This window comes from Camelina sativa, chromosome 15, assembly GCF_030686135.1.
Source record: "Camelina sativa cultivar CO46 ecotype springtype chromosome 15, ASM3068613v1".
Classification (NCBI taxonomy): domain Eukaryota; kingdom Viridiplantae; phylum Streptophyta; class Magnoliopsida; order Brassicales; family Brassicaceae; genus Camelina; species Camelina sativa.
The window spans coordinates 12,148,011-12,283,629 of NC_141894.1; the positions used below are offsets into that span (position 1 = coordinate 12,148,011).

General features: G+C 38.6%; 17 protein-coding genes, 4 long non-coding RNA genes, 6 other non-coding genes and 2 pseudogenes across 38 annotated transcripts; 20 read left to right on the forward strand and 9 right to left on the reverse strand.

Moving 5' to 3' along the window:
* Positions 1-961: 961 nt before the first annotated feature.
* Positions 962-3,372, forward strand: LOC147926532 (uncharacterized). The gene is made up of 7 exons (XM_087487095.1): positions 962-1,333; positions 1,437-1,550; positions 1,610-1,804; positions 1,894-2,049; positions 2,194-2,429; positions 2,522-2,603; positions 2,689-3,372. Exons 1-7 carry the CDS (start codon positions 962-964, stop codon positions 3,370-3,372), a joined length of 1,839 nt encoding a protein of 612 aa, XP_087343221.1.
* Positions 3,373-3,559: 187 nt separating this feature from the next.
* On the reverse strand, positions 3,560-4,961 carry LOC104748409 (uncharacterized). Its single transcript, XM_010470055.2, has 3 exons — positions 4,007-4,961; positions 3,719-3,922; positions 3,560-3,615 (listed from the first exon to the last, which is right to left on the reverse strand). Exons 1-3 carry the CDS (start codon positions 4,959-4,961, stop codon positions 3,560-3,562), a joined length of 1,215 nt encoding a protein of 404 aa, XP_010468357.2.
* Positions 4,962-7,781: 2,820 nt separating this feature from the next.
* Positions 7,782-9,512, forward strand: LOC104746621 (uncharacterized). Its single transcript, XM_010468138.3, has 5 exons — positions 7,782-8,057; positions 8,500-8,640; positions 8,893-8,934; positions 9,101-9,153; positions 9,257-9,512. The coding sequence occupies exons 1-5, from the start codon at positions 8,033-8,035 to the stop codon at positions 9,329-9,331; spliced, it is 336 nt and encodes a 111-aa protein (XP_010466440.2). The 5' UTR covers positions 7,782-8,032; the 3' UTR covers positions 9,332-9,512.
* Positions 9,513-20,213: 10,701 nt separating this feature from the next.
* LOC147926533 (small nucleolar RNA R71) lies at positions 20,214-20,320 on the forward strand. The gene has a single exon (XR_015583092.1). It is a non-coding gene; the product is annotated as a small nucleolar RNA R71 (small nucleolar RNA).
* Positions 20,321-20,874: 554 nt separating this feature from the next.
* LOC147926534 (uncharacterized) lies at positions 20,875-21,498 on the forward strand. The gene is made up of 2 exons (XM_087487096.1): positions 20,875-20,997; positions 21,061-21,498. The coding sequence occupies exons 1-2, from the start codon at positions 20,875-20,877 to the stop codon at positions 21,496-21,498; spliced, it is 561 nt and encodes a 186-aa protein (XP_087343222.1).
* Positions 21,499-22,987: 1,489 nt separating this feature from the next.
* Positions 22,988-24,644, reverse strand: LOC104746622 (UDP-glycosyltransferase 71B8 pseudogene; annotated as a pseudogene). Its single transcript, XR_015581579.1, has one exon. The product of XR_015581579.1 is annotated as a UDP-glycosyltransferase 71B8 pseudogene (transcript).
* A 2,934-nt stretch (positions 24,645-27,578) lies between these two features.
* Positions 27,579-30,281, forward strand: LOC147926535 (uncharacterized). 5 transcript variants are annotated; one of them, XR_015582988.1, is made up of 5 exons: positions 27,590-27,849; positions 28,055-28,110; positions 28,203-28,309; positions 28,504-28,578; positions 30,057-30,281. It is a non-coding gene; the product is annotated as an uncharacterized LOC147926535 (long non-coding RNA). The 5 variants fall into 5 exon arrangements; XR_015582985.1 differs by lacking the exon at positions 28,055-28,110 and having other exon boundaries at positions 27,579-27,849; XR_015582986.1 differs by lacking the exons at positions 28,055-28,110; positions 30,057-30,281 and adding an exon at positions 29,123-29,449.
* Positions 30,282-36,448: 6,167 nt separating this feature from the next.
* On the forward strand, positions 36,449-38,849 carry LOC147926536 (uncharacterized). The gene is made up of 3 exons (XR_015582989.1): positions 36,449-38,365; positions 38,449-38,474; positions 38,588-38,849. It is a non-coding gene; the product is annotated as an uncharacterized LOC147926536 (long non-coding RNA).
* Positions 38,850-39,354: 505 nt separating this feature from the next.
* On the forward strand, positions 39,355-40,523 carry LOC104746623 (uncharacterized). The gene is made up of 2 exons (XR_760933.3): positions 39,355-39,595; positions 40,199-40,523. It is a non-coding gene; the product is annotated as an uncharacterized LOC104746623 (long non-coding RNA).
* Positions 39,502-39,603, forward strand: LOC147926537 (small nucleolar RNA Z157/R69/R10). Its single transcript, XR_015583344.1, has one exon. It is a non-coding gene; the product is annotated as a small nucleolar RNA Z157/R69/R10 (small nucleolar RNA).
* On the forward strand, positions 39,654-39,744 carry LOC147926538 (small nucleolar RNA R11/Z151). Its single transcript, XR_015583355.1, has one exon. It is a non-coding gene; the product is annotated as a small nucleolar RNA R11/Z151 (small nucleolar RNA).
* LOC147926539 (small nucleolar RNA Z152/R70/R12) lies at positions 39,803-39,916 on the forward strand. Its single transcript, XR_015583348.1, has one exon. It is a non-coding gene; the product is annotated as a small nucleolar RNA Z152/R70/R12 (small nucleolar RNA).
* Positions 39,980-40,110, forward strand: LOC147926540 (small nucleolar RNA snoR80). Its single transcript, XR_015583284.1, has one exon. It is a non-coding gene; the product is annotated as a small nucleolar RNA snoR80 (small nucleolar RNA).
* Positions 40,524-41,445: 922 nt separating the features above from the next.
* Positions 41,446-45,666, forward strand: LOC104746624 (zinc finger CCCH domain-containing protein 40). 3 transcript variants are annotated; one of them, XM_010468141.3, is made up of 12 exons: positions 41,446-41,742; positions 41,923-42,186; positions 43,310-43,420; positions 43,512-43,545; positions 43,652-43,832; positions 43,967-44,023; positions 44,112-44,209; positions 44,324-44,395; positions 44,487-44,713; positions 44,790-44,995; positions 45,153-45,290; positions 45,396-45,666. In XM_010468141.3, exons 2-12 carry the CDS (start codon positions 42,051-42,053, stop codon positions 45,465-45,467), a joined length of 1,332 nt encoding a protein of 443 aa, XP_010466443.2. In that variant the 5' UTR covers positions 41,446-41,742; positions 41,923-42,050; the 3' UTR covers positions 45,468-45,666. The 3 variants fall into 3 exon arrangements, with proteins under 3 accessions (XP_010466443.2, XP_010466445.2, XP_010466446.2); XM_010468143.2 differs by lacking the exons at positions 41,446-41,742; positions 41,923-42,186 and adding an exon at positions 42,295-43,154; XM_010468144.2 differs by lacking the exons at positions 41,446-41,742; positions 41,923-42,186 and adding an exon at positions 42,426-43,112.
* On the reverse strand, positions 45,657-48,740 carry LOC104746626 (histone-lysine N-methyltransferase ATXR2). 4 transcript variants are annotated; one of them, XM_010468145.3, is made up of 14 exons: positions 48,506-48,740; positions 48,323-48,398; positions 47,852-48,230; positions 47,658-47,770; positions 47,537-47,568; positions 47,309-47,442; positions 47,016-47,103; positions 46,832-46,880; positions 46,685-46,739; positions 46,540-46,609; positions 46,379-46,448; positions 46,219-46,295; positions 46,035-46,091; positions 45,657-45,945 (listed from the first exon to the last, which is right to left on the reverse strand). In XM_010468145.3, the coding sequence occupies exons 1-14, from the start codon at positions 48,587-48,589 to the stop codon at positions 45,829-45,831; spliced, it is 1,401 nt and encodes a 466-aa protein (XP_010466447.1). In that variant the 5' UTR covers positions 48,590-48,740; the 3' UTR covers positions 45,657-45,828. The 4 variants fall into 4 exon arrangements, with proteins under 4 accessions (XP_010466447.1, XP_087344714.1, XP_087344715.1 ...); XM_087488588.1 differs by having other exon boundaries at positions 47,856-48,230; positions 48,506-48,665; XM_087488589.1 differs by lacking the exon at positions 48,323-48,398 and having other exon boundaries at positions 47,856-48,230; positions 48,506-48,724.
* Positions 48,741-49,376: 636 nt separating this feature from the next.
* On the reverse strand, positions 49,377-50,110 carry LOC104746627 (uncharacterized). Its single transcript, XR_760934.3, has 3 exons — positions 49,998-50,110; positions 49,771-49,847; positions 49,377-49,677 (listed from the first exon to the last, which is right to left on the reverse strand). It is a non-coding gene; the product is annotated as an uncharacterized LOC104746627 (long non-coding RNA).
* Positions 50,111-51,785: 1,675 nt separating this feature from the next.
* LOC104746628 (SKP1-like protein 11 pseudogene) lies at positions 51,786-52,840 on the reverse strand (annotated as a pseudogene). The gene has a single exon (XR_015582983.1). The product of XR_015582983.1 is annotated as an SKP1-like protein 11 pseudogene (transcript).
* Positions 52,841-53,312: 472 nt separating this feature from the next.
* Positions 53,313-55,938, reverse strand: LOC104746629 (ubiquitin-conjugating enzyme E2 enzyme activator PEX22). Its single transcript, XM_010468149.3, has 8 exons — positions 55,547-55,938; positions 54,985-55,242; positions 54,829-54,876; positions 54,616-54,672; positions 54,426-54,527; positions 54,000-54,065; positions 53,756-53,857; positions 53,313-53,677 (listed from the first exon to the last, which is right to left on the reverse strand). The coding sequence occupies exons 1-8, from the start codon at positions 55,664-55,666 to the stop codon at positions 53,573-53,575; spliced, it is 858 nt and encodes a 285-aa protein (XP_010466451.1). The 5' UTR covers positions 55,667-55,938; the 3' UTR covers positions 53,313-53,572.
* Positions 55,939-56,325: 387 nt separating this feature from the next.
* LOC104746630 (cyclin-U1-1) lies at positions 56,326-57,376 on the reverse strand. Its single transcript, XM_010468150.3, has 2 exons — positions 56,889-57,376; positions 56,326-56,689 (listed from the first exon to the last, which is right to left on the reverse strand). Exons 1-2 carry the CDS (start codon positions 57,272-57,274, stop codon positions 56,443-56,445), a joined length of 633 nt encoding a protein of 210 aa, XP_010466452.2. The 5' UTR covers positions 57,275-57,376; the 3' UTR covers positions 56,326-56,442.
* Positions 57,377-58,611: 1,235 nt separating this feature from the next.
* Positions 58,612-61,164, forward strand: LOC104746632 (zinc finger protein CONSTANS-LIKE 12-like). The gene is made up of 6 exons (XM_010468152.2): positions 58,612-58,816; positions 59,086-59,728; positions 59,819-60,043; positions 60,126-60,427; positions 60,553-60,704; positions 60,827-61,164. Exons 2-5 carry the CDS (start codon positions 59,195-59,197, stop codon positions 60,671-60,673), a joined length of 1,182 nt encoding a protein of 393 aa, XP_010466454.1. The 5' UTR covers positions 58,612-58,816; positions 59,086-59,194; the 3' UTR covers positions 60,674-60,704; positions 60,827-61,164.
* A 346-nt stretch (positions 61,165-61,510) lies between these two features.
* LOC104746631 (B-box domain protein 31) lies at positions 61,511-62,184 on the reverse strand. Its single transcript, XM_010468151.3, has one exon. It carries the CDS (start codon positions 62,084-62,086, stop codon positions 61,712-61,714), a length of 375 nt encoding a protein of 124 aa, XP_010466453.1. The 5' UTR covers positions 62,087-62,184; the 3' UTR covers positions 61,511-61,711.
* Positions 62,185-79,794: 17,610 nt separating this feature from the next.
* On the forward strand, positions 79,795-82,275 carry LOC104746633 (uncharacterized). Its single transcript, XM_010468154.3, has one exon. It carries the CDS (start codon positions 80,074-80,076, stop codon positions 82,177-82,179), a length of 2,106 nt encoding a protein of 701 aa, XP_010466456.2. The 5' UTR covers positions 79,795-80,073; the 3' UTR covers positions 82,180-82,275.
* Positions 82,276-87,024: 4,749 nt separating this feature from the next.
* Positions 87,025-91,965, reverse strand: LOC147926541 (uncharacterized). Its single transcript, XM_087489575.1, has one exon. It carries the CDS (start codon positions 91,470-91,472, stop codon positions 89,460-89,462), a length of 2,013 nt encoding a protein of 670 aa, XP_087345701.1. The 5' UTR covers positions 91,473-91,965; the 3' UTR covers positions 87,025-89,459.
* A 5,382-nt stretch (positions 91,966-97,347) lies between these two features.
* LOC147926542 (small nucleolar RNA R71) lies at positions 97,348-97,454 on the forward strand. The gene has a single exon (XR_015583132.1). It is a non-coding gene; the product is annotated as a small nucleolar RNA R71 (small nucleolar RNA).
* Positions 97,455-101,366: 3,912 nt separating this feature from the next.
* LOC104746635 (putative cysteine-rich repeat secretory protein 17) lies at positions 101,367-102,652 on the forward strand. The gene is made up of 2 exons (XM_010468156.3): positions 101,367-101,794; positions 102,001-102,652. Exons 1-2 carry the CDS (start codon positions 101,450-101,452, stop codon positions 102,490-102,492), a joined length of 837 nt encoding a protein of 278 aa, XP_010466458.1. The 5' UTR covers positions 101,367-101,449; the 3' UTR covers positions 102,493-102,652.
* Positions 102,653-103,190: 538 nt separating this feature from the next.
* Positions 103,191-104,343, forward strand: LOC104746636 (cysteine-rich repeat secretory protein 18-like). The gene is made up of 2 exons (XM_010468157.2): positions 103,191-103,626; positions 103,747-104,343. The coding sequence occupies exons 1-2, from the start codon at positions 103,279-103,281 to the stop codon at positions 104,215-104,217; spliced, it is 819 nt and encodes a 272-aa protein (XP_010466459.1). The 5' UTR covers positions 103,191-103,278; the 3' UTR covers positions 104,218-104,343.
* A 1,093-nt stretch (positions 104,344-105,436) lies between these two features.
* Positions 105,437-106,559, forward strand: LOC104746637 (cysteine-rich repeat secretory protein 18-like). The gene is made up of 2 exons (XM_010468159.2): positions 105,437-105,835; positions 106,009-106,559. The coding sequence occupies exons 1-2, from the start codon at positions 105,479-105,481 to the stop codon at positions 106,492-106,494; spliced, it is 843 nt and encodes a 280-aa protein (XP_010466461.1). The 5' UTR covers positions 105,437-105,478; the 3' UTR covers positions 106,495-106,559.
* A 2,622-nt stretch (positions 106,560-109,181) lies between these two features.
* LOC104746638 (cysteine-rich repeat secretory protein 18-like) lies at positions 109,182-110,388 on the forward strand. The gene is made up of 2 exons (XM_010468160.2): positions 109,182-109,553; positions 109,711-110,388. The coding sequence occupies exons 1-2, from the start codon at positions 109,206-109,208 to the stop codon at positions 110,188-110,190; spliced, it is 828 nt and encodes a 275-aa protein (XP_010466462.1). The 5' UTR covers positions 109,182-109,205; the 3' UTR covers positions 110,191-110,388.
* Positions 110,389-114,321: 3,933 nt separating this feature from the next.
* LOC109129209 (cysteine-rich repeat secretory protein 18-like) lies at positions 114,322-115,425 on the forward strand. Its single transcript, XM_019236937.2, has 2 exons — positions 114,322-114,704; positions 114,883-115,425. The coding sequence occupies exons 1-2, from the start codon at positions 114,357-114,359 to the stop codon at positions 115,360-115,362; spliced, it is 828 nt and encodes a 275-aa protein (XP_019092482.1). The 5' UTR covers positions 114,322-114,356; the 3' UTR covers positions 115,363-115,425.
* The last annotated feature ends 20,194 nt before the right edge of the window (positions 115,426-135,619 follow it).

The window sequence follows — 135,619 nt, forward strand, 5'->3', positions numbered from 1 at the left end:
TAGATTTCTCTTCAACATTTCTCCATGTCTATCGAATTTGTTATGTTTAATTGTGGAATTTTTGTGTCATGTTTAACTTTATCCTTTTTAAATCTCGATTTCAATCCAGAATTGTATTATTATAAGCCCATATAATTAACAACGTTTCAATGATTTTCTTAATAATGTGAAAATAATGCGGATTCATCAATTTGTTTTCAGATTTGTTCACTATTGTATAGACTTTAAATTCTTGTTTTCCATCTAAATGATTAATAATCAAGGTGTTTTTTTTGTTTTTAAATCATAGTTTTAAGAATCTGTATTATTTTGTTTTTCAAATGTTGACTCTTTGTATCTCAAGAAATCGATACAAAGCATCATCTCTTTGTTTGGTACCTTTTTCACTATTGTATTGACTTTAAATTCATGTTTTGCATCTAAATGATTAATATTCAAGGTTTTTTTGTTCAACCGAATCATAGTTTTAAGAATCGGAATTATGGGAGATGGAAGTGAGCCACAAGTTGGGAGATGGAAGTGAGCCACAAGTTGGACAGATAAATAACTCATGTCGAATGTCTATTTTGAACAAAATTAAGAGCGCATTACCAGAGGAGTATGAGATTGAGAAGGGTGATCCAGTTTTCGCAAGTATTTTTGCATTGTATGAGAATGGTCTTGGGTACTCAGCTCGGTTAATACACAACATCATGTGTAGGCAGTTGGTGACTAAGCGAAAACATGAGATGTGGTTAGTGTTTGGTAAGAGGCCGCTTAGATTCTCGATGCAAGATTTTTATGCAGTTACTGGGCTTAACTACAATGATTATTTTAGTGGTGATTCAGAGGAATGGACAGATGATAATGGGTTTTGAGTAAATTGTTGAAGAGAGGTGGTATCATTACCATTCAAAGTTTGATGAAGACCCACCTTGAAGCAGCTCCATCGTGGGGAAAAAAATAAGATAGAATTTGGTTTATGTATGTTTGTGTGATTGCTGGGTTGGTAATTGCTAAGGATGAGAAGAAAGCTATACCACATTCATACATCAAGCTGGTCATGGATCTTGAGAAGGTTAGGACTTATCCTTGGGGTCTTGTAGCTTTTGACCATTTAGTTAGCTCTATAATGGAAGCAAGAAAGAAACTGAAGAACCCCATAAGTTACATCCTCAATGGTTTCTCATATGCTCTTCAAGTTTGGATTATGGAAGCAATTCCTGTCATTGGACAACTGATGGGAAAGAAGTTTGATAAAGATATTACAGTTAGTCAATGCTCTAATTGGAAAGGTGTTGCAAAAATATCCTATGATGAGCTCCTCGTTGTAGAGAAATCAATTGGAAACAAGGTTAGTTGACTATTTTTTTTTTTTTGAATATATTCGAATATGTTGAATATGATAAACGAACATGAATGTATGTTGAATTGGTTTTTTGTTTTTGTTTTGGCAGGATGTAGTTTATCCATACATTTCCTCTACCGGAAACATGGATGCATTGGAGTCCATTGAATTTATGAAGAGTGATACAATTAAAGATTGTGAGGTGGACTCCAATCAATTGCAAGTACATTCTTGGATGCTTTGATCAGATCTGGTTATGATTTTGGAGATTATATTTGGGAGAGTGTCGAAGGATATGGTGTGGAAGATGATAATATTGAGGATGTTGAAGAACAATCTCATACTGTTGGAGGGGACAATGATGTTTCGGTTTGTTTGGAGAGTGGTGAGAAGCAAGCTAATACTCCAGAAGTGTCTAGCTTGAAGAAGAGGAAGAAGAAGCAAGTTGATCATGTAGCAGAGAAACGGAAAAGGATGGTGCTATCTCAGCAAGCATCAACTTTGCATTGCTCTTGTGGAGATGAAAAGAAGCGGTTCTTTAAGGACTTGATTGACTCTTCTTTCAGAGCTTCACAGATGCGATTGAGGAACGATTGCAAACATTAGAGAAAGATGTATCAGATATCAAGGCCTCCATATCCGCAATAAAAGAGACGACTTCAAAACCATCAAGTCCAGCAGAAGTGAGTCAAGGTCCATCACAAGTGAAGCCCAAAACTTTGGTATGTAAGAAGTAGCATTTGTATGTGTATGTGTATGTGTTTGTAAGCCCAAAACGTGTATGTTGTAAACACTTGACTTGGTTTGTATGTGTATGTTTTAACTTATGTGTTGTAAACTTTAACATTAGCGTTTTTTTTTTATAGGTTCAAACGTTAGAATTTGATAATCTGTTTACTCCGTATCTTGAGATAGACCTTAATGTATGTTCACAAGACTACTTAAAGAACACAATAGGACACCTATCTCAAAAGTCAGTTGTATCCGGATTTGATCCTACACTGAGTCCCCGAAACGCGGGTATAGATGAACCGGATGCGTTGTTGACTTTTGTTGCTGATGATGTATGGAATGCCTTTGAAGAAGGGAATAGGCATCTCGAGTACGTGATTCATACATTTTCCATTCACTTTATGATTTATCAATTAATTTCTTCCTTTAATTTTTAACCTTACAATTGTTTTACGTTTACAGAAACATTCAACTTGGTCCAACTTTACTTGATCGAGAATTGTTTGACCGAGTTATGATGGGCAACAAATGGCTTGAAAACGAAGTACATATCAATCTTTCTAAAAATCATATTTTATATTTTTTTAGTTGGACAAACCTGATTTTGTTAACATGTTTCATATTTTCAGAAAATGGATGCAATGATGTATATAATTCTAGAGCATACATCTTTAGGCCGCCTGAACTGTGATCATGTTGGTTTCATGAATTGTCAGTTTAGCATGCAAGTCAAAGGCGAGTACTTCAAGTTTAGATCAGCGGGACGAAGTCACATGTGGAATAAATCTTTGTTATGCTACGCCAAAGGTGAATTGCCATCTCATGGAATGACGGAAAAAAGTTGGACTGTAGATTTGGACAAAATTTATGCACCGGTCTTCGTTAACGGTAATCATTGGATCTCAGTTTGCATTAACTTCATCCTAAGAACAATTGAATTCTTCGATTGTAATCAGTATCACAACAGAAGAAACGTTGAGTCATTCGCACATGTCATCCCTCGTCTTGTCAAGGAGATTCACAAAAAGATTGATGAGAAAGCTCCATTGCTGACTCAATACGAGATCATCAAGGTCCGTATGCCACCTAAGTTAAATCGGTCAAACTGTGATTGTGGAGTTTATGTCCTGAAGTATATCGAGTGTCACATGCTTAATCTACCTTTGCATTTGATAGACGATGAAAACATCAAGTTTGTTCATTTGAAGTTGGCAGTTGATCTTTGGAGAGCAGCAAAGGATCCTGTGCTAATTAAGAGAATGGAGACTTATGAGCCTCCAGTGTATGATTCTGAGTTTGTAGACCTTTACTAATTAAGAGTGTTATTATGCTTAACACTCTTTGTTAGTCTGTTTTTCTGTACCCTGGTTTTAATGAAAGTTGGATTCAAAGAAAACACCATCAAGGAATTTCAAAACACATGAGTCTTATATTAATCTAAAATCAACACCATCAAGGAATTTCAAAACACATGAGTCTATTAGTCTAAAATCAAAACCATTAAACACCATCATTCATCACAACTCCTCTGCCGTGAAACACAACCCAGAGGCTACCTGAAAACATATAGAGTACCGTAAATATAAATGAAATCCACTAAAAATTCAAAAACATGAATCTTAAGTTCATGCACAAACCATTTTTATATCACGATATTACATGTCGTACTGTTATGCCCTTCTTTGCCACATCGCCTACACTTATGTCTCTTTGACCCTTGTGAGTTTTGTGATGATTTTATCTTGTCTTCAGCAGATTCATATCTTCTTTTTCTTCGCCGTCCAAGATGTCTTCTTGTTTCAGGTGGTCGAACTTCAGCATCTTCAACATGTTGTGGGACTCGCCATTCTTCTTCAGGAACACCTATTGGATTAATAGTTTCCTCATATTGCTATCTCCATGCGGTAGTGGTATACACGTCATCAGCATAAGGACATAGATCCTTACCTATATCAAAAGCTCCTTTTATAGCATGTCTACAAGGGATTTTTTCTATGCTGAACTTTCCACATGAACAAGTCCTTCTTTCTAAGTCAATAATGTAGTCTACTCCATTACCTTTAACATGCAACATGGATCTGCTCATCGGATAACCGTTCATGAATTTATCTTTCTCTATTCTTCTTGAAATCTTTTTCTCCACCTCAACAGTTAAAGGATATTTTTGCTTTGCACTTAACTCTCTACTCTCATAAAACCAGCGTGTCATCATTTCTCTGATGCTTTCTAACAAAAGAATTAGTGGATACTCTCTGGGTGACCTCAAAGCTGCATTGATTGACTCAGCTGCAGCGTTGGTGTTAATGTCATATCTATAACCCAGAAAATGACGGCGAGCCCATTTTCTCACATTGACTTCCTCTAGATAACTTCCAATAGCAGGACTAATATTGTTAATTCGCGCAAACTCTTTCTCAAACTCAGCAACTCTATAAGCTTTTGATGCTTTTGCAACCATACCAGCGACACCTCTGTCCTTATTATATGTTATCACATTACTAATCAAGTGGTGGATCCAAATACCATGTTTAGCCAATGGGTAGATGTTTCCAATTGATTTAGTAATCGATCTATGTCTATCTGACACAAATGATAAACCTTCTTCATCAGCTATAACCATCTTAAGTTGCATAAAAAACCACTCCCATGAACAATCATTCTCAGAATTAGCAATTTCAAATGCGATTAGATACAAATTGGAATTACCATCTACAGCTGTAGCAACTAGTAGAACCCCTTTGTATTTATTCTTCAAAAATGTACCATCAACTACTATCACTTTCCGCATTGCCTTGTAGAACCCTCTTCTTGATTGACCAAAAGAAATAAATAGATATTTGAATCTTCCATCAAAGTCAATTTCATAATTCGTGAACGTACCAGGATTCGCTTCTTGTAGCATGTGCAAGTATTTTGGTATCTTAGCATAACTTTTCTCAAGAATTCCTCTACTTCGTTAACTGCATACTCCCGAGACTTCCAAGCTTGGTGATATGTTAGCTCGCAGCCGTACCTTGAACGAATAATATTAATTATATTAATCGGTTTAGGACCTTCCTTCACACCCTCATAGCTTTGCTTAATGAGATGTCTAATTTTTCTTGCAGATTGAGTCCTACAAAATGAGTTTTTTTTAAGGAGCACATGTATGGTTACCCACAAACTTGTTAATTTTGAAATATGTAGATGCTTGTAAACACTCAGCCTGGAGACGCCAATTACAAGCACTATCAATGCAGCGTATACACCACCATCTATTATCAGATTTGGTAATCATGTTGTCGCAGTTATATTTCATTGCATACATTTCCATAGTAGCCTGTAAAGCTTCCTTACTGCTAAAATATTCACCCTTTTTTCCATTGAATCTTCCAACTTTGAACCAGCAGCATCACCAAGATTAACATCAGTAGGCTTTTCTAATACATCATTAGTCGGCTTATGTGAGTTCCTTGAAATAATAGCTACTGATTTTCCCACATCAACTCCCACATCATCACCATCACTTGTATCATGTGGGACCTTATTCAGATCGAACTGGACTTTACTCGTATCATGATCAACTACTCCTTTGAACGTAACACACAACCGAATCATGTTTTTTCTTTTTAGATATGCAGGAAATTTTTTCATTCCTCTATCATTTGTCAATACAACGGGAGGAGAATCAACTTTAACCTCTGTGGGTGAATAACTGAATTCCACATCAAACATACTTTGCTCTATTTCATAGTCTTCTCAAACCATCACCTTCAACTCTTCAAGAGACGTAGTGGGTTGCAAAGTCAGTAATCTTGCACGTTTTTCTTCATCATCAATAAATCTTCACTCCTTGTTGGCATCCAATGTCCATACACCATAAGTAACATAGATTTGCATCATAAACAGGTAAGTGAAATTTTCGTGGAAGGTGGAAAAGATGGTAAACAACCGATCACGTTAGCTAATGTAGAATGTTGATTTTTTCTGAATTTGTCTATCTTCTAAATAATTAAGAATACACATTCTAAAATATATTAGAACATATCTAAACAACAAATATAGAATTGTAACCATAAATTAAGATTATTCAAAAAATATTCACTTTCCTTATTTAATTTATTTTCTTTCTATTTCTATGATATTCTAAGTTTTACAAATTATAAATTCTAAAATATCTATGACATATCTTCTACTTCTTTTAATATACAGGGTAAAACGTGGAATATATATTCTGAATTGATGTAGAATGAAGAAAAATGTAGAATACATATTCTTAATTTTGTAGAACATACAAAATTCAGGTTCTGAAGTTTTTAGAACAAATTTTCCGTCTAAACTTCGTAGAACATGTACAAACTGTAGAATGAATAGTCTAAATATTTCAGAATTTGAAAAAAATGTAGAAAGTCTTTTCTGAACAATTTAGACCATAAATCATCAATTTACAAACTGATTTTTGACACCCAAAACATTTTTTTCCAATTTTTTTTTACACAGTTGTATACTAACATGGATTTTCTGTTTGTTTTTTGATTTAAACTCCTAAAAATTCACTATATCTATTAGTAGGGGTATTTTCATCACAATTGACAATCTTCAAAAAAAAATGTATATGGACAAATGTTTGGAAAAAGCTCATTTATTTATAATTTTCTGATTTTCTACATTGATCATATGTTAACTATCCGAAATTTAGGTGTAAAATCTCAAATTGATCACTTATTAACTGTATATTTTACTTAAGATATTCTAAGACTGGTTTTTCTTAATCTTAACAATAAATATGAATTGAGTTATAAGTTACATTAAATTCTGGCGTGCTAATTATGTAGGTAGATTTGTTTAGCTTTAATGACATCTTTAGTATATTATTGTTTACAAATATTGTACTTTATTTTCTACTAGATAAGGCCCGCGTTATTACGCGGATAAAAATTAAAAAATATTATTGACATTAATTAAGTAGTAATATACATGTTTTTAGATTTTATCTTGTAATATTTTAATATTGAATATAGACTTCTCATATTTCGTTTTAATACTATCTCAGTTTTGGACCCACACGTACATGCGGTGTTGATTTCAAAACTAAATTTTCTTTGAATTTGTTAATATATTGTGTGTATACGATATTATATTTATTTATATAATTATTGGTTATAATATTTACAGTTTAAACTTACATTAGTTTAGTTTTATCCAATTTATAAATGTTTGAAATAATTAAAGTTTCACATAAAATTAGATTTCACATGACGATAGATCCGAATAGAATGTGAAATAGATTAGTGACTGGTTAGATTCGTATTAAACTCGTGAGGTATAAAACTGGATAAGAAAAACTATCAAAAGATTAAAGCTTCTAAACCGAATGATCTAAATTGTCAAGTGGGTCAAACCCCTCAGATCATGAATGTTTGGAATCCATATTATGCAAGGAGACATTGCTTTTGCTAATTCGTTGTATTAATATTATATATTATATAATATATATCTGATAATTAGTTATATAATTATATATTTTGTTTATTTCCAAAAGTTTGCAAATAACCTAAAAATATGTGACTGTTGAAACTTTAAAATTTTAAAGTTTAGAGCAAGTCCATTGGTGACTTTAGCAGGATTTTTAGCAAGACTCTTATTTTATTTGAGATTAAAAATAAATCAAAAATGATAAAACAATAAGAGTTGGCTCTTGTTTAGTAAGTTTTAACATCGACTCTTGTTGGGAAGAGTTAGTGTGCTGTCTGTATTTAATTGGTCAAATTTATTATATAAAAAAACAATTTATTTTTTTTCCTCTTCTTTCTCCATCTCTTCCATCTCTTCGACTTCGCGATATTTCTCCCAACGGAGAGAAATTTTGCTTCATTTTTTATCTTGTTGATTGATTAACAAATCTCGAATCAAACTACTGATCAAACAATCTTCAGTCGGAGGTGTTGATTAAGCAATCGACGAGAGATTTGAGAGTCTTCTCTACCAAAGCTGATGGTTCATCAATCTCCATCTGATGGTAATTTCATGTTTCTATATGTATGATGGCTTGTTTTATAATGATTTAGAAATTAGGGATTCGATTTTCGAAAATTAGGGTTCTTGATGGTAGATGATGATTCTCCGATCATGTATGTCCTCCGATCTGGTTCTGTGAAGGTTATAGCTTAGAATCATTGATTGTTCGAGGAAGAGAAGTAATTGATTGCACCGGAATCTATAAACATTGTGATTGGGTAACGTCAAGAATCGTTCTAAGAAAGTGATATATTAGGGTAGAGCCTGGTATTTAGATCTCGCTCTCTCTTTAATTTGCATATTCTCTGGTTGATCTATCTCCCAATGTGTGTTCTTGATCCATTTTTACGCCTGTTTTCTTGAAAAAAAGCACCTTCCGTCGAGCTAGATCAAGTTTTGCTCGTTATAATATTGTTCTTGGCTAAAGAAAGAGTGAAATGCAGATCAAACAAGAAGCCAACAGAACAAGGATGGTGAGCGAAATCAGCCTCTTGCTACTGGTCCTCAGAAGGAAGTCAAACCCCAGAGGATAATACCACTAAAGGACTGCTCTACGAGTGAAGCTTCTCAGCTTTTGAGCCAACGTATGAATCTGAACTATCTCTTACTCGTTTGAGTGGTTTATTATTTCCTCTGTATCTCACTGTCTGGTCCTTCTTGTATCAACTGTTGCTATGCTAATTGCTAAACATCTGATGAGTCAGTGCTAGTTTATTGGTCATGCTCCTTTTAGAAATCTCTCTGGTTAATAGATATGGTATGTTAAATTCACAGACTTTATGCGACTCAGTTTATGTGCTTGTCTTATTTACTTTCTTGATTTGTTCAATGAATAGGAGGGGCAGCTGCAATGCAGACCCAAACTGTGGATCTATCTGGTAAGATTAAGGACTTCCAAGTTTTTTTAATCCTTTTTGTATGTTACACTTGTTCTGCTTGAGTTGGCTCCAAACGCAATCACATATACCTATAGTTCCCACCTTTATCTCTGCATTCCAGCTAATAGAGTAGAACTGATTGTCAAGTTTACCTGCTATTTCACAGAGCGACCAATCATGTACTATGGAGGAAGTGTTTGGGGTAAACTACCTCACCAGGTAGAACTGACTTCAGACTCTATCATATGCTTTTAATTCTCTATTAAGATGCTCGTTTGCATTAATGATGAGACTCATGTCTTGTGGGATGAAACAATTACAGATCCTGGCTGCAGCAAACAACACATTGCCTCCTCAAAAGATATCGCCAACGGATTACATGACTGAAGTGTGCTGAGGATTGCTGATGCCAAAATCGTCAAGTTCTAACAATTGAATGGTCCTTGTTCTGCTGATGGATCCCATATACACTAGTGAGAATGGTGTTGGGTCTTTGTTGAGATAAAGAAACTATAGCTTCCCACACGACACAAATATTATAAACTTTCTTAATGAAACAGTGCTCTCTTTTTAATTTATTTTACCAGACTATAATTATAATTACAAATAATTTTTTTTTAAATAAGAACCCCAATTATTAGAGCTTACCATTGGAGGAGTATAATTTAATTAACAAACCAAAACTTCTTATTTTGTAAAAGTACATTTTCTAATATTACAAAAATATAAGAGTCTCAAAATAATAGTCTCCCAATGGAGATGCCCTTATGTGAGTTTGATGACTGCATGCACCCAAGTTATTTTAAAATGGTGTCATACTTGCTTCTTGTGTGGTCCTTGTCTTATGTTGAGTTTGATTTTTACATAATTTTACAACCATTTCAATATCCACTGGAAAATTTTTATTATATTTTTTAAATATAAAAATTTATTAACATGAGACTGAGATTAGAAGAAAAATATGTAGAATTCTCAACTATGTTGACCTTGAACCCTGCATAAACATATCTTAATTATTAGCTAATTTAAATAAAACATAACAAATACCAAATAATTAGATTCTTAATGTTAATTTATGCTTAAAACATACCTATGACTTTGATACTGAGTCAAATATATTGATCCAAAGTTTGCCATCTACAAAAACAAAGCACATAAATTAATAAGACACAAAAGCACCTTTAAAAAGTCGAGACAAAATTACAGCATTTAACATTCTAATCTCGCAAAAATGTTCAAAAATTAGGAATGTTTAGTTGTTTGTATAAATTCATATCAACGGTTATTATTTTAAAGAACGTCTAACGACTTAGCAAATCCAAAGAACCGATAGCACATTTTTGGTTCGGGTGGTTAATATTCAATCTCTGCAATACTTCTCTGTCCAAATCCTCGCTGCACAATCAAACCATAATATGTTGTGACCTGCCTAAATCATCCCTGCAATAGCATCCCCCAACATCAAAACACTACATCCCTCAAATCTTTTTTTTTGACATATTAACAAGAAATTTATAAGTGTGGAGATTGATTGGTGTAAATCATAATAGGAAGCAAAGAAACATAAGCATATGCGCGCTCATGCCATTTTATACAAATAGAGGTGAGTAATATTAATACTCTTAACTTCTCATCTGCTTTATAAATTGAACATAAACTATTTAATAAAAAACAATAACAGAATAATATAGAAAATGATAACTCATACAGGTTCTGTGATTCTTACAGAATTCATGGCTTTATTCAAAAATAATTCATCCCTTCATACTCTTAAACCTATACTTAGAAAATTGAGACCACCCTGCAAATTAGCATATGTTATAATCTCTATGTACAAAGGTTTAAACTTATGACCTTAAATTAGGAGACGGCTAACGTAAGTATACATAAAATCCATACTCTTTAATTGATGGAGAAGAGAAGTTACACAGAGAGGCAGGGGCAGATCCAGGAAGAAATTTGATATGGGGCATAATTAATAATATTAAATTTCTATTTTAAAATATTTAATAAATATAACTTTCCATCTTTTTATATATTTAAAAATTATTTTATTTTTTGGTTTTAAAATATATTCAATTTCACATTACATATATTTAAATGAAATTCATATCAAACATATATTACATAAGGATTTTGTGCAGTATATTAACTTTTAAATCGCCATTTCTCGCAACTATAATCTCTAACTCTAAAACACGTAGGAAAATTTTGAAAAATCAGAAATAATACACAATATAACCTTTCATAATCACGCTAAAATTTATAAAATATAGATAAATAGTATATCAAATCAAAGGTCCAATGATGAAAGTCCAAATCTACATTTAAAATATTAAAAACTAATATATAGTATTGTAGAAATGTTTAGAAGTTACATGGAAGAGTTATATTATGAATTCATATGATTAATTTGTGTACAAAATCATTTATTTATATAGATTTCAACTATATATATATATTAGATAAATTAAAATATATTATACTAATTAACTAGTTTTACAATACTTTTTAAATTTAAATGTAAGTATAATTTGGAGTAGAAAAAAATATTAACATGTTAGTAGACATTACAAAAAGAACATTGGTTCTAGGAAAAAAAGGAATCGAATGCATGGGACACCTAGGTAACAATTAAGCTGTGTAACTAAACTAACCAAGTGTATTAGATAAGTTTTAATAAGTAGCATGAGGCACGTGCCCCACTCCATCACTACATAGATCCGCCTCTGCGGCTCCTTAGGCTTCTCAAGCTATGTTTACTATAAAACCTACATAAACACATTGTAGTTGTTATCTTATTTAAATAAAATCTAACAAAGAACAAATAATTATAAATAAAAAGAGAGACATAGATTAAACGGAACATACTGACATGCATATAACAATCTGGAAAAAAAAATTTAACAAAGAACACAAGAAGCTAATAGGTTTTGGTTTTAGAGTATAATAGATTTGAGAGTTTTTGTTGAGTTGAAAATACTTCAATATTTATACAACAAAAGAAGTCGTTTAAAATGTAAGTTGCTAAGATTTTGTAAATTAGAATATTTCTAAATTGTTTAGATTATGTTAACTATCTGAAATTTTGGTGTAAATTGTCAAATATGTTTTTTTAATTAACCACATATATATATTTCTAGAAGATATTCTAAGATTGAATTTTCCTAATAGTAACAATATAATTTTAATGTTATAAGGGAAGAAATAAAGTATGATGTGCTAATTATGTGGGTTAATTTTCTTTGCTTTAAGTGTAGTACCTTCTTTGATGTCAGTCTCAAGGTAGCTGCGTTGAGAGATCCGGTAAATGGCCAATGGGATGTTCCCAAAGTGAAGGAACTGTTTCCCCCTTGTGATGCTAACCGAATTCTAGCAATGAAGATAACGGAAGGCCAAGAGGATCGATTTATCTGGCCTTACAATAAAGCTGGAACCTACACAGTCAAAAGTGAATATTGTCTGTTAAGAACCTTACCAACTCTTTATAAGAAGCCACCAGAGGAGGTGATTCGATCAAACAAGTTGATAGACAGGTTTTCACCCAGGGTATCAATCTCTATGCAGTTGTAGTACAAAGAGTTATCATTCCGAATGGTTGTCTATTGCTAGCAGGAAGGATAAGATCAGAACAATACAAGTCAAGCCAAGCAGATAGGGTTTTGATTCTAACAATCCTAAAATAAATAAAGAAAAGAATATGAACAAAGAAACCACACGACCTAAGCACTCGATGCAAGCAATCGAGTACAGGATCGAGTGGGGTGATCGAGTAAGCAAGTGGGATATGAACAGCTCGAGGTATCACTCGATACAGGTTATCGTGTACCTGATCGGGTAAGTGGTCGAGTAGGTAAAGAAAATGTAAACAAATAAAATACAAAAGTTCCTAAGGATGGGGTAATCAAATCCTAAGTATTCTTGACCAATACAGATGCCTTACATGCCTCAAGCAATTATTTCCTAGACAATGAATCTCTAAAACCTTGTCACCACACTCTCGCACTAGCAACAATCAACCTTGAATACATCACCACACTCTCGCACTAGCAATATGAACAAGCAGATATTAAGATCGATTCATTATTGTCAGTAAACTCGAACTCATCTAATTTCTTACTTAGAGCCAAGTAAACCTCTAGCATTGGCTAAATCAAGCATTTTATCTACTCCTTTTGGCCTGTAGCATTGGTAAACGCCCTAGATCTAATCTCAACCTCTCGGTCTATTGACAGCATTAAGAACACCAAACTAGAAGGAAATCTATCAATCATTTACAATCAAACTAAGGCATCCTAACCGATCAAGAACACAAAATCATCTATCCCATCTCTAGAAACTTTACTACACTACTCGGACATGATAACAAGAAATAAAGCAACGAAAATGAATGAAAATTGCATTGTATTAAAAGATAAAGTAGAGTAGAAAGAGTACAAGATAGAAATCTAATAAAACTACAAAATAAAAATGCAAAACAAAAAGGAAAATGTTTGAGTAGCTCAGTTCTCTCACAGAAGCTCTCGCTCTCTGGTTTGAGGGTCTGCGGCGTGCTTGTTTGCGAGCTAGGAGAGGAGGGGGTTTATATATGGAAACCCTTTTGACGTAGCTTCCCAGACCTGCCCGATGGTCTACTCGATGGGGTACACGAGGGTGTAGTCGGGTTACTCCTCGGGTGGATCTTCGGGTTGCTCTTCGTGATCTTGGATCCTCCTCGATCGTGTTGGGGTTCGGACTTATTCTTGCAGCTCGATGGCTCCTTCGGATACATGCTCGAGTTGTCCTTGTTTTTCCCCATTCTTGGCTCTTTAGCACCTGTTTTCATCCAAAATATGCAAATGCAGAAATGCAACACCCTAAATGGTCTAAAAGTGAATTCCTACAGTTAATGGCCTAAAAATGCTAAGTTAGAGGTATGAACAATGCAAAATATGGACAAAAAAGATGCTAAAAACATATAAATTAGAGAGTTATCAGACCCCCAAACTTAAATCTTGCTAGTAAGAGGGCACGGTTTGAAAGTGGGGACTCATAACCTTAAGATGCTAAGCTAAGGATTCAAGCTATAGTCCTTAAAGATAGTTTAATGGTGCTAACATCAATCAACATACTTACAAATATTTTTCTATGCTTATTACCATGCATCGGTCTAGCTCAACCTCCAACTAAAGATAAAGAACATCTCTTTCACATTCAATTAGGTGTTTGGCGAGTTATTGCAAATGGAAGGTGAATAAAGCTCAATCGGTTTCAAGGGTAATGCTTTTTAGTAAGGTGGTTTCAAGCAAATTCTTTGGGTGGTTTTCTCTCAAAAGAAGGAATGTTAGACAGTTGTGAAAACTATCTAAGACTGAGAACAATTTGGGCATACAAAGCTTAACTATTGATGATCTACCCTTTTTTCATTCACTTTTTATTTTATTTTTTATTTAAACCCCCTAGAATCAAACTACCCACACCTTTGATTTTAACTCTTTTTTTTGCTCCCTAAGGTTTAGATTTTAAAACTTCTAGCTCTCCCTTTTTTTGTATTCTTTCTTTGCTAAACTCCTAATATGAATATATATTTTTTTCTTTTTTTCTAGGGGACTATAGCAAGATCTTTTTCTCTTTTTTTTTTTTTTTACTTAGAGACTTAGAGCTAACTGATTCTAACCTTAGGGACTTTTTCTTCTCTTTTTTTTTTTTTAACAACCCAACCCTAAATAAACATTCTAACCACCTATCTTTCAAAACCGAATCTATTAGCTAGTTTAAATTCTAACTTAGCTAAATCAAGAGGCAGTTCTTTGTCGTTCTCAATACTCTCAAGGTTTCACAACCTATAGCACAATGAAAGAGGCCTCACTCAACAAATCACAACAAGGTTTAAAAGAAAGGTTTGGGTTCATGGGTAGGACAAATGAATCGGGTTAAACGAAAAGATTAGTAAAAATGGAGTGCTAACCCGAGTTTAGAGTTACCATGAGCAAGTATTCAAGTTCCATAAGCAAAACAATTAAAGTTCAAATTAAATCCAATAATATAGAGATGTTCTAATGTTCAAGCAAGGGGAGGAAGCATTCAAACGACACAAGGGTCTAAGCAAAGATTTTTCATTTTTTACCAAAGATTGATCTAGCAACAATGAACTGTGATTAAGGGCTATATATAACTTCAATCCTAAGGTTTTATTTAAACAAGGTGGTTTTAATCATTGTCCCCTAAGATGCATATGCAACAATCCTATATGAAACAAACTAGACTCAATCCTAATATGTAAATGCAACTACATGAATACTCTTTTTTTATTTTTTTTTTTAAATTTCAAATTTTTTGGGGGTTTTAATGCACATAGATGCAGACTCAAATGAATAAAACTAGCATGCAAAAATTTGAAATAATAAAAATAAGAAAATAAAACACAATGTTAAATACATTCTAGGACCCTCCCCCAAACTTAAATTACACAGTCCCTGTGTAAATAAAAGTTGGAAAAGAATCCAAGAATCACACAAAATGAATTAAACTAAATGCAATGATATATATACAAGGGTTGGATGAATTGATACCTCATGAATTGGAGAAGAAGGAGGTTGCAGCAGCCTCCATACTCGCCAACGTGTAGCCAGGGTCGTCTCCGGCTTCAGCATGTGCCGGTGTTTGCTCGTCTGAGAAAATGCGCACGGACGACTTACTCGGACCAGCGTCCGAGGGGTTGATCGAGGGTGGGATCGCGTAGCTCATCGGGTAGGACATCGGGTAATATGACGGAAATGGCGGAAGAGGTCCAGAATGATCACCCGTGTATCCACTAGCAGGATGCATGGTGTATGGCATCATAAATGGCATCTGGTAAGGCGGAGGGAAGATACCTGTGTACTCACCCGATTGGGTGCTCGATGGGTGCATCGGATAGTTCATCGTGTATCCCATCGGGTTGGTTGTCGGGTAAGCGTCAGAATGGCTTCTCCGTGATGCTTCAGGTCGGGTGATGTTCTCCTCAGCTTGGGGCGCGTATGATGATGCTCTGTAAGGGTCTGGAGGTGGCAGTCCTCGAGTTCCTCCTAGCGGTCCGCTTCTCCCCATCCAAGTTGGTGCTTGTGCCGTGGTAGGAGCTGAGGCACAGCTTGCCTTGTCTTGCAACTCCTTGATTTGATCTCCCATTGTCTTCACCGAACCAGCAAGATCTTTTACCTTCTTCGCCAAGAACTTGTTCATCCTCTTCAGCCCGCCGATCCTCTTGTGAGCTTCCCTCATTCCAACCGGTTGCTTTTGAGAGCATACATACTCCTCAAAATTGAATTCCTCCAAGCTATCTCCTTGTCTCTGCCCGGTCTCCTCTCTCTTCTCAGCTTCGTACTCCTCCTCCGGGTTGTACAGCTCTTCCAACGGTGGTGCGAAGTCAATGTTTTTTCCCAGCCAAAGCTTGGTGCATATGACATTAGGCAGGACCATTTGAGCAGCTCTGGCGGTTGGATGGACAAACTTGAACAGCATCATGTCGTTAGGCCTCTCATGGGCCAAAAATCTCGCCAGCACGAGGTAATCCGCTTCCAGCCATCTTGGTTCGTGCACAATTCCCTTCAAGGGCACATCGCATGCCACTAGGATCGGTGTGACTAGCCCCCCAATGGAGATCTCTCCGCCTCCTTCTCTTCTTTTCACGGCCCATGATTTCAGATAGAGGAATTGATCGAGTAGTACAAACACCATGCTAGTATCCGAAACATCTCCAACTAGTGGTGTACCATCCCTAGCATTGTCCAAAACTCCACACAGTGTTATGTCTAACAGCTTGAGCTCATGATCATTCACATTCCCAGTCTCTTTTCTAGCAAAAAGAGTGCATGCAAGGAACTTGTGAAAATACCTCAAAACAGGGCTCCTTATTTGAGCGAATTTGGAGCTTGTGGACTTGTAGGGGAGCTTGTCTCCTATTGTCAGCCATAGGGACCTCATTTCATCCTTTCTACCCTCCATTTCGTCTCCACTACCAGCTTTGAAACCATACAGTTTCTCAATCTCTTTGAAACTGAGTCGGTAGTCCTTGTTCCTTACGGAGAAGGTGATGAACCCGATCCCCCCATCGAGTAGTAGGGTCGGGTGGTCCTCAAAATAATGCAGCTTCAAGGTCGAAAGGAAATGGACCGTCTCCTCCTCATATGCTTCGAGGTGGGCTCGCATCATATGGCCCAAGTGGCACATATCGAACAGAAACTCAACATCCCTAGCGATGCCCAACATCTTCATGGTCTCGCGGTGAGGGTATCGGGTACCAACAAAGCTCATCTTCCGGAAGAGTTTGAATAGTCTTGCCGGAGTGTCCACCTCTTTCTGCTTCAGCCTCCGCGAGGCTTGGCGTGTTCTTTCTCTCTGCTCCTCTTCTCTCTCTCGGTCCTCCTCCTCTTCCTGTTGATCCTCTTCCTCAACTGCTCTCTCAACTACCCTTTCAGCCTTCTCTGAAGCCGGTCTCTTCCCCCTTACAACCGCAGCTCTGCTCCTTGATAGAGAGGTTTGGATCTCCCCTTGCTCTTCTCCTCTAGCATTAGAATCGACCTCCATGGGGTCGGTAAGGGTCTTTTCGGACGTAGACAGGTCCCTACGTCGAGGAGAACGGCAAACATCACTCGCCATTGGACTCGGTGAGCGAACTCGGGGGCCTACTCGATCGGTTACACGAGTTTCGGATCGGGTGGTGGATCGGGTTGAGCATCGGGTTGGGGAGGTAAAACGTCCAGCCAACGGTTGGGAATGTGGAACGTTTCCTCTCCCTTGAGACTCTCGAACTTTGACGGCATCACCTCCGGTTGTAGCAGCGGTGGAGGTTGATCTTCTTCCCTTCCTTTGGTAGGTTTTAGCGATTGGCTTCATGTTTGAATCCTTGAGAGAAAGAAGGCTAGGTCTCGAGGTTAATAGGTTAGTCTCAAAGAAATCGAATAAAGCTTGAGATTAAGAGAGAATAGAAACTTATGGAAACTAAAAAGCTTTAGAGTAGAGAAAAGACTTATCGGTGGTAATGGGGAAGAAGAGTCTCGAAACCCTTAAATAGGCTAGGGTTTGGTTGGTGGGCTTCACCGAGAGTGGGCTTCCTTGTGGAATTCGGACTTCACTCGCCACCCGAGCAGAGACACGATCAGGCGCGTCGAGTACGGTGTCGGGTTGACCCTCGGGTTCCCCAATTTTTCTCTTTTCAATTTTCCATTTTTTTTTTTATAAATTTGCAAAAAGAGAAAAATAAATAAAACAAATAAACTAAAATTTAAAAGATACCTTTGGGGCTTCCTCCCAACTGAGCTTGTTTAAAGTCACTAAGCTTGACTCTTCATGCTACTTAAGCATGAGATCCAGGTGGAAAAGGTTTTGGAATCTTTTCCACAATAGCAGGCTGGTTCAACAGATTTTCCAGGTTTTGTCCAGGTTCTAAGGCAAATGTGGTGTTGACCTCTTCAAGATGTTGCACCTTCCTTTGTTTGATTTTTGTAGAGAAAACTTGACCATCAATGGTTGGCCTCTTAATCCCTTTCTTCACATCAAACTCCATCTTCAAATGCTCACCATGCTCTATTCTGATCTTACCTTTTTTCACCTCTATCACAACACCAATTGTTGCCAAGAATGGTCTCCCTAGAATCAGTGGATCATCTGGTTTTTTGTCCATATCAAGGATCATGAAGTTGGTAGGCACTTCCAATCTTCCAATCTTGAGAGGCAGATTTTCCAGGATTCCAATCGGATGCCTCACTGTTCTATCAGCCATAACCATATACAGTTTACTTGGTTTAAAATCAGTGAATTCCACCTTGTTGGCAACTGACAGCGGCATAATGCTAACTGAAGCTCTAAGGTCACATAAACAATTCTTGAATATTCGAAGTCCTATCAAACACGGCAAAGTGAAAGAACCCGGATCTTCTAATTTTTCCTCAATCCGCAGATCAGGATCCAAGCACACTCCACTCCTGAGAATCTCAAACCCAATCTCTTTGACAGCTTCTTTAACCTCATCCTCCAATCGAGCTGTTTCCTTGGCAGCTTCCTCCTGAAGTTCGTGTGGGGGCAAAAGCTTAGGTGGTGGAGCTTTACGCTTAGCCATTCGCTCTGCAAGCACCTCCAACTGGATGTTAAGTGCGGCATTGAACCTTTCTTCTAATTCCCCTTCTTTTGGTGCAGGTGGCTGAGGCTGATCTCTTGTTTCAACATCTATTCAATGCATCATCCGATCAACTCCATCGTGTAGGTCATCGGGTTCCACTTCGGGTTGTTCTTCAGTTTGTGATTCTCGAACTAGTGCTCGATCATCAACTCGATCAGTCTCCTCGGGTGAAGGCTTGGGTTCATACTCGGATATATAGTACTTAGCCTCATTTTTCATTGGGTGTTCCACATCCTCCCCATCTTGATCATCACTGTCCCCAGTGAGGTAGTCCTCATAGTCATCATCAAGAAAGATGGCTTGAGCAGTTGCATAATCCTTGGGGTTTTGAACAGTCTTACCTGGGAGTTGGTTGATCTTGGGAGCTGGTTGGTTGTTGTGGTGGCCTTCCAGGTATCGAACCTTTGTGTTGAATGATTCGTACTTGGCATTGAGATCATTGTATCCTGAATCAATCTTGTTGCTCATCTCCGTGAACCGTTTCGCGATGTCCATAGAAGTTGTAGCCTGATTCTGAATCATTTGCTGAATGAGACCGCGTAACTCAGCTTCTTGTGATTGGTTTGGTGGACCTTGTGGTTGTTGGAATCCAGGTGGTTGGTTGTAGGTTCCAGAGTATTGTTGCTTAGGTGCATAGCCTTGGTTGTACTGGACAAAAGGCTTCTGTTGGACCTGGTTCCCTTGAATTGCAGATGGGTAAGTTTGGTCCTGAGGATTCGCAACATTCGGGTTCCGATAAGACAGATTCGGATTCATCTTGAAGTTGTTGTACCCTCTGTTGTAACCTCCTTGGTTGTTGATGTAGTTAACATCCTCTAGCTGCATAGTCTCCCCATCTTGTTGTAGAAACTGCTCTTCCTCTGATATAGCATGAACATGCTTCTGCTGGTTGAGGAGCTGATCGAGCTTGTCATTGAGGGCTTTCATGTCCCTCTTGTACTTGGCATCTTCCTCTCATGTAGATCGCACAGAGCGATCATATTCCTCATTGTAGTTGCCATCAGATTGAGCCAAGTTCTCCACTAGGTCTCAACCTTCATCAACATCCTTGTTGAGGAAGTTACCATGACTTGCGGTGTCCAGCAACATCCGTATCTTGGGGACCACTCCTCTGTAAAGTGTTCTCAGCAGTAAAGCATTACTGAAGCCGTGATGTGGACAACGAGTAGTGTATCACTTGAAACGTTCCCAAGCTTCATTGAATGTTTCATTGTTCTTCTGTACAAAGCCGGAAATGTCATTTCTCAGCCTTGCGGTTCTGGAGTTGGAGAAGAATTTGGCCAGGAATGCCTTCTTGCACGCTTCCCATGTGGTGATGGACTCCTTAGGGAGCGATTTCTCCCAGATGTGTGCTTTGTCTCCCAAAGAGAATGGAAAAAGCCTGAGTTTGAAGCCATCCTCACTAACTCCATTGATCTTTGTGAGGCTACAGACTTGCCCGATGGTCTACTCGATGGGGTACACGAGGGTGTAGTTGGGTTACTCCTCGGGTGGATCTTCGGGTTGCTCTTCATGCTCTTGGATCCTCCTCGATCGTGTTGGGGTTCGGACTTGTTCTTGCAGCTCGATGGCTCCTTCGGGTACATGCTCGAGTTATCCTTGTTTTTCCCCATTTTTGGCTCTTTAGCACCTGTTTTCATCCAAAATATGCAAATGCAGAAATGCAACACCCTAAATGGTCTAAAAGTGAATTTCTATAGTTAATGGCCTAAAAATGCTAAGTTAGAGGTATGAACAATGCAAAATATGGACAAAAAAGGATGCTAAAAACATATAAATTAGAGAGTTATCACAAGTTAAAGGCAATGGTTTGGAGCTTAAAAACGGTCCCCAAAGTAAAAGCATTCTTGTGGAGAATGCTCTCTGGTGCTTTAGCGGTAGCAGATAGACTGGCATCACGGGGAATTGCAATAGACTTGCGTTGTCTGGTATGTGGTTCCCAAACTGAGACGATATGACATACGCTTTTCTGCTGTCATGTAGCTCGTCAGGTTTCCGCTCTAGCGAATATACCGGCCCCTGTGGGGGGTTTCTTGGAGATCAATGTTGAGAACAATTGGGGGCATCTCACGGAGGTGATACAAAATTCAGGAGTACGAGAGGAGATCAGGAAGGTTATCCCATGGCTGTTATGGAGCATCTGGAAGTACATAAATACAGTGGTGTTTCAAGGCAAACAGGGTGAGGTACAGGAAGTCGTTACAAAGGCATTCCAAGATGCTTTGCAGTGGACAGAAGAACAGCAGAAGGATGATCAGCTTGACTTCAAAAGGAATAGCGGAGGTGAGACAGTGAAGCTCCAATGGAGTAGACCCCCTCATGGCGTCGTAAAGTGTAATGTTGCCCTCTCATGGATAAACTCCTCTTCTATATTTGGTGGTGCTTGGATAGTGAGAGATGACGGAGATCAGGTGGTCTTTCATGCGTGAGAAGCCTTCTCGCGTACGGACTCGATATGTGGGGCGGGTTTAAGATGTGTGTTGTGGACAGTGAATGCCTTAAGGAACCTAAATGTGGAGAGGCTAATTATAGCCATTGATAGTGCCCAGGTAGTGGAAGCGATCACTAATCCCCAAGAGTGGCCTCGCTTTTGCTTCATGTTACAGGAAATTCATCAGGTCTATGCTGGTTTTGATACGTGAGAGTGTCAACAAGTGGGGCGGTCGGCGAATCGAGTGGCTTCAGCTATTGCTAGGAGTGTGACATGGGATGGGCGGTTTCAGTCATATTTGGCTTTAGGAGGTCCCTCGTGGCTCCACGACCAGATTATTGCAGAAGAATAAAGTGTTCGGTTGGACGTTTCACTACAGCTCACAGTGGTTGGAGAGCGATTTGGCTTCATCATCAACGATTTGCAGTGTTTCTTCCTTTGCTTCTCTGTTTTTCTTCTCCTTTTGGGATACTTTGTTTTCTTTTTCCGTTGTATTATCAGACGACAAAAAAAAAAAAAGTGTACTACCTAATTACGTGGGTAGATTTGTTTAGATCTAATGGCATATACGTCAAGAAAAAAGGCTTGTCGAGTCTTTAAAAGACTTAGAGTTTTCTCTCCAAACCTAAACCAAGTTAAATCGAGCAATTTCGAAACAAACCGAACGACCAACAATTTAGTGGTGTTGACTCATACCCTTCTTGGTGTCGATGGTCACCCATCCTAAATTTGAGTTCGAGATTTTACAGGACCATGAAGATGCAGAGAAAGAGATTCTGAATGCAGCCCCAAATGTGGCTCGTGTGAGCATTCAGCTTAGTCTCAAAAGGTCCTCTAGTATAGACACACTTAATTTGACATAGAATTGCTTTGAATTGAGTGACACAGACAAGTGTTTATGCAATTTGTGTGTTAATTTTTTTTATTGTATGCGTTATTAATGTTTTGTAGGATTATAAACACTTTGAATCTGTTTTTCTGGTTTTTATCTCTCTTATTTAATCCTTTGTAATTTTTGCAGCAACTCCTACGACTTCACTAACTGATGATCGTTGTGGAGATGGAGACTATAGGGTTGTCACTGAATGGTATGTTCTTGTTTCTTCTCACTTTTGTGTATTTCTTCTTTATCAACCGATTTGAAAGTTAGACTGAAAATGGTTTTGTTTTGTTATTGTTGTGCAATGAGAGGATGTTTGAGAGTTAGATTGATAATGGTTTTGGTGTGTTTGGTTGTTGCTTGTATAACAAGTTCTCTGATTTTCTACAAAAATTGGCTTAGAAACTTGTCTAGAATTTTACTGTTGGAGAGATAAATTTTACTTAATCTTAAAAAGTTTTTAGCTTAAGAATTTGTATTTTTATAATTAAAATATTGTTAACAAACTTGTTAAAAAAATTACCATTGTATATGACCTAAGTTTCAAAAAAATTTATGATATCATGTTTACTCTTATTTCAGTATATATAAAGTGTTAGACCCAATATTGAAAGATTTGGTATTATTATCTGATGATCATTCAAATAAATGTAACACACGAAAGAGACATGCCACATTGCCATTCCGAAGAGCGTTGCATGCTCCGGTTTATTAGCTAGTTTCAACTTTCATCAAACAATATTCTTCGTAACGTCTTGGATAAATAATTTCAAAGCAGATTGAGAAGATCCACCATCCGATAACGCCACGTGACATTTCTCACTCATCTCCATCACTCTTTTCCTCACGTCACTATCCTGCTCCATCAGACATCTGATACCACTCTCTATCTCCTCTGCCGTCACCATGACCGTGGCGGCTCCCACCATCTGATCGCCTCGCCAATACTTTCTTATCCTCACGGCTAAGCCAAGCTCCTCCACCATCATGAAAGCGTTGAACTTCTGCTCTGCGTATAACGGCCATGGTGCCATCGGAACACCGAACCAAAGACTCTCGAGGATCGAATTCCACCCGCCCTGAGTGACAAAACCTCCGATCGCCGGCTTAGCTAGCACGGCCACCTGTGGCGCCCATCCAATCACATTTCCTATATCCTTTGTCCGATCTAAGAAACCTTCCGGGAGAATCTCTTCAAGATTCTTGAATTCTCCGGGAAGTTCCTTTCCTATATCGGGAGATGCACGGCGGAGAGACCACAAGAAACGGTGACCACTTCGCTCAAGGGCAGTAGCGATTTCTCTTGCTTGTTCCTCACGAAAGCCTCCAACACTTCCGAAACAGAGGAACACTACCGACCTAGGTGGTTGCTCGTCAAGCCACCGTAATATCTCCGAACTTTTCTCTTCTTTGGAACTGCCAACATGGTTCTCGAGATGCAATATTGGTCCCACTGTGTAAGCACGAGGAGTATCACCACTCGAGAGGAGAGACTCCAACGCATAAGGTTCAACCTCAGCAAAAGTGTTTACCAAAAAGCCTTTCATCTCTCGGAACCTTCTCGCTTGGTTTACAAACATAGGAAGCCACTCTTTGGTTCCCAAACCGTAAGGAAGACACTTCACCGGATAAGGACGAAATAAACTCGGAACGTCCAACAAGGCTTCCGAGTCTTCAAAATCAGTTTCAGTGGCATTGTATTCCTTCTTATCGTACAATATCTGGATGTGAAGTCCAAGAGCGAGTACCCCAACGTTCGAGGTGTAAAACAAGTAACACGGAACACCAAACTCGTTAGCCACGTCTATCACCGAGGTACAGAACATGTCCACGACTAAACCAGCGAGCCTAGGCGAGTCCGGTAGCCTTGAATAGCCATCGACGAGTTTCGCAACGGCACGTTTCACCCTCGGGATGTGGTTCTCGACATGTAACTCAGTGGTTGTTTGATCTTCGCAGGAGATCACTTCGTAGTGAAGGCGGTCGTTGGATGCGGCGACGAGGGCTGAGATATAAGCGGAAGTGCTGATATCGTCAACTGAAAGAAGAGGAAGGATGATAACGGAGATAGAGAGGCGAGTTTCTCGCTCCACTAGTAGCTTCGCCATCTCCACAGTTGATCTGAGATGGCCTATAACAGGATATGGTACGAAGATAAGCTCAAATTTCATTTTGTATTTCTTTTGTTGCTTTTGATTCAATCGTAAGCGATAAAGCCGATGAGAAGTTGTCTTATAAGCTTCTTTCGTTAGCTCTGTTTATAGGAATGATAAGAAGAATAAAATAATATTTTACTGGTTCCGAAGTTTCCTCCAATTTTTTTTTGCTAAGAATGTAAATATTTCATTAAAATGAAAAACAGTTAAGGTTTACAATCGATGATTATAGACCTAAGTTAATGGTCCCATGGCAAAAAAGATAAAAACATGGAAGCATAAGAAAGTAACCAAAGTTTTCGGTCCATCTACTCGACCATAGCGAAAGAACTACGAGAGTAAAATGAAGCGATGACGATTTTGTTGTTCTTCCTAAATGTGTTGCAAAAAGAGAAGGGCGACTGCAAATTGTGACCGCCGGAGTTGCAGAAGACACTTAGCTCTAGAAGACTTTCAAAGGAGGCCCGAGACCGAGATGTCAACGGTAATTAAAGAACTCCAAATCATGGCTCACATTCTCTTCCCTTAAAATGTGAGTGATTCTTCAATCAAATCCATGAGCTTTCCCTGACCGAAACCTCACAAGCCAAATTATGCTAACAGTGTGTGCTCCCTCTACCAAGTTCATTCCCCGAAGTCGGCTAGCGCAGAGCAAGAATAAAATCAAATCACCACCACACCAAAATCCATTAGCCTTACTAGCTCCTCTATAGCACAATCTTAACGCAAGCATGAGGCATCACACAGAGCATAGCAAACTTCTACCTTGAGACAACAACAAAAGCAAACCACAACAAAACCAAGCCTTGAACGAAACCAAATGTCTTGGTATGCATGTAACGTTCTCAAATGGTGACGAAAGCTAGTTACCACCGATAACTAAATCATCATCAAATCAAACACTACAGCAGCCACACGAGAGAACAAAAGAGCATCCGTAAAGACAAAAGAACTTGACCTGCCACGAGGAAACACTCTCCTAATAATCCTACCACTGTCCAGGAGCAGAAGATGCCAACAGAGAAGTGCTTCTCCCAAAAGTCAAGGCTTGTTAACACAGAAAACTCGAAATTGAAACAAACAGTAGCCATGCCCTGAAACCTGAGTGAAGGAGAGACGAAAGAGAGGCCGAGGCTTTAATGACTCAAGAACACCACCAGCTAGGCTGGTTCGGACTCGACAGAGCCACTGAAAACCACTCGAATCATTAGTCCAAACACCCGAATCGACACGCACGGAGTGGACAGAAGCAACTGGCTACTGGGATTAGCCGTCCTCGAAGCGGATATTCCCGTCAGAGAGCAGCCCACAACCTCCGGTAGACACGAGTCGAAGCGCAACGGTTAGTCCAAGAGAAGACTTGGAAAATGCGAGTCCTAGGTAGGCGGAGAAGCGAAACCACAGCCCCGCCACCGGAAACGCCAGAAAAAAGGAGATCTGCAAGTAGATCTACAAAACAAAATTTTGCTCCGCCGCTTGAGATGCGAGACGCTAGGGAAGGAAAACGAGCCTCCGCCTTGGTCTATTGCCATCTACAAGCAATAGAGGCAGAGAGCAAGAACTCCGACCACCGAAAACGGCCGACACGCATGGTGGACCTTCAACACTCGCCGCGAGAAACATGGTCGAAACAAGACCTCCGATTACTTCAAGTGCACAAATGGAATCAGACAGAGAGAACTTAGAGCCCTCTCACGGCACCGGTTGCAACCGGACACCGGAGAGGCAAGCAATTGACGGTGAGTTTGCTGCTTTTGACGAAGAGAAAGAGAGGAAAGTCGCCCGCGCGTGAGTCTACGCACCCGACTTTTTGGTTTTGCGATGATTATAGTATCCAATTAGTTGTCGATAAAATAAAAATAAATTAACGAACAGTTTGATGTGTTAATCTCAAACTCTGATCACAGGGGTATACACGTATAAAACATGCAAACTAAGTAGACAATCATAGTAATACTGTATATTATTGTTGTGACCATCCATATACTAATATTTGCATGCGTTAAGTTCCCTAGATATTTTGTGAAGTGATGATATTCTCTGTTAATACGAGACCGAGAAAAAGCCGCTCCACCACACAAACGAATCAAACTCCGAACGTGTCTTCCAAGTTTCGGGTCTTCAATCACTTTCATTGACATCAGTTTTCATATAAATATAATGTTGCCAACAATGTATATTTTTAATAATTACTATTGCTATACTAAAAATAGATTCATGGTGTGAAATAATTTAAAAACTAGAAAGAGATCATCTATAATACTAGGACAGGACCCGCGCTACAGCGTGGGGGAAAATTCGCATATTATTGTAGTGACATATTATATTGTGATTATATTATTAGTGTTTCAATTTACTTTGTACGGCTAAGAGATTATTATAATGAATACGATTTTTGTTTCGGAATACATTTTACCACAATTTTGTAGTCTTCCGAATACTACTAATATAGAGATGAGTATTGAAAGCTATATACAATAAAAAATGACAGAAAAACAGAAATATATAATAAGACGAAATAATAAACGTAAGAGGTGGTTGTCGAAACACGAATAGAGGAAAAAATAATGCACAGATTAATAATATAGTCTGTAGAGATATACTAATATGTATTTTTTTTTTACACATCATATACATGACCATAGTATAAATATATATATATATATATATATATATATATATATATATTTGTTTTTATGAGTTTAATTAATGTAATTTAAAATGTATGATAACTTCTAAAATGTATGAGTTTAATTAATATATATATATATCTCTCCATCGTTGGGTTATATATTTAATGGTGTATGTATAAATAATTCTAGTTGAATAATGGTTTTTAATAATGTATGAATTTGATTATACTTTTAGTTGTAGTTTTCCGAAATATGTAATAATTTTTGAGTAACTTAAATTGGGCTTTAGGTTTTTATTGATACATCATAAAAATTGGGTCTGGTTTAGTTTTATTGACATTCCTTATGTGGGCTACGTTGGCCTTTTAGGATAACTTTTTTATTTTTTTTTAAAAAGCTCTACCTTGATAACAGAAAAATGAATCGACTTTACTAAATTTCTTCGATCGAAGAAAACATTTTTCAACGTTTCCTCTTCATCTTCAATTCGATCAACCATAGATCGAAATTCTTCCAATCGTCCCTAATCTTGTTCATAGAGCTGTTAAATCCGACTTGTTTATCCAACCAATTACTCTAAAGCAATTCGGTGGGATGATGGGGTTCATAAAAGTTTCGATCCGGTTGATTCCGTCTCCCCCAAATAGTTTCCAAATCAACTAATCAATTCCGATCGATTGGTAAGTTGTTTTATATACTTAATTGCTTTTCCTTATATTGTTTCGATTAAATAGGTCAATACTATTACCCATTATTAATCCAAAACAATCGATCCTTTTTTTTCAAAAACATAATTGTGTAGCGAAAACAAAACTTCTATATATTTACAGTATTTTGTATATAATTAATTGACATATTTTACATTTTATGCGGTACATGTTGAAGAATATAAAATCAAACCAAAGCATATATATCAAGACATCATAGTATCCGTAAGATAAGTAGTTATCTACCCCAAAACATGTTTCATTGTTTTATTTGGAAGAATCTAAATGTGTTGATTAATTTGGTTTCCACTAAACGTGTTGATCAGAGTCATACGTTGAATCGAGTTCATGATTCATGGACCTTGTGGAACTTCCCGAACTGTGGTCTCTTAAGTGTTGCATGGATGAGGGTACCCTATTCAAAGAAATGAAGGTATTAGAATTATACACTTTTCTACATTTTTCATAGAATACAATAAACTATAAATGAATAGAAAACAATAAGGAGTTTAGTAAAGTTACAGAAACATCTGCTATGGTATCTCCAGAGAAAACGGTATTCGGCTTCTAAGAGTGAATGATTTTGACTTGTATTCTCCAACTTGTTTTGAATGGTCTGATTGACAGTAAATCTGAGGTAGCATCGACGACAGCAGCCATTGGATAAATTTCGCTAGAAGATATGAGGGTAAAGATTTGCAGGTATGATGATTGCACCTTTGCTTCGTAATTTTTAATTTATAGAGATGGGTTGACGTATGCTAAAGTAGGTATTTTCTAGTTGTATAAGTCTGAGAATATTCTGTGTTAGCCGATAATTAAGCAAATTTGAGTATGAAAATATCTTGGAGAATATTTAGAGATAGATTGTTTAGGAAATGTAGTAGGTGTATAACGAAGTAGTTTAGAAAGATATTATTTTTTTGTTAGGATTTTGATATTGGCTCAATAAATTGATGAGATTGAGTAGGATATCGCAATAATTATCGACGTTTATAGCGTGATTAGGAGCTAAATTTGGGGAAGAATTTTTTTTGGTTTTGGCGTGATAAGGAGTCAATTAGTATTGAGACATTTAATATTTTAATTATTCTTTAAATATTATTTTAATTCAATCAAAACCGAGATATGAGGCTCAAATTATCCGACTTCTGTATTTCGGGTAATTTTAAAATTTTGACCCGACCCAATATTTTGGTAAGTCATTTTTAACCTTGATCTCTTTGTTTTTTGGTTATTGGCGTAGGGGTATTTTCGGTTGAAAGGGAAGTTGTACTTCTCTTTTACTATATTAGAGATTTTCTAGGTGTGAGTAGTATAGTTCCAAGAAAAGATATAGATTCATGCTCAAATGGGGCTTAATTGTGGGAGCTTTGTTTAGTGCAATAAAAATCCCCTTTATAATAAAACGGAAGTACACAACATTGTTTTGGTAGGATTTATAATTTTAATAAATGGTTACAAATAGGTTATACATAGATTATGAATTAATCCATATATTAATTGTTACAAATAAAATTTTAATTGTAACAGAAAATCTTAAACAAGTTATTTCAAATTGATAGTTCATGGATATTCCAAACTTTATTTTCGGAAGATCACATATATGGTTCCAAATATCTAGAATCACAATATTACCAATTTATTTTTCACAGATTGTATTCATAAACCACATCAATAAAAAAGTTATTAAAGGGATAAAAATATATTCTCAATCATAAAAAAGAAATCAAATCTCGCTAATTTAACAAGATTAATTGTGATCTTCAGGATCGTATTCAGAAATTAAAAATTAAACCTTAATGCTAGATTAGGACCATGCTAGCTAGAGCATGGGTTGAAATCCCTTTTATTTATATTATAATTTTAGAGTAAAATATAATTTATATAATTGATTTTAAAAGTTTTTAAGGTCCTAATCTAACATTAATCGTGATCTTCGGAATCATATATTATAATATAAATAAAAGGAATTTCAACCCGTGTTCTAGCAAGGGTCCTAATCTAGTAAAGAAATTAAAAGGGAAGCTTAATTGAACATCAAGATCAAATTACATGGAAATCGGATAGGCAACCCTCAAGAATAATACCATTGATGTTTATTACAAGACTATATATGAATCTATTTGCTTATACCTATTTACATGGACTAATCATGAGTTATGTTCGTCTTATAAAAGGAAGAAAAGAACCCAGCCGAACCGAAGCTGTATATGCATACCTGACCTTGAAGATCAGTTATGTTCTCTTAACCGAATTCGAATCAAAAACCGAAAATCTCGGTTCAGAATTAGTCCCATGCCTTGTAGACATTTTTTTCCTGCTTCTAAAAGAAATTTTAATCGAATCTTTTTTTTTTTTATAGGAATGATAAAGAAAAATAAAATAATATCTACGTTTGAACTTTTGAAGGCATCGATGAATATTACTTGTTCCTAAGTTTCCTCCAATTAGTTGTTCCTAGTTAATCTCAAACTCTGATCAAAGGGTATACACGTATGAAACATGCAAACTAAGTTGAAGATCATAGTAATAATAATGTATTATTGTTGTGACCATATACTAATATTCAAAGAGCATTTCAATTGCATGCGTTTTAGCTCCCTAGATATTTTGTGAAGTGATGATGTACTATACTACTAATACGAGACCGAGAAAAAGCCGCTCCACCACACAAACGAATCAAACTCCGAACGTGGCTTCCAAGTTTCGGGTCTTCAATCACTTTCGTTGACATCACGTTTCATATAAATATAATGTTGCCAACAATGTATATTTTTAACAACTACTATTGCTATACTAAAAATAGATTCATGGTGTGAAATAGTTTAAACTCGAAAGAAATCATATATTTTCTAGGTGTGAGTAGTATAGTTCCACCTCCTCTCCTTATTTGTTTGTCATATGTATGAATGTCTTATCTCATTTGATCAATAGAGCAGCAGTCACTCAGTGCATTGGCTATCATCCAAAGTGTAAGAATATCGGCCTTACACACCTCTGTTTTGCTGATGACTTGCTGGTCTTTGTTGATGGTCTATGAGCTTGCGGGTCAGTCAGGGCTTCGAATCAGCCTGGAAAAATCTACATTGTACATGGCTGGAATGACAGACGAGCAACGTCACCAAATCTCTGCAAGTTTTCCCTTCGCTACAGGGCAACTGCCGGTAAGATATCTAGGTCTCTCGCTTCTCACTAAACAAATGAAAGCATCAGACTATGCTCCACTCCTGGATTAAATTAGACAGAAAATTAGTTCATGGACTGCTCGATCCCTGTCTTATGCTGGTCGTCTCACCCTCCTCTCCTCTGTTCTTATGAGCATAACAAACTTTTGGTTATCAGCCTATCGCTTACCTGCAGGGTGTCTTCGGGAAATTGAGAAACTGTGTGCTGCTTTCTTGTGGTCTGGTCCGGAACTAAACCCCAAGAAGGCTAAGATAGCTTGGAAAGACATTTGTAAGCCAAAACAGGAGGGTGGTTTGGGTCTAAAGTCTCTTGTGGATGCAAATAAGGTCAGTTGTTTGAAGTTAATCTGGCGGATTCTCTCAAGGCAAGATTCCCTCTGGGTAAACTGGATTTGGACATATCTCATTCCAAAGGGATCCTTTTGGCTGGTTAAAGAAGGCTCAACTGCAGAGTCCTGGATGTGGAAGAAACTTCTCAAATACCGAGAAGTGGCTAAGACAATGTATAAGGTGAGGATAAACAATGGTGCTTCAGCCTCTTTCTGGTATGATGTCTGGTCGCCAATGGGTCGATTGATTGACATAGTGGGAACAAGAGGGTTCATAGACTTGGGGATTACGCAAGAGGCAACGGTCCAAGACGCATTGCTCACACACCGGACGAGACACCATCGTCTACCTATTTTGAATGATATTGAAGGTGCACTTCAGGCAACCCGTACCACACGACTGCCACATGCTCCAGATATTCCGCTATGGTGCTCTCAGTCTAACCGGTTCTCCAAGAACTTTTCCTCTCGGCACACTTGGCATAATATTCGCAGCCCACAAGCTTCTGTCGCCTGGTACAAAGGAGTCTGGTACACGTACTCCACCCCAAAGTACTCATTCCTACTCTGGCGTGCGATCCACAACCGGCTGGATACTGGTGATCGCATAAAACATTGGTCATCGGTGTTGGGATTTATGAGACAAAGCTCACAAGAGAGGGTAGACAAACACTTGGTGAATGAATCCCCCTTTACCCACAACAAACTAACTCATTCTCAAGGGGGAGGAGAGAACATCAACTTGTGATGAACTCCCCATAAACAAGCTAGATAGAACCCAAATACTAGAGAGTAAGCGGATCCTAACTAGGAGAAGCACTAGTTTGAGACTTATCCTCTTCTAGTATCACAACACTTAGAGTTTGTGTACTTAGGAGAAGGAGGATTAAGAATCAGTAATCTAGGCTAAGTAAAGCAGTAAATAAGAAGAGTTTAGGTGGGTTTGAGAAGAGAATTAGGCTGCCATAAGGGCAGCCCCTAACCGCTAATCACCTAAACAATCTACATTGTGAATATGAACAAGAACACAAGTAGAGAGGGGAAATCGGATTCTCTTCTATTAGATAATATTGTGTTATTATACATATGAGAGATTACATCTTAATATAGGAAAAACAAGGTCATATGACCGTTAGACACAAAGAGAGAAGGGGAAGGTATGAAAGTGACTTGTAGCCGTTTGTCTCGAGTAGAGGAAGAAGAGAGCGACTTCTCTCTTCCTTCACCTAACCAAAAGCACACGTGAATCTCCCTTCCTTCCTTTTCCTTCTTCCTTCCTTTTCCTTGTGAGATGGGCCTCTCTCTCTTGTAAGGCCTCGTTTTCCTTCTCCTAAGCCACTCAAACTTCGGCCTTTCCATCACATGGACCGAGAGCAGCCCTAAGAGCACGACCGTACGGACGGGCCTTCTCTTCATCGTACGGACGGGCCTGTACGGACGGGCCTGTACGGACGGGCCTGTACGGACGGGCCTTCTCTTCAATGTGTTCACGGCCTAACTGGCCGCTCACCGGACATGGGTCCGTTCACGGACACGGTACATGGTACCGGACACGGTACATGGTCGCTCACGGACACGGACATGGCCTTACCGGCCTTTACATGGCCTTTCCGGCCTTTCTTCTCTTCTTCCAAGGCTCGGCCTTACCGGCCTCTCCTCTCTCCTCCTTGGTACATTCTAATACTCCCCCGCACGCTTGATCGGTGGGACACCATGGGGACCAAAGATCAAGCGTGGACACGTGAGGACTACCTCATTAAAAACCTTAACAAAGAAAACCACTTGGGAGAAAACTTTGTTAAGTAAAAAGAGTGTAGTCTCCACGTTCCTTGATGTCGCAATGATCTTGGTTTGTCAAGAACCAGCTCTCTTCTCTTTAAGCCTTTGAACCGCTACACTTCCTTAGCCCTCCTTGCCTTTAGCACATTCCTTATGATCTCCATCCTTGTTCCTTTAGAATTCCTTTGAGGCTCTCATAGTCTCCTTTACCCTTAAACAAGTGATAAAGAAGAAAAGAATAAGTGTTTGCTATGAGGAATATCAAAGAAAATTTCTAAAAGTGTGACAATTTAAGGAGAATCATATTAAAGACTAAAGACTAGTAATGAAGCTAAGGTAATGAGTTTATGAATTAAAATAGAGAAGAGTTTAGAGCACAGCCTTTATGGTGTTTTGATGGATAGGAGGGAGAGAGTTGATCACTGTTGCGGTTTGGAATTCCTCCTTGAGACCGCTTCTCTAACCATGGTTTTAAACCCGGTCAGTTTTATTTGTCAGACTGACACATGCCCACTGAATCGGACATAACTTTCGAACGGCTGCTCGGATTGGTATGATTCCACTTCCACTGGCAAGATGACTCTGTGGTCTCGAACTTTAATGAAGAACGCGGAAGCCGAATCGCAGTGGAAGGGTTTCGTCCGAGTCGATCTTTGAGACGCTTCGGCTGAGCTTTAAGTAAAGACTTTTGCTTGTGGCCGAGCAGAATCTGTGAGGTACGGTCTGAAGTCACTTGATCTCCCCCGTAACCTTTACTTGATGATGGGCTGAAACCTCATCACCTCAGTTGAAGCCTTGTGCATCACCGTTCTTGTGCACATCCAATCAACAGTTGAAACCTTGTGCATCACCTTTCCTAAAGACCATTGTGCACATCCGATCAACAACTTGGCACTAACACACATGCTCTTGGACTGATTCATCACCTTCCACCAGCTTAACAAAGACTTGGTGGCCCTTGGTTCTAACTCCAGGCATTGTGCTGCGCTCTCCTCATGGCTATCTTGTAGCCTTCAACCTCGCCACTTCTTCTTCTTGAGATAGTAGGCGAGCTCCACACAATCTTCAAGGCTGAAGCTGAAACCAAATTCAATGGAACAGATTCTAAACAAGAGATTGTTAGAGATTAGAGAATAGAGAATATAGAATATTACTGAAAATAAAATAGAATTTAGAGAATAAGTAACCAGAGAATTAGTAACCAAGAGTATAGAGTATAGTAGAGTATATGGGCGGAAGTATAAGGTGAGTGGAGAGTAGAATAGAGAATTTGCTCAAGAGTTCTTATGGACAGAGTTATACTCTGTTTTCTTGAGTTTGCAGAAGCTTTGACAGCCAAGAGCATCCAACATTCAACAAGACTTTGGTGCTTTAATGGCTGAAACACATGGACCGTTTGGAAAATTAATTTCTCCAACGGTTTGGACCTAACTCATGGTAGAATCACTTAAACAAAGTGTTCTCCAAGATCTTAAGGCTTTAGATCCACGAAAATAACATATAGAAGATGTTTTTCGTGGTCCCAAGCAAAGAAGAAACAACAAAAGCCTTTGGAACAACCTATTGTCCAACGGTTAAAAGAATGCATCTTTGAACAGCTTTAGTCTAGTTGACCAAGCGGACATGAGATGCGAAAATTAAGATCTCTCTCTTCTTCAAGCTTGAATCTGGACACACCATAGGGCCAGAAACAAAGCTTTCTCAACATTGAGAAGAAGAAGTAGCGATTTAGTAATTAAGCCTTTAAAGGAAATTTAACAAAAGCAAAATTAAACCTTTAGAGGAAAATTAACTAAATCCTAAGAGAGCTAAATCCTAAGAATTTCGTGGCTCATACAAGCACACAAGAACCGTGAATCCTCACCATGAACAACACAATTTGCTCAATGGTTCATCACTTCCCACACATCCCAAAATAAACAAAGCTATTACCAAATCGGTAAAGCTTAAGGATGGGGCTTGTAAAATCGATTTCTTTCCACACACTTGGTCTACAAATTCTAACAAGACAAGAGACCAAGCTTACTCAACAATGAGCTGCTAGAGAATCGATTTAATCAACAAAAGCAAAATTAAAGCTTTAAAGAAACTAAGCTAAGCGATTTAACACCTAAGCAAAGTCTAAAACTTTAACTAAGCTAACTCCTAAGAAAACGACTTTGAGAATGAGTTTAAATCACCAAGAACAGAACCTGCTCTGCTACCATGTTGGGATTTATGAGACAAAGCTCACAAGAGAGGGTAGACAAACACTTGGTGAATGAATCCCCCTTTACCCACAACAAACTAACTCATTCTCAAGGGGGAGGAGAGAACATCAACTTGTGATGAACTCCCCATAAACAAGCTAGATAGAACCCAAATACTAGAGAGTAAGCGGATCCTAACTAGGAGAAGCACTAGTTTGAGACTTATCCTCTTCTAGTATCACAACACTTAGAGTTTGTGTACTTAGGAGAAGGAGGATTAAGAATCAGTAATCTAGGCTAAGTAAAGCAGTAAATAAGAAGAGTTTAGGTGGGTTTGAGAAGAGAATTAGGCTGCCATAAGGGCAGCCCCTAACCGCTAATCACCTAAACAATCTACATTGTGAATATGAACAAGAACACAAGTAGAGAGGGGAAATCGGATTCTCTTCTATTAGATAATATTGTGTTATTATACATATGAGAGATTACATCTTAATATAGGAAAAACAAGGTCATATGACCGTTAGACACAAAGAGAGAAGGGGAAGGTATGAAAGTGACTTGTAGCCGTTTGTCTCGAGTAGAGGAAGAAGAGAGCGACTTCTCTCTTCCTTCACCTAACCAAAAGCACACGTGAATCTCCCTTCCTTCCTTTTCCTTCTTCCTTCCTTTTCCTTGTGAGATGGGCCTCTCTCTCTTGTAAGGCCTCGTTTTCCTTCTCCTAAGCCACTCAAACTTCGGCCTTTCCATCACATGGACCGAGAGCAGCCCTAAGAGCACGACCGTACGGACGGGCCTTCTCTTCATCGTACGGACGGGCCTGTACGGACGGGCCTGTACGGACGGGCCTTCTCTTCAATGTGTTCACGGCCTAACTGGCCGCTCACCGGACATGGGTCCGTTCACGGACACGGTACATGGTACCGGACACGGTACATGGTCGCTCACGGACACGGACATGGCCTTACCGGCCTTTACATGGCCTTTCCGGCCTTTCTTCTCTTCTTCCAAGGCTCGGCCTTACCGGCCTCTCCTCTCTCCTCCTTGGTACATTCTAATAATCGGGACAACAAGTCAACTGCGTTCTCTGCTCAGGCATGGAAGAAACAAGGGATCACCTGTTTTTTTCCTGTCCTTATGCCGCTGCCATTTGGAAAGATCTCATGCAACCTCTGCTTTCTGCTCACTACTCAACGGACTGGAGCTGCCTGCTCCCACTGCTAACTTCTCCAGCTCTACCATTTCTTCAGCGATTCCTGCTCAAGTATGTCTTTCAAACCACTATCTATCATCTGTGGCGCGAGAGGAACGCTCGGCGACATGGCGAGACTCCCTCCCCACAAGCTCGGCTCATCCGGTACATTGACAAGAATGTACGCAACCGTCTCAGCACGATTCTCGACAAACATGACCCCCGCTACGAAGAAGGCCTGCAACTCTGGTTCTCCATGAGACCCTATGCAAGCTCCTCCTCTACCACTTAAGATTTAATTTTGTTTTGATCTTTCAGCATTTTAGATCCTTTTAAAACACAGAAGCATTTATTGTACAAACGTTTTTTTGGGGTGAATACAATTTTACATTCATTCAAAAAAAAAAAAAAATAGTTCCAAGAAATTATATAATTTCATGCTCAAATTGGATTTATGGGAGCTTTGTTTAGTGCAACAAAATATGAAGAAATTAGAAGGGAAGCTTTAATTGAACATCAAGATCAAATTAAATGGAAAGCGGATAGGCACAACAATAACATTGATGATCATTACAAGACTATATATATGAATCTATTTGCTAAGACCTAGTTACATGGACTAATCATGAGTTATGGTCGTCTTATAAAAGGAAGAACCCAGCCGAATCGAAGCTGTTTGCTTAACCGAATTCGAATCAAAAACCGAAAATCTCGGTTCGGAAATAGTCTCATGCCTTGTAGACATTTTTTACCTGCTTCTAAAAGAAATTTTGATAGAATCCTTTTTTTTGTGCAAACATTATACAAGTATGACAAAAGATGTTCAGAATTTACAGAATATGATAATCTAAAACTAGGCCTGGGCAAAAAACCAGAACCCAAAAATCTTGAACCAAACCCGACCCGAAATATCCGATCCGAATAGACTTTGGTTCTTAAGAAAAAACCGAACAATGCTACAATGATTGTGTCTGCATCTACCACTATTTGCTCATACAAGTGCTATGGTGAGATAGTGACTATATAGAAGAATCTGATGACACTTAGCAATAGTTTAGATGAAGATATGAGGAAAAAGGCTAATGAAATGAGAGAGAAGTTTGAAAAGTACTGGGAAGGGATGAAGAAAATCAATAAACTTCTGATTATTGCTAGTGTTTGTGATCCTAGAAAGAAATTGCAGTTTGCTAAGATGTGCTTTGAAAAAATTTATGGCAAAGATTATGTGGATGCTAAAGAGATGAGTGGATCAGTTTATGATGTTACGAGTTCTATGTTCAAGGAGTATAGCAGTAGCTATAACAACGGATCAAATACAGAATCATCTCAGTTGAATCAAGCAACACCTTCTAGTAGTCAACATCATGATGTTCCAGCTGATACAACTGATTTAGAGGATGGTACTATGGAGTTTGAAAGGATGGATTATGGTTGATGAAATAGGAGCTGAAGATGCAAAGAATGAGTTGGATCTATATTTGAAGGAAAAAGTGGAAAATTCTAAGACTATGATTGGTACAGAATGGGATGTCTTGTCTTGGTGGAAGCTCAATGCTCAAAGATTTCATGTTTTGTCAGAAATTGCAAAGGATGTACTTGCAATGCAAGTGACATATGTTGCATCTGAAAGTGCTTTTAGCATTAATGGACGTATCCTAGAGCCCAACAGGAGTTGTTTAACTCATTATATGCTGGAGGTGTTGATGTGCACAGAGCAATGGCTGAAGTGTGATATGCAGTTCAATGAAAAAACCGTTGCCACAAATTGACAACTGCTTGCTGATGTTGAGTTACTAGATAAATTTGAAAGAGGTACATTCTAATCTTATACTACACTTAATATCATTGTATATAACTTTCAGATTTAACTTTTTTGTTGATTAACTCTTTTTCAGAGTTTAAAGCTCAAATCAATTAGAAGGTAACTCTCTTTCAGTATGTCATGTTGGTTTCATATTTTGTCTGTTGCTTTCAGCTTTTAGTTTCAGTTTTCATATTTTTGTCTACTATTCTGATTTTTTTTTTATGTAACAGAGACATGGACAATATCACGCCATTTGAACTTTGGAGACTCTCCTGGTCTGAACTTAGAGGAGGATTCGTCTTAGTTACACTATCAATCTATCATTTCTATGGTTTATTTAATGGTTTGGAATGAACTCTATCTTTCAATACTTCTTAGGTTTTTTTTTTATGAATTATCTGGTTTGTAATGTTTATAGGTTTAGTTTGGATGTTCTTTGATTCAATGTAATGAAATGGTCTTAGGTTTTATTTCAATCAAGTATTTCATATTTTTCCCGGATGTCTCAAGTTTTTCTGAGTACTTTGGTTATTTTTGGATCCAAAGTACTAGAACCGAACTGGTACCGAAGAAGAACGGGTACTTTTTAGTTCTATCATCAACTATCCAAACTGATCCGAACCCAAAAATATTTACTCGAACCTTTACTGAAGTTTTAAAAATACTAGAATGGGACTTTAATGCAATAACCGAAAATTCGAAATCCGAAAAATCCAAACCAAATCCGAATGGATATCCAAATGCCCAGACCTATCTGGAACCCCGTTAGAAGTGATTTTGTATATACTGTCGGTTATCCATCGTTGAGATTATCCAAATTATTTTTTATATGGGCCTTTAACTGTGATTTATAAAACAGGCCATTTTGTATTATTGGGCTTATCTTCTAAACAAAAACCCTAAACCCATCTCGTCGCCGCTATGCAATAAGAAAACCCTAATTCTCACGTCGGCGTCCGTATAGTATATAAACGCTTCGTCTTCATCTTTTTAGAACAACAACTGCAACTGCTACTGCTTCTGTCTTCTCTTTGATTCTGCTTAATGATTTTACAATATGCAATTTAGGGTTTAGCTTAAAGTTTCTGTTAATTGATAGAGATTTGGTTTTTATGTGGGGGCGTAAAAAGAGAGAGAGAGAGTTGGGGATATGGTGATGAAACGAATATTTCGTGGACTAGAGTTTCAGATCTGGGCTCTTCACCCAGAATTTGAAGAAACAACCCTTGGCTGTCTGAGTATTCCCCTCTCTCTTCTATTGATTGATTGAGTTTTCGTTTTTTTTGTTTTAGAATTTAGCCAATGATGATAAAAAACAATTATCTTAGCGGATTTCAGTGAGGTTCTTTGAATCAATGATCTGAATTTGTTACACACACTGAGGCTTTTCTTTTTATTATTATGTTGGTTTGTTTAGTTGTTATCTATGGGGAAAACTATAATAATTTGCGATGATGATAAAATAGCACGAAGGTGCGTGAAGGGCAGTGGACAAAACAATGAGAATTGTTTTGCCGTGAGCTCTCTTTAACAAACGACTTCTCCTTCCACTGAGCATCTTTTTTCCCTATTTGATTGATTGATTGTTTGATATTGTTAATGATAGATTGGTGGCGTCTTTTACCAATTCTGAAGGATTTTTAAAACTATTCCTTTAGGTATAATGGCATTGACGCAATATTAGGTTGTGGTATATCCTGATCATCTTTCTTTTTTTCCATGTTATTTGATCCTGGAAATGCCTCAGACATTTTGTTTTTCTCAAAATACTTGTGTTTTTAATTTCTAATTGTCCGAGTTGGGTTTTTTTTTTATCTACGTTTTTTCGATGAAATTTGTAGATGGATGTCACGGCTTTGTTTCGGAAGGAAGGAATTATTATGAAGTGGATTGGTTTTGTTTCTCTAGTTAAATATGGAGGATTGTAAATTTTCTTATGTTTCCATTTGATCAACAGGTATTACGATTTAGTCCTCACAAGGTTTCGATTGCATATTGGTTTATTGATACAAATATAATGTTTGATTTGTAAAACAATATCTACATATTGTTTGTTTGTTTGAAATATTAGGATAGGTGGAATAGTTTTGTTTAAATTCGATTTGTTATACATTAAACATAAACTATACTATGACTTGGGGATAGTCGAGTCGACCTTGTTTGGTTTGGAAGAGATTTGTGGGAGGATTATGTCGCGACCTTATTTATGGAGGATTGCAAATTATAAAAATCAAAGATGGCTCAAGACGATAAAGAATTCTGGAAGATCAAGTTAATGAGCTATGAAACCATCAAAAACTATTATGAAACAATCATATAGGCAAATTGCCCTTAAAATGAAAGGTCATGTAACAACGACGGTTTTGTGTTCGAGTTTTTTACGTTGAGCTATCTGGTGAAAGCTCTCAGCTTATAATACTTTGCAAAGTTGCGGAGTAGGAATTGTTTGATCTGTGGGTGTTATAGTCAAATTAGGTGACAAAAGTAAGGAACGTTCTTGCAATAATTGTCAAATAATCCGAACACAAGTTTCCTAACACTTCTTGTTGAACAATGGCACTGACGCAATAGTCCATAGGGACTTGTATTCGGATCTAATTGCAATAATATTTCGTTGAGGAATTCTCATGTCGAGTTTTACAAATAAACCAGAGAGAGACTAATAATACTAATTGGGTAGTGTAAACACAAATCGTACATTGTAATAATAGGTGGTGGACAAAGATTGAAGCATTGTCGGCTACAAGTTGAAAAGACTTCTTGGCTCTTCATTCATTGACTTAGTTAGGCTCTTCATTCATTGACTTAGTCGTATCACTTGGTTTAAATTTAGTTTGGCTCTGTTTTGAATTTCATACTTCCATAAAGACTTAAAATTGTATTTATCATATGAAAACAAAAAAGGTCTAATATCTCTCAAGTCTATTCAAAATCATGACTCATATCTCTAATCCCCAATAAATCTTTATTCTTTAGAATTTTCACATTTCACATTCCATATTACTGATAAAAATTAATATAAGAGGATTATCTTCATAATATAAGTAAAGAAATCTGTTATTTTTAGATTTTTTTTTAATAGATGTTAATAGATGGAAACTGAAATGTTCTTTTGTGAAAAAAACCAATAAAACCAAAGAGACCAATTTGAGGAATAAAATCTAAACACTAAATTTTTTTATTTTTTTTTTATTTACAAAATTATAATAAGAGTTGTAATTGTCAAATACACACACTTATATCTCTCTCCTTTAAAATATATAAATACTCAGGAGGATCGATCCTAAAATTGTTCATTTCTTCTCTCCCGACTTTGTTTTCTGCTTCGTTGCCGTTTAATTTCCAAAGAAGAAGAAGGCGACAAAAATCGCGTAGAATCGCCATGGTAGGTTTTTGAATTTTCTCTCAGACTCTTCGTCTTCTTCTTCGTCGCATATTCGTTACATAGCTCGATTTTGTTATATACTGATGATCTTCATGCTCGTCTATTATGGATTCTAGAGAAAATTAAATTCCAATTTCCAGTGAGATTGAAGCTGTGTGTTGCTTTGGTTTCTTTGTGTAGGAACGAGAATGCTGGGGTTGATCTTTATATGTTTATGGAGCTTTGCTTGACTTTTGAGGTTTTGCTTGACTTTTGAGGTCGTTTTGATTTGAAGGAAGAGGTTTCATTTTGTAATTTGGGTTGAATCAATGATGTCTGGTTCGAGTATGTATAAGACGAAACTATGTATCTTGTTTAAGAATACTGGTAACTGTTCGAGACCTAATTGTTCGTTTGCTCATGGTACTGCTGAGCTTCGTCGTCCTCGGGAGTCTTCATTTACTGGTAATGGTCTCGTTTTATTGCTTTTGTTTAAGCTATTGATTTCATTTTCGAGTTAATTGGTGGAAGGATTCATGATGATCAAACATATAGGTCTCTCTCTTTGCTCAGACTTATTTTGTATGATGATTCTGTGAAGTAATCTTTCTCCTGGAGCTTGGTGGTTGTTCAAATGCACTTTTTTATGATATGATTGTGTAAAACGTGTTCTGCTTACAGTGTGATAAACGCATGGTATCAGTGTTATACTTTGCTTTGGATTTGGTTTATCTTCATATAAGTTTATGTATTCGTTTTTGCTGACTAGTTTTATTCTGCGGAATCATTCGGGAATATTGGATGTTGTTCCATTTGCAGAAAGATAGCAACTGACAGGGATTAGTACTGCTGGGGTCTTTCTGGATGATATTTATATTGATTTTCTTTTGGAGTGGAATCTGCTGGTTTTTTCTTAGCTGATATTTATCTTGGTTTTCTTATTGCTCTTGAAAGCACCATTCTTTTTCAAGAAAATCTAGCATGGGCTTTCCGGGGGTTTTCTACAACCATGATTCTCAGACTCCAAGATTTGGTGGCAAGCAATGCTTGTTGTTAGGATTTATCAATTCCTGTTGTTATGACTTCTGGCATTTTTCATTCTGCCAGTTATGTATATGGAGATTTCCATGATTGTTTTATCTTCAATGGTCTCTCAGTTGGTTTCTTGGATCAAGAAATATGCAGAATATGGGGGTTTGATTGTCAGAAGGAATTGAACGTCAGATTTTGATGGATTTTGGTTGATTGTGTTATTATATGGATCTTCAAGATTGGTTCTTTATTTTCTCACGTTCAACATAATCTGAGGCATTCTCAACCTATTATTTATCGATGAGATACAGTGACTTCCACTTATTTAGTGTCCAATTGTGGGTTTTCTCCAATTGCTGGTAAGAAGAGGACATTATTTTGTGGTCTCTTTGAACTGGCTAGTAAGCACCACTACTTGTTTCTTTATGTTACTTGTAGTTTCGGTATCTTATCCAAGTGTTGTTGACTGGCATGGCATGATTCTGATTGTTTAAAATGGAGTTCAGATCTGTACTACAAGTATGCTTTACTGCAAAGTCTGTTTCGTCTACTGCAGGCAGACATCACAATATGGATAGTGACTTAAGAGATAGACTTGGTAGACAGTTTTCTCCAGAGCGGAGACCTTCTTTAGACAGAAGTGGAAGAAGGCTACAAAGATTTGGTGGTAAGATCTGCAGCTTTGGGTTTTTGGATTTCTGTTGTCAATTCGACACAGTCTCGTTTTGGATTATTAATGACGTAATTCAAATTTTCAGGACATGAAAATGCTAGGCCATTTGAGAACCGAAGGTACCTTCTCCCTTCCTTTCTGCTTATGCTCATGCTATTTGAAATTTCAGTGGTAATTCGATGGCCATGCTTTAAAAGTGCGGCTTTTTTACTCTTATTATCACAGAGATAAAGACTACAGGGGGAACCATAGATTTGATGAACGACGTGATTATGCTGGTGGTTTGAAAGTCGGGAATAGGATTGAAGACAGGGCACAAGATGGAAGAAATAAGTTTCAGGGTTACAATAACGTTGAAGATGGAAGAAATAAGTTTCAGGGTTACAATAACGTTCTGGAAGAGCAGGTTTGAAACTTTAATTTTCTTGGTTGGGTGTTTGTTGAGGACTTGATTCTCGTTCTATCTTAGTCCTAATAATTAGTGGATAATTTTTGTAAAGATGATGCTAAATGACCAGAGTCCGATTTGTCTATATACAGTTAAAAGATGTAGAGATGGATGTTAAAATGCTTACTGATGACAAACTACGGTTGGAGGTAAATTTCTCCATTCCACAATTTGTTTGATTGCATTGTAAATTACGAGCTAATTGACATACGATTGGCACATTTATTTGTCTGAAAGGCTTCCGTTGAAAGGAAGGCACATGAAGTAGACATTCTTATCTCTAGGATTGAGGAGCTTGAGACCCAGTTAGATAGAGAGAAAGAGGAATGTAGGAGGTAATGACTATTTCCTCCTTGATGTTTGCTTGAAATCAATTGTGACGCGATATTTGGCAAAATCTGAGCTTAATCTTGTAGTGACAAGTGTTGTTCAATTCTTTTGTATGTCAGGATTACTTCAAGCACGAAAAAATTTGTGAAAGAATATAACCGCTTCTTGAGGGCACAAGATGATCTAAAGAGGCAAGGCATTTAATCCCTATTTCTGATTGTTTCTTATATAAGTATGAATAAATTTCATCCACTAATACGATGCTTTGTCAAATCTATATAGGTCAGAAGCCCGTCTTCAGAAATTGGTAAACCAACTTAGTACATATCTTGCTGAAAGTGAAGGCATTAATAGGGATGTAAATGTGGATATTGTGAGCGATGAAGAGAACAATGGTCGAAATTTGAGAACCGCTTGTGATCCACAGAATGAGTTGCAGAATACTTCTTCAATGCCTAGGAAAAAGCGTTATGTGGATCAATATACTACGAAAGAAAATGTTGAGGATGGTAAACTTATCTGTACTTTCATCTGTGTTTAAACTAATAATCCTTTGAACATCAGTTCATAGAATATGTGTTTCAGGCTTCAAAGGAAGAGGTGAAGAAGAGAAGATAGAGAAGGAGAAGGAGAAGAAGAGACCTTCTCGTTGGTATTTGGGTTCTTCAAAATCATATTCCGAAGAAGAAAGTGGAGCGTGGAACGACGAAGACACAATTAACAAGTCCTCATCAAAGGAAGACAACTGGAAAAGAAGAAGGTTTTCTATTGGCACCTCATCTACTGATAAGGTACGACATTCTTCTTCCTCAGAAATGGTGTTCACTTGAACTGTAAGGAGATTGGCATTGGGGCTCAAGTTGATTCTAAAGGCTTCTGATAATCTTTCACGTTAAAGATGTTTTTTGTTAAAAGCGAGGATAATAATAGACTTTGATGATGTTGCAGGTAATATCGTCTACAAGCATGGCAGCTCGGACATTTGATGATGTTGCAGAATTTGAGGAAGAGAATCCTGAAGCAGCCAAAAGCTCTCCTCTCATATCCCTTCCTCCACCCCCACCTTTCGGAGATACCCATGTTCAGGTAAGCATAAGTAGATTCTCGAAAACTCTGGTAAACTAATTTCCACCGGAATATAATACCTCGAAGATGATGATCCTCACAAAATCTCGTGTGCTTTGTGTTCAGGGAGACGAGGATGACGAAAACGTTGATGTGATGGAACAAGGGAAAGCCAATGACCTTGATGATTCCATCTGATCATAATAACCGCTAAAATTTGAACACTAGAAAAAAGCCTGTTGTTATAAAGTAATCTTCTGGGGTTTTATAGGCGAGCTTTACATTTTATTCGGTGCAATATTAACAATGATTTAGAATCGGTACATGCTTCTGCTTCTGTTCATCATCTTTAAATATATATATATATATGGCCTTTGACTTCGGTAATTTATAAAAATACTACCAGCTATTGCTAAGCATACTTTTTCTTTTCAGTAGCGAGTTCCTTCAACCGTCACAAAAATTTCCCTAACGCGCATAATTTGATTAAACAGTAATCTGATCACTATAAAGGCAAAATTGACAGTTTATCTGTTCTTTTGAAAACATAAATTAGTCTTCAAACTGATGAAGAATCTTCCAGACACTTAGAGCACTTGCAGCTGAAACCATAGTCTGCAAGTAATGTTTGTCTCTCTTTGTACGGAAGCTCCTCGTCTATATATGAAATCGTCACCTGTTGTTTCACATATGGAAAACAAAAGTCAAAAACAAGTTCTCTTTTCCAAAATATTCAATTGCTACGATTAGAGAGAAGATGCATACCTCTTCGTTCTTGCTGATGTGTCTTAAAGCAATTATAACAGCTTGTCCGTCTCTGTCCTGCGAAACACACAAGACAAAGAGTTCCACATGGAGGAATCGAGCTCAGTCCCAAAAAGTGTCGATGAAAATTTTCAATCTTATAGATTTGTAGACCATAAAGAGGAAGAAGATGTAAGAAAGATACCTCTTCTCGTTTGAAGGCTTTTGCATTAGGGCAACAAGAATGGTTCATACAGCTCTGCAGAGGGAAGAATGCCGTTCCTAAACACAAACAATGTCAAATCTTGGTTACAAGTTACATAACTCCTATGTTTTATGATGACAATGTTTCTTTCATTTCTAACCTTGGCAACAGTCAGAGTACTCATCACCAAGAGCATCTAGAAACGGTCTCGTGATGTCCTCCGCTTCTTCCTATGATAATGAGAATAAGAAACTGGTAAGAGTCAACAGATTTTGGTCAAAGAACAACAACAATGGGTGGAATGCATTATTCTTTTCAGACCTTTTCTGCATCAGGAAGATCATCAATGTACAAGAAATAGTCCTCTACTGGTGATGCTACTACCAAGTCTCTGCCAAAGATCAAACATATTGTGGGTAAATTCATTGTAAATGTAAGGATATAAACAGGAACTGACAACTCTTACAGGTTATTCAGCTCAAACATGCCGATGATATTCCCGTAGATTTCAAGGGAGAAAACTTTCCAGCGTTAAGGAATAACCCTCTGTGAGTATAATATATAAACAAAACGACGGTACATGTAATATATAAAACTGACGAGGGGGGGATACGGGCTTCACATTCTTTGTCAAATATGGCTGACTTCAGGAGCTCCAAAGACTGCAGATAAAACAATGCAATTTGGTTGGCAAAACAGTCCGGATGCGCAGCTGATGCAACTGCAATTGTGATCTCTACACAAAGCACAGCAAGTACAAACAACCTTCGTGCGATATGCACAACTGAAATACCTACCGTATATGCAAGATTCTTTATCTGCATCCTGAAGGCTCCTTCATCAGAAGGATCAACATCATCTGGCAATGCGATGCAGTCCCACCACCTACCAAACATAAGAATAGAGTTTTAGATATTTCATATGAGGCATAGATATATCACACAAGGAACCTGTTATACATGATCAGGAGTTACTGTATGTAATTTGGATCAGTTCCATCACATTTAGAAACATAGAGAAAGAAAATCAAAGTGATTTAACGTTCTTCATCATAGTCAAAGACTATATCTAATGGCACATCATGTTGTACCTTCTTTTGTATCCAAGAGATACTGGTTTCCATGCCTCCAAGAGTAGCGACTGATTTGGCTCACTCTGTTTTGCTTTTTTGTTCACGTGCGCTGCTTTCAACTTCCTGTACCTTAGAATGGTAAAGGCAATCGCCTAGCCATAATACATTATCCAGAACTGGTTGGTTTCGTTTCATTATATGAAAAGGAAAGGGTATATACATAACAACAACTGATAAAAGATATACCTTGGCAGCCAGGACAAAAATATCGTTCGTATCTGCAAATTAAGAAATGAGAAGATATAAATAAAGTTACCACCGCAAGACTGAAAAAGCCAATTTCAAATAGAGTAAGAATAATTTTTACCATTAGCATGTTTTATAAACTCTCCAAGCGCCTCTCTAGATACTGATTCAGACCTCTCACCAGTGCAAAGTAAAGAGTGTGAACTTTCCCAATCTGCCTCTGCGCATGATTCACTGTGTCATAATGAAACAGCACATTAGTATTACGACCCATGTAGAAACAATACTGATTGAAGACATCAAAATATCAATTACCTACAGTAGAAAGCCTCCTGACATCCTCCAGGACACGAAAGAGGCGAAGGCAAAGGGAACTTATCAGTTAGCGGCAATGCCAATTCGCCACTCATCAGAGAGCTAACAACTCCTTCCGGAAGAGTTGAACTGCTTCCACCACATTGTTCCTCATTTCCATTGTATTTCATGTATTCATCTTCGTCGCAACAACCAGAAAGACCAAGGTGGTTCTTAAAATAGAGTTTCCGGCCAATTTGTTTCTCGATCGATCCAACGAACCGGAAACAAAAACTGCAAACCAAACAGTCCATCTTGTTGGATGAATGCTGGATGCCAACAAGAATCTCATCTTTCATAATGAGTTCTTCTTCTTGAAACTCTGAATTAGCATAAACACCTAACCGATTCCAAGAAATAAATAAGAGATTCAATATAAACCAACACTGAGATTCTTAAAATCTATACAAAAATCAAAAATAAGGACTCCACCTTTCCCAGTGGTTCCATTGTGTTTCACTTCAATTCCATTGCATCCTCTACTAGTTATAAGCTTTTTAAAATACTCCTGAACAACGAAATTGAGAAACCAGAATCGAGCTCATTCACTATAAGTTTCATCGGAGATTAGCGTCGAATATGTTTACAGAGAGAAGAGGGAGAGAGGGATTTTACCTGCAGTTGGGGAGTTGGAGGCGGAGCAAGAAGAGCGGAAACTTCAGCGGTGCTATTCTCGTCGGTTTTGAAATCGGAATCCATTGATGTGGCCGGAGAATTTTTCGCACGGCGGCGCGTCTGTAATTTTTATTTTTTTGCTGCTATTTTGAACTGGTTGGGTCCAAAGACGATAGAGAGCGACTCTTTGGAGTGGAGATTGATTACCCGACCCGAACCGGACCCATACCCGTGCTCCTGTTTTCGTATTTACCAAATTATTTATTTGGAACTTTTAGTTTAGTTTTTTTTTTTTTTTTTTAAGTAGTAAATCAAATTGTTATCAAATACTGTATATGATTACAAGACCACGAAACTTGAGAAAATTTACCGAAATAGAAAGGAGATAGACAATACAATAGTAAGCATTGTGACATAAATTTATGCATGCATATCAATGAAATGGATTTGTTGTTCCAGATACACATTTATATGTTCAGTGCTGTGTTGAATTTTCAAAGTATAACCAAGTTCTAAGATGTGATGGATCAAAACTCAACGACTGCTTTAATTATCATTCAGAAAATTTTGGCGGGATAGAAGCTTGCAATGTGGTGTAGGGATTAATACTTCTTAATCACTTAACTGAACCAACCCACTTAAAATTGAACAAGGCACAACCAAATTTGATTTCCCTAACAACAATAACTAAACTGATTCGAAAGCTCCGTATGATCAACCAACTTAGCAAGTGTATGAAGTTTGAGCCCATTCGCTTAGGTTTTATACCAATATAATCCATGGTTTGCCATGGTTAAAGATGTCATGGTTTGTTTGCCATGGTTTGAGCAAAGAAGAAGTATCGGTTCGGACATGAGGTGAAACCTCAGGGTTAAGAGTATAAAACGATAAAGTAAATCAACCTTGCCCGAGTTTGAAAATTTTACAAAAGAGAAAGAGTTGGCAGAAATAGTCGATAGATAACTTGGCATGGATTCAAGGAAATTACATCAACACAAGAAGGCGAATTAGTCATACTTTACTCATTGTTTGGGCGAGAAAATAGAAAGCGATAGAAACACAACATGAAACTAACAGAAGAGACAAGAATGCAGCCACGTCTTTTGTTTGGTGGAAGCTCCATGCTGCAGTGCTTCAATCTCTCTATCTAGGAGACTTTGGAGGCTCGCAATCTGTTTGACAAAAAAAGGAGTGAGAGCAAAAACCAAGTTCAGTTCAATGTAAGCAAACTTGTTAAAAAAAAAATGCTTTAGGAAAGTTCTCACTTCTTCTAGATGACGCAGCCCAAAGTCGGTATAGTACTTAGCATCTTGTAGGTGAAACTCCCTACTTTGCAGATAATCTGATGCAGTTACAAGATAATTTAAGAGAGAGTTAAAATCAAAACATAACACATGAGCCTTGTTCGTTTGATAAAAGGAACCTGCGACGAACACGCCCCATATGATGGTCATAACTGTTATTAGAGCAAGTAAAAAAGATTTGGTCATACATGATTTGTTTTTTTCCCCGTATAAGCTTGAGGATCCGTATAAGCTTGCATCCTCAAGGTCTTCGGCAGCCCGATCCAGGTGATAAGTCACAAACAAAGGCATGAAGTTGTATGTCTACTCATATTCATGTTGTTCTTCCACTAAAGTCTTTGATCTAGTTACGTTTTTTATGTGCCTTTTTTTATTAAAGCCAGAACTTTTTTTAAATAAGGAAATTCGTGTTATAAAGTTTACTCTTAAGTGTTGTTTGTAATACCAATTTTACCCATTGGACTAACACACCGACTCAAATTTCAAATTAACTTTTTCATTAGAAATGCACTACGATGTTGTTTACGCGTATACGCACTTGGTCGTAGTACACGGCAGTATATGTTCCAATTAGGAAACTTCATCCCATAGTTTCGTTTGGACAATGATCCATGCACTGCTTTCACATAATCAATTATATGAAGTTTTACTTTATAATAAAAATAAAATCCAAAAAGTTATATCCAACGAAAATGTCTTATTCTTTTCATGCATTTTCGCAGAACTAATAATAAACACTTGTCAAATAATTTGTTACTAATTTCCTCAATTTATAGATCTATTGTGTGTCAAGTGAGTTCACAAAAAGCATGAAGTTGCATCCGTCACTTGCATGTCTGCTCATGTTGATGTTGTTCAGCTTCCGCAACTTTTTTTCTTTTTGTACTAGCTAAGAAACTCTTGCTTACAGTGTTTAATCCTGATTTTGTAAGTGATGTTAATGATTAAAGATTGTTTTCTTACAAAAACGTGGACATATGAGTATATGATGTTAATGACTTAATGTATACACACAAACGACGCGTCTTCCGAATTCTATAAATGCATAAATCTCACGTCTTACGCATTTTGATCGTTAAAAAGGAGCGCTCTACTCTTGCCCCACGGTGGACGCCAATTGTTTGTATCGGGATGAGCACAATACTAATAAATAAGATTTTGTGGGGAAAGAATGGAGCAAGTCTTTTATTAAACAAAATGAGGTCGTCAATTACAAAGAGTAAGAGTTCATCAGCTTACAGGCAAACTGACGACCAGAAAATCTAGTCTGCTATCTATGGTGAGTCTTTCTTGGGCTGAGTTGGCATATGGGGCAAAGTCTATATCCAACATTCATTATTTTTTACTTATATACTAAAAAGGCTTCTTTTTTTTGTTCAAACTAAAAATGCATTTATTAATTTCATTATTCTATTTTCTACATTCTAAAATATTAATAAATACATCTAGTAATTAATTCAATAGATTACAATTTTCTATTCAGTTTATATTGCAAAAGTGTAAAAATCAATGAAAATAATATTCCTCATAAAAATTTGATATTTTAAAGTTCTTTAGAAATATATAACTTTTATATTAAAAAAAAGTATATGTGCTTTATGTTAATTTTAGTTTCTGGATCCGCCATATATGAATACAAAGCTTTTTTTTAATATATACAACAAACGAAATATATATGTCTAGGTTCATTATCAGATTATCGAAATTAACAAACACTTGCCTAGTTGCCTGTCAATGACCGTGTATACCTGCATGTGTTCTATACGTTCTACGTCATTGAATCGAGGTCATGGGAAAAAGCTCGAGAACTCGAGTTTGTTTAAACTTAATAATAGATTTCGATAAAAGTAAGAGAAACGATATGACTTCCTTAATTACTACAACAAACCCCAAATTATCCATAAAGTAGGAGATTATTCCATGAAGATGATGATCTATATATCATACTACCAATTCTTCTTCCTCTGAAATTAACAGGCAGATCTTTTTTTTTCCAATAACAAATGTCTATATAGCTTTCTTAATTAAATTAAATGTATATAGTTTTAAATATTTTGACTGAATTATGCATAACTTTTAATACATTCTACAGGGTGAAACAAGCCATATCAGAATTTCAATTTTTTTTTTAAAAAAAACCAACAAGAGGAATACTTTTTATTTATCGAGTAATAACAAACGGAGTATATGGTTACGTACGTTCATTATTGGATTATTATAGAACGTAGATGAAGTCATCATCATCTACATTGATCAAGAAACTGAAAAAAACACACACACTATAAAGAATATAGAAAGCTGCTTATAGTTTTTTTTTTTATAATCCGCTTCTCATTCAAAAGCCCATTTATTCTTCTCAATGATATCATTTTCTTCTGCCGGTGTGTAATCCCCGTTAATGTTGAAGTCTGTACGAATCTGGTCTGTAGTTTTGTCTTTGATCATATCCGCAACAGCTTGGCACGCTAGGTCACCAAGGCTTTTGATGTCTAGGTAATTCGCAGCAAGAATGAGATCAAAGATCGTGGATTGATCATCGATTTGCATGAATTCCTCGTCCCACTTCTTGAGATCTTCTTTGGACGTAGGATTAGCATCAGCGACGGAGGAAGGATTAGTATCATCGACGGAGGTAGGATTAGCATCATCTACGGAGGTAGGCTTAGCATCAGGGACGAAGGGGTGCTTCTTGCAGTACTCGGTCACCAACGCAAGAATCTTGCCGTTCACGTTTTGAATCGGGATATCTTTGTAGCAATCGTCTTCAATCATACGAGCTATGACCTGGCTTCGGCGTGCGGCAGCTTCTTCAATCTCAAACGTGAAACCATCGTTGCTCTTCAACACGATCATCTTCGTCGACATTTTTTTACCTTTCTCTGGAAGGAATTTGATGAAAAAGATTTTAAGAATTGAGAGAACGATAGAATGGAAAGGTGATAGATTGATGAAGGTTGTGAACCTATGCGTCTGTTTATTTATAAGCCACAAATTTTCGTAGATGTATTGCGTCAAATAAGTCACAAACAAAAGCATGAAGTTGTATGTCTACACTCATGTCTATGTTGCTCTTCCACTAAATTCTTTGATACATTGTATCTTTTATGTGTCTTTTTTATTAGGACCACAAACTTTTTAAATTAGGAATTTCGTGTTTTACAGTGTTTACTCCTAAGTTTGTTTGTAATACCAATTTTATTAATTGGACTAACCACCGACTAAAATTTCAATAAACTTTTTCATTAGAAATGCACTATGATGAAGTTGTTGTATGCACACACATACGCGTCTTCTAACATAAGGTATCACGTCTTATTACACACTTGATCGTATTACACGTCTTTGGTTCTGCCTTTTCTTAATACCCACAAATCCACTGTTTTCACATAATCAATTATATGAAGTTTTACTTAATAATAAAAATTAAAATCCAAAAGAATCAAAGCCAAGAAAATGTACTAGTCTCTTCAAGCATTTGTGTAGAAATACTAATCATAAAACACTTGTCAAATAACGCGACTTTTGTTTATTTCCGTAAGAGACTTGTGCTAAGTTGCTAATACAAAAATTACAAACTTGGATGGATACTTTCACAGAGGCACTCGCAGTAATATCTAACTCGCAGATATATCAAGCTTTTAATTTAGACACAATAAAAGAAAAAGAGAAAAACAAGTTTCAGCCTAAGAGACACACTCGATCAATGATGCTGAAGTCAGGACTCAAGACAACGTATATCTTTCACCTCTCTTTTCCTTTGACATCAAACACATCCAAAGAACTGTTCTATCGACTGCGAGGTGAACACATTCGGAGCTATTCGCTCTGGTTTCACTGCAGCCACGTGAAGCTGATATTTGATGAACCTCTGCAATTAAGAGAGATATCAGTCAACTAAAGAAGCAACATGAGAATGAAAAATGAGTAAACAAGCAAAAGACTTTACAGCTAGTTGTGTGCTGATTTCTGGGTTTGTATCGATATGCCAGTCAGGTTCTAGCTGTCTGACAAATGAAGTTCTTCCGATCTCTGTACTACAAAAGAGGACCTGCAGTTTCATGTTTACAGAATTGTTATTCTTGGCACTTTGTCAAAACCATTCCACTAGTGTTTTGCATGGTTGAGGACAGATAAATTTTGATAAGCCATGCTTTGATACAAGACTGTCGAAGAAAGGCTGAATTGAATACCTTTTCTTCGACCAAACCACCAGATGTGAAAACGCCTGCACTTTCTAAAGCCTCTAGAACTTTGGCCTGCATAATAGAGCTCAAAATGTGAGTTTCAGAAAATACTGATGATAAAACCACTTGTTCCAACCGGAAAATATTACAAAAAGGCACAAACTTCTCAAGCATTTAGTTGTACCAATGAACTCAGCTATCTTCCTCTCATAATGTAAAGACATGTGATTAAGAATCTTTCTAATCAAACAGTATCCATTTCTCAATTCTTATCTACACAAATATCCATGTTATGACCCATTGCCCTAATTAAAAGCAAACCATGTTTAGTGATAACCACAATCAGTATGCTATGACATGCTACCAACACGAAGGCCAACAAAAGAACACGAATAAGAGGGAACATTGACTGAAAAAGAAGTTAATGCTCACTTCGCTTTCATCGTCAAGAACTCTTTCCATGAGATATAAATCACTAAACTTTGTAATCTCTAGGAGAACTTCCAAAACAGATGATCTCACTGTTGCTTGTTTCTGCAAAAAAAATGCTTTGAGTCAGATACAGAACAGACGCATACTGCAATATTCAAATGAATGTCAAACAAAAGGAAATATTATTTACTTGGAGTTCTTCTGGACTTGTTTCCTCAAGAATCACTCCAAGAAGACGGCATGTTACCTACAAATGCATATTAGACAAGGGTGAAGCTCAACACAATAATGAACCTGACCTAGTGCTTCAATACGGTGCTTAAACATCGTCAAAGACTATCCGCAGCTCAGAGAAAATACATCATCAGAAGATAAATTCTATCAATGCTGAAATGCAAATTACCTTCCTTCCTTCACTAAGCTTCTGCCTAACTATTTGCCCCAAAGTAGGCTGCAAAAACAAAACATGAATTCTAAATTAACACAGAACAAAGTAAACAATACTGTAAAGTGTAAACACAATAGTTCAGAACTGTATAGAGAAAAAAAGAATGTTTACTTTAACAGGTTGAAAGAACTGATCAACAACATCTTGCACCGCATTATCATCCTCATGAGGCAAAGAAACCTCAGGAGGTACCGAACCTAGATTCGACTGAGCAGCAGCAGCAGCAGCAGCAGCACTAGACGTTTCAGCAGATTGCATCCTCCGCTTAGGCTGCCTTCTTTGCCGTTGTTCCCCTGGCGTTCTTATCGCCCTCCACGTAAATATCACCGCAATCGCAAGCCCCGCAATCGCTCCAATCGATCTTGAATCCTAATCACAATGATAACAATTCAACTTACATAACAAATTCAAAAGTTCGATACTTTTTTCAACTCTAACCATACCCAATTGCCAATTAACTCCAAAGATGAATACTTTTTTCTACCCAAACAGCTAAATCACTCAAATTTGAGCTGAATCGTAACATTAGGTAATCAAATTCATCAATTTTGAAGATTCAATTGCAAAAATCCCTAATTGAACTAATCAGAGTCGAAATTGGATTCAATTCCCAAACCCAGATCCGATACAGAAACAGAGTAAATGAGAGAGAGGGATCGAGAAATTAAAAAACCAGATTGCGAATCGATGTAGTTGAGAAAAGGCTTGACATTTTGAAAGCAACGTAAGCGCTTAAACGCTTAATCAACCGAACGATCTCTTCAGTAGGCGACGGCGACGACGATTCCGCCATTAGTAGTAGTCTCTCACGTTTCCTTCACAACCCAGATTACCAAACTACGTCGTCGTTTTGAAAACGAGAATCCGAGACTATGAGATTTGATTCTTAAAGCTTGAAGCTTTTTTTTTAAGATATCGCAGAAGAAACGATAGGAGGCACTGTTCTCGACAAGCATAGGAGAAAGAAGAAGAACACAACAACTAGGCCAAGTCAAAGTTGTAAGGACACGTGTATGTTTTTACACGTGACGGTATATAAGGATGTGAGACCATGGTTTGTAACTTAGGGTGCGATGGATTTGATCATCTAGCGTTTAAAGCAACGAAACGGTGCGTTTTGTTTTCTTGTGATATGAATATTTTTTAAGTTGTTTCACACGATGAACCAAAGAGACAATCTGAGGTGTAAGGAAATAAGGAAACTAGAATTGGGTTTCGATTTGTTGTTGTTTGATACTTAAGCCATCAAGGAGTATAGCTTTATACGTGAATATAATGTAATAGAGACATGAATATGTAGAACGAAAACCATATGTGAAAAGTGAAGAAAAGGCTTGTTTCCATTAGTTGAAATTTTACAAACTATTCAAATTTAAGCGTTTTACATTATGAATCTTAGTCCTGGTGTAGTATACATCAATCAGTTGTACAGATTAGGTTTTGTAGCACGAATTTGAAACGTTTTCTTTTTAAAATGAAAAATATAAATCTGTAAGCCAGTTGGTAAACTTTTTCCGACAACCAGACGTGTTCAGTTAAAAGATATAGAAAAAAGTTTGTATATATATATCAAACATATATAGTTGATAAAGATGATGTAGAGGAAAGACTCTCTTGCATTGGTCTACTATCTTTGAGGGAAGAAGCGTCGCCGTTTAGTAGCATCTCTTTTTCGAGGTGGAAGCAATAGCTTTCGAAAACTCTAAAACTCACTGTCACTCTGAAGTCAAGGAGGAAGAGAAGCTCCAACTCCATTTTGTTTAAGTCCGCATTGGTCACGCCTCCAACCCGAGCATAGAACTCATTGTTGTAATGCCTGTGAATATGAAATTAGGTAGTTAAAAGTGGCACTTAACCTAGGTAACAAAGTTTGTCATCAGTTTATGTTGGTTAGATATGAAATGTATCTTTTCAATTTGTAAATTAGTTAAGACACACAACTACAGACAGTTTTATAGTCAGTCTAATATAATTCACGATATAAAAAAAAAATCAAGAAAGGGTTAATTACTTACACGTCGTCTAGTATCTTCGAAGCAATCATGACACAAGTGACGAGGAGTCTATGAACATTCAAGGATACAACCAAAGAACCAGGATACTTATGAGCCAACCGGTCTATGTACACATACCCGACAACGAAACACGACGGGCTACATTTTGTGTACTTATATATCCTCTCAAGGTACTTTGCTATAGTTATGCTCGGTGCTCTCACGCCGTGAAACGCCTCCAAGCTCTTCCCGAATCCCTTAGTTTGCTTAGCTAACCACTCGTTCCGTGCCACGAGCTTCTCCATCACGTGGGAGATTATAGTCAGCACTCTTGGAGTGGCTGCTTCCGTTGGCGGCTCTGGTCCCACGACCGGGTCAAGTTCATCGTCTCCGGCTGCGGTTAACATGGGTTCGCCTTCAATTCTCTCGTTAATGGGCCATATTTTGTATCGTTCGTTTTGGGTATTGTCTTGTTGATTGGGTGGTGGAGATACGATGAGCTTAAAATGTTACGTGGGGATACGTCTGACTTTGAACCAGCTTGTGAGTTAGGCTTGACACGTGTCTCTTCGCGAGAAGATAGGATTCTGATGATTTTTGTATATTACCTTGAGCAATTATTAAATATGTTGTAAAACAAATAGCTTTATTTTTCGCAAACAAATAATAAGATTCACATTCGATATTCCTATTCATATTCTTTTTTTTTTACCAAAAGATTTTGCGAGTCTTCGTCCATAATTTTCTCGTTGGGGAAGTACACAAACTGTATTATAGATACTGGCATTATAATCCTATTATTATCTTGAAGTAAACACTAAATATAGATATATACTAATGTTAGATACCTACTTATTTAAAAAAGGCATACATACGCGTTACTGAGGAGTGAGGATTAATTATGTAAAAAGACATACGAGATCACTAGCTAGCTAGTTCAAATTTCAGAGAATTCTCTTTTAAAATCAACTTCTTATGAAATAGATTGTGATTTCTTTACGGGTTGGGATCCCAAAATTTCAGGACGGCCTGATCAAAAGTTAGAAATTCTATTTAAAAAAACAAATTTCGCTATTCAAGAGTCAACTATAGATAGAGCCCTTCAAAGTTCAAACTAGTTAAGAAATTAAATATTTTAATAGTTACTATACATGGCTCATTATATCAATAATTAAAACATGTGTTAAACTGTTTAGATCGATGATAATATAGATGTTGATGTGGCCTAATTCATTAACTCACATGTCACAACTACATCTATACATATCAAATGTTAGGGATACCAAAAGACATCTTACAAGTTACAACTCATAACAACTGATAGTATCTTTCAAACTAGTTAAGAAAATGTACCCTAACTATATAATATCGATGTTTTAAATAAATAAAAACGTGCCTTAATATTAAGTAATTAAGACATGTAATAAAGCATTGCTTACGCGTTTAAAACGATATCAAGAAAATTCTTGGAAATCACACAAGTAACTAATTATAGTAATTAGTAATAGTATCGACCCGAAAGAACGAGTTTTAAGGTTTGCCACAGAGAGAACAAAATCTATCGAGCAAAGAAAAAATCAGATAAGCCTTGACGAATGACGACGATCGAATTATCATTAATATGCATGTTTTCATATAAAATTCACATGACGGCTCGTTATTACACCACGTGGATTTTTCCACCGCGTGAGCACACGTTTTCACTAGGTATAAATACAGATCAACCCTACCTCTCTTTCTTCTCACACACACACCTTCTTCTACGTGATTCGCACACCACTGTAAAGACTCTCTTTCGTTCTTTGCATTCTCATTCGATTCGTAAAAAAAAAATTGTTCATAGATTGTAATCTGTTTCGTTTTGTAATCTTCCCTTATCGGCTTTTCGAGTTTTTCTACATTTTACCAAGGTTGTGAATCGGACTAATCGATCTCGGTTTACCAATCAAGTGAGTGCATCTTCCTCCACAGAAGCTTTCAAAAGCGTAACAATGATTACAATTCACATCTAACTACAAAAACACACACACAACTTTACATGCGCTTATCTTTGAAACGTAACAAATTATTATACGACATTTGTTAAATTTAAAACACAAAACCCCATCATGCATCCATATTGCTACGATCTGAAATCCCAAATTGATCATTTTTTTTCCAAGATTTAATTCTGAGCTAGCTCTGAAATGTTCATGAATAATCTTTGACCTACGTGCAGGATTCTTTCGTGTGTTTACTGATCGTCAAATACCAAAAAAAATTAAACGTCTGATTCTCTATACATTTTCCTTAATTTTACAAAATTATTTTGTTCATCAATCATCATCATGTCTCTAAGTATGGAGCCAAAGTGTGACCACTGTGCAACCGCACAAGCAGTGATTTATTGCAAATCCGATTTGGCTAAACTATGCCTAAACTGCGACGTCCATGTACACTCAGCGAATCCTCTGTCTCATAGGCACACACGTTCTTTGATCTGCCAGAAATGCTACTCACAGCCAGCCATAATTCGCTGTCTTGACGATAAGGTTTCGTACTGCCAAGGTTGTCACTGGCATGCAAGCAACTGCTCGGTGTTAGGACATAGACTTCAGAGCTTGAACCCTTTCTCTGGTTGTCCTTCTCCGACAGATTTTGTCAGAATGTGGTCTTCCATTCTTGAACCTTCTGTGTCTGGTTTGGTTAGTCCTTTCGTTGGTTCTTTTCCCTTGAATGGCCCCAACAATGACGTGTTCGGAATGGCGAAATTCAACGAATTAGATGGTTTGATCGCTTCCTCTTATTCCATGGTGCCACACAACATCAGTTACACTCAGAATCTCAGTGATCAATCATCTTTCTTTTGCATGGAATCTAAGGTACTATATAGAGGAATTAAACTCGTTTTATAAGTTCTTGATGGACAATGCAGTTCTCATTTATGTGTGTGTGTGTTTGAGTGTTTCCAGGGATGTCCTGATTTGTTTCTTGAACTTGAAGAAGATCTATGCGAAGAGCTAAATCTGGATAATGCGCCGTTAAACTTTGACGTTGGAGATGATATCATCGGATGCTCATCAGAAGAACACATAGAACCAGACCATACGGTACCAAATTGCCTATTGATCGACAAGGATAACACAACCGTTACCGCGCGCGCCTCAAACTTTACTATTATAGACAAGGCTTTAGAGGTCTCTTTAGCATTTTGTTGTTGGAGTTTCGAATACCTCAAGAAAACTCTATTATGAAAATTGAGTTATATTCTGTTTTCAGACAGCATCACCTGGACAACAAGATTACACGAGCTATCAGTCAGGTCCGTTTCAGATGAACATCAACACTACTGGACTTGCTCTTCCTCCATCACCTGTCTTGTTCGGACAAATCCATCCGACCATGTCACTTACCATCTCCAACGTCACAGGTGAAACCAGCGCAGCGGATTACCAGGATTGTGGGATGACTCCAGGGTTTATAATGAGTGAAGCGCCATGGGAATCAAATCTTGAACATCGTTGTCCACAAGCAAGGGACCAGGCTAAGTTGAGATACAAGGAGAAGAGATTAAAGCGCACGTAAGTTTTATTATAAAACTTTTATTCTTTTATTAAAAAATGGTTACAAAAACAGAGTTCATACCAAACTTAATTAGATAGGATGTTTTTAAAATCATGTTTTATATATTTGTTTTGAATTGTAGTTTTGGGAAACAGATTCGATATGCATCTCGCAAAGCTAGAGCTGACACGAGAAAAAGAGTGAAAGGAAGATTTGTGAAAGCTGGCGACAATTATGACTATGACCCATCATCTCCCGTCTAATAACCAATGACTACTATACAAAAATAGAAATGTAAAGTTGCTTCTTCTTTCCACAAACAGAGACAAATCATGCTTCATCATGATGATGATAAGGTTGGTAAAAACAGTTCCTTGTCGGTAAAGTAATGTAATATTTTGTCTTATTGTGTACAGTGTCTTTTATGAATCGAAGAAATCAACATGTTGAGGCATGGGAACGTTGGAGAAGAAACAGAACGAAGATGGTGGAAGCCAAAATGGTTAAAATATCGTAAATAACAAATCTCCTCTGTTTTTGAATCTTTTACCCGTTTATGGGATTTTTGTTTTCCTTTAATAATAGGAAAAATCCTAATTCACATTTTCCAAATAAGTTCCCCAGATTACTTTTTCATGAATAAAGTAGCAGTGATTACAACCTGCTTCATTCTTTTGTCTGTATAAAGGCTGTATACATAGCACGCGCTTAACGTGCTTCAAGGCTATTAAGGAAACTAGTTCTTTAGGCTGAAGGCTGAAGAAGCCATAACACCAATTTCCTAAAATTACTTGATTAGTGAGTTAATTAGCTGAAGGCTGAAGAAGCCATAACACTAATTTCTATCACTGTATTAAGAAGATATTTCACTTGTGAAAAAGTTTAGTTACTATAGTTCTTGTATATATATCATTAATTCTAACAAAATGCCAAACAAGAGATTTCATATCCATATGCCGCTCTGATTAATTCCTGCTTCAACATTGAGTTTAATGACTTTTTTTTTTTTTTGTAGCAATTTTTTATGGAACACTTTTGTTCTTTGCATGTGGTTTACAAACGCTGCATATATAGTAGAAAATAACAAAAGATTCGAAGAATAAACTCAGTAACAAACTATCCTTCTTTCTTTCCTTTCTATTGCAGATATCTTTTTTTTGTTTTTTTTTTGTTTTTGCTATTTTAAGCCAATAAAATTCTAAGCTTCATAAACTAAATTTCCCAGATTTTTTCTTAACAGAAAAAAATTGCATAAAAACCCTAGGAATATTTATATCTTGCACCAAAAAAAAAACTAAATATCAGAGAAACACAAACGGAACCTCATCATGATCATTGCTACTAACTTGTTCACTTCTATCCTCCACGGTCGTCGTCGCCGACGGTGAAACAACGTGGATGTCGTGATCTCCGACGAGGCACCGGCGCGTGAGTTTCTGACAAGAAGTGCATAGCACGCGCCTCACGTGTCTCCAAGCTAGAAAATTCGCTCCGTGAACCCACCGGTCACATTTCCTACAAAGAAACGCCGAGTCAGCCTCACAGAACACGTAGGCGTCTCCGCTACAAAGCTCACATCTCACCGGAACACTCGGAGTCGTGCAGAGACTCCGGCAACCTCCTCCTCCTCCGTCGCTTCTTCTTCTGCTCTCTTCTTCATTCAAACCTCTACACATTTTTTCTCAAACTTTGCTCTTTCTCTTTCTCTTTCTCTCTCTTTCTTGTTTGTTCTTGTGGTTGTGGTGGTGATTGTGGAAGGAAAGATTTGTAAGTAGGAGAAACGTTGCACATTTTATATAGGAAATTAAATTATTTGTGTTGTGGTATTGTTGTTGTTTGTTGTACACGTGGATGAATCTTGCCCTTTTATTTTGACGTAAATGCCCTTAATAGGGGTAACATAGTCATGATGAAAACGTTTCTCCTCCAAGCAATTTTATCGTCCTCATATTTTTTGGATGCATATTCAAGTTTCGAAACAAAACTCATGTACTACGACTCTCATCACCCACCACTTCAATATGAATCATTGATATGATGTTAGTTTGTAGTATTATATCGTAATGTCTGTAAAATGATTACGATGTACGAGAAAATCCAAATTATTGAGGATTTATAAATTTAAACAGAAGCACCAAAAGGTACAAAAAAGTTGACTAACCATCAATCTATTATGATTTCCAAAGCCAAAACATAGCTAATCGTGTAGTTATCTCATTTTTTTCCAAGGTAAACAGTATACATTTTGAGGCTTTGCATTATATTTAAGGTTCTAAATTAGTCTGACCAAAAATCTGCTTTTTTTGTTGTGCACCATCTGTTCTTATGTTTAAGAATTGTGAGAAAATTTTATCAAAAAAGATGTAAGAAGAAAAATGAAAGATGGTACAAATGAGATTAGTGGAGGATAAGGGGGGTAAAGCATAAGAAACGGCTAGAATTTAGGGGTTGTATCAATATCTGTGTTATTAGTTGTCTTTGGGAGCCATTGTGTGGTGGTTAATCAGTCAACGTTTATTTAATTATATAAGCTTACTATCACAACAAGCAAAAAGGACTTCACTTAGCTTGTATGGTTCACATTTAAAGATTTTGTTTGTTTTGTTTTTTTAATTAGTGAAAGCTACCCCACGAATTCCAAATACTACAGTTAATTTTAAATGGTTTGATTATTATTAATTTATTAGAGGTGCTATACATTGCGTGTGATTGATTTACTAGTAAGGATTAAAGTATGTATATATATATATAAGTTAGTACTCAAAAAGCATTTTAACATCACAATGTTCGGTTTTGTAGTTAACATCACATTATTCGTAAACCATGCTTTTGTATACTATGTTATGACTTGTATTCAAATTTAGATGTGCGTGTGTGAATTATACACCACAAAAATGTTACTTTTTTTGGGGGTTAAAATTGTATAAACTACAATATACATCCTGAAAAAGCTTTGAATGTGAACCATACAATTGAAGTCCCCTTTGTTCCATCTCAATTATAGTGTAAGTTTATTATATTAACCCATTGTGAAAACAACTTAATTAACACATACAACAATTCTTAAAAGAGAAGATAAAATAATTATTTGAAGACCACTCGTTTGAATCCTTCATTAGGCAAAGTAGTGAGAGTTAAAGACATCCATGTTCGAAATCTATATCATTACATCTCTCTAATCAAAATAATAAGATAGCTATTACAAATGTTTAGTGTTAACATAAATAGATTGCTAAAATATATTTTATCGTTTAAATATGAAGCATAGGCAACATATGATATCCGTCGCCATCGTGTAGACATGTAATGACGACGGAGTTATACATTTCGTTAACTTAAATTCTATAAACTACAAAAAAATTTACGTGAAGATAGAGATAAGTGTAGAGTATATAATAATCACAAATTAAATGTCTTGAATGATATTTAATGTTATTTAGATTCTTCCACACCACATGTTTGATATTAAAGACTAATCCGAACAAATCAAAACGTTGATTATTAATTAGAGACGCGCCATATAGTTTCGGTAGGTATTTCCCATGCTTGTTCAACTAGAGTAGTTGTTCCTTTTTATGGCTTTAATCTTGCTTTGATACGGCGAAAATTTGGAAATAGTGAATCAAATTGACGGGGTTTTTATTTTTTTTGGAAAAATGATATTTTATGAGTGAGGCAACAATAAAATAAATTTTAGGTGAAGCAAAAATACAAAAACATATGTTCCCACCTTGAAATCTTGAGTTTGTTAGATGGTCTGAAGGAAGAATGCTTAGAAATCTCTGAAACATAAGTAAAAGACCAAAACGATCTATTATTTAGCAACAAACAATGAGAATCTATTATACGAAATAATAAAATATAGAATATATAAAGACCTTGAACAAAAAAAAAAGAGAAAATGATAAACAGAAGAGAAATATAAGTCTTTTTATAGAGAATGATTTGTATATTGAGTGAATGAATATATTACAATGTTTTACTCTCTATTTATACAGGAAAGAAGTTATAGAGAAGTCTAATTACATAATATACAGTTGACATAAATAGATGATATGATGATCCTTAACATATTCTCTAATTACAGAATATACAGTTGACATAAATAGATGATATGATGATCCTTAACATATTTTTGATTGATTCTTGATTGATTCTTGATTGATCCTTGATACGCCCCCTCAAGATGGAGGGGTCTTGTGAACTCCAATCTTGGACGTGAGATACTGAAAAGTGGTGCGTGAAAGCGGTTTAGTTAGAGTATCGGCAAGTTGATCCTTGGTGGAGATGTGTTTGACTCGTAGGTGACCAGCTTGAATTTGATTTCTAATGAAGTGATAATCCATTGCAATATGCTTCATGCGGGAATGAAAGACAGGGTTAGCGCAGAGGTATGTGGCGCCAATATTGTCACAATAAATGACAAGAGCAGCAATAAAAGAGACACCAAGTTCAGTAAGAAGGGAACATATCCATGTTAACTCAGAAGAAGTGTTTGTGACAGCTCGGTATTCTGCTTCTGTGGAGGAGCGAGCTACACCTTTCTGCTTTTTGGAAGACCAAGAGATGGGGTTCTGACCGATGTAGACAACGTAAGCGTTGGTAAAAACAAAGTCATCTACATCACCCGCGCAATCAGAGTCCGAGTAGGCATGAAGAGAGAGTGGAGTGTTGCGAGCAAGAAAAATACCATGAGTAGGTGTTCCGGCGAAATATCGTAATACACGCTTAGCTGTTTGCCAATGATCGGTCGTTGGCGAGTGCATGAACTGAGAGAGCTTGTTGACGGCAAAAGAAATATCAGGACGAGTGAAAGCTAAGTATTGGAGACTGCCCACAACACGACGATACTCTGTTCCATCAGATAGTTTGATACTGGAGTTCAACGCCAGTTTCGGTGATGTAGCCATAGGGGTAGTAGCAGGCTTAGCATGGAGCATGTTGTGACGAGACAAGAGATCAAGAATGTAGCGTCATTGAGAGAGATGAAGACCAGTGGAGACTCGTTTGGCTTCAATACCCAGAAAATAGGAGAGTTCCTCATGATCCTTGACGGAAAACCGATCAGCCAAAGAGTTGAGAGTGGCTTAAACAAGACGATGATCACTTCCTGTGACTAAGATGTCATCAACATAAATTAACATGTAGACATAAGATGTACCTTTCTTTAGAATAAAGAGTGAAGTGTCAACCAACAAATTTGTAAAACCAACTGAGAGAAGATAGTTACGGAGCTCCATGTACCAAGCTCTAGGAGCTTGTTTGAGACCGTACAAGGCTTTCTTGAGATGACAGACATAGTGTGGCCGATCCTTGTCAATGAAACCAAGTGGTTGAGTCATGAAAACATCCTCTGTTAATGTACCTTGAAGAAATGCATTGTTAACGTCGAGCTGACGAATAGGCCAATCGAGTTTAACGGCAATGTCGAGAACAGTTTGGATGGTGGTTGACTTGATGACGGGACTAAAAGTCTCATTGTAGTTGAGACCCTCTTATTTCTTGTAGCCCTTCGCAACCAATCGAGATTTGTAGCGATGAACAGAGCCATCGGGTTTGAATTTGGTGCGGTAGACCCACTTGCATCCTATGACGTTGACAGGCGGAGGAGGGGGAGGAACTAAATTTCAAGTGTTATGAAGAACCTGAGAATTGAATTCGTCAGACATTGAAACCCGCCAGCGATCATCTTTGAGAGCGTCGGAAAAAGTTTGCGGTTCCAGATCGGATTGAGCAAGTGTGGCAGCGAGAGAGTACTTGATATTGGGTTTGACAATACCCGATTTTGAACGTGTGGCCATGGTATGTCGGGGAGGTGGAACAGCAACCACCGGTGCTGGAAGAACAACCACCGGTGCTGGAAGAACAACCACCGCCAGAACCGGCAAGACAGACGGCGATGAGGATGAAGAAGGCGTAGTCGAGGAGGACGAGGGAGAGGTTGGTGGACTCGGAGACTGGGCCGTATGATTAGGAGACACATGATGGGTTGGGTCTGAATTCGTATCAGAATGGGCCGGACTTTCAGAGTGGGCTTCATTAGCTGTATGAGGTGATGCTTGTAATCCAGAATCAATCGAGGAACCCGACATGAGAGACGGCGAAGGACCAGAGGACGAAGGTGATTCCGGTGGCGAAGGAGATGAAAGCGGAACAAGTGGCACTAGAGTGTATGGGTAATGAGAGATGATGGGAGTGTTTGGTGTATCATGATGAAGCGAAGCTGGAAGGGATGTAAAGGGAAAGGAAGTTTCATCGAACTTAGCATGTCGAGAAGCATAGATACGGCCGGTTTGTGGGTTTAAACAAAGGTAAGCACTTTGAGTTAAGGAATAACCAAGAAAGATACACGGAGAGGATTTTGGTTCAAGTTTATTTGAGGTATAAGGACGTAACCAAGGAAAGCATAGACAGCCGAAGGTTTTGAGTTTAGTGTAGTTAGGAGCGATTTGAAACAGTTGTTGATATGGGGATTTATTGGAGAGAACAGGTGTTGGCATACGATTAATGAGATAAACGGCAGTGGACAGAGCATAGGGCCAGTATGATGATGGGATAGAAGCATGGCTTAAAAGCGATAAGCCAGTTTCAAGAATGTGGCGGTGTCGCCATTCGGAGAGACCATTGTGTTCAGGGATGTGAGGAGGTGTGGTGAGATGAGTAATTCCATTAGTAGAAAGAAAGTCTCGAAGAGCTATATATTCACCACCATTATCAAAGAAGAAAGTGCCAATTTTTGTTTGAAACCTGTTTTCCACAAGAGCTTTAAAACGAATAAAGGTTTGTTTGACATCAGATTTTAGTTTTAGTGGATAAAACCATATGGATCGAGTATGATGATCAACAAAGATGAGGTAGTATTTGTAGTTATCAATGGATATAATGGGGGATGTCCAAACATCACTAAAGAGAATTTCAAGGGGACGAGAAGAAGAGATAGAGGTATCAGAAAAAGATAACTTGTGACTTTTATTAATGGAGCAATCTCTGCATAGAGAGTTTATTTGAGAGGGAGAAAAAGGTAAAGAAAACTGAAAAATAATAAACTTAAGAATACGAAGGGAAGGATGACCCAAACGAGAATGCCAATCCTGTAAAGTTGGTTTGATTGATGTGGAGGTGAAAGTAAGATAGGATGATGGTGAGGGAGAGAGAAGTGGCCACTCGTACAGCTCGTCTCTAGTTCAACCTTGGAGTAAGCGGACCCCCGTTCTGAGATCCTTCACCTGAAAATATGCCGGGAAAAAGGGAACCAAAACTTGGTTAGCATTGCATAAGCAATAGACTAATATTAGATTTTTGTGTATTTGAGGAACACAAAGGACATCTTTGAGAGTTAAAGCATTAGAGGATGAAGAAAGAGATGTGGAACCAATGTGTGTGATCTTCAAACCAGAGCCATCACCAATCAGCACCTCCTCACCACCATTGTAGGGTTGATGAAGAGAGAGGTTGCTTAAGTCAGAGGTTATGTGATGAGTGGCACCAAAGTCTAAAACCCGCAACATGGCCATCTTGAGGTACACTCTGTCTCCTACCTGAAACTCAAGATCTCTCCTCCTCCTATCTGCATAACTCCTCTGTCTATCCTGAGCAAAACTAGCACCAAACATGCTCCTCTCCCCCACCTGAGTCCAGCATAATGGTGTACGACATGGCCTCCCATACAAAGCCTCATAAGGAGCCATCTTAATTCTCGCCTGATAGCTGTTGTTGTAAGCAAACTCTACCAGGTTCAGGTGATCTGCCCAATGGCCACCCCAATCCAACACACACATCCCCAGCAAATCCTCCAGCGTCTGGATCGTCCTCTCTGACTGTCCATCAGTCTGGGGATGATAAGCTGTACTCATATGCACTTTAGTGCCCATCTCTGCCTGAAATGCCTTCCAGAACACTGAAGTGAACTTAGAATCCCTATCAGATACAATGCTCGCTGGCACCCCATGCAACCTGACTATCTCCCTCACATACTTCTTAGCCAAGACCGCTGCTCCATCAGTCTTCTTAATGGCCAGAAAATGTGCTGACTTAGTCAACCGGTCCACAATGACCCAAATAGCATCAAAGGTCCGTGACACTGGCAATCCTACCACAAAATCCATAGTGATCATATCCCACTTCCACTCAGGAATGGGTAAATTCTTCAGTAACCCGCCAGGAACCTGATGCTCAGCCTTCACTAGCTGACACACATCACACCTCGAAACCCAACTAGCCACATCCTTCTTCATCTCGACCCAATGATAGTACCTCTTGAGGTCACAGTACATCTTGGTCGCTCCTAGATGAATGGATAACTTGCTCGCATGAGCCTCTCTCAGAATCTCCTGTCTCAACTCCTCATCCTTGGGCACACACACACGACCGTGCACCAAGATGGTACCATTATCTGAGCCTGATACTCTGAATCCACATCCTTAGAGGCATTCACCAGCCCCAAATCCTTCTCCTGAGCCAACCGCACTCTACTCAGAAGATCTGCTCTATCTACTGCTTCTAAATCCAACGGTTCCTGTGAAACAGCACATAAGCTCAAAGCACTGATCTCCCCTACCAGAGACTCCATCTCCTGCTCCTGAGCCGAAGCTACCCTCTTCCGACTCAGAGCATCTGCAACCGTGTTAGCCTTACCAGGATGATAGGCTATCTCCAAATCATAATCTGCCACAAGCTCCATCCACCGCCTCTGCCTCAAATTCAGCTCAGGCTGAGTGAATATATACTTCAGGCTCTTATGATCTGTAAACACCTGTACCTTTGCACCATAAAGATAAGATCTCCAAATCTTCAGGGCAAAAACTACAACACCCATCTCCAAATCATGAGTAGGATAGTTGCCTTCATGCACCCGCAACTGCCGCGAAGCATAAGCAATCACCTTCCCATGCTGCATCAGAACACAACCCAACCCAACTCTAGATGCATCTGTATAAACCACATAGGGTTCTCCCTGCTCAGGCAAAGCCAACACTGGCGCAGTAGTCAACATCTCCTTCAGGCTTGCAAAGCCTTCCTCACACTCTTCTGACCAGACAAAAGGAACATCCTTCCCTGTCAACTTAGTCATAGGATGTGCTCTGCTTGCTAACCCCTGCACAAATCTCCTGTAGTACCCTACCAATCCAAGGAAACTCCTGATCTCTGTGGCATTCTGCGGTCTAGGCCAATCTCTGATAGCCTGAATCTTCTCTGGATCTACAGAAACCCCCTCTACAGAAACAATGTGACCCAGAAAGCCTATCTCACGCTGCCAAAAACTACACTTGCTCAACTTGGCAAACAACTTCTGCTCCCGCAGCTTCTCCATAACTGCCCTCAAATGCACTGCATGCTCCTCAGGACTCTTAGAATAGACCAGGATATCGTCGATGAAAATGATGACAGATACATCCAGAAACTCCTGAAACACACTGTTCATCAATCTCATAAACGCTGCTGGTGCGTTAGTCAACCCGAAAGGCATTACCACAAACTCATAGTGCCCATACCTCGTCCTGAAAGCAGTCTTCCTCACATCTGCCTCATCTATCGGTATCTGATGATAACCCGATGCCAGATCCACCTTGGAGAACCAAGTAGCACCCCTCAACTGATCCAACAACTCGTCAATTCTCGGGAGAGGGTACTTGTTCTTCACAGTGACCCGGTTCAAACCCCTGTAATCAATACACAACCGGAAACTCCCATCCTTTTTCTTGACAAACAACACCGGCGCTCCCCACGGTGACACACTTGGACGGATGAATCCCTTACTCAACAAATCCTCTAGCTGCTTCTTCAGCTCTGCCATCTCTGCTGGAGCCATTCTGTAAGGAGCCTTGGATAACGGTGTCGTCCCCGGTTCCAGTTCAATGGTAAAAGGATCCGACCGAGATGGTGGTAATCCCTGCAAAGACTGAAACACATCCTCAAACTCCTCCACTACCGGAATACCGCTAACCGTAGACTTCCCCACTGACTCTGGCATAGATATAGTAACCAAATAAGCCTCACGGCCCTTCTCGATCATCTTCCCAGCCTGAATGGCTGAGATCACGAGACTCCCTGAAGTCGGTCTAATACCCTGAAAAACCAACTTCCCTCCTGGACGCTCAAACTCCACTCTACCCCGATAGCAATCCAAATGCATCCTATGTCGATGCATCCAATCCATCCCGAGAATAACATCATACAGCTCCACTGGACTGATAAGCAAATCCGCTGGCCACGACTCTCCTGCGATCTGAATATCAATTCCTCTAGCTCGTCCAATAACTCTCAGGAACTTGCCTCCCGCAACTCTAACAACTCCAGTACGCTCTCCAGGATCCCCGCTGATCCCCGCACACTCTGCACACTCTGGAGTAATGAAGCTATGCGAAGCTCCAGAATCAAACATAACGTGGGACTTAAACCCGCCCACCAACAAGGTCCCTACACAAACCTCATGTGTTGAGAACCTAACACTTTATCACAGGAAACATATACACTCTGAACCTACTAAAATTCACAAAGTTAAAGTACCAGAAAATATACTTGTGATCGCCCCGGCACTGGTTCCACCAGTCTCAACTGTCGTGTAAACTCGTGGCGCCTGCTCAATCCGTGCCACCTGCTGACCCCCAGGCTGCACCTGCTGCAACGCTGCCACTGCTGCCGGCTGCAACTTGGGACAAAAAGGCCTGATGTGCCCTGTCTCCCTACAGTGATAACATACCCGAGGTCCTGCCGTCAGAACACTCCTCTTGGGACAACTAGCAACCCTGTGATCCCTGCTCTCACAACCGAAGCAACCCGCACCACTCGGCTTCTGCGTAGCCTCCCACTTCCTCTTGGTTCCCTGAGCATGCCTACCCCCCTGCTAGAACCACCCTGCTGCTGAGCCTTACTAGGCTAAACTGCTGGAGCTACCGCCACTGATTGTGCCCGGATATCCTCCTCAATCTCTGCTGCAGTCTCAACCAGCTCTGCACGCGTAGCATAACTCCTCCCTCTACAGTGAACTCTCAAGTCATCACATAGAGCCCTCAAGAACCTCCTGATCTGAGCCTCCTCAGGCTCCATAGCCCGACCTCCATAACACAGAAGTCGACTGAACTCCAAGTCCAGCTCCCGCACTGACCGTGTCCCCTGAGACAACTGAAGGAACTGCACCTCCAAACGATCCAATGCCTCTCTAGGAAAATACTTGCGGTTGAACTCCAAAACGAAGTCAGCCCAAGTCATCTCCCGCTGCACCCTCCTAGCAGCCACAGATCTCCACCACAACTCAGCATCACCACTCAAAAAGTAGACCCCTATGTCCACCCAAAACTCCTTAGGACATCTCAGAGTGTGGAAGTTACGTTCCACTCTCGTCCTCCACGCATCCGCAACAGTAGGATCTACACCTCCTGAAAACTGCTCGGTACGCAACCGACCCATCTCTGTCAACATGCTGAGATAACGAGCATGGACCCCCGCATCCGCAGCCACTGGCTGCCGCTCCTCCGCCACCACTGGTGGCACTACCTGAGCCTGAGTCGGTACCACTGGTGGTAACCGCTCTAACACCTGTGCTAGCAAAGCCGCAACGTCTACACCAGGGACTCCACCCGCTGGGACCCCCACACCTGGGACCCTAGCATCACCGGCCACTGGAGCATCAACACCGCCCCCTCCTGCCACACTCACGGAATCCCCCGGAACATCCTGCGACTCGCCAACACCCTCAGCTGTCACACTCTGGTCCTCGGTCTCACTAACCACTGGGGCTCTACCCCTACCACGACCACGTCCGCGACCACGTCCGCGTCCACGACCTCGACCAGTCACAGCATCCTCTCTAACCATCTGCACTACCATGAACAGAAGGCTAAGCAAACAATTTCTATTATAACACAGAAACATAAATTCACCGTGGAATCACACACTCGGCTCGAAGACGATGTTCTAGGACTTCATGCCACACACAATTGACTAACTCACATAATCAATCAAGCATGCAAAATCCCAAACATCTACAACAGAAACCTAGTGAACCCAAACCTAGAACCGTAAGGGCTCTGATACCAAAATGAAACGACCGACCTTTTTTTTTTTTTTTAATAAATAAATAATAAATAATAATATAATAGTTAACTACAACTAGTGGTCCCATACCCACTAGCCACCTAACCACATTCACAATCCAACAGCGGAACAACATACCAATTAAATATCCAATAAAACAATAACCAATAACCAAATAAGTAATATCCAGCATTAATCCCAAACAGCATAAATCAAACAACCAGCAATCCTAACAATGCTCTAAGACTCAATTCTAGCAACCTAACAATGCCAGGTAACCATACAATCAAGTCCCTAGAACATCCTCCTCTTCATTGCCTTTGATTCCACGATCACACTTTGCCTTTACCTGCACCACAAACACAAATTGAGATGCATGAGTATTTGATAAACACTCAGTGAGGCAATCCTCCCATCTACTGGGCTATACACACAAGCAATAAGATCTCTACATGCCACAAACAACAATCAATAAAACAAACCAGGCAATATACATAGCATGCAACATCCATCGTAACTGAACAAGGGGTGTCGACCGACACCAGATGGTGTCGATCAACACTGACTATCTGGTGTCGACCGACACCAAAATGGTGTCGACCGACACCCTGCCCGACACTCCCGAAAACCCTAGTTTGCGTCGACCGACACCTCCACATGGCATCGTTCGACACTCGCCAAAGTCCCGAGCCGTCCTCGCGTTGGTGTCGACCGACACCCCAACTGGTGTCGACCGACACCGATGCCGAGCAGCGATTTCTCTCGATCAGAAACTCCGAATCTCGCCTCCAAGCTTCTCTAATCCGCTCCTTGCACTCCCAGAAGCCAAACCCAGCCCAGACAGCAACGAAATATCATAGAGAACTCAAAGAAACAACCACATAAGCACCAAATCACATAGAATCTAGAGATCTTAGCTTAGATAAGCCATGGTCATGCACTCACCTCTTTGCAGGAAGTTTCTGACCAATAAGGACGAATCCCTCACTCCTAGCAAGCTTCTAGCACCTTCCCAGCCTCCAATCTCTCAAGAACAGCCAAGAAATCTCCCAATCTCACTCACAATCTCAAGAACACTTGTTTTCTCTCTTTTCCTCTTTTTCAAACAAAAACGGCGACCACAACCTCTGGAATACGACCTAGGTCGTTTCCTTCCTTTTAAGACCCGGTTCAATGGTTTCCTTAAACCAAACCGAACCAAATCGATTAAAAACTCATTCTGATCGAACCGAAAAATAAGTGGTGTCGACCGACACCCCCTTGGTGTCGATCGACACCCATCCCCAAAAACCAATTTTTGGTTTGCGGATGTTACAACGGGCTGTGGTATTCTAAGTATACACCAAAATATTGACAACACCCTAAAAGAGTTGCCAAAAAAGAAATTGGATCACACTTTCATTCTAATAGTTATTTGTTTGGAGAACATCTATCATTTGGATTTTATTTTAAATAACTTTATTTATTAACCAAAGATCCAAAAACATTTAATAAATTTAACTGAAATTGAATCAAATACGAATGAAAATCTTTAGTCATAAGATTATTTTTTTATATAAATATACTCTTAATATCATCAGAAATATATAACTGTTTATGCACATAATTTCATATCATAATATGTAAATTAAATTACGATTAAAATTCCCATCTATTTATAGTATTACAATGTGAAATAGTGGATGTGAGACAGAAATGGGTAATTCGTATGATAAAAAACAGATTAAAAACAAAATTTAGTATTTGACATGTAAATAACTACTTTGAGACGGGTACTTTGAGAATTTTGGGTATTTTAAAATTTTTTTTTGATAGTTTTTAAAAATTATAATTTATACTAACTATATAAATTAAACATTCAAAAGGAGAAGAAATGTATTTTGTCTAAATTTCTTAGCCAAAATTTATTAGTAACATTATTATATAGGTAATAATTTTAAAAAGAATGGTTATAGGACATAAAATTTCTAATGGGATGGATTGGGACGAGACGGGACGGGATGTGATGGCACTCGACGAGAATTAACATCCCGTAGCAAATTACTTTAACATTTTCAACAAACATGGGCTGTGATTGATTAGTATGGATGAATTGCAATATATTGTATATTTTCCAAGTATTGAATATGATGATCATGTTTATTTTCGGTACGGGTTGTGGTATGTTACATATACACCAAAATATTGACAACATCCTAAAAGAGTGGCCAACTAATTTTTATACTAATTTTATACAATTTAAATTTTACAACCTAAAATAAATTATTATATGATTGAATATATATTTTACCAGTGTTTTTTAAGTAATTTAATTTACTAATTAAGTACATATACTTTTAAAACAATAATTAAATTTTGAGAAATACTCCAGTCTATTTATAGTATTAAGACAAGAAAAAGTATATGTAAACTGAAACGGGTAATTTGAATAATGAAAATCAATATATTGAACAATTTTTTTTTTTTAAAGGGACATATATTGTAGAGAAAAGTAAGAAATAAAATATAGGTAGATAAATTCAAATGTCAAGCTTTCACTAATTTGGATAAGGATTGATTTTGCAACATGTAATTAACCACTTTGGAACGAAAACTTTGAAAATTTTGGTATTTTTGAAAACAATTATATAGTTTTTGAAAATTATATTTTTGGATAATTTCAACTAACTAAAAAAAAATAATAATCAACAGAGAACTCTGGTATCCCGTCTAAATTTCTTACCCAATCTTTTTTAATAAACATTGTTTAAAGAAAATTTTAAAAAGAACAAACATTAGACGGGACGATACAAGATACAATACGAGACAAGACGGGATGAGACGAGCCGAGATTAAATGGGATAAGACGGGACAAGAGAGGATGAGTTGGGACGTGAGGGGATGTGACGGTATGGAACATAGTTCCCATTTCAAAATAAATACATCGAAGTTTATTTTCTTAAAATTTACATAAAAATAACATACATATACTACAGCGTCCGGATTAATATAATTTTTAGTCATTTTATGAATTTAAAATTTAGATAAAAGTATTTTGTCCCGTGCTACAGCACGGGTTCCTACCTAGTAGGCTATTTATAATAAAACCAGAAAACCCTAATAAATCTCTGTAATATTCTAGAAATCTCTAAAAGTAAATCATATAATTAATAATAATATTAGAATATATATAAATGAAAATAATTCTAATTATGCGCTGCATCATCGTTGAAGAAAATGTAGGAGAAGTTTAATTGGACGGTGGTACGATCGATGATCTTTTATGTTTAAAGAGAGTCTAGACGATTTGCGTTAGTAAAACTATAAGCTTCAAATGACGTATTAAGAACGTGTGGCCACGGATGAACCAAATGGCTAACCACTGTCTAGTCTGTTTCAAATATTAAAATGATGCATAATCCATCTAAAGTACTTATACTGATTAGATATAGATAGGTAGCTTATAGGAAAAAAAAATGCAGCAAGTGAATGACGTTAATGCCTCCGCACCCACCCTCCTAGCTAGACTGTTGTTAGAAGACTAATTTGATTTGTTTTCTTTGGTTAGGCTTTTACCCGCTTAGGAGTATTCCTTGTTAACAACGCGGCAGCCTAGCCACCTAGACGGTCACTTAGTCATTGTCTTGTTGATCGGGATACACCCGGCCACGGTTATGAGCAAATCGGTCTAGTTAGTTGTTGACTGATTACGCTTGAAAATAGGTTTCTTAACCGATTTTAAATTAAAAAACTTTCGATATATTTTCGCCTAGGCCACAATATTTGAATGGGCCTCATCCTCGTTATAGCCATTTGAAATATTATGAGCACCCCCTTATCCATCAACCGATGTTTCCAATGGGATCAGTCACCTGAGAAACGGCTATGTTGGGAGATGCATTGATTCATAGCCCAAATGTGACTTCTCTTATTGTTTTGAAAATAGTTAATTGTCAATAGCCCACAGGTTTTGAGATCTTCTTAACCAATTATGATGGTATTTTTAGGCTTTGATCATGAGATCTGAGTTTTGGTTGTAACACTCTTTGTCTTTTTCTTCAGTGCACTGCAAAACCAACACGGTTCAGCATCTTGTGGAAGTCTGTATTCGGAACTCTCTTGACATACTGACACTATTTGTCGATGGATTCGGTCGTTTATGTGTAATATGGAGTAACGGTTAACCAGATGACTTCTCTTCTCTTGCTATGCTTTCCTAGTTAAACTATTATATGTATAAAAATTCGACTTGTAGATGAAAGAAGACTTGGTACGTGTTTCTTTGTGTCTCTGTGCCACATCATTTGTCTGTGAGTTTTCTCCGTCTTTTCTTGTTTTTAATCTTCTTGTCTCTGATTTTTCCTTTGACAGTAACTTGTGATACTTGTCATCTTTCTTTCGGTACACTCAACCAAAAAAAAAAAAAAAGTTCCATGGGGGATATTGTATATATATAGCCCAAAACTCAATAGATTATATATATTGAATGTTCTTATTAATTATAATAGCTATAGCGTTGAGATGATCCACTGATGTTTTATCTCATTCTCTGTTTCCCATAACTATAACAAAATGCTTTTGTTGGTATCTTCATGGATATGAATATGTTGGTTCGTTATTATTTTTGTAGCTTGATAGTTACATAAAAGTTCGGAGTTAGTAACTCGGGTTTAAGCATTTTGTTACAGATGAAAAGTAATCTTATGCAAAAAAAAAAAAAAAAAATTTGAGGGTAGGTTAAAACTTGAAAGGAACCTTGAGATAAAGGCATAAAGCCATAAAGACAACGACTGCGACAAGTAGTATACTCCTAGAAGATAACATCCAAACTATAAAAGTCCATGAAATCAAGTAGACAACTACGACTTCGCCGCATCAGACACTAATAATTGAAGAGAAAGATATTTTAGGAATTTTAAAATTTCTCAAAGATCATAGCTGTTCAGAACGAAACTTATTTTCACAAAACTTTATAAAATGCACAGAAGAGTGAAACTCTTCGTCTCTTCCCTTATGAAATGGAAATTATGTAATGTTAGGATAACTCGTAACTGTATATTATTTATTAGTTATATATATATAGTGTGGTACTTTTGTTATTTCAAGTAACTAGATTATGACCCGTGCTAGACCACAGATTGAAATTCCTTTTATTTATATTGTAATTTTTATATAATATATAATTTATTTGATTGTGTTTAAACGTTTTTTTTTGGATAAACAATTACGCAATAAAATCATATGCTAAATATGATGGCTTAAAAAAGACACATATCTGATATATTGTTAATGATTTTAGCACGGGTTGAAATTATTTTTATTTATATTCTAATTTAACAATAAAATATGATCCCGAAGATCACAATTAATGCTAGATTAGGACCTTAAAAACTTTTAAAATCAATCATATAAATTATATTTTATTCTAAAATTATAATATAAATAAAAGGAATTCCAACCCGTGTTCTAGCACGGATCTTAATATAGCATTAAGGTTTAATTTTTAATTTCTAAATATGATCCCAAAGATCACTATTAATATTGTTAAATTAGCGAGATTTGATATATTTTTGATGATTGAGAGTAAATTTTTATCCTTTTAATAATTTTTTTTATTGATGTTGTTTATCAATAAAATATGTGGAAAATAAATTGGTAATATTGTGATTCTATATATTTGGAATCATATACACGTGATCTTCTGAAAATAAAATTTGGAATATCCATGAACTATCAATTTGGAATATCTCATTTAAGATTTTTGGTTACAATTAAAGTTTTATTTGTTACAATTAATATATGGATTAATTTATAATTTATGTATAACCTATTTGTAACCATTTATTAAAATTATAAAGTCTACCAAAACAATATTATGTACTTCCCTTTTATTATAAAGGGGATGTGATTAAATAAAGAAAAAAACATGCTATTGTAATTTTGTATGATTTAAATAATGTACGCACATATATTTATAATTATATACATAGAATAATTAACAAACCAACAAGGAAAATAATACCCAAACTACTAAAACATCATAATGTGTTATGCCTACAGAGTCTACAGCTAAAAGTTATTTGACGAACAAGGAATACTAGAACATATCTCCTGTCATCTTATTACTTGAGAAAGTAATATTGAAATTGCTAAGATCTACTTTCCAAGGATCAGATTTATTAGCCATATTGAAAAATGCAAATATCTAATTTTCCATCAATATCTCAAGATTTTATTTATTTGCCCCAAATCATTACATCTAGATAGTGTCAAGATACTACTGTTTTGGAATGGTTATACAAGTGTATTCTCTCATCTATCATCTTCATTTTGATTGATAATTTACCATTTCCAAAAAAGAAAAAAAAAGAAAGACAATATGTGTATCATACTATCATCATATCACTTAGGAGGGGTTATTGGTTTAGGATTTAGAAAGAATTTTAATGACTTTAAAAGTTATGTAAAATATGTTGTTATTCAATCAAGACTTTTTAAAACTCTTTAAAAATTTGGTGTTATTGGTTGTGGATTTGTAAAAAGTTATCTAAAATCTTGATAAATCTAGTGTTATTGGATTGAGAGTCTTATAAAGTCATGGAAAGTTTTACGTTATTCAATTAAAACAAAAGAATCTTGGATTGTTAATGAATTCAAATTTTGTGTTATTGGTTTAGGATTTTATATCATTTCCTTCATAACAAAAGTCATGAAAACTCTTTCATAAAATAGAAAGATTTTATGAAAGATTTTACAAGATTAGGAAACACAAATCAGCAAAATTTAAAATAACTTCCTAACAATTTATATAGATCAGAGAAGAAGAGAGCCTCCGTTTATGGCTACCACCACCGTCGTGTGTGGCGATGTTGAAGGTTGCGATGTTGAGAGAAGAACCCTGAACACAAAGAGATTTTTTTTTTTTTCACAGAAGTGTTGAATCAAAAGAATATTGTGCAATATTTGTTGAGCAAAAATTTACAAGATTTTATGAGAGATTTTACAAGATTAGGAAAAACAAATCAGCAAAATTTTAAAAAACTTTCTAAACAATCAGTAAGAATCCTCAACTTTATACTTTCCATGATTTTATTTAAAGTCATTAAAACTCTCTTAAAATCTCAAACCAATACCTCCCCCTTAATATCAATTATCAAAATCAATAACAAAATGGAAACAAATTAATAAAGAAAAAAAGAAACTTCCCAAAATGGTAAAAAAATTAATATCAATTATCAAAACAATTAACGAAATGGAAACAAACCATATCATAGCTTGATAATTTTGCTTTTAATTAATAATGAAAAAAAGAAACTTCCCAAAATGGTAAACAAATTAATATCAATTATCAAAACAATTAACAAAATGGAAACAAACCATATCATTAGCTTGATATTTTTGCTTTTAATTAATAATAAAAAAAAAAGAAACTTCCCAAAATGGTAAACAAATTAATATCAGTTATCAAAACAATTAACAAAATGGAAACAAACCATATCATAGATTGATATTTTTGCTTTTAATTAATAAAGAAAAAAGAAACTTCCCAAAATGGTAAACAAATTAATATCATCATCCACGTCACTACTTTCACCTATAAAATGTTCCCGCTACCACTAGCAAAATCCCAAAACAAAGAGAGTAGTCCACCATGAAACTAAGCAACACCACTCTCGTCTTCTTCTTCTTCTTCCTCATCTCTCTCTTCTCTTTATCGTCGTCAGCTTCATCTAACAATGGCTCGACCATCTTGTTCACGACGATAGGGAGACCCACTTTCGAATTCGACATCTTCACTCTCCCAACAAACAAACTTCCACCCTCTCCCGCAGATGAGCATCGTCTCACCGATGGCACGTCCATTAATTTCAACGGCCATTTCGCTTCTCCTTCTCCAGCGCTTATCTCACTTCTTCCCAACAACTCTCGTATTCAACTACAAGACTCGTCTCTTGTACATCTCATCTACGTTACCGAGAGAGACGGCACGCCTAGCTTAAACTACGACGTCGTTTCTAACTCCGGGTCAAGAGTTCGTGGTCAGTTATTTTCCGGCGATAAGAGTGGCATGGCTGTGAACTCGATGCAGGATAAGCCTGTTTTGACTAACGAGTATCTCGTTTACGTGTCGACACATGAGGATCCGGGTAAGCCGATGGCGAGTTGGGCCGCCGTATACTCTACCGAGTTACGATCTAAGTCGACTCGACGTTTGACACCACCTGGAATCGCTGATTTTTCTCCGGCGGTGTCTCCGTCTGGGAAATGGACCGCCGTGGCTTCGTTCGGGGAGAAAGGATCGGCTTGGAGCTTGGTTGCGAAACAGATTAGTACAGACATCTACGTTTTCCTGACTAGTGACGGGACTCAGCGAGTTAAGGTCGTCGAGCTAGGAGGCTGGCCGAGTTGGGTCGACGATTCTACTCTTTATTTCCACCGGGAAAGCGACGACGGCTGGATCAGCGTGTACCGAGCGGTTTTACCCAAAACCGGACCGGTTAACATCAAATCGGTTTTGGTTCAACGAGTCACACCACCAGGTGTTCACGCGTTCACACCCGCTGCGTCACCAAACAACAACAACTTCATCGCTGTTGCCACAAGGAGGCCAGGATCAGACATCCGCCACGTGGAGCTCTTCGATTTAAAGAAGAACGCGTTCGTCGAGTTGACTCGTCTTGTATCGCCGATGAGCCATCACTTTAACCCGTTTCTTTCCGCTGACTCGTCCCGGGTCGGGTACCATACCTGCAGAGGCGACGCAACTGGACGTAAAACTCCCCGGAATCTCCTCCAGAACATCAAAACCACTTCCGACGATCTCTCTCTCTTCAGATTCGACGGCGCGTTCCCGACAATCTCGCCGGAAGGTGATCGGTTCGCGTTTCTCTCTTTCACAGGCGTGTTCGTGGTGAACCAAGACGGTTCAGGTCCACGTCAGGTGCTTCCGCAGATGGGATTTGGAACAGTTTGGGATCCAGTTCGACGTGGGATACTGTACACAAGCTCAGGTCCGGCTTTAGCACCAGGTAAATCTCAAATCGATATTCTCGCCATTAACGTCGACGCAACGAACCCGTCAACCGCCGTTAAGAAGCTTACGACTAAGGGGGAGAACAACGCGTTTCCATGGCCGTCACCTGACGGTAAAAGGATCGTGTTCCGTTCTGCTCGGTCCGGTACTAAAAACCTTTACATCATGGACGCGGAGAAAGGTGAAGCTGGTGGTTTGTTCCGGTTAACTAATGGGAACTGGAACGACACGATTGCTACTTGGTCACCAGATAACAATTGGATTGTGTTTGCATCGAACCGAGAATTTCCCGGTACGTTGTTGATGAATTTGTATGTGGTTCACCCGGATGGAACCGGTTTAAGGAAGCTGGCGCAGAACTTGACAGGTGGGGTGTCCATGCATCCTATGTTTAGTCCCGACAGTAAGAGAATCGTGTTTACTTCCATTTATGCTGGACTCTCGGCTGAGCCGATTGGTACTCCGCGTTTCAACGTCCCGAGTAGTGAGATCTTCACGGTGAATTTGGACGGCTCTGGTTTGACGAGGCTCACGCATAACTCGCTGGAAGATGGACCACCCATGTGGTTCCCCAAGATCAAAGCTACTGGTGATGTGGCTTGGCCTAAGAGGTTTGGGCCTAGTTGCGCTATGGAAGATTTCAAGACGCAAAATACGACCCAGAAAATGACGGCTATAAATAAGCGCGCAACAATGTCTTTGTGTGCTGTTCCTTCGCAATGATTTTGTAGCCTAAAGAAATAATATTTTTTGTTATGATGATATTTTTTATTAAGTATTTTGGTAGCCTAAAGAAATAATATTCCTTAAGATTTTTAATATTGTTTCGAAATATAATATCCACATTGATCTTTGAAATAAGAATCAACAGTTGAAATCTAATGATAGTACGTAGTTTGCTTTGTCAAAGTGTGCCCACCATGGTCCATGCTAGATAATTCGTAGAATACAAGAGATGTGAAATATTCTCCCCTTGACTCTTGAGGATATAATATACTTTTGTAAGAAAAGTTACAAGTACAAATTCCACAAATGATAGCCACATGTCAACTTTTCTCAAATGGACTCTACAAATATCACAGTGACGTATTAATCTCTTTCTTCACGTCCCTTCTGCTTCCGCTTCACGCATCAACGTCGGAACTTAAAACACGAAGGCTGGTGGTGGAGACACAGACACAATCATATCATCACTCTAGGACGATCTCGTTTCGAATTAAACATATTCGCCCTCTCCAGGGCTCAACCGCCTTCAGTTTCCGGCGAGCTTCGGATCACTCACAACAAGGAAAAACGTCTTTTTTATACCTGGACAATTACACTATGTTGAATTCATACATCGGACTATCGACTGTGCTAAAACATACATGTAGTTTTAAAATATTTGAATTTCATACCTAAACTTTGAATTTCATACCTAAACTTTCGATTTTGGGCCTAAATATATAAAAACGTGTTTAATGTGTAACTCTGTTAATTTTTCCGTTACATCCATCTGACGTGGAATCCAACATGTACAGAAACATTTAGTTGAGAAATTAAAATTGAACCAAAACAACTTACCCTAGCCTCGAACCCGTAACCTTTACCATACAAATCAGCGGTTTAATACCATTTGAGCTACTGAAGATTTTGTTCTACGAACGAACAAATATATATATGATAACATAATAACTCCGAACAACCTGAGAAATCCCCAAAAAATATTGGGTCCGAGAGTGTAAGGTTTGGTCGGGTCGGGTTTCTCTTCCACACCTTCGTCAAACGACTCGTAGTTATTACTCCCGCCAGAATTGCCACCAAAGCTCCGCCGTAACAGGTCACCGGCTTCTGAGTTTCTGGGATTAGGGTTTGGTCTGTTAGGGATTGGAGGAGAAGAGGAGGAATTTTTGTTGGTAAGAGAAGCCATGACTGATACAAACTGCTCAAAATTCTTAATTTGTTAACAATCTGAGATCTTTGGGTTGTTAAAGGAAACAGTAAACCAAGGAATTGAAATAGAGGGAGAGAGAAGAAATTGAAATTTGTTAGCAATCTGATTTTGTTTATGGTGAAGCTACGGTGGCAACCCTTTTCCGGCGAATGTTTTTTCTTCACCAAAGATTTTTTTTTGAGATTTCTCTGTTTGTTTGGAACTGTTATTTATTCTATATATATAATACGTTTATAAGCTTAAGAAAATGTTCGGTAGCTCAGTTGGTCTTAAACTTGTTGGTTTGAATGCTAAAGGTCTGGAGTTCAAGTCTAGACTTAGACATTTTGGTTTAATTTTAATTTCTCAACTAAATGTAAAACGACGTCGTTTTACTATCTCTACATGTGGATTCCACGTCAGACTTACTTAACAGAAAAATTAACAGAGTTACATATTAAACACGTTTTTGTATATTTAGGCACAAAATCGAAAGTTTAGGTATGAAATTCATATATTTTAAAACTAAATGTATGTTTTAGCACAGTCGATAGTCCGATGTATGAATTCAACATAGTGTAATTGTCCAGGTATGAAAAAGACGTTTTTTCCCTCACAACAACCAACCCAAAGTTCATAGGTGTGGCGACGAGGAGACAAAGCTTGCTCAAACTTTTTATGGGCTCTTGGGTAAATTTTTTAAATAGAGTAATAGACCTTTTAAAACATAAAAATTTCCGTTTATTTTGATACAAAGAAAAACTTGTACTGTTTTATGGGTTTTTTTTTTCATATGAAAAATATATATGGACCCTTTTTATTGACAGCTTGGGATCAGGTTCGACCACGCTAAATGTAGATGAATGTTGACAGACGAATCTTGATGCATGGTTTAATTCCCTCCAAATCAATCAGTTTGTATCCGGAACTCTCTTGACATACTGACAATATTTGTCGATGGGTTTGGTCGTTTTTGTGTAGTATGCAATCACGTTTAAGCAGTATGGCTTTTCTTCTCTTGGAATTAATTTTTTTTTATAATATATGACCTAATTGCGGCCGGAGACTTGTTTATAATTACAGAGAATCTCTTGTAATTATAAAAACTAGAAAGTAATGAGTAATGCCTTCATTTCAGGTCGTCAACGTACAAATTGTGTGATTGAAAAGAGTTTGAACTCAGTCACACCTTTGAACTTTTACTTTTTCTTCGGCCCTCTTGTCGCATATACCAAACATTTCTCTCATCTCCGTTACAAACTCTAAACATCTCTTCTAAAAACTGAATTTTATCAAATAGGTTTTCGTATAAGGTAACCAAAAAGTGTAAACAATATATATTTTATGAAACTTATCTCCATTTAATATTCAAATCCCTCCGAGTCTCACACAAAATCCAAAACAATGTACTCTTCATCGGGGGTATCAACATGCTTCGTTTTGATTCCTATTTTGGTCAGTGAGATCTGTGGTGGCCACACAACTGCTTCTTATGCGCACCGTTTCGTCCTTGAACATGACCAATGCCTATTTGAACCACAAATGCTTAGCCAAACAAGGGAAGTACAACCCGGGAAGTTGGTATGAGAGACAACTTCAAAAAATTATAGAGTCCATCGCGAGCGGTGATGGTTTTATCCACGGTTACGACATGATGGCCCTTAGTAAGGATTCTGATTCTGATTACGTCAGCGTCACCAACCAGTGCCGCGGCGACTCCTTCGGGTCTAAGTGCCGCTCCTGCTTTGCCACCGCCATTGCAGGGGTAAGGCCATTTCATTTTTGTTTTTTTTTTATTAACGCCAAAACCAATCTCAACGTTCAGTGGACTAATTTACATACAAGATATAGTTTTTCTTGTTTATTATATACATTTATCACTAAGATGTAACCAAAACTTGGCCATAAGGCAGCTAACTAAATGTTATATTTAAAATTTTAGGCCACATGTTATATTTAAAAGTTTTGGGCCGAATAACTAAATGTTTCTGTTAGCAGAATGGTTATATAGCTTTAATATGCTTCAAAATTCGTGGGTTCGAACTCTCAGACAGGCATTATTATTACTTTTTCTTTTGTTTTTTACTTTCTATATTTCTTATTTATATAGTTTATATTAACATTTTTGAAGTACATTTTGGTTTCTGCCCTTTAAGTTTTACTTATTTAATTTTTTTTTTATAACATTAACCCCTAAAACAATTCCATAAATAACATTGCAGAGAAACTCAAATACTAAACTTTCTTAAATTGACCAACATTTGTTACATTTATTGCCATAAAATTTTAACAACATCTATGCATTCCGATTTTTCCAAAAACAAGTCTACCCATTAAAGTTTTAACTCATTAAATCTCCAAAACTATTTTATGCATGCTAGAATCTCTCAAATTTAAATGATATACAATGGATTTTCCATAACAAAAGTTTACAATCTCCATAATTATACTAACATTAATAAATTTCCTAAACCGAAAATCCAATTATAAAATATCACATTAAATATGTTGAAAACCCCCCATATAATTTGGTTTATTTTTTATTTTTTGAGGAAGTACCAAAAAAAATAAAATTCTATTAATTATCATAAACTATATATATTGACATAGAAAATTATAAACTATAAAAATATGTTAATTTGGTAAAACAATTAACATAATTAAACTTGATAAAAAAACTTATTTTGATTTTAGTGAGACAGATCAGCATTAATCCCATATAGGGAGTTAAGTGGAATTGTTTTTTTTTTTAAACACTTTTATGTGTACGAGAAGATAAATGTATTACTAGACTATACATATATGATACTAAGATTTTTTATGTCTCCTAGCAGGTTCAATTAACCTTAAGTGTTGTAGTATTTAAGGTGTCAATCCAAATGGGATGTTGCTAGCAATCAAGATGCAATCAAGGAATCACAAGTTAAGCCAATTCAAAGAGTGTTTTTATCTAAGAGTCCTAGAATGATCAAAATGCGAAATGGAAATGAGTCACAGAACAAGAAACAAGAATGCATGACAAGAAGCGAAAGTGAATAAAAACGCAAACGATTCTAAGCATGAACAAATGAAACAGTTCCAAGAATGTAATAAAATCAGAAAGAAAGAAGTCCTAAGGATGGGGTAATTGATGTCGGTGGAGTATTCTAGTCTAAGGAGTGTTTAACATACCATAAGCAAAGTATCCCTAAACAATGAACATCACAACTTAGCTAATCCAATCTCTTGGCAAAAGCTACTCAGACGCAACCACTTCCATACCTAGCTCTCGCTAGAGAAACGTGGTCGAGCAGGCATGACAGACAAGTTCATTCGTGTCAACAAACATCCTAGACAACTAATCTCTTAGGCTAGGAACGTAAGTCTCTGGCACTAGTTGGTCAGACATTTCATCAAACACCTTTTGGGTGCGGAAATGTCTCGAACCTAGTTCCAATTGATCAGAGAGAAACAAGTAATTCTAACTCTAGTCCAGAAGGGAATTTTACAATCAAAGCTTAAACACTCTACATCCTAAGATCCTCCACCTAATCTATCCCATCCTCAGGAACTACCACACTACTCAGATCCGAAAATCATAGTCAAGGATGCAAACACAGAAATCATTGAATCAAGCATAATAAGATAGATAAAAATAAGATTAACAACTTTGTAGAAGGAATCAAATGCAAAATCTCAATAAATCTCAACGATATCGGAATACAAGTCTGAGAACGTGTTTTGGATGCTAGGTTAAAAACCTTCTGGGAACGAAAACGAGATTAAAAGATAAGATGTCTCCGCAAAGACTTAACAAAATGTATATATAGTAGTCCAACATGGAAAGCCCTAAAACTTAAAACGACAAGGTAAAGCGTCGGTTCGGTAATCTCCTGAAGCATGTGAAACCAAACGTCTTTCTTCCCGACATGTGCGATCAAGTCCATGTGCGTCGAATGGAATCCAATGTCATCATAGCTCGGATGGAAGGCTGAGGAGCATGGCTTGGACGGATAGCTCGGACGGAACGGAGATGGTGACAATGGCTCGGACGAGACGGAGATGGTGACCATGGCTCGGACGAGAATGAAGATGGTGACCATGGCTTGGACGAAACGAAGATGGTGACCATGGCTCGGACGAGAATGAAGATGGTGACCATGGCTCGGACGAAACGAAGATGGTGACCATGGCTCGGACGAGAATGAAGATGGTGACCATGGCTCGGACGAGAATGAAGATGGTGACCATGGCTCGGACGAAACGAAGATGGTGACCATGGCTCGGACGAGAATGAAGGTGGTGACCATGGCTCGGACGAGAATAGCTTCCAACGTTTCCTAAATACCTGAAATACTCCAAAATGCACAATGTATGCAAGGATGATGCAAGAGCTACCTAGACGTGCAAAGTGTATAGAAAAAAACTAGAAAACGATGCAAACCAATGAGTTATCCTAGCTAAATGCATGATAAAAATAAGCTAAGGAGAGACAAAATATAGACATATCAACTCCCCCAAGCTTACTCTTTGCTTGCCCTCAAGCAAACAATCAAGAATAGAGTATGGAGAAGAGGTGTGAAGATGGGGTCTCAGAACCTAAAACATGCTAAATAAAATAGTTAGAATCAAGGTCCTTGTTTTTAGTTCTATGATGCATGGTGAAAGAACTCTATATTTTTTTTTACACATGCAATCCTATCAATCATTCCCTTTAACATTCATTAACAGAGAACCGTGAATCAAGCTAAGCAATGTCGTTGAACTCATTTGGCTAGGGTGAAGGGTTGGAGACTTAGATGGTCTCCTTCTCGAGTGGTTTCATCAATACATGACAAGGTTCTCTCACAAAAATGAGTTGAGCTTAAGAGAAGGCTAAAGGTTGAAACCAACTGATACATACAAGAGCAGCGTCCTGTCTACCCAAAGAACATTCCAAACCGAAGTTGGTCCTATCTCTACCCTTCATCAGAAACATCATCTCAAACCCATTCTTTCACTCTTTATACTTGGTCTTAGGGGAAGTTCACTTATTATCATTCTAGCAGATTGGGAAATCTTTATTATCACTATGGTTCTTTTTCTTTTCTTCTAAGGACTCTAGACATCATAAGCATTTTTACTTTCTTTCCTTTGTCTAATCTTTTCGTTTTATGCCCAGAACCAATAACTCATTGTTTTGCTCAACCCAAATCCTTTACTAGACTTGTAAACCTTGAAAACACATCCCCCTCCTAAAGACTTTCTCCCCTTTACTTTCTGTTTACACTTCACTTTTCTGCACAAATCCATACCCAATACCCAAAATCGAGTTCTCACCTAGTCCTACTAGTCCGGATAACGCGAACTAGAACTACACAGGATCCTACTCTTGTCGGTTAGAACCTAACACTTTCTAACAAGCTCAACTCGGAAAAAGGCCTGACATTCAAGAATACAATTGGCTTGAAAGAACGGTTGGTTAAGGGTGCGGGGAACTGTTCCAAAGATGGGAATCAGCTACTTGGATCGACAAGGGTGGTAAAAATGTGAAAGACAATCCAAGTATGTATATGGTATCCATGAGTTCAACTTCAATGCATAACAGGATAATTGCAAGTCAGGATTAGGTTCAAGTAGATAGGGAATGATATCAATTCAAAACATGCTTCAATCTTAAATTTTCAAGTTCAATCAACAAGCATCAAAGAACTAAGAACAAGGGCCTTGATCCTATCCTATTGAATCCAACATGCTAACAAGGTTACAATCATCATCAACCCCTATGCTAAATGCAACAACCCTATATGAATAAACCTAGACTCAATCCTAATATGCAATTGCAAACTACATGAACACTCTGTTTTTGTGGAAATTTTCGAAATTTTTTTTTTTTTTCAAATTTTTTTATGGTTTTTCTATGCAAATAGATGGATGCAGACTCAAACATGATATGATGCAAAGATTTGAAATAAGAATCACAAAACACGACATTAGATACATCATCTCAAACCCTCCCCCAAACTTAAAATACACAGTCTCCTGTGTAAGAAAAATTTGCTGGAGGATTTAAGAATCACAATACAAACAATGCAGAAATGAAATGGTATATACAAAGGAAGGTAGGAGTACCTCAGTAGTAGAAAAAGGAGTCTGAGCTCGCCCAAGGAGCTGGTGCGTGGTACTGGCTCTGTCCTTCACCGTGTTCGGTATCCGCAGGAGTGGTCTCACCTGGTGGGTCGACTTGTTGCTCAACCGCTTGAGTGTTCTGATAAGTGCTCGGCTGCTCGTCGCACTGCATGTCGTCGACTCTAGACTCGCCATGGTCCGAGACCAATACTACCACATCCGTAGGCTGATAATCACCTTGCTGCCCAACTTGTTGCTCAACCTCTTGCTCAGCTTGAGCTGCAGAACGACGCGCTGATCGACGACTTGAGGAGGCTTTTGAACCACGCAAACCGCGTCCCCTTCTCTCCCTAGATTCATGTGATGAGTGGCGTGAAGGGATGGGAGAAGATGGGCGCTGTCGTGGCACATATGAAGATTGACGTGCGGGTGATGGAATCGGAGAAGGTGTTCGCTCTAGGTTCGCGGAAGGGCGTCCTGGCATTGGTATGGTATCCTCGGGGATGGACCTTGGGACCGCGGTTGTGGATGTCGAACAGCTAAACTTACGCATGAAGTTCATGACACTCTTGGTGAAACGGCTAAACGTTTTGTCTCTGGCTTTCCCCCATTGTTGCAGCAGGTTGAGTCTATGATGAGCGGCTCGATCCCCCTTGGACATTCTCGGATCCGAGTACTCCTCGAAGTGGAATTGCTCCGGGCGGTACTCCTCTGGGCGGTAGTCCTCTGTGTCTTCTTCCATTGGCTCCGCGCGTGTTTCCACAACGTCGACATGATCCTCTTCAGCTTCAGAGTTGTATAAGATTGTCGTAGGAGGGATAAACTCGATATGCTCTCCACCTAAGATTGTAGTCAACTCGACGCAAGGGAGGAGTAATCTCGAAGGTCCGACCGCAGGATGCACAAAATTGTAGAGCAACCTTCCATGCCTCAAACCCCAATCCAAAGTGCGTAGCTGTCGCAGGTAGCGGAGGTCTATCCAACGTGGTGGGTGCGCCTCAGAGTGTAGGGGGACGCCAGCAGCCTCAAGGAACCAAGTCACGATGCCTCCCATGCACATCACTCCGGGAGTGTGGTTGAGGCTTAGTCGCGAGACCCAATGCTTGTATGTCAGCATGTGGTTGATAAGGTAGAGCGAGACGGAAGCGTTGGATATGTCACCTTGCAGCGTGGTGCAATCCATGGCAGTGAATGAGAGTCCCTTAAGCGCCAAATCGATCATCTCTAGATCGCCATTCGTCATGTATCCTTTAATCTCTTTAGCGTAAAATGCATTGGTGACCGCCTTCTGGAAGTAACGCAACACTGGGCTCCGCACGTTCAGCGCTTTTGTCTTCGAGGAGGTGAATGTGGGTGCACTCCCAATCGTTGCCCAGAGTGCGGATATCTCATCTCGATCGAACTGCGGCGTAGTCCCTGTTCCGCTGGGAAATCCAAACATCTCTTCGACAGTTTTGAAACTGAGAGTGTAGAACTGGCCATGAACGCGAAATGTAATGTAGCCCAGACCTCCATCAGACATCATTCCCGGCTCATCCGCATACAGATGCGTCTCCAGAGTACAGAGGAACTGAATTGTCTCCTCCCTGTATCCGCTTTTTGGTGTGTTCATGATTCCCCCCAGATGGCACCGGCTAAACAGATACTGAACATCCTCCCAAATCCCAAGTTGCTGCATAGTCTCAACATGGGGATATCTTGTTCCCTCAAACTCCATCTGCTGGAACAGCTCGTAGTATTCCTTGGGAGTTAATTTCGTCTCAGTGCTCTTCCGTTTGACCGATTTTCTGGGAGCTGGTGTTGAGCGCAAAGCGGGTTCCTCCTGTTCATAATCGCTCCCGTCCTCCTTTGAGTGTGAAGCTTGTGCCGGTCGCTTCCCGCGACTCTTACTCTTAGAGAGCGGTTTGGCCGGTCTGCATGACCCAGCGCCTTGCGTAGGCGGCTTGGAAGTAGCAACACGTCCTGGAACCTGACAACCATACTTATCATACATCTCATCCCAAAAATTGTCAGACATTGCAAAGGTGAAACAATTCAAACTCAAAATCAAAGATTAGTAGGTTAGTGACCGAGCAATAATAAAAATCGCAAAAAAAATCAATGAGAGTGAGTATGGCGCGAAACACACGAAGATGGTCGCAGTGGCTCGGACGACAGCAAGATGGTCACAGTGGCTCGGTCAAAACGCAGATTGCGACAGTAGCTCGGTTGATGCCTCACGGAAGCGCGGGGTGAGACGGCGGTGATGAACGGGAGAGTGGAGCTTCGGCGAGAAAATGGAGAGTGAACTGCAGCAGGTCGAAGATGGAGAGTGAGCAGAGGTAATAGAACAAAGTGAGAACGTAAACAAAGAGTGATGAGGGAGTGGAATAATAATGGTCGTGAGGAGAGTATTTGTTTGGTAGGGGTGAAGAGTGAAGGGAGGGGAGAGTTGAATTTAAAGAGGAGAAAAGAAGGAAGAGTGGTGGGGTGATGGGAAGAAAGAAGACATAAAGTGATGTGTTTGTTGTGAGGGAACAAGAGAGGGGGAGGAGTGAGGTGATTGAAGATAATAGAGGTTCACGTGGGAGGGGAAGCCAACAAAGAGGGAGATGCAAGTGGGTTGCTTTCTTTTCGTTTTTTCGTTTTTTTTTTTTTTTTTTTTTTTTTTTTTTTTTTTTTTTTTTTTGCTCCTTCTCCTTTTCACTCTGTTTTTCTCTGTATCCTCTATCTTTGTTGCACACACTCCCTTCTGTAGATTCCTGAACACAGAAAACCAAAAACAAAAATTAAAAACACAAGAATCCTAAAAATATTTACAGTGATACCTTTGGGACTTCCTCCCAAGTGAGCTTGTTTAAAGTCTCTAGCTTGACTTTTCAGCTTTTTATGCTTTTTGGGGTTCATGGAGGAGTACAGAAAACCCCTCTGGGCGGATTTGATCAGCTAAATATTTTTTTACTCTTTGGCCGTTTACAGTGAATTCGCTGCCATCCTTGTTCAGAAGAGTGATAGCTCCAAATGGCAAAACGTCTTTGACTGTAAATGGTCCAGACCACCTAGACTTAAGCTTTCCAGGAAATAACTTAAGTCTGGAATTGAACAGCAAAACCTGATCTCCAGCTTTGAGCTCCTTGACAATAATCTTCTTGTCATGAAAATTCTTTGTCCTTTCCTTGTAAATCTTGGAACTCTCATAAGCATCAAGTCTTATTTCTTCCAACTCATGGATGTCAAGAGTTCTCTTAGCCTGAGCTGTGTCAATATCCAAGTTCAGCAGCTTGATTGCCCAAAGTGCCTTGTACTCAACCTCCACAGGGAGATGACATGCTTTACCATATACCAACTGAAACGGTGTTCTGCCTATTGGCGTCTTGAACGCTGTTCTGTATGCCCAAAGAGTCTCGTCCAACTTGACAGACCAATCTTTCTTCGAGACTCCAACAATTCTTGACAAGATACCCTTGATCTGTTTGTTCGAAACTTCAACCTGACCGCTGGTCTGAGGGTGATACGCAGTAGACACTTTGTGCTTGACCCCATACTTTCTCAGCATGCTCTCAAAAACTTTGTTGACGAAGTGAGTTCCACCATCACTGATCACCGCTCTAGGTATCCCATACCTTGGAAAGATTATACTTTTGAACAGCTTCAGAACAACCTTGTGATCATTGGTGGGGCTGGCTATGGCTTCGACCCACTTAGAAACGTAATCAACTGCCACCAAGATATAGACATTCCCATTAGATGGGGGGTTGAAAGGACCCATGAAGTCTATCCCCCAGACGTCAAATATCTCCACTTCCAGGATTGGATTTTGGGGCATCTCGTTTCTCCTTGTGATGTTGCCCATCCTCTGACAAGCGTCACACTTGGTGATGAAGTTGTGAGCGTCTTTGAACAAGGTTGGCCACCAGAGACCTGCTTGGAGAACCTTCTGAGCTGTCTTGAATGTGGCGAAATGACCTCCGTAGACGGAACCGTGACAATGCTCAAGCACTCCCTGCACTTCCCCTTCTGCTATGCATCTTCTGAACAGACCGTCAGAACCTCTCTTGTACAGATAGGGTTCATCCCAGAAGTAGTGGTTGACCTCTCTGAAAAGCTTCTTCTTCCTGTATGGATCCATGTCATCAGGAACTTCTCCACATACCTTGTAATTCACAACATCTGCATACCAGGGTGCAGTCTCAGAAGTGATTGCCATGCATCTGATTTTGAGGTTCTCAACCCCTGTGTCATGCATCCGCTCACAAACCTGGGCTACCAGAAGTTGTTCCTCAGGCATTGAGTCATTTATTGGAACAACATCTTCTATCCTCATTCTTGACAAGTGGTCTGCAACTCCATTTTCTATTCCTTTCTTGTCAACTATCTCCATGTCAAACTCTTGGAGAAGCAGGATCCATCTCAGCAGTCTCGGTTTGGTATCCTTCTTCGAGTAGATGTGTCTCAGAGCGGCATGATCGGTATACACAATGACCTTCGAACCTACAAGATAACTCCTGAATTTCTCGAATGCAAACACAACTGCTAGGAGTTCCTTCTCTGTGGTAGCATACCTTCCCTGGGTCTCGTCCAAGGTGCGACTTGCGTAGTAGATGACATGAAGCTTCTTGTCAATACGCTGTCCCAGAACTGCTCCAACTGCGAAGTCTGAAGCATCACACATGATCTCAAAAGGATGATCCCAATTCGGAGCTTGCACTATGGGTGCTGAAACCAAGGCCTCCTTGATCTTGCTGAAAGCTTCCAAACATGCTGCATCAAATTCGAACTCAACCTCCTTGCACAACAACCTTGTCAAAGGTCTTGCAATTTTTGAGAAGTCCTTGATGAATCTCCTGTAAAACCCAGCATGTCCCAGAAAACTCCTGATGTCCTTCACTGTCTTAGGCTGTTGAAGCTGAACCATGACCTCAATCTTAGCTTTGTCAACCTCAATCCCTTTCTCAGAAATTTTGTGTCCCAGAACAATCCCTTCTTCAACCATGAAATGGCACTTCTCCCAGTTCAGCACCAGGTTCGTCTCCTCACATCGCGTCAATACCCTGCACAAATTTAACAAACAGGAGGAGAAAGTGGAACCGTATACAGAGAAGTCGTCCATAAACACTTCCACTGACTCCTCAATTAAATCCGAGAAAATTGAAGTCATGCACCTCTGAAAGGTGGCAGGAGCATTGCAGAAACCAAATGGCATGCGTCTGTAGGCAAATGTGCCATAGGGACAAGTAAAGGTTGTCTTTTCCTGATCATTTGGGTGAATAGGGATTTGGAAGAATCCACTATACCCATCAAGGAAACAATAATAGGGATGACTAGCTAGTCTTTCCAACATTTGATCAATGAAAGGCAAAGGAAAATGATCTTTCCTAGATACAGCATTCAACTTCCTATAATCTATACACATCCTATGTCCTGTGATGGTTCTAGTTGGGATTAACTCATTTTTGTCGTTTTTGATCACAGTTATGCCTCCCTTCTTAGGTACACAGTGCACTGGAGATACCCAAGTACTATCAGAGATAGGATAGATAACTCCAGCATCAAGCAGTTTTAGGATTTCTTTCTTTACTACTTCTTTCAGATTAGGGTTCAATCTTCTTTGGGGTTCAATACTAGCATAAGACTCATTTTCAAGATTGATCCTATGTGTGCAAAGACTAGGTGAGATTCCTTTGATATCATCTAAAGAATAACCTATGGCCTTTCTAAACTTTTTTAGCTCAGTGACTAGCAACCCCAATTCATCATCACTCAACCTAGCATTCACTATGACAGGATAAGTAGAATTGGTTCCCAGAAAAACGTACCTGAGTCCGGAAGGGAGAGTTTTGAGTTCTACCTTCGGAGCTTTCAGTTCCGACCAGTCATCAGCACGGGAGTCTGGAATGATCGCGGTCGAGTGGGAGATATCACGTTCTGAACTCTCTGTCTCAACTGCACGTACCTCCTTTGCGTCAGATATCTGCTCGAATTCCTCTGATCCATCCGTTTCTCTGTGGGAATCTAGCATATTCTTGTAACAAGTTGTCTCCCCATGCAGGAACCCTTCTTCTCCATCCTTGGTTAGAGCAGTTTTGAGATGATCCTCCTCAGCTAGTTCCTCCAACAGCTCATCAGCCAACTTATCCATCTCTTCAATATAGAAGATTTGTCCTCCTATTGTTGGCTTCTTCAAAGTATCCTTGATATCAAACTTCATGATGAAGTCATCGCCCAGATTAAGATCAATCTTGCCATTTCTGACATCAATGATGGCTCCAGCAGTCGCTAGGAACGGTCTTCCTAAAATCAGAGGATCTTTAGGTTCTTCATCCATCTCCAGAACCACGAAGTCAGTTGGTACTTCCACGTCTCTGATCCTGACAGGTAAGTCCTCTAAGATACCATGTGGAAGTCTCACTGATCTATCTGCAAGGATGAGGGAGATGTCGCATCCCTTAAACCTTGTGAAACCCAACCTCTTAGCCACAGAGAATGGCATCAGATTCACTGAAGCGCCAAGATCACATAAGCACCTCTCAAAAGACATGGGTCCAATGGAGCAGGGAAGAGTGAATGATCCAGGATCTTTGAGCTTCTTGGGTACAACCTTCTTCTGGATGATTGCACTGCACTCAAGACTTAGTACCACCATGCCTTGAACTTCTTTTGATCTCTCCATCACCAAGTCCTTGAGGAATTTCTGGTAGTGAGGAACAAGTGCGAATGCATCTAGCAATGGCATTCTCAACTCAATCTCCTTGACTTGCTTTTCGAACAAGGCTTTGTACTTCTCAGTAAGCTGCTTCTTGAACCTCACTGGAAATGGTAGAGGAGGCTTGTACGGTGGAGGGATGAACTTCGCAGGTCTGTCTTCAGGAACAGCAGGCTCCTTAACAGCTTCAGGCTCGGATTGCTTCACTGGCTCGATTGGATCTTTGACTGCCTCGACGGGGTTCTCCATCTGAGTGTCATCCTGACCAAAATCCTCCCCATCTAATTCCGCACTGTCCTCAGTGACGTCTGGTACTCCTTGCCTGGGAGGCAATGTTTTCCCACTTCTTAGCGTAATGGCATTGGCAAACTCCTTGGGGTTCTGAACAGCTTTACCTGGGAATTGGCCAGGCTTTGGTGCAGAAGTAGAAACCGATTGGCCCTCCATGTACCTTATCTTCGAATTCAGAGTTTCGAATTTGACGTTCAGATCATTGTAGGAACATTCCATCCGCTGACTTAGGTCAGCGAACTTCTTTGCAGTATCCATGGAACCGCTAGCTTGACCCTGAAGAATTTGTTGCATCATATGCTTCAGTTCTTGATCTGGGGTTGGTGTAGGCTGAACTGGTTGAGGGCGGAATCCTGGCGGTGGTCCCGAGGGAGCTTGGTAACCCTGCTGGAACTGTTGTTTTGGAGCGAATCCCGGATTGTAAGGCACAAAAGGTTTTTGTTGCCCTTGCTGTTGTTGTTGAGGAGGGTACACCTGATCTTGTGGATTAGCAACATTGGTACTTCGGTAAGACAAATTGGGATTCGTCTTGTAGGGGTTGTAACCTTTGTTGTAGCCACCCTGATTCTGAACATAGCTGATCTCTTCACTCTGCTCACCCTCCCCATCTGGAACTTGGAAAGGGTCGTCCTCAGAGACGAAGTGGACGCTCCTCTGCTGGCTCAGCAAGATACGGTCAAGCTTCTCATTTACATTCTTGAGGTCCTTCTTGTACTTCTCTTCAGACCCAGCGTCGCCGCGAAATGTGCGGTCATAATCCTCATTGTAGTTGCCGTCTGACTGGGCGAGATTCTCAACCAATTGCCATCCTTCCTCAACCTCTTTGTTCAAGAAATTACCGTTGGAAGCAGTGTCAAGCAGCATGCGGATTTTTGGAAGTACACCACGGTATAGAGTGCTCAGCAGTGACTCGTTGCTGAAACCATGGTGTGGACACTGGCTGTGGTAACCCTTGAAACGCTCCCAGGCTTCACAGAATGATTCTGAGCTCCTCTGAGTGAAACTGGAAATCTCATTCCTGAGACGTGCCGTTCTGGAGTTAGAGAAAAACTTGGCCAAGAATGCCTTCTTGCAGCCATCCCAGGTGGTGATTGAGCCCTTGGGAAGGTTTTTCTCCCATTGATGAGCCTTGTCTCCCAGGGAGAAAGGGAAGAGGCGCAACTTGTAACCATCCTCACTCACGCCGTTGATCTTGGTGAGACCACAAAGACGGTCGAACTCGTCCAAGTGGTCGAGTGGATCCTCCATAGGCAACCCGTGAAACTTGTTTCCTTGGATCATGGTAATCAGACCACTTTTGATCTCGAAGTTGTTGTTCGGCACGGCGGGAGGGACGATTCCAGCACGTTGAGTGTGAGTGTTCGGTGCATCCCCAGCACCAATGTTTCGCGGTCCCTGATGTGGTTCATGCTGTTGTTCCATAGTGACGTGTGCGAGATGCTCAACGGGTTGACGAGCTTGTCGTGGGCGTTGCAACCGGTTGATTTCGTCGATCACAGGAAGGAGATTCTGATGCCCTCTTGATCTGGTGTGCATGCAAGGTTGCAATCAACAGGTTCCTGAGATGCAAAACAAACAAGCAAACAACCAAAACAAGTCAGTACTCAGAATGATAAGTGTAACAGAACTTAATCTTGCAAAACTTGAAATCTCAAATGTAACAATACGAATCCCAAATGGCAACGGCGCCAAATTGATACTAAGATTTTTTATGTCTCCTAGCAGGTTCAATTAACCTTAAGTGTTGTAGTATTTAAGGTGTCAATCCAAATGGGATGTTGCTAGCAATCAAGATGCAATCAAGGAATCACAAGTTAAGCCAATTCAAAGAGTGTTTTTATCTAAGAGTCCTAGAATGATCAAAATGCGAAATGGAAATGAGTCACAGAACAAGAAACAAGAATGCATGACAAGAAGCGAAAGTGAATAAAAACGCAAACGATTCTAAGCATGAACAAATGAAACAGTTCCAAGAATGTAATAAAATCAGAAAGAAAGAAGTCCTAAGGATGGGGTAATTGATGTCGGTGGAGTATTCTAGTCTAAGGAGTGTTTAACATACCATAAGCAAAGTATCCCTAAACAATGAACATCACAACTTAGCTAATCCAATCTCTTGGCAAAAGCTACTCAGACGCAACCACTTCCATACCTAGCTCTCGCTAGAGAAACGTGGTCGAGCAGGCATGACAGACAAGTTCATTCGTGTCAACAAACATCCTAGACAACTAATCTCTTAGGCTAGGAACGTAAGTCTCTGGCACTAGTTGGTCAGACATTTCATCAAACACCTTTTGGGTGCGGAAATGTCTCGAACCTAGTTCCAATTGATCAGAGAGAAACAAGTAATTCTAACTCTAGTCCAGAAGGGAATTTTACAATCAAAGCTTAAACACTCTACATCCTAAGATCCTCCACCTAATCTATCCCATCCTCAGGAACTACCACACTACTCAGATCCGAAAATCATAGTCAAGGATGCAAACACAGAAATCATTGAATCAAGCATAATAAGATAGATAAAAATAAGATTAACAACTTTGTAGAAGGAATCAAATGCAAAATCTCAATAAATCTCAACGATATCGGAATACAAGTCTGAGAACGTGTTTTGGATGCTAGGTTAAAAACCTTCTGGGAACGAAAACGAGATTAAAAGATAAGATGTCTCCGCAAAGACTTAACAAAATGTATATATAGTAGTCCAACATGGAAAGCCCTAAAACTTAAAACGACAAGGTAAAGCGTCGGTTCGGTAATCTCCTGAAGCATGTGAAACCAAACGTCTTTCTTCCCGACATGTGCGATCAAGTCCATGTGCGTCGAATGGAATCCAATGTCATCATAGCTCGGATGGAAGGCTGAGGAGCATGGCTTGGACGGATAGCTCGGACGGAACGGAGATGGTGACAATGGCTCGGACGAGACGGAGATGGTGACCATGGCTCGGACGAGAATGAAGATGGTGACCATGGCTTGGACGAAACGAAGATGGTGACCATGGCTCGGACGAGAATGAAGATGGTGACCATGGCTCGGACGAAACGAAGATGGTGACCATGGCTCGGACGAGAATGAAGATGGTGACCATGGCTCGGACGAGAATGAAGATGGTGACCATGGCTCGGACGAAACGAAGATGGTGACCATGGCTCGGACGAGAATGAAGGTGGTGACCATGGCTCGGACGAGAATAGCTTCCAACGTTTCCTAAATACCTGAAATACTCCAAAATGCACAATGTATGCAAGGATGATGCAAGAGCTACCTAGACGTGCAAAGTGTATAGAAAAAAACTAGAAAACGATGCAAACCAATGAGTTATCCTAGCTAAATGCATGATAAAAATAAGCTAAGGAGAGACAAAATATAGACATATCAATATACCACACAGAGTAAAAACTTGAAAACACTACAAAAATCCTATACTTTGAATACTTATATCAAATACCTGTAAAATTTTATATTTTTAAAATTAATAAAACAATAATAAAATAACAAATAAATACAATATAAATTTTAATAAATTGAAAATATTATCCCGCGGTGTACCGCGGGTTAAATCCTAGTTTATATATATATATATATATATGAAAAACTACACATAAAAATTGCTTTAGGCCTCTATTATCCTAGGACCGGCCCTATTGGCATGTATGTGTGTGTGCACAAATTTATACATGTAATAATGTAGTATATGACAGCTTCGTAGGAGATGTCCGCGAAATAAGGGGGCAATAATATGGTACGACCAATGTACTCTCGAGATTTCTTCGTTCGATACTCAAGGGAAGATTGAGAAAGATAACGATTTCTGTATGTCCAACGCGAAGAAAATGAACGTAGATTCGTTCGGTGAGAAGTGGCTGTCTTTCCTCGAAAACTTGGTAGGTAAAGCCAACAACGATAAGTATCTGTATGGGGCGGGGGATACAAGCTTTGGGACGAAGAAGTTGTACGGGATGGTGCAGTGTAGGAGTGACTTATATAATAATACTTGTGGCAAATGTGTTGGATATTTAGCTGTAAAATTTCAAGATTGCTGGCATGGTAAACAAGGAGCTAGAGTTTTGGGTAGTAGCTGTAACTTTAGGTTCGAGCTTTACCCTTTTGTAAGTAGTACCAAGTCCGGTCCTAATCTAAAAATATAAGGAAATATATATTTTTTTGCTTATTGCTTTAGAGTTTGTTCTTTTCTGTATAATTTAAATTTTATTTTATATGGTTTTTCTTTTTAGTTGTTTAAAAAAAAATATTATGTAGTTTAAATATTTTTATAACGCTCTAGAGATATATTCTAAATAATGTATTTTTGAACGTGTAAAATTTTTCTGTAAATTTCTAGAATATAAAGAAATTTATAGATAGTAATCAAGGAAACCATAATTAAAAAGAAACACGTTGCATTATTATGTTTGAAAAACTATATTTAATCATTGTAAGTTAGTTGAAAATGATTGAACTAATTAGCTAGCTAACTAGTGTACGTAATAATCCGGGTTTTTTTTTTTAAACATTTTGACGATTCTTTTTTCTCGATGGATTTGGTCGTTTTTGTATAATATGAAACTCTGTTTTTGTTTGTTTGAGTTGCAATTCAGTATCTCAAGATCTTGCTTTAAAAGTAGATATCAACATCTTTTTCTTCTTTTAATCTATGCTTTTTGTTTGTTTGAGTTACATATATATATATGTAATATGGAATCTTATACTATTTTTGACCAAAAAACAAAGAATCTTGTCACTATAGAAAATAACAATTCCTTCATGTCAGGTCGTCACTGTACAAATCGTGCGACTGTAAGAGAAAGAAATCAGTCACACCTTTGAACTTTTACTTATTCTTCGGCCCTCTTGTCGCCGCAAATACTAATTTTCCTCTCCTGTCCGTTACAAACTCTATAATCCATAAGAAACTTCATTGATTAAATCCAAATCTCTCCTAGTCTCCTTCAACATCACCGTCTTAACAAATCATCTAAAAATAAAAACACATAGAAAATATCCAAAACAATAAGATAATGTACTCTTTATCTACTGTATCAAAACGCTTCCTTTTGGTCCATATATTGGCTGTGATGGCCACAGAAATGCTGCTTATAGGTAGCGTTTCATCTTTAAACATGACCAATTCGTATCTGAACCACAAATGCTTGGTCAGTCAAGGAAAATATAAGCCGGGAAGTGTGCATGAGAAAAACCTCGAAGCTATTATCCATTCCATCTCGGTCGGTGAAAATGTTATTAGCGGTTACGACATGATGTCCTTTGGTGAAGGTCGAGATCTGGTCAGCGTCATTCTCCAGTGTCGGGGAGACTCCTACGGGTCCAAGTGCCGCTCCTGCTTTTCCTCAGCTATGGCCGGGGTAACTTCACTTCAATATTATTGATTAGCTAGCTAACACATATTTACTTGTATAAATTTGTGTGTTTTGGTTACGCATACATGTACGTTTTGGTTACGTCTTAGTGATAATAATATATATAATAGACAAGAAAACTATATATCTTGAGTCCATGCAATGTCGATGTTGGTTTTGGCATTAATTTGCAAAGCGTATGTGCTTGACAGCTTCGTAGGAGATGTCCGAGATATAAAGGGGGAATAATATGGTTCGACCAATGTCTTCTCGAGATTTCTTCGATCGATACTGTAGGGCAGCTAAATTACGATGACAGTTTCTGTATGTCCAACGCGAAGAACACGGGAGATGATCCGTTTTCTTTCATACTGAAGTGGGATACTCTCTTTGACAATCTGACAACTGTAGCCATCACTGAAAAAAACAAAAACTTAAAAGAGTCCACCAAGCCGGCGCTGTACGGGGCTGGGGAGAAGAGGCTCGGGACGAAGATAAATATGTACGGAATGGTTCAATGTACGGATGACTTATCTGTTAAGGCTTATGAGGAGTGTCTCGTACATAATATCTTGCAGTTTCAAAATTGCTGGAAAAGTGGTAAAAGGGGAGCGAGAGTTTTGGGTAGAAGCTGTAACTTTAGGTACGAGCTTTACCCTTTTGTTAATGCCAAGACCGGTCCTAATTCTTATTTGAAGAGTTAAAGCAATCTGAAAAAAATGTGGCTACAATTTTTTTTTTCTTTTTGTGTGTGTGCGTATGTGTTAGTGTAAATTATTATTTTATAGATTTTATTTTACGTAATACATTATATTTATTTTTGGAAAATTCATATGATGTAGTATTAATAAAGGATAATTATCTGAGAAGCCACACTAAGATTTATCATATGAATTCAAATCATATCAACGTTGTCGGTGATGTTTTTCGAGTGGGGAAAACGAAAAATATATTCAGCAAAAGAATAAAAAAAATGCTGAAAAATAAAAATAAAAATAAGTATGGGATAACATTCTGAGTTTTATATGACTTCAGAGTTTATTAATTCGTTAAATCTGACTCTGAGTTTTGGTTAATCCATCATCGTTGAGAATAATTTGGAAGTAATTAATCTGTCTCCTGGAGTCCTTTGGAATTCTTACTATATTTTCTTCCTTGATGGGTTTGGTTTACTATGCAACTATTTTTAACTAAAAACCAAAATAAAAATAAAAATTCGTTAATTATAGAATTTAAGGAATCCTTCATGGCTTCATTGTTTTCAATCGTGTGACTGTGAGAGTTTGAACTCAGTCTCACCTTTGAACCTTTACTCTTTCTTCGGCCCTCTTGTCGCCGCAAATACCAACACCTCTCTCATGTCCGTTAACTATAAACATTTATTCTAGACACTTAATTTATCAATAGAATTTCTTATAAGGTAACCAAAAACAGTAAACTAGAAAACACCTCCGTTTGGGGAAAACATAATAATAAAAGTATCGAAAACAATGTACTCTTCATCTTCTCTATCAAAACGCCTCTTTTTGGTCACTATTTTGGCCGTGGTAGCCACACAACTGTTCCTTATGCGCACCGTTTCGTCCTTGAACATGACCAATGCGTATCTGCACCACAAATGTCTAGTCAGTCAAGGGAAATACAAGCCGGGAAGTTTGCACGACATAAACTATAATAAGATCATCAAAAGCTTGTCGAATGATACATATGCTTTTCGTACTGGTTACAGCATGACGGCCTTGGGTGAGCAATCTGATTTGGCCTCCGTAACATTCCAGTGCCGTGGCGACTCTTACGGGAACAAATGCCGTTCCTGCTTTGCTACCGCCCAATCTGAGGTACCGTCACTTATATATAGTATAAGTTAGCCATCATATTCACATATGAACCTGTATAGATAGATCAGAAACGTCAGTTTTGGTTACATGCAATGTTGATATGCAAAATGTATTTGACAGCTTCGTAAGAAATGTCCGAGAGACAAGGGGGCAATAATATGGTACGATCAATGTTTTGTCGAGTTTTCTTCGTTCGATACTACAGGGCAGATCAATTACGATGATGGTTTCTGTATGACGAGCGCGAAGAATGTGAGCGGCGATCGGATTTCTTTTGAGAAGACGTTTTTGGTCCTCGTTGGCGAAATGACACAAGTAGCCGTCACTAAAAAACAAAAAATTATAAAAAATTACGACAAGCCGGCGATGTATGCGGCAGGAGAGAAGAGGCTTGGGAAGAAGAAGCTATACGTAATGGTGCAGTGTATGGTTGACTTAAATGAAAAGGGTTGTAGGGAGTGTTTGTCACATATGGTCGTGCATTATCAAGATTGCTATAGAGATAAACAAGGAGCAAGAGTTTTTGGTGGAAGCTGTAGCTTTAGGTTTGAGCTTTACCCTTTTGTTAACCCCAAGACCAGTCCTAATTAATCAAAGTTTTCGATTCATTTTTTTTCCTTTTTGTTACTTTTGACTTTTATTTTACAAGAATTTATTAATTCATTTATATGATGTAGTTGAATAAATAAATTTATACTAGGAGCTTCAGAAAAAAAATCAAAATTGTTATTTGATTTATTTATTTTTATACTAAATTTCTAAAATTATTCTATGAAAGTGATATAAGTTAAGCTAGGAAACTATAAATTGTAACCCATTTAACTAATGTTATCGTAAAAAAAAAATTGTATAATATGTTTGAAAAATAGAACATATCTATATTTAAATTTGGTAATTGGTTGAAATAATTGATAATAAATAACATCAACATGATTAAGAAAATAACGTTTACTTGATTACTTCTCTTAAACATTTTTACCAAACAGCAGATTGAAACTCAGACTAAGGGAGTTATTGGTTCTATGATTTTAATGGATTTGGAAATCCATACAAAAATCATGTGTTATTCAATCATTGATTTTAAAATACTTCTCAAAATTATGTGTTATTGGTTCTATGATTTACAAATACTTGTTAAAATCTCATGTTATTCATTTAATGATTTGTTTTTGGATTTCAAAATCCACATTATGTTTTAAATGAATTTGATGAATTTAAAAATGTAAAATAGAAGGATTCAAATCCAAGGATAAAACATGTTATTCAAAATCTATGTGTTTTGATTTTTGGAATTTACAATTTCATATAGATTTAGAAATCACCTCTCCAATAATGGTGAAGTCCAATAACTTCAACCTATAGGTTCTATACGGGTCTAGGTCATGAACCTTTTAGTATTCAAAAAATAAAAAATATTAAAAAAATAAATAAAAATGGTATGATTATTGAATTTAATAGAGGATTAGTACATACTGTAAAATAATAAAAAATAGCGTTACTAAAGATTGATATTAACATGAATATTATTTCGGTTAGAATAATTGAATTATGACTGATATTTAATATTACAAATGATTATCTTATATTCTTGGCCATTCCACCAGTTTGTAGTTGCCTAAAGAATCTTGTAAATATAGAAATCATCAATAACTCCTTCAATTCAGGTCGTCATCGTACAATCGTGCGATTGTAATTGTTTGAACTTAGTCACACCTTCGAGCTTTTACTTTTTCGTAGGCCCTCTTGTTGCCACAAAGTTCCTCCGAGTCTCCTACATATATATCACAGTCTCAACACTAAATATATATAAGAACACTTCTATTGAAAAAAAAAACACAATAAATCCAGAACAATGCATTCTTCATCCTCTGTATCAAAACGCCTCATTCTGGTCCCTATCTTGGTCGTGGTGGCCACACAACTCCTCTTCTTACGCAGCGTTTCTTCACTAAATCTTACCAATGCGTATCTTCAGCACAAATGCTTAGTCAACCAAGGGAAATATAAACCGGGAAGCGACTATGAGAAAGCCCTCATTGATATCATCCAAGGCTTCTCGGATAAACCAAAAGATTCGTATGGTTTTCGTACTGGTTTCGGCGTGACAGCCTATGGTAAAGAGCCTGATATAGTCGCCATCACCTTCCAGTGCCGTATCGACTCTCGCGGGCCCAAGTGCGCTTCCTGCATTGTCACTGCAAGTTCTGAGGTAACATCACTTCAGTACGTATTATTACTAATATTCTGCCACATAATGTATAAATATGCACACACAAACATGTTATTTTTGTTTAGATCTGACAAAAATATATCTTATACGTAAATTAGTCCATGCAGTGTTGATATTTATTGTGGCGTTGATATGCGAAATGTATATGACAGCTTCTTCGTAAGAAATGTCCGAAAGATAAAGGGGCACTAATATGGTACGACCAATGTCTTGTGGAGTTTTCTTCGTTCGATACTACAGGGCAGATCAATTATGATGACAACTTCTGTTTGACCAGCGCTAAGAACTTGAGCAACGATGTTATTAATTTTTTCGATAGGGTGGCTTTCCTCAGTAATCTGACAAAATTGGCCGTCACTAAGATAGATAAAAAAATAGAAGGTGTCAAGAAGCCGGTGCTGTACTCGGCGGGGGAGAGGAGATTCGGGAGGAATAATCTGTATGGAATGGTGCAGTGTTCGGCTGACTTATCTGGTAGGGGTTGTGAAGAGTGCATCTCATATTATTTGACGCATTTTCAAGAATGCTGGAAACCTAAACAAGGAGTAAGAGTTTTGAGTAGAAGTTGTAGCTATAGGTATGAGCTTTACCCATTTATTAGCGCTAAGAGTCCTTACTATACCAAGTTTCTAAAGTAATTTGAATATGTATTTTTGTTATTTTTAAACTTTAAATTTCCCTTACTTAACGTGAATTTATAGAATTCTCTAGCAAAAGATAATATGAGATAGTTAAGAGTATATTTCTTTTAGTAATCAATTCTAGATAATCAATTTTTGAAAATTTTCAGTGTACATTTCTAAATTTATTCTATGAAATTAATATAATATTTTATATAGAAAATATTCAAGGAAACTGTAGGGGAGTAGACGAGTAGTTTAGTACCACTCGGGTAATCCGACGTAAACTACGAGTACCCAAAATCGACTAAATTGTTGGTTTGGCTAGTGCCAACCTAAACCGAACCAAGCCCGATCAACTCGGCAATCAATCAACGAAAAGATATGGCTATTCGAATAACTCACTCCCGAAGAATTAAGGAAAATGAACACATCGGAAGTAGGAGATCTCTCGATATATATACCGCATGAAACCGTCAAATGTGGCATGACTGAAATGAGAGAAACACTAGGTTCGACTCGTACTGAAAAATCATAACTTTTTTTAGACTGGTTAGCTATCTCTTGTAATCATTGTCGATGTTGTTCTTAAATCAATAAAGAAAACCAATTCGCGATACTTTCTTGTGTACTTTCTACCATTTAGACTGGGTGCGGGTTTACCTCACACATAAACCGTAAATAAAAAGAAGAAAATTGCATTAAAATGTTAGAAAATAGAACATAACTATATTTAATCATAGTAGTAAGTTTGAAAATGATTAATACTCCAATTTTTAGGATAAAATAAACAAGACTAAGAAAGTCGTCAACGCATTGGGTAACCCCAAAACTAGTCTTAACTAATCGAAGTTGTCGATTCAATTATATTTGAGAAGAGTGAGAGAATGTTTTCGAAGAGTAGGTGCAAGAGAAAAATAAGTGATTGCGGGACTCCATATATAGGCTCATGACAAAACACACTTACACACATGACGTAGAGATTGCTGCATTCCATATAGACAACCTGTCACACGTTGTCATTGTCAAACGATTCTGAATAGTTAGCCACGCTAGGAACGCGTGCTTTGGAGTTGATTCCAAAAACCAGATAGCCTTAAACCAGTCTCTAGACTGCCCTGAGGTCCGGGTTTGAAGCCATGTATCACGTGAGGAGAATTTGGGTTTGTAGTTTACCATCTGACCAAATCCAAAGAACCTGATCTGCCTCCATACAAACTCCTCAACATCTCACTTTTTTAATCACCTCTTCTATTTTGTTTAATACATCAACACAATGATGCCGACGCCTATGAGACGAGAGAACACCTGAGACTGTGGCCTGAGAGTAAATCTCCAGATCAATAAATCCTCGATCCCTCAAGAGCTCATGTAGCCTTAGAAATTTTTACTAAATAGCAGATTGAGACTTACTAAGTCACGGAACTTCAACCCACTTTTTATCCAAGAAAAAAACAATTCTTTGACTAGTGAAGTTGCCCATTTTGTTGTACTTATTTACTTAAGAATTAGAACATAATAATAATAATAAGAACTAGGGAATATCCGGTGCTTAAAGCACGGGTCAACATTTAAACAAAAATTATAATAAAATAATAAAATTATTGTTTTTTTTTAAAATATTTTGTTTGAGATAATATTTATTTTTAATTGTTCTGTAAATCTATATATGTTTTTTGCATACTAATTATTTTAGAATGTTATAGTATTTAATTTTTGACTTATATATATTATAGTTTTATATTGTTTGTTTGTTGTATTTGCATCATTATTTTGTGAAATATGAAGTAGTAATTTTAATATTACAATTATGAACAAATAAAATTTACTAATTTATCAGCTATATATATTTAGTTTTACCAATCCGCCAATGTGAAAATTAAAACACACATTTTATTTTCATAGATTGAGTAATATATCTTTTCTTTTTAAAGTTCAAATCACAACATATGTAGAAAAAAATCTGCATTTTATTAATCATAAGTATTATATAAACTCTATTATATTAATAGTTATTTTTTATTTTTTTATTTTTTTCAAGTACAAATTAGTTTTGATTTGAATAGATTTCTTTTATTTTTCTCAATCTTTTTATATTTTATCTGTCAGCTTTTTTATTTTTAATTAATTATATTTATTTAATTAATTGATTAAACTTAATTAAAATTTTCTAATATGGCAATTGAATGTAATTTTTTACACATTTTAAGGTTAGTTTCATATTTGTACTTCTCAATTAATATAATAGGATACTTGAAAAAATGATATATATATATATATAACTATTCTTTTTTTTGAATGTAATATATATAACTATTCAATTAACTAGTGGATTACTATATATATAGGGATGTTGTCGTGGGTTTAAAAACCCAGCCCAACCCAAACCCGAAAAAAATCTGCCCAGAAAAAACCCAAGTTTGAAATAGATCATATATACATATATTATTAGATGAATTCTAAAAATTGGAATAGATCATGTTCGAGAAAAAAAACAAAGAATCTTGTAATTATAGAAATCAACAACCCCTCTATTTCGGGTCGTAAGCGTTCAATGTGTGATTGTAATTGTTTGAACTCAGTCACACAATGGAGCTTTTACTTTTTTGTCGGCCCTCTTGTTGCCACAAAAGTTTCTCCAGTCTCCTACATAAATATCACAGTCTCAACTCTAACTATATGTATAAGAACTCCTTTAGGAAACAAAATAAAAAAATAAATCCAAAATAATGCATTCTTCATCCTCTGTATCAAAACGCCTCGTTCTAGTCCCTATCTTGGTCGTTGCGGCCACACAACTCCTCCTCGTAAACAGTGTTTCTTCACTAAATCTTACCAATGCGTATCTGCACCACAAATGCTTAGTCAACGAAGGGCAATACAAGCCGGGAAGCCAGTACGAGAAAGCCTTCAATGAACTCATCAAAAGCTTTTCGGACGGTTCATATAATTTTCATGACGGTTGGGGCTTCACGGCCATGGGTAAAGAACCTGATATGATCGCCATCACCTACCAGTGTCGTGTCGACTCTCGCGGGCCCAAGTGCGGCACCTGCGTTATCAATGCCAGTTCTGAGGTGACATCACTTCAATACGTATTACTAATAAGCTATCACATAATGTATAAATATGCACACATGTCATTTTTGTTGATGTCTGACATATAAATATATGTAAATTAGCATGCAATGTTGATACTGATTGTGACGTTGATATGCAACATGTGTATGACAGCTTCTTCGTAAGAGATGTCCAAGATATAGGGGGGCGGTAATATGGTACGACCAATGTATTGTGGAGTTTTCTAGGTTCAATACTATAGGGCAGATCAATTATGATGACAACTTCTGTATGCCCAGCGTGAAGAACTTGAGCGACGATTCAATTTCTTTTGAAAATAGGTCGATTCTACTCGACAATCTAACAAGTTTAGCCATTACTAAAATAGATAAAAACATAAAAGGAGTCAAAACGCCGGTGCGGTATGCGGCGGGGGAGAAGAGATTCGGTAAGAAGAATCTCTACGGAATGGTGCAGTGTTCGGGTGGCTTAACAGTTAAAGGTTGTCTAGAGTGTTATACATATTACCTTATCCATTATCAAGATTGCTGGAGAAATAAACAAGGAGTAAGAGTTTTGAGTCCAAGTTGTAACTTTAGGTATGAGCTTTACCCTTTTATTAACCCCAGAAGTCCTTACTATACCAAGTTCTAAAGTAATTTGAATGTGTGTATCTTTTTTTATTTTTATTTTCTTACTTTGAATTTCCCCTTATTTAACGTGAATTTATTGTTTTATTTAGCAAAAAAACATATGATGTAGTTTGAGTGTATTTCTATTACGTTATTACTAGGTAACAACCCGTACTATGTGCGGGATAAATCGATTTAAAAAAAAATTATTATCCTAGAACCAATATCTGTTTGCGTCAAACATAATATGTAACTAAATTTTTTTATTTTTTTTATTCAAAACACGTTTCATTCGTGAAATCTTTGAATGTGTAAGAGGTTTTCTGATAGAGAAAATATTGATAAAATATTACTATTTATTGCAACATGTCTTTTGTGTGGTTTAAAAATCAAATTCATATCTTCTTATGTCTTATTTTGTAATCATAACAATTTTGTATGTTTCTTATGTAATCATAACAACATATACCACATTACTCGGTAGTTTATTATTTAATTTTATTATATGTTAGTAACAATCAGATTTTAAACTAAATTTACTGAAGATAATCTAATTTATTGACATACTATTTTTGATGAGTTTATTTAAATCTTTTGAGTTAGTCAATTTGTTAATATTTTCTATAAATGATGGATTATTACCAAAAAACCATTATGACCCAATTAATTAAAATATGTGAAGGTGGTAAAGAAAATATTTATAAAATGTTACAATTTATGGCAATATATATTTTTTGTGTTTTAAAAATCAAATTTATATTTATAGTTTATCGAGTAACTATAACAATTTTGCATAATCTAATAATCACTCATTTTAAATATATTATGATTTTTTTTGGGTACTAAGTTTATTTATAATAATAAGGGTTATTATCTCATTCCTTTTTAATAGCACATAGATGAATATAAAATAGAATTTATATTCCTATTCGGTTATCAATACTTCCATTTTTAATGAATATTCACACTAAATGTTGAGATTAATTAGTTTACATACTTAGATATATATAAATAATCACACATCATGATATCCCCTAATTTGTTGTCATTTTTATGCTTATTTATGTAAATATATAAATCTATATTTATTAGGATTTTTTTTAATGAGTTGAAGATAATTCAGGGGTAGTATACTTTTTTATAATCAATTATAATAACTATCGAAAGCTTGTTATTTAAATTATTATGGTAATAATACTAACATAAAAAATAAAATTTCGTGTTTATATTATTATGTTACTTATATGTTTAATAAGTTATATGTTCTTTATTTTTATTAAATTTATATTAATTGATATGTTTTTATAGCCTTTTTAGAATATAACTTATATTGATTTTAATAAATCAATATAATTTTGACTTGTATATTTGTAAGTAAATTTTAGTATAATTTTATCTTAAAATAGTATGTAATTATTTAATTAGTCTTAATATGTAATATTTAAATTTGTATGAGAAATGATGACATATCTAATTATTATTCAGTTAATTATCTTTTTAATAAATATAATAGCATGTTAATGTAATTAAGTAGACAAATTTAATGGTATTTTGCTAAAAATTGCATAGAACTTTCCGGCGGCGACACATCAACTTTTTGAAGAGTCCGATTCTCTAAATTTTTAGAGGATTCAGTTCCATGTGGAACTTTTAGATTGACCTGAGAAACACTGTTAAAAGAAGGATTTTTTAGAACAATGGAGTTGTTTGGTGATGAGGTAGGTGGTAATATATACTTTAGTGAGATGAATGTATTTATAGGTGTTAGTAGAGATTATACGTTCAATACACATCTAGGTATCATTATTTTTTTTAAAAATTCTGTTTTAAATAAAAACAATGGCAGATATTTGTAAATTAGTTGATGATTTGAGGGTTAATTTATAGAATGTGCACTGAGCTCTGTAATGCTGGCACCTCAGTTTTTTTGCCAAAATGTTCCTCTATTAATATATAAGGGATTGATTAATTGATTTGTAGATCCATATAAGATTTAGATATATCTTTATCAATATAAGTTAATAGATATAAATTTTGAAATAATATGTTTTACACACACATTTGGATTTTTATGTTTTTTCACTTCCAAATTCATTAAAATCTAAAAACAAATCACTAAACATATAACACATAGTTTTAACTAGTTTTCATAAGTCAAAGAACTAATAACATATGATTTTGATGTACTTTTAAAATAGTGATTAAATAGTACATAATTTTTGTTTAAAATTTTTACAAATCCATTTCCTTAAACAAATAAAACCTCTCTGAGTGAACAATCCCTAGATAATTAATATTAGAAAAATTTCTGTATAAATTTAGGAAATTATTTATGAAATAATAGAAAATAATAAAAGAAACCATAAATAAAAGAGGAAAGTGCATCAAAATTGTAGAAAATAGAACATAACCATATGTAATCAGGGTAAGTTTGAAAACACTTACATGACATGAATAAAACTATATTAAAGTTCAATCCAAATTAGCGTCTATTTCACGCGACTAACGTTTCCCATCTGCAATATTGTTATCAATTAGTAGCTAATTTACTACTATTTTACTGGCTATTATCTTTGGTTGCAAAAAGCGACTGATGTACGACCACAATGTTACAGTTTCAAAAAATTGCTTAATAGTAGCTCATTAGTAGCAATTTTTGGTGACTAAATATATAGTCGCCAACTGTAGTTAGAAAAATTATATTTTCATGTAATATATCGTATACTCAGATCATTTATTAGTAGCTTTCAATTGTATCTTTTCTTTATTAATATGCTGTTGCCACTTTGAAATACTTTACATATTGGTATCCTCTTTGGAGAGTGCATGGACATGAGTGAGTGTATGAAGTATTTTTTTTTTTGATTTTGAATGATACACTATGTTAGAGCTTAGATCTAACATACATGAATGATCTTCACAGTTTGATGATATGAACGATCTTCTGTTGAATCTCCTGATTTCTATCAGCAATATCACTTGACTTTTTAAACACGAATATTTGTGCATTCTCTTGTTATTATTTTTCAGGGCTCTCTGTTGCAGATGTACCAGTCACATTACTCTGTTTTTTTTACAAACAACTGGTACTTCTTTTAGAATGAAATGTAAAATAATACCACTCCTTAGCTCTTTGACCTCCTCCTTCACAGCAACGTTTTACGAGATCCCCAATATGAATTGGCATGATAGACAAATGTTTTCCATCAAATCTTTGTTCAGACAGAGTGTTAATCCTCTATACATTCTAGGAATTTCATGGTCTGCTATGATGAATATCCCTGTATCTGATCAGCACAACTTACAGAGCATATTAGATCTTGCAAACACCTATGAAATTTCTCAGAATCATGAGTTGATCCAAGTCCAAAGGTTTTATAACTAAAACAGGAATTTGCAGTTTAGTGCTCAAATGTTCTATTACTGTCAGTTTCTCCTCAACTAACCTATGAATAAACTGTTATCTAAAATTCTGAGTCTCAATTATATCTTGTGATACATTATCTACATCAATACAACAACAGCTTTGACTATCACACAAAATTTAAAGTAGACTCTAAGAAGATACCGTACACTGTTCACAATTGGTTTATCCTCATCAGGTGATTGAAACAGATTCCAGAGGCATTAACCTCAGATTAAATAACAAAACAAGGTACCTTAACAGACTTCTGAGGGTAGTAGAAGATCAGTTTTGTTCTCAGAAGGTAACAAAAGCTCATGTAGCCTTAGACATTTTTACCAAATAGCAGATTGAGACTTAGACTAAGTCATAGAACTTCAACCCACTTTTTCTCCAAGAAAAAAACCAATTCTTTGACTAGTGAAGTTGCCCATTTTGTTGTACTTAAGAATTAGAACAAAATAATAATAATACTTGAAAAAAATGATATGACCTATTATTAGATGAATTCTAAAAATTGGAATAGATCATGTTCCAGAAAAAAAACACAAAGAATCTTGTAATTATAGAAACCAACAACCCCTTCATTTCGGGTCGTAATCGTACAATCGTGTGATTGTAATTGTTTGAACTCAGTCACACCATGGAGCTTTACTTTTTCGTCGGCCCTCTTGTTGCCACAAAAGTTTCTCCGAGTCTCCTACATAAATATCACAGTCTCAACTCTAACTATATATATATAAGAACTCCTTGAGGAAACAAAATAAAAATTAAAATCCAAAATAATGCATTCTTCATCCTCTGTATCAAAACGCCTCGTTCTAATCCCTATCTTGGTCGTTGCGGCCACACAACTCCTCCTCTTACACAGTGTTTCTTCACTAAATCGTACCAATGCGTATCTGCATCACAAATGCTTAGTCAGCGAAGGGCAATACAAGCCGGGAAGCCAGTACGAGAAAGCCTTCAATGAACTCATCAAAAGCTTTTCGGACGGTTCATATAATTTTCATTACGGTTGGGGCTTCACGGCCATGGGTAAAGAACCTGATATGATCGCCATCACCTACCAGTGCCGTGTCGACTCTCGCGGGCCCAAGTGCGGCACCTGCGTTATCAATGCCAGTTCTGAGGTGACATCACTTCAATACGTATTACTAATAAGCTGTCACATAATGTATAAATATGCACACATGTCATTTTTGTTGATGTCTGACATATAAATATAGAAAGAAACTGTATTTATATGTAAATTAGTCCATGCAATGTTGATATTGATTGTGACGTTGATATGCAAAATGTGTATGACAGCTTCTTCGTAAGAGATGTCCAAGAGATAGGGGGGCGGTAATATGGTACGACCAATGTATTGTGGAGTTTTCTAGGTTCAATACTATAGGGCAGATCAATTATGATGACAACTTCTGTATGCCCAGCGTGAAGAACTTGAGCGGCGATTCAATTTCTTTTGAAAATAGGTTGTTTCTGCTCTACAATCTGACAAGTTTAGCCATTACTAAAATAGATGAAAACATAAAAGGAGTCAAAACGCCGGTGCGGTATGCGGCAGGAGAGAAGAGACTCGGTAAGAAGAATTTATACGGAATGGTGCAGTGTTCGGGTGGCTTAACAGTTAAAGGTTGTCAAGAGTGTATAAAATATTACATTATCCATTATCAAGATTGCTGGAAACATAAACAAGGAGTAAGAGTTTTGAGTCCAAGTTGTAACTTTAGGTATGAGCTTTACTCTTTTATTAACCCCACAAGTCCTTACTATACCAAGTTCTAAAGTAACTTGAATGTGTGTCTTTTTTTTTTTTTTTTTTTTTTTTTTTTTTTTTTTTTTGAATTTTCCCTTATTTAACGTGAATTTATTATTTTATTTAGCAAAAAAAAGACCATATGATGTAGTTTGAGTATATTTCTATTACATTATTATTGATTAATTGATTTGTAAATCCATATAAGATTTAGATATTATCGATAGTTATAAATTTTGAAATAATATGTTTTACACACGGATTTGGATCTTTATGTTTTTACACTTTCAAATTCATTAAAATCCAAAAAATATATTGTAAATTTTAAAATCCAAAAACAAATCACTAAACAAATGATACATAGTTTAAATGAAACTAGTTTTCATAAGTCAAAAAACTAATAACATATGTTTTTGATTTTTTTTTTAAATAGTGATTGAATAGAATAGCAATAAACCTCCCTAAGTGAACAATTGTAGATAATTAATATTTGAAAATTTTCCGTGCAAATTTATGAAATTATTTATGAAACAATAGAAAATAATCAAAGAAACCATAAATAAAAGAGAAAAGTGCATTAAAATGTTAGAGAATAGAACATAACCATAAATAATCAGTGTAAGTTTGAAAATTGTTGATAACTAATGGATACAATAAACAAGATTAAGTGTTATAGTTTACAAGATTAAGGGTTATTCAAGAATTTCTTACACCAATATTTTAAAATTTTGAAAGATTTGAGTGAGCATTTAGAAAATTTAATTATATTTTAAAGTTTTTATATTTTTTAGTCAAGAATATGAAATGTGATTATGTGAGATTTATTATTAAACTGTGGGTGATTTTAGAATATTTCACAACACAAAAACGGAAACTTTGACTACAATCTTTTTAACGACACCTAACTATTCCATTACATAAAAATTGGTATGAATAAGTAATGATGAGATCGAAGAGATCATTTACATCATTGAAAGTTTAGAAAGAAAGCAAAGTTCACCTCAAGTGAAGTATTCTTATGTGGGTATATCTCAGTATCACTTTTCATAACATAGGACTCCTCAGCTGGAAGAGAAGGAAGAGTAGATGACGAGAGTCCAACTGGTAATCCCCTTCCTATCCAAAGTGAACCACATATGAAAAGAGAGGCAAGTGTACACTCTTTGCAGTAATAAGCGTATGAGATTCCACATATGAAAAGAGAGGCCAAGTGTATAAAGTTTCTTAAGCACAAAAGTGTTTATAAAAAAATAACTCTTCTTTATTAGTGTTTAGAAATATAACTCAAAAACTAACCGTCCACATGGCCAGACAAACCGCAGACCGGCCCAGAGATCGTCACATAGAGGAGAACTGCCTGCGATCCGGCCGAGGTTCCATCAACAAATTAGGATCCCCAGCCAGTCCACCGGCAGCCGCCTACCCGCTACGTACGTCCCTTAGGCTTTTCAACCCATGGAACGCATGCGGCGTTGTGCTGGTCCGGACTAGACCGTACCACTTTCACTTGTTCGAATATATATATGAAAAATAATTCGATTTATTACTTAAGTATAATGTTTACAAATCAACAAAACACGAAAGTAAAACAGTTGGACCCATTTCGAGGAAAAACATGTTAAGAAAACATAGATTTTGCAACACAACACGAAAACACCCTATCCGGTTCTTTAACCCTCAACTCTACCCACTTAGTCTCCCCTGCAGGACAGAAAAATATTTGTGGAGAGGAGTGAGTAATCTAAGGTTACTCAGTGAGTTGGGTAACCCTCTAACATGCTATCCTTCCCCATCAAACTACCCCCAATTCCTATCCCCAATCAGCAAGCAATCAAAGCACGCAATGCAGAAGCGTAAAAAAGCAGCCAATCAAGCACACACAATCAAGTCTAGGAACAATCAAGACACTTGACTCGTCTACACCTTGACTCACTTGGTATCCACGCCACACACTAGGGATCCACGCCGTAGTTAAACAACCACACCATATCCTAGGGAAACAAACATCCTAGGGGAACACCACAACAACCTAGGGCCCTTCGATCCTCTGTTCCGACCCAACACTCTTCCGCATTGATACCACAAAGGCAACCAACCGGACACACCCAAATCCTCCGCGTTGTTACCTCCACGTAAAAAAACCGGGTATTCATGGCTGCATCTTCATGCAGCAGTCGGGCTAGTAGCTAGCTAGACACCAAATTTTCCTGCCATGAAATCCCTCTGGATTAGCTCACCGGACTTCCATATCACATGTCAGGAACAGAGATCGACCTCTAGCTACGAACCGAGACATTTAACTTGCGGATTATCTAGGACAAGCACTTAACTCTAAGTCAAACAACTCCAAGAATTAAGTATAACCACACAAATACGCAAGATAAACAAGCGTCACACACAAGCAATCAACCAAACATCACACACAAGACTTAAGTAGCAAGAAACATTCATGCAGCGTAAGAATCTCTACTCATGCATGCAACCTATATGCACCCATCCCCAAATTCTTTTAACCCCAAGTTAATTTCTCATTATAAAAATTTTGCATGCATTACCACCCCAAATTTATCACATGCATGTGCCTCTTTCCGTCCTTGAGATTCTCGCATGACTTAAAAAAATTAACACTCCAATGGTTTGATCTCTCATCAAAACCATGAGGTTACATTTCTCTAGTTTTGGGTACACATGCGGCTCTTTCCCTCTCGGAGATTCTCGCATGGTGAAACGACCGACCTTTTTTTTTTTAATAATGAATAATAAATATAATATAATAAAATAAACTACAGCTAGTGGTCCCATACCCACTAGCCACCTAACCACCAACACACTCAACAACGGAATAACATAATCAATATCCAATAATAAACCAATAATAACCAATAACAAACCAATATTATAGCAAAGGCAATATCCCAATACCAAACAACAAGAAACAAGGAACCAGCAACCTAGCAATCTAATGACCCAACTCTAGCAACCTAGCAATGCCAGACAACATCCAATCGAGTCCCTAGAACATCCTCCTCTTCATTGCCTTGATTCCACGATCACACTTTGCCTTTACCTGCACCACAAACACAAATTGAGATGCATGAGTATTTGATAAACACTCAGTGAGGCAATCCTCCCATCTACTGGGCTATACACACAAGCAATAAGATCTCTACATGCCACAAACAACAATCAATAAAACAAACCAGGCAATATACAAAGCACACAGCAATCCGTCGTAGCTGAAAGAAGGATGTCGACCGACACCAGATGGTGTCGATCGACACTAACAATCTGGTGTCGATCGACACTGACAATCTGGTGTCGACCGACACCCTGCCCGACACTCCCGAAAACCCTAGTTTGTGTCGACCGACACCTCCACATGGCATCGATCGACACTCGCCAAAGTCTCGAGCCGTCCTCGCGTTGGTGTCGACCGACACCCCAACTGGTGTCGACCGACACCATTGCCAAGCAGCGATTTCCTTCAATCAAAAACTTCGAATCTCGCCTCCAATCTGCTCCAATCCGCTCCTTGCACTCCCAGAGGCTAAACCCAGCCAAAACAGCGACGAAATACCATAGAGAACTCAAAGAAATAACCACATAAGCACCAAATCACATAAAATCTAGAGATCTTAGCTTAGATAAGCCATGGTCATGCACTCACCTCTCTGCAGAAAGTTTCTGACCAAATAGAACGAATCCCTCACTCCTAGCAAGCTTCTAGCACCTCTCCAGCCTTAGATCTCTCAGGAACAGCAAGGAATCTCACCAATCTCTCTCAGAAAGCTCAAGAACTACTCTCTCTTTTATTTTTCTCTAAAAACAGCAGAAAACCCAAAACAACACGACCCTAGGTCGTTTTCTTCCTCTAAAACTCGATTTTAGGGATTCCCTAAACCAACCACGCAAACCGGACAATTAAAAACGAACCGACCAAACCGGCCACAACTGGTGTCGATCGATGCCTCACGAGAAGGTGTCGATCGACACCCTTACCAAAATACCAAAAATTGGTTTGCGGGTGTTACAATTCTCCCCCACCAATCTAGATTATTGCCCGATAATCAATGCACAACCTGAAACTTCCATCCTTCTTCTTCACAAACAACACCGGCGCTCCCCACGGTGATACGCTAGGACGGATGAATCCCTTACTCAATAAATCCCCTAGCTGCTTCTTCAGCTCTGCCATCTCTGCTGGAGCCATCCTGTAAGGAGCCTTGGATAACGGCATCGTCCCCGGTTCCTCAAACTCCTCCACTACCGGAATACCGCTAACCGTAGACTTCCCCACTGACTCTAGCATAGATATAGTAACCAAATAAGCCTCACGACCCTTCTCGATCATCTTCCCAGCCTGAATGGCTGAGATCACGAGACTCCCCGAAGTCGGTCTAATACCCTGGAATACCAACTTCCCTCCTGAACGCTCAAACTCCACTCTACTCCGATGGCAATCCAAATGCACCCTATGTCGATGCAACCAATCCATCCCGAGAATAACGTCATACAGCTCCACTGGACTGATAAGCAAATCTGCTGACCATGACTCTCCTGCGATCTGAATATCAATTCCTCTGGCTCGTCCAATCACTCTCAGAAACTCGCCTCCCGCAACTCTGACAACTCCTGCACGCTCTCCAGGATCCCCGCTGATCCCCGCACACTCTAGAGTAATGAAGCTATGCGAAGCTCCAGAATCAAACATAACATAGGACTTAAACCCGCCCACCAACAAGGTCCCTACACAAACCTCATGTGTTGAGAACCTAACACTTAATCACAGGAAACATATACAATCTGAACCTACTAAAATTCACAAAGTTAAAGTACCAGAAAATATACCTGTGATCGCCCCGGCACTGGTTCCACCAGTCTCAGCTGTCGTGTAAACTCGTGGCGCCTGCTCAATCTGTGCCACCTGCTGACCTCCAGGCTGCACCTACTGCAACGCTGCCACTGCTGCCGGCTGCAACTTGGGACAAAAAGGCCTGATGTCCCCTGTCTCCCTACAGTGATAACATACCCGAGGTCCTGCCGTCGGAACACTCCTCTTGGGACAACTAGCAACCCTGTGATCCCTGCTCCCACAACCGAAGCAACCCGCACCACTTGGCTTCTGCGTAGCCTCCCACTTCCTCTTGGTTCCCTGAGCATGCCTACCGCCCCTGCTAGAACCACCTTGCTGCTGAGCCTTACTAGGCTGAACTGCTGGAGCTACCGCCACTGACTGTGCGCGGATATCCTCCTCAATCTGTGCTGCAGTCTCAACCAGCTCTGCACGCGTAGCATAACTCCTCCCTCTACAGTGAACTCTCAAGTCATCACGTAGAGCCCTCAAGAACCTCCTGATCTGAGCCTCCTCAGGCTCCATAGCCCGACCTCCATAACAAAGAAGTTGACTAAACTCCAAGTCCAGCTCCCGCACTGACCGTGTCCCCTGAGACAACTGAAAGAACTGCACCTCCAACGATCCAATGCCTCTCTAGGAAAATACTTTCGGTTGAACTCCAAAACGAAGTCAGCCCAAGTCATCTCCCGCTGCACCCTCCTAGCAGCCACAGATCTCCACCACAACTCAGCATCACCACTCAAAAAGTAGACCCCTATGTCCACCCAAAACTCCTCAGGACATCTCAGAGTATGGAAGTTACGTTCCACTCTCGTCCTCCACGCATCCACAGCAGTAGGATCTACACCTCCCGAAAACTGCTCTGTACGCAACCGACCCATCTCTGTCAACATGCTAAGATAACGAGCATGGACCCCCGCATCCGCAGCCACTGGCTGCCGCTCCTCTGCCACCACTGGTGGCACTACCTGAGCCTGAGCCGGTACCACTGGTGGTAACCGCTCTAACACCTGTGCTAGCAAAGCCGCAAAGTCAACACCAGGGACTCCACCCGCTGGGACCCCCACACCCGGGACCCTAGCATCACCGGCCACTGGAGCATCAACACCGCCCCCTCCTGCCACACTCACGGAATCCCCCGGAACATCCTGCGACTCGCCAACACCCTCAGCTGTCACACTCTGGTCCTCGTCTCACTAACCACTAGGGCTCTGCCCCTACCACGACCATGTCCGCGACCACGTCTGCGTCCACGACCTCGACCAGCCACAGCATCCTCTCTAACCATCTACACTACCATGAACAGAAGGCTAAGCAAACAATTTCTATTATAACACAGAAACATAAACTCACCGTGGAATCACACACTCGGCTCGAAGAGGATGTTCTAGGACTCCATGCCACACACAATTGACTAACTCACATAATCAATCAAGCATGCAAATCCCAAACATCTACAACAGAAACCTATTGAACCCAAACCTAGAACCGTAAGGGCTCTGATACCAAAATGAAACGACCGACCTTTTTTTTTTTTTTTTTTAATAATAAATAATAAATATAATATAATAAAATAAACTACAGCTAGTGGTCCCATACCCACTAGCCACCTAACCACCAACACATTCAACAGCGGAATAACATAATCAATATCCAATAATAAACCAATAATAACCAATAACAAACCAATATTATAGCAAAGGCAATATCCCAATACCAAACAACAAGAAACAAGGAACCAGCAACCTAGCAATGTTTCTAATGATCCAACTCTAGCAACCTAGCAATGGCAGACAACATCCAATCGAGTCCCTAGAACATCCTCCTCTTCATTGCCTTGATTCCACGATCACACTTTGCCTTTACCTGCACCACAAACACAAATTGAGATGCATGAGTATTTGATAAACACTCAGTGAGGCAATCCTCCCATCTACTGGGCTATACACACAAGCAATAAGATCTCTACATGCCACAAACAACAATCAATAAAACAAACCAGGCATTATACAAAGCACACAACAATCCGTCGTAGCTGAAAGAAGGGTGTCGACCGACACTGACAATCTGGTGTCGATCGACACTGACAATCTGGTGTCGACCGACACCCTGCCCGACACTCCCGAAAACCCTAGTTTGTGTCGACCGACACCTCCACATGGCATCAATCGACACTCGCCAAAGTCTCGAGCCGTCCTCGCGTTGGTGTCGACCGACACCGTTGCCAAGCAGCGATTTCCTTCGATCAAAAACTCCTAATCTCGCGTCCAATCTTCTCCAATCCGCTCCTTGCACTCCCAGAGGCCAAACCCAGCCAAAACAGCGACGAAATACCATATAGAACTCAAAGAAACAACCACATAAGCACCAAATCACATAAAATCTAGAGATCTTAGCTTAGATAAGCCATGGTCATGCACTCACCTCTCTGCAGAAAGTTTCTGACCAAATAGAACGAATCCCTCACTCCTAGCAAGCTTCTAGCACCTCTCCAGCCTTAGATCTCTCAGGAACAGCAAGGAATCTCACCAATCTCTCTCAGAAAGCTCAAGAACTACTCTCTCTTTTATTTTTCTCTAAAAACAGCAGAAAACCCAAAACAACACGACCCTAGGTCCTTTTCTTCCTCTAAAAACTCGATTTTAGGGATTCCCTAAACCAACCACGTAAACCGGGCAAATAAAAACGAACCGACCAAACCGGCCATTACTGGTGTCGATCGATGCCTCACGAGAAGGTGTCGATCGACACCCTTACCAAAATACCAAAAATTGGTTTGCGGGTGTTACACATGGCCTCACCAACAACCAACTATCACAACTTTGAGGTTAAACTTTCATTTAATTTTTGGGCACTCATGCGGCTCTTTCCATCCCGGAGATTCTTGCATGGTCTCACCAAAAATAACCCATCTCCTAGACTGATATCCCATCAAGGCTATGGGGTTTAACCTCTCTCAAAAATCATGCAAAAAACAAATAATTTTTTTTTATCATGCATGACACCCCCCATGACCCAAAACTTAAGAAAGAAAATTCTTACTAATTTTTCCATCGATCCCCATGATCGAGAAATCCCCTAAATCAAACATGCAAGGCATTTCACACTTGCAGCTGATTTTTAAAATTATTTTTCCCTTGATCCAAAGATCAAAAATCTTCAAAATCAAGCATGCAAGGCCTTTCACACTTGCATCCGATTTTTAAAAATTATTTTCACCCATCAAATGATCTAAAACCCTTTAGATCTAGCATGCAAGGCATTTCACACTTGCAGCTAATCTTTAAAAATGCAATTCTCCCCCAAGAATGCATAAAACCCCCATAATCCCCTCTTGACTACATGTAATCCTCTAGATCTATATGCAACAAGGAACCAATGCAACACAGAAGGGCCGATGCAAGAGCTAGAGAGCTAATGCACCTCCCATAAACAACAAACCAAAACTCACCTCATTTGAAGAACTTGCCCGATTGAGTTTCACCACACCACGCCAATATGACAGCGCTTTTCCCTAGCTCCTTAGCTCTTCTCCAGCGAGACTCATTTCTCTTCCTCGTCCTTGCTCGAAAAACTCTTGATTTTATCTCCAAAAGTTTGAGAGAAAAATTTGAGCAGAGTTTTGGTGTTTGAGATGGTTTTTGGTCGAAAATGAGAGCCCGATGGTTATATATACAGCCCCTTGGTCAAACTCTCCATGCAAGCAGGTGGCAAATTTCATCTGCCATTTGTCAAGATTTTTGCATGCGAGGACACATGGCAGCGGGAGAAACAATCTCCGCGCACGTGCATCTCAATCGCCAGCGGAGAGAATCTATGATCGTGACACGTGGCGTTGGCATCCCATGCAGAGACTCTTCCGCTTCCTTCGTCCTTCCCGTGTTTCTCTTGCGTCCCAAGTATCCCGCACTTGTCTGCAGTTCACGGCCCTTACATCTGTGGCTTTATTTCCTCGTCTGTGTCCAGTCCTCCATCCATGACATTCGATTCTGTCGTCCGTCTCCGGTCCTCTCGTACCTCACGTATGATTTGACCTTGGTCCCACTGTACAACGGCCGTTGGCTGGTATACGGCCATTCCTTTTCTACGGTCCGTTTTTCGGCCTTCTTGAAACGACCCGACCCATTTTTTTTAAATAATAATAAATAAATAATCTACAACTAATGGTCCCATATCTACTAGCCACCTAATCACAATCACAATCAACAACGGAAATAACCAATACCAATATCTAATAAATATCCATTAATAAACCAATAATTATAACATAATCAATATCCAAAGTTCAACCAACATGAATCACAGAACCAGCAACTTAGCAATGTTTCTAACGACCCAATTCTAGCAACCTAGCAATGCCAGACAACATCCAATCGAGTCCCTAGAACATCCTCCTCATCATTGCCTTGATTCCACAATCACACTTTGCCTTTACCTACACCACAAACACAAATTGAGATGCATGAGTATTTTATAAACACTCAGTGAGGCAATCCTCCCATCTACTAGGCTATACACACAAGCAATAGGATCCCTACATGCCACAAACAACAATCAATAAAACAAACCAGGCAATATACAAAGCATGCATCATCCATCGTAACTGAAAGAAGAGTATCGACCGACACCAGATGGTGTCGATCGACACTGACAATCTGGTGTCGACCGACACCATGCTCGACACTCCCGAAAACCCTAGTTTGTGTCGACCGACACCTCCACATGGTGTCGATCGACACTCGCCAAAGTCTAGAGCCGTCCTCGCGTTAGTGTCGACCAACAGTCCAACTGGTGTCGATCGACACCGATGCCGAGCATCGATTTCTATCAATCAAAAACTCCAAATCTTGCCTCCTATCTTCTCCATTCCGCTCCATGCATTCCCAGAAGCCAAAACAGAGCCATAACAGCCACGAATAACCATAGAGAACTCAAAGAAACAACCAAATAAGCACCAAATCACAGAAAAACTAGAGATCTTAGCTTAGATAAGCCATGGTCATGCACTCACCTCTCTGCAGGAAGATTCTAACCAACAGCAACGAATCCAACCTTCCTAGCATGCTTCTAGATCCTTCCTAGCTTCAAATCTCTCAAGAACAGCCAAGAATCTCACCAATCTCTTCCTAAAAGCTCAAGAACACGTTTTCTCACTATGTTTTCTCAAAAATGGCGTGAGACAAAACAAAACACGATCTAGGTTGTTTTCCCACTTTAATATATCGGTTCAATGGTTTTCCTTAAACCAAACCGGTCCAAATCGATAATTAAATCGAACTGGTCGAACTAGAGAATATTGGTGTCGACCGACACCACCTTGGTGTCGATCGACACCCATCCCAAAAACTTAATAATTGGTTTTCAGATGTTATAATTCTCCCCCACCAACATAGATTCTTCCTCGAATCTCGAAAAACCATCAGCTAAGGACTACCGTGCAACAGTCTCCACGGCCCGCACTCCACCGACTGATCTACGGAAGGTCACCTCTAGGCGATAGGCTCACGCTCCAGGCGTTATTTGCTCTCGACTTTGGACTTTCCTTTACCCACATGCCTAAACCTTGAGTTTTTATTGGCTCCTCATCAGGCTGAAGCCTGCATGCCATAATATTGGCTCCTCATCGAGCCTAAGCCCGCATGCTATAATATATAAAAAGAAGTCCAATACTCGTCTCTCGGGTTGCCACCCTACAGCACGCCCCCGGATCGTCATCCGAAGTCGATATACGAACCATACTCCCAAGTCACAAAGTCTTAGAATATGGCAGTACTAGGAGAACCTAAGTCCCCCAAGAGTCGCAAGCAAACAATTCTGAAAACGTCTGAGTCCTATCCCTATCCAGGTTTCCTTCCCGTGGCTCGCATAAAACATCACAATGTCCTACCAACCACATATCCCCTCTCTGGAATACCTCATGACCACACAATGATCATATACATGCCACAAGGCCAAATAAATGTCCTAAACAAGACCGCCACAAAGGCCAAACAAATGTCCTAAACAGGACCGCTACCAAGGCCAAAAAAATGTCCTAAACATGACCGCCACCAAGGCCAAACAAATATCCTCAACAGGACCGCCACCAATGCCACTCGTCCCGAAGGACCGCCACTAAGGCCACTCGTCCCGAAGGACCGCCACTAAGGCCACTCGTCCTGAGGGACCGTCACGAAAACCACACGTCCCGAAGGACCGTCACAAAGACCATACATCCAGAAGGACCGTCTAAACAGGCAACTCTGGCAAAACAGCCCACCACAAAGATCACACAATCGGCTAAACAGCCCACCACAAAGGCCACACAATTGGCTAAACAGCCCGTCACAAAGGCCACACAATGTCTCAAAAGACCGCCATACACGGGCACAAGGACTCAAAAGTCCGCCACTAAGGCCACATAAGCCCCTTTAAGCCCCTCCACCACTAAAATGGACAAATTCTAACTCACATAAAACTTTCCATTTTTACCACTTTCCACTTTTTGAAATTTTCCACTCTTGGAAACTTATGTTTCAGGAAACTTTCCTCCAAAACCCCGCTTCACGGAAACTTTGCACCCCGAGCACTACCTCATCTTGTTACTGAGTCGCACAACCAACCACTCTAAGCGACCAAGTAAACAAGAGAGATGGGCTGGAATACTCCATTCCCGCTCCAGCCACGGATTACAATTGGGACCAGGCTAGACAAGCTCAAGTCACAACTTGCTTCTCATACCACTTCTTAAACCTTGCCTTCATCCTTGCCTCTGGCTCCCAAGTCTGCTCCTCAACACCATCACAATCCCAAAGGACTCTCATCAAAAGAATCTTCTTCTTCCGAAGTTCTTTGATCCTCCTCTCGAGAACCCTCACTGGTCTCACCTCCAAAGTCATGTTAGGCTGAAGATCTTCAGGAATCTTAGCCAACAACTGATCATACTCACGGAGACACTTCCGCAACATAGAAATATGGAAACCTTGTGGAACGCACGCATAACCTCAGGCAACTCCAGCCTATATGCTACCGGTCCCACCCGCTCAATCACTCTGAACGGACCCATGAACCTCGGACTCAACTTAGTCTCTGTCAATGACCTGTTCGGACCCCGCAACATGGCCATCTTGAGGTACACTCTGTCTCCTACCTGAAACTCAAGATCTCTTCTCCTCTATCAACATAACTCATCTGCCTATCCTGAGCCTCCTTCATGTTCAGCTTGAGAACCTGAATCTTTTCTGAGGTCTCCTAAACAAAATCTGCCCCGAACATGCTCCTCTCCCCCACCTGAGTCCAGCATAACGGTGTACGGCATGGTCTCCCGTACAAAGCCTCATATAGAGCCATCTTAATACTCGCCTGATAACTGTTGTTGTAAGCAAACTCTAGGTTCAGGTGATCTGCCCAATGGCCACCCCAATCCAACACACACATCCTCAGCAAATCCTCTAGCGTCTGGATCGTCCTCTCTGACTGTCCATCAGTCTGGGGATGATAAGCTGTACTCATATGCACCTTACTGCCCATCTCTGCCTGAAATGCCTTCCAGAACACTAAAGTGAACTTAGAGTCCCTATCAGACACAATACTCGCTAGCAACCCGTGCAGTCTGACTATCTCTCTCACATACTTCTTAGCCAAGACCGCTGCTCCATCAGTCTTCTTAATGACCAGAAAATGTGCTGACTTAGTCAACTGGTCCACAATGACCCAAATAGCATCAAAAGTCCGAGATACTGGCAATCCTACCACAAAGTACATCGTGATCATATCCCACTTCCACTCAGGAATGGGTAGACTCTTCAGTAATCCGCCAGGAACCTGATGCTCAGCCTTCACTAGCTGACACACATCGCAACTCGCGACCCAACTAGCTACATCCTTCTTCATCCTGACCTAGTGATAGTACCTCTTGAGATCACGGTACATCTTAGTCGCTCCTAGCTTGCTCGCAAGAGCCTCTCTCAGAATCTCCTGCCTCAACTCCTCATCCTTGGGCACACAAACCCGACCGTGCACCAAGATAGTACCATTGTCCGAGACCTGATACTCTGAGTCAACATCCTTTGAGGCATTTACCAGCCCCAAATCACTCTCCTGAGCCAACCGCACCCTACTCAAAAGATCTGCTCTATAACCGCCTCCAAACCCAACGGTTCAAGAGACACAGCAAGCAAACTCAACGCACTGATCTCTCCTACCAGAGACTCTATCTCCTGCTCCTGAGCCGAAGCTACCCTCTTCCGACTCAGAGCATCTGCAACCAAGTTAGCCTTACTAGGGTGATAAGCTATCTCCAAATCATAATCTGCCACAAGCTCCATCCACCGCCTCTATCTCAAATTCAACTCAGGCTGAGTGAATATGTACTTCAGACTCTTATGATCTGTAAACACCTGTACCTTTGCACCATAAAGATAAGATTTCCAAATCTTCAGGGCAAAGACTACAGCACCCATCTCCAAATCATGAGTAGGATAGTTGTCCTCATGCTTCCGCAACTGCCACGAAGCGTAGGCAATCACCTTCCCCGGCTGCATCAACACACACCCCAACCCAACTCTGGATGCATCAGTATAAACCACATAGGGTTCTCCCTGCTCAGGCAAAGCCAACACTGGCGTAGTAGTCAACATCTCCTTAAGGCTTGCAAAGCTCTCCTCACACTCCTCTGACCAAACAAAAGGAACATCCTTCCCTGTCAACTTAGTCAACGGCCGTGCTCTGCTCGCAAACCCCTATACAAACCTCCTGTAGTAACCTGCCAGACTGAGGAAACTCCTGATCTCTATGGCATTCTGCGGTCTAGGCCAATCCCTGATAGCCTGAATCTTCTCCGGATCCACAGAAACTCCCTCTGCAGAAACAATGTGACCCATAAAACCCATCTCACGCTGCCCAAAATTGCACTTGCTCAACTTAGCAAACAACTTCTGCTCCCACAGCTTCTCCAGCACAGCCCTCAAATGCACTGCATGCTCTTCAGGACTCTTAGAAAATATTAGCATATCGTCGATGAAGATGATGACAGACACGTCCAGAAACTCCTGAAACACGCTGTTCATCAACCTCATAAACGCTGCTGGTGCGTTAGTCAACCCGAAAGGCGTCACCACAAATTCATAATGTCCATACCTCGTCTTGAAAGCCGTCTTCCTCACATCTGCCTCATCTATCGGTATCTGATGATAACCCCACGCCAGATCTACCTTGGAGAACCAAGTAGCACCTCTCAATTGATCCAACAACTAATCGATCCTCGGAAGAGGGTAGTTGTTCTTCATAGTGACCTGGTTCAAACCTCGGTAATCTAGCTGCTTCTTCACCTCTGCCATCTCTGCTGGAGCCATTCTATAAGGAGCCTTGGATAACGGCATCATCCTCGGTTCCAGTTCAATAGTGAAAGGATCAGACCGAGATGGTGGTAATCCCTGCAATGACTGAAACACGTCCTCAAATTCCTCAACCACCGGAATACCGCTAACCGTAGACTTCCCCACTAACTCTAGCATTGATATAGTAACCAAATAAGCCTCACAGTCTTTCTCGATCATCTTCCCAGCCTGAATGGCCGAGATAACGAGACTCCCTGAAGTCGGTCTAATACCCTGAAAAACCAACTTCCCTCATGAACGCTCAAACTCCACTCTGCCCCGATTGCAATCCAAATGCACCATATGCTGATGCAACCAATCCATCTCGAGAATAACATCATACAACTCCACTGGACTGATAAGCAAATCCACTGGCCACGACTCTCCTGCGATCTGAACATCAACTTCTCTAGCTCGTCCAATAACTCTCAGGAACTTGCCTCCCGCAACTCTGATAACTCCCGTACGCTCCTCGGGATCCCCTCTGATTCTCACACTCTCTGCACACTCCAGAGTAATGAAGCGTTGAGAAGCTCCAGAATCAAACATAACGTGGCACTTAAACCCGCCCACCAACAAGGTCCCTACACAAACTTTATGTGTTGAGAACCTAACACTTTATCACAGGAAAACATAAAATCTGAACCTACTAAAATTCACAAAGTTTAAGTACCAGAAATTATACTTGTGATCGCCCCAGCACTGGTTCCACAAATCTCTGCAGTCGTGTAAACTCGTGGCGCCTGCTCAATCCGTGCCACCTGCTGCCCTCCAGGCTGCACCTGCTGCAACGCTGCCACTGCCACCGGCTGCAACTTGGGACACAAGGGCCTGATGTGCCCTGACTCCCTACAATGATAGCATACACGAGCCGTTGCCGTCGCAGCACTTCTCTTGGGACAACTAGAAATCTTGTGATCTTTTCTCCCACAACCGAAGCAACTCGCACCACTCGGCCTATGCATAGCCTCCCACCTCCTCTTGGTTCTCTGCGCAGGCTTGCCGCCCCTGCTAGAACCTCCATGATGCTGAGCCTTACTAGGCTGAACTGCTGGACTAACCGCCACTGACTGTGCCCGGATATCCTCTTCAATCTCTACTGCAGTCTCAACCAGCTCTGCACGCGTAGCATAACTACGTCTTCTACAATGGACCCTCAAGTTATCACCAAGAGCCCTCATAAACCTCCTGATCTGGGCCTCCTCAGACTCCATAGCTCGACCTCCATAACATAGAAGTCGACTGAACTCCAAGTCCAGCTCCCGCACTGACCGCGTCCCCTGAGATAACTGAAGGAACTGCACCTCCAACTGGTCCAATGCCTCCCTCGGAAAGTACTTATGGTTGAACTCCCCTACGAAGTCAGCCCAAGTCATCTCTCGCTGCACTCTCCTAGCAGCCACTGATCTCCACCACACCTCTGCATCACCAATCAAATGGTGGACCCTAATGTCCACCCAAAACTCCTCAGGACATCTCAGAGTATGGAAGTTATGTTCCACACTCGCCCACCACGCATCTGCAGCAGTAGGGTCTGTACCACCCGAGAACTTCGCAGTCCCGATACCCTTCATCTCCTTGAGCATGGTCAAATAACGACCATGTGCTCCCACATCCGCAGCCACTTGCTGCCTCTCCCCCGCCACCACTGGTGGCACTACCTGAGCCTGAGCCAGTATCACTGGTGGCAACCGCTCCAACAACTGTGCTAGCAAAGCCGTAAAGTCAGCACCAGGGACTCCACCCGGAACCCTAGCATCATCGGCCACTGGAGCATCAACACCGCCCCCTCCGACCACACTCATGGACTCCTCCTGGACACCCTGCGACTCGCCAACACCCACAACTGTCACACTGTGGTCCGCAGTCTCACTCACTGCTGGGCCTCTACCACTACCACGACCACGTCCGCTTCCACGACCACGACCAGCAACAGCACCATCTCTAGCCATCTGCACTACCATGAATAGAAGACTAAGCAAACAATTTATTCTATAACACAGAAACATAAACTCACCATGGAATCACACAATAGGCTCGAAGAGGATGTTCTAGGACTCCATGCCACACACAATTGACTAACTCACATAATCAATCAAAGCATGCAATCCCAAACATCTACAGCACAAAGCCTAGTGAACCCAAACCTAGAACCGTAAGGGCTCTGATACCAAACTGAAACAATCCGACCCATTTTTTTTGTTATTAAATAATAAATAATAATAATAATAATAATAAATAAATTACAACTAGTGGTCCCATATCCACTAGCCACTAATCACAATCACAACCAACAGCGGAAATAACCAATACCAATAACCAATAAATATCCAATAATAAACCAATATTATAACATAAACAATATCCGAATACCAAACAACAGGAAACATAGAACCAGCAACCTAGCAATGTTTCTAATGACCCAACTCTAGCAACCTGGCAATGCCAGACAACAACTAATCGAGTCCCTAGAACATCCTCCTCTTCATTGTCTTGATTCCACGATCACATTTTGCCTTTACCTGCACCACAAACACAAATTGAGATGCATGAGTATTTTATAAACACTCAGTAAGGCAATCCTCCCATCTACTGGGCTATACACACAAGCAATAAAATCTCTACATGCCACAAACAACAAATAATACAAACAAACCAGGCAATATGCAAAGCAACACGTCATCATCGTAACTGAGGAAGGGTGTCGACCGACACCAGGTGGTGTCGATCGACACTGACACTCGACACAAACCCGAAACCCTAGTGGTGTCGACCGACACCACCACATGGTGTCGATCGACACTCGCCAAAGTCGTCGAGCCGTCCTTGCGTTGGTGTCAACCGACACCCCAACTGGTGTCGACCGACACCGATGCCGAGTATCGAATTCCTTCGATCAGAAACTCTGAATCTCGCCTTCAACCTCCTCCAATCCGCTCCATGCACCCCCAGAAGCAAAACCCAGCCACAGCAGCCACGAAATACCATATAGAACTTAAAGAAACAACCACATAAGCACCAAATCACAGAAAAACTAGAGATCTTAGCTTAGATAAGCCATGGTCATGCACTCACCTCTCTGTAGGAAGTTTCTGACCAACAATGATGAAACTCACACTCCCAGCAAGCTTCCCACACGTTCCTAGCCTTGAATCCTCACTCCCACAGCAAGCTCTCACCCATAAAGCCTTGAAATCTCACCAAAACTCACAAAAACTCAAGAACAAACTTTTATTTTATTTTTCTCTCTGTTAAGCGGCCAAAACAACAAAATTCCACGACCTAGGTCGACTTGCCACTTAAATAATCCGGTTCTATGGTTTTCCTTAAACCAAACCGACCAAAATCGACAATTAAATCAATTTGGCCGAACCAGAAAAATGTTGGTGTCAACCGACACCACCTTGGTGTCGATCGACACCCATCCCAAAAACCCAATAATTTGTTTGCGGATGTTATAATACGGGTCATTACATTCTACCCCCCTTAAAAGAATTCATCCTCGAATTCTAGCGTCTCGATCTCTCTCTCTGTGATGTCCACAACTTCTAGTCAGCTGTGTCTTCCCTTAGATATCTCCGCGACCACTTTTGGTAGCACCATTGCAACTTTCGCCAATGCAACCATTGCTTATTTGACCAGTGTCATCAAAAGCTTCTTCATCTCTAGCATCTCCTTGGTTCTTCGTGATCTCTACTTCTCTCGGTTATGAGTTTCTTCTCATCATAATTCTACTCAACATAAACCTTTCTCATCCGGATCTCTCACTTTCCGGCGAATGTTACGTTCACCACCTGACTCTGGAACCTTTCACAACTGCCCTCACGATTGGTGTGAACTTCTTCATTAATTTCCTCAAGTTGGTTCATTAGAACTTCACTTAGTACTTGCCCCTTCATATAAAGGTTAAGTGCTCGATTCATTATCTTTTTGCACCCTCTTTCCTTGCTACATTATTTTCTTGCACCCTCTTTCTTGACTTAGTCAATTCTTGCATCAGACTAATACGCCATTTCGATTTTTAAACCACTCACTTGGTTTAATTTTGCCTCTTGCTCATAACCTGCCTCATCATTCTCTTTTTCCCAAACTTGATTGTCCCTCCCGGATCAATCATTCGACCTTTTCACATTTTGCCTAAGCGAAAATGTCTTCTCTCTTCTCTCTTTCCCAATATGATTGTCCCTCCCGGATCAATCGTCTCGACCTTCTCTCAAGCTTGCCTTCGCGACTATAACACCATTTCCTTGATCTCGCCTTAGCTAAAATGAGTGTCCTCCCGATCACTCTGTGCTGTCTCTAGTCAGATCGCGTTCTTACGGTGTTTAGGTGAATCCTCAATCAAATATGCCAATTCAACACAAGCTCAAACATATGGTTAGTCATGCAACCTACATGCAACTACACCACTATACAAGCAATCACACACACAAACAATCAATTACGCAAAGGGGTTAGCAAGCAATCACACAACACACAGCCACAACAAGGCTAAACTTAGCACTTCTTCCTTAATTTCTTACACCAACAGATAAAGGGTTCGACTTGCTAAGGGTTACTCAATTAAGGATTATTCAATTTGATATTTTACAAGATTTTATGGGATTTTAACATTTTATAATTTTGAAAAATTGAGTGAGTTTTTAGAAGATTTGATTATTTTTTAGAGTTTTTATATTTTTTAAAAGGAAAATGAATGTGATTCTGTGAGATTTCATTATCAAACTTTGGATGTTTTTAGAATATTTTTACAACACAGAAAAGGAAAATTTGACTCATAATATTTCAACTCATCCCCGATTGTCAAGAAAAAGAGATGGAATGATTCTCTTCTTGTCATGAAACAAGAAAACGCTGAAAATGTGGAACTGTACCATGAGGAATTGTTTCAAATTCCCTTTACAAACAAGTCTTGAAGAAACAACAAACCATCGTTAGCTTCTGTTCTGATGGCCACACCGACTTCAACAAAGAAGTCTTTGAAAGAACAAGGCGAGGCATCACAATGATTGTCAAAAAAAAAAAAAACCAGACAGAGAACATATACGTAATTACGTAAGGTTCTTCGACAATTTAATTGTACCACTGTATTTGATCCAACAAATGCTTCTATCTTCTTCCAATCTCGATAGAATCTGTAATAAAACTAAATATAATCACATCTCCAAGCTTCCAAAAGAAATTCTCAATTGAGAAAGTTTCAGATACATACAAATCAAGAGCTTCTAGATCCATACCCAATCCCAGCATAAAAAGTCACATGAAAACATAATTAAACATATGTGGTTCATAAAGTTTTATTAATGTGATTGGATGCTGCTTTGACGACAACTTCGCTATTCATTCCATCACAAAAGATATTGGTTCTCGTCTTGTCATGTTATGTTTCATGGTAAGCAAAGTTGCAACAATCGATCAGTCTTTTTCAATTTTGTTTTCCTAGAAAAATCTATGTTGACTGATTTAAGTTGAAGAGATGGAGATAATTATTAGCTCTATGCAGTTGTATATGTCCGACAGTTTTTATGTTCTTTTTGAAATCATTCAAAATTCTATTTTAAAAGGTATGATTTTATTAATCATATTTTTCAACTGATAAACAAACAAAAATCTCATAGAATCATTCAAAGTAGCAATTTTAACAATAGTTATAATATATTGAATAACAGTGGATTTCAAATAATTTTTATAAACTATTGATTGAATAACAAGAGATTGTACATTATTTTAAATAATTTTACATAAATTCCAAGTTGAAAAACATAGGATTTTAAAAGTTTTTTAAACATATCAATTGAATAACAAGTGATTTTAAGAATACCCTAAAAATTTTTAAAATACCAGTTCAATACCCCCTCTTACCACCCACCATGCACCTCCCTAAGTAGTAAAAGTTGAGGTACATTGATATTTGAATAATTTCTATCATGTATCTATTTGCATATTGTATAATCAACTAAGAATTAAATCACTAAAAAAACATATTCTTATGTAAGATTGGTTGTGAAATACAATTTAAGTGAAAAGTTATAATATTTTTACTTTTTTTTTTTAATACTCCACGTTAATAAACAA

Bases quoted from the DNA above. Each gene is read 5' to 3' on its own strand.
- LOC147926532 (XM_087487095.1), top strand. From the start codon at position 962: ATGTATGTTTGTGTGATTGCTGGGTTGGTAATTGCTAAGGATGAGAAG. The intron at 1,805-1,893 runs GTGCTATCTCAG...CTCTTCTTTCAG, and splicing joins CAGAGAAACGGAAAAGGATG to AGCTTCACAGATGCGATTGA. The intron at 2,604-2,688 runs GTACATATCAAT...TCATATTTTCAG, and splicing joins ACAAATGGCTTGAAAACGAA to AAAATGGATGCAATGATGTA.
- LOC104746626 (XM_010468145.3), bottom strand. From the start codon at position 48,589: ATGGATTCCGATTTCAAAACCGACGAGAATAGCACCGCTGAAGTTTCC. The intron at 48,399-48,505 runs GTAAAATCCCTC...TTCGTTGTTCAG, and splicing joins CTCCAACTCCCCAACTGCAG to GAGTATTTTAAAAAGCTTAT. The intron at 46,740-46,831 runs GTATCCCCCCCT...AACGCTGGAAAG, and splicing joins TGACAAAGAATGTGAAGCCC to TTTTCTCCCTTGAAATCTAC.
- LOC104746624 (XM_010468141.3), top strand. From the start codon at position 42,051: ATGATGTCTGGTTCGAGTATGTATAAGACGAAACTATGTATCTTGTTT. The intron at 43,421-43,511 runs GTAAGATCTGCA...TCAAATTTTCAG, and splicing joins AAGGCTACAAAGATTTGGTG to GACATGAAAATGCTAGGCCA. The intron at 43,546-43,651 runs GTACCTTCTCCC...TTATTATCACAG, and splicing joins AGGCCATTTGAGAACCGAAG to AGATAAAGACTACAGGGGGA.
- LOC104746621 (XM_010468138.3), top strand. From the start codon at position 8,033: ATGGTTCATCAATCTCCATCTGATG. The intron at 8,641-8,892 runs GTATGAATCTGA...TTCAATGAATAG, and splicing joins TTCTCAGCTTTTGAGCCAAC to GAGGGGCAGCTGCAATGCAG. The intron at 9,154-9,256 runs GTAGAACTGACT...AAACAATTACAG, and splicing joins GGGGTAAACTACCTCACCAG to ATCCTGGCTGCAGCAAACAA.
- LOC147926534 (XM_087487096.1), top strand. From the start codon at position 20,875: ATGGTTTGGAGCTTAAAAACGGTCCCCAAAGTAAAAGCATTCTTGTGG. The intron at 20,998-21,060 runs GTATGTGGTTCC...GTAGCTCGTCAG, and splicing joins CAATAGACTTGCGTTGTCTG to GTTTCCGCTCTAGCGAATAT.
- LOC104746632 (XM_010468152.2), top strand. From the start codon at position 59,195: ATGTCTCTAAGTATGGAGCCAAAGTGTGACCACTGTGCAACCGCACAA. The intron at 59,729-59,818 runs GTACTATATAGA...GAGTGTTTCCAG, and splicing joins TCTTTTGCATGGAATCTAAG to GGATGTCCTGATTTGTTTCT. The intron at 60,044-60,125 runs GTCTCTTTAGCA...TTCTGTTTTCAG, and splicing joins TTATAGACAAGGCTTTAGAG to ACAGCATCACCTGGACAACA.
- LOC109129209 (XM_019236937.2), top strand. From the start codon at position 114,357: ATGCATTCTTCATCCTCTGTATCAAAACGCCTCGTTCTAATCCCTATC. The intron at 114,705-114,882 runs GTGACATCACTT...TGTGTATGACAG, and splicing joins TTATCAATGCCAGTTCTGAG to CTTCTTCGTAAGAGATGTCC.
- LOC104746630 (XM_010468150.3), bottom strand. From the start codon at position 57,274: ATGTTAACCGCAGCCGGAGACGATGAACTTGACCCGGTCGTGGGACCA. The intron at 56,690-56,888 runs GTAAGTAATTAA...TCATATTCACAG, and splicing joins TCGAAGATACTAGACGACGT to GCATTACAACAATGAGTTCT.
- LOC147926541 (XM_087489575.1), bottom strand. From the start codon at position 91,472: ATGTCTGACAATTTTTGGGATGAGATGTATGATAAGTATGGTTGTCAG.
- LOC104746635 (XM_010468156.3), top strand. From the start codon at position 101,450: ATGTACTCTTTATCTACTGTATCAAAACGCTTCCTTTTGGTCCATATA. The intron at 101,795-102,000 runs GTAACTTCACTT...TGTGCTTGACAG, and splicing joins TTTCCTCAGCTATGGCCGGG to CTTCGTAGGAGATGTCCGAG.
- LOC104746629 (XM_010468149.3), bottom strand. From the start codon at position 55,666: ATGGCGGAATCGTCGTCGCCGTCGCCTACTGAAGAGATCGTTCGGTTG. The intron at 54,877-54,984 runs GTAAACATTCTT...TTGTTTTTGCAG, and splicing joins AGTTCTTTCAACCTGTTAAA to CCTACTTTGGGGCAAATAGT. The intron at 53,678-53,755 runs GTAAAGTCTTTT...TCTTAATTGCAG, and splicing joins AAATCAGCACACAACTAGCT to AGGTTCATCAAATATCAGCT.
- LOC104746636 (XM_010468157.2), top strand. From the start codon at position 103,279: ATGTACTCTTCATCTTCTCTATCAAAACGCCTCTTTTTGGTCACTATT. The intron at 103,627-103,746 runs GTACCGTCACTT...TGTATTTGACAG, and splicing joins TTGCTACCGCCCAATCTGAG to CTTCGTAAGAAATGTCCGAG.
- LOC104748409 (XM_010470055.2), bottom strand. From the start codon at position 4,961: ATGCTACAAGAAGCGAATCCTGGTACGTTCACGAATTATGAAATTGAC. The intron at 3,923-4,006 runs GTAAGGATCTAT...TTAATCCAATAG, and splicing joins AAAAGGAGCTTTTGATATAG to GTGTTCCTGAAGAAGAATGG. The intron at 3,616-3,718 runs GTAATATCGTGA...ATATGTTTTCAG, and splicing joins AGGGCATAACAGTACGACAT to GTAGCCTCTGGGTTGTGTTT.
- LOC104746638 (XM_010468160.2), top strand. From the start codon at position 109,206: ATGCATTCTTCATCCTCTGTATCAAAACGCCTCGTTCTAGTCCCTATC. The intron at 109,554-109,710 runs GTGACATCACTT...TGTGTATGACAG, and splicing joins TTATCAATGCCAGTTCTGAG to CTTCTTCGTAAGAGATGTCC.
- LOC104746633 (XM_010468154.3), top strand. From the start codon at position 80,074: ATGAAACTAAGCAACACCACTCTCGTCTTCTTCTTCTTCTTCCTCATC.
- LOC104746631 (XM_010468151.3), bottom strand. From the start codon at position 62,086: ATGTGTAGAGGTTTGAATGAAGAAGAGAGCAGAAGAAGAAGCGACGGA.
- LOC104746637 (XM_010468159.2), top strand. From the start codon at position 105,479: ATGCATTCTTCATCCTCTGTATCAAAACGCCTCATTCTGGTCCCTATC. The intron at 105,836-106,008 runs GTAACATCACTT...TGTATATGACAG, and splicing joins TTGTCACTGCAAGTTCTGAG to CTTCTTCGTAAGAAATGTCC.